This window comes from Emys orbicularis, chromosome 21, assembly GCF_028017835.1.
Source record: "Emys orbicularis isolate rEmyOrb1 chromosome 21, rEmyOrb1.hap1, whole genome shotgun sequence".
NCBI lineage: Eukaryota > Metazoa > Chordata > Testudines > Emydidae > Emys > Emys orbicularis.
The window spans coordinates 4,411,377-4,553,599 of NC_088703.1; the positions used below are offsets into that span (position 1 = coordinate 4,411,377).

The following is a 142,223-nucleotide window of genomic DNA, read 5'->3' on the forward strand; positions in this document are numbered from 1 at the left end:
ACTAGATTGGGATGTATCTGTATTTGCTGCCATATATTTATGTAAATATCCAGAGCCTAGTGCACTAGCAACAACTTTGCCAAGTTCATGTACTGGACAGAGAACTTGTAAGCATCTGTTGTATTGGCCTGACTGGTTCATAGCCTCTGGTTCAGGCCTTAAATCTTACACCAGGCCCAATACTACACCTAGTAGGACATGGTGACTACATCTCAGGGAAGTCCGGTCAATTCATCATTTAACCAGCTGCGTCCTTAGCAACTACAGCTTAGCAACAACGCTCAATCTGAAAACACTAGCTAGAGCTAATGGCCGTGCAGCACAGGCAGGCAACAGCACCACCTGCTATCCCACAAGAAAACAACATGCAACAGCCAAATTGCATCTAAGGGTTGCTGCTGAGGAAATTTTCCAAGGCAGAGATGGGCGCTAATCTCCCCCTAAAACTTCAATAGGAAAATGGAGCCTTCAGGATGCCTGGTGTTCTGCAATAGGTGCTTCCATGAATGTGTTATTTTCTCATTAGGTCTCGTTCCACTATTTGCATAAAGCCCTTTGGAGTTAGGTTGTCTTTCTTCCCAACATAGCAGGGTGCAAGTTTATTAATAAAATAATGACTTAAACAACACTTCGTTGCTTCTGTTGGCCACACTAGGGTCTCTTTGCATATCCCTCCATTTCCCCTCTGAGTGCCATCCTCCCATCCCCCACTATTTCAGGACTTCCTGAAACTCCCCCATCAATCCCCCAATGCCAAGGGCTCTGTGTTTCCCATGCCCCCCTGCTCTATACCATTGTCCCTCATATCCCCCACACACCAGGGGTTTCATAGATTCCCAGGCCAGAAGGGACCATTGTGATCATCTAGTCCAGTGGTCCCCAACATGGCGCCCGCCGGGGCATTTATGTGCGCCTGCCGGACAAGTAGCCGCCGAAATGCCGCCGAGAAGCGTCAACGCCAAGAAGCGTCAGCCGCCGAAATGCCGCCGAGAAGCGGCATCATCGAGAAGCGTTGCTGCCGAAATGCCGCTGAGAAGCAGTGGCATTTCGGCAGCAACGCTTCTTGATGACGCTGCTTCTCTGCGGCATTTTGGCGGCCACGCTTCTCGATGACGCCGCTTCTCGGCGGTATTTCGGTGGCTGGTCGTCCGGCGCCCGCCACACTGAAAGGTTGGGGACCACTGATCTAGTCTGACCTCCTGCATAGCACAGGCTGGAGAACTGCCCCAACACAATTCCCAGAGCAGATCTTTTAGACAAACATCCAGTCTTGATTTAAAAATTGTCCGTGGATTGAGAATCCACCATCAACCTTGGTCAATTGTTCCAGTGGCTAATTGCTCTCCCTGTTAAAAATGTACTCCTTATTTCTGGGGTTCTGTGTGGTTTCCCCCACTGCAGCTACATTAGTATGAGAGGCAGGAGGGCTAGCTGCCCTGAGAACATATCTAGGAGGATTTCAGATGGGATCCTACCTGTGGCAGCTAGACACTGCTATTTTTAGCATGCTGGCTTGCTCAGAGCTAGTGTGAATATGTCTACCAGAGTTGGAGATCCCACCTCCAGCTCCAGCATAGACATACCCTAAGTGGCTTTCTTGATGGGAATCTGAGTGCAGAGGCCAGGAACACGATGGGTCTCGGACCTTTGCCAAGTATTAAAAGCTCACAAGGAAAAGAACGGGAGTAATCGAGCATCCACCACTGATGCTCTCGGTGAAGCTGATCTTCGTGTTTTCCCTTGTCCCTGTTGCAGAGTTCCAGACCAAAGAGGATGTCTACTGCTTCGCCTTAGCAAAGGCCCTGTACAGTGTGCCCACGCCAGTGACTGTCGGGTTTTATGCACCATGGGGACACTGCAAAAACCTGCTCTTACAGACAATCCAGCGTGAGTACTGCCCTGTCCAAATTTAATGGTGCCCTAGGCAGCTGCGTGCGGCATACGCGGCAGCACCAGCCCCAGTGACCAGCCCTATCTCTTGGCCGGCCCCCCTGGCAAGGGGCAGGGCCATCCCTAGGGGGGTGTGGGGCCCCGGACAACTCCCTCCGCCCTGCCTCTTACCCTCCCCCCCCCTCTCCCCCCCCGGCTCGCCCCCATTCCACCTCTTCCCCCAGCGACCCCGCTCTCACCGGCAGCGGCAGGAAGCAGAGCAACCTGGCCCCAGTCCGCTCTACTCCGCCAGCTCCCAGCCGCGGCGCTCCGCTTCCTGCCACCGGTGAGTGTGGGGAAAGGATCGCCCCCCGCACTCACCGGCGGCAGGAAGCGGAGCGCTGCGGCTGGGAACTGGAGGAGTAGAGCGGGCTGGGACCGGGCTGCTTCGCTTCCCACCGCTGCTGGTGAGTGGCGGGGGGATCCCTTCTCCCAAGCCCCCTCCCCCAAGAGACACAGCTGGGGCCGGGGCGAGGGAAGTGGAGCGGGCTGCTCCCAGCCCCCCGCTAATCCCCCGGGCCACTCTGGGCCTGTGGGGCTCCCAAAAGTGGCCCCCCACAGCTCCTGCCTCCCAGACCCTGGGGAGGGGGATGCCTGGGGCCCCCCACAGCCCCCCCCCCACAGGGGAGCTGCATAGGGCACCCAAATGGCTAGGGACGGCCCTGCCTGGGGAACATAAGGAGGGGAAGGGATGGGAGAGGATGGGGATTACAACCTTCTCCCATTCTTGAATGCTCCCCAGGGGGGCTGAATTGTCAATCTGGAAGATCTTTGAGGAGGAAAGATTTAAGGTACTGCCAGGTGTCTAACATACGCCTTCCTCTCTTATGGCAGAGAACATGGTTAGCGAATCAACAAAGAAAGACCAGCAGGAACTTCAGCGGACGGGGAAAAAGCAACGTGGGAGCTCTGGCCGGGATCTGCTCAAGCTCCTGTTTCTCATGATCTTCTATCAGCCGGTCCTGACGGAGCAGCAGAAGCAGAGAAAGAACGTCCAGCATGTCTTCATCCATTTCAGTGCCTGGGAGTATGCGGGCAGCGACCAGCTATGGGCAGGCCTCATCACCACGCTGTGTGATGGCATCGAAAGACACTTTGGTCTCCTACCCGTGAGCATTTACAGGTCCATAGGCAGGAAATGTGGCATCATCGAGAGACCAGGGGATCAGGAATGGGTTAGCAAGAAGTACCTCTGCCTCCCCCTGTGGGCTGCTGTGATCCTTGTGACCGTGGTAGCTATTGGGGTGGGCGTTCTCCTCCTAGTGGTTGGGATCCCCGTTGGGGATGCCTCGGGAGACGCAATAGCTGTCGTGGAGGGCATCGGGGCGACAGCCGTTGGCGTCTCTGCGGCCGCTGCCATTCGGATTGCCATCATGGTGGTACGAAACGTCATCATTACCCAGAAGACCCAGCTGGAGAGACAGATGAATCGGACAGATCTCAGCGCTCAGCTGGGCTTCATGAGCAGCGTTAAAAGCGAAGTGAGGACAGTCAGCAGGTTCCTTCAGTTCATGGAAATCTTCCAGCGGCGGAAGCTGCAGGTGGTGCTAGAGATCACCCACTTGGACAGGTGCAGCCCCGACAAGGTGGTCGGCGTCCTGGACGCCATGAACATCCTCCTCTCGGACTATGATGCCCCTTTTATCTCCATCCTGGCTGTCGACCCGAGTATCATCGTCGACTGCGTGGAAAGCTCCATGTACATGAAGGGCATGGCCAACAACGGCTACGAGTTCTTAAACCGCATCGTCACCCTGCCCTTCTCTGTCCCTCGGATGGACTGTGACACCAAGCTGAGACTGATCAGGGACATCACCGAGCGCCGGAAGTGGCAAGAGAAAGACCTAGAGGAGGAGGTAGGCTTCCAGCAGGATCCCAAGATGGAAGCTAACTCCAACTTTCTCTCAGTCCCTTGCTACAATTCTGCCAACCACAATGCAGAGAATCCAGGTGCAGATGATAGCCAGATACCTCTCATTGTCAGAGACCTCAGAACCCAGGAACCAGGACCCGGTGGCTATGGGAAGGGCATCAGAGCCAAAGACCTCATTCAAGAAGCTTTTGACTACCTTCTGGATGACTCTTTGAAGGAATACATGACAGACAACGTGGTGCAGATGCGGCGGATCGTGAACTCCATCACCATCACCATCAGGCTCCTGGCGAGTAACGTCCCCAAGGACGAGGTGTGTCCAAAGAAGGTGGTGGACTGGGTGCTCCTTGCCAACCAGTGGCCATGCCGTCTGAGCTGGGTCTTGCAGTGCATCGAGGATGAGGAGCAGAGGAGCAGCCTGGGCTGCTGCCAAGGAAGCCCACTCCCCCCGGACATGTTCCTGTGGGAGGTCTATGAGAAGTACGTGGAAGAGCTGGACATGCTTAAAGGCCAGATGGAAAAGCTTCTGGAACTGGACCGGGATCCCGAGCTCTTCCACAACTTCCTGTGTGGCAGGTTTCGGGTGAAGGAGGCCATCTTCTACTTGCCCTACACGGTCAACTTAGACCTGTCCTTGAAAAGGCAGATGGAGCTGCAACGCGGCAGTCACAGCCTGAAACGGACAAAGAAGTTCAACAGGCTCACCGCGTGCACCCTGCTGGGTATGACGGTGGATGATGTCTGCAGAGAGGTAGGTGACTGTCCTGCTTCCTGCCACCCCGCAGAGTCAGCGGTAGGTAGACTGTCCCTTGCTACTTAATAGCAAGCCACGTGACAGCTGCTCCTCACGCTGAGAGGGAGATGAGGGCTATGGGCACTGGAGCTGGGAGAAAACTATCCCATCTGACCGGTGCATTTGCAAAAGCAAACCATGAGTGTGCTGCAGAGCTGGACTCAGGTTTTAGGATTGACTGTTACCCTCTGAGTAGCGTTAGGAACATAGCAGTTGCTGTCCTGGATACCCTCAACACTTCAGGGGATTTTTTAAATTCATAATGACTATGCTTAACCCATGGCAGAAGCGCTGCAACAGGGGGGGCCAAGAGGCCAGAGCTCCATCACTTTTAAAAGTGGAAGAGCTGTGCACTTTTCCCCTGTCGTAAGGGGTGAGCAGCAGGAGGAGGGGGCGGGGAGGAGCGAGTGGAGGACAGGGTATGGAGGGGAAGAGGTGGCGTGGGATTGGGGCCTCAGGAGAATGGGCGGGGCGAGGGCGAAGGGAGAAGGGGAGGCACAGAGGCAGGGCCTCAGGGCAAGGAGTGGTGTGGGGGGACCCCCCTACTTTTAGGGATCTCTAGCCGCTCCTGACCCTTGGTACATGCTTGAAATGACCCAGGAAATTTATTCTTGGAACAACAACTCTGATCCTTGGAGCTCTGTCCTCTGACCCTAAAGTCCTTGGCCAGATCTCCAAGGGGCATAGGCGGCGAGTTATATGGGCCTGGGGTGCCCGTGCTCCACCAATATTTAGGAATGTGGGCCTGGCACCAACATTATTTGGGCTTACCCCACCCCGCCCCCATTCCACCCCTTCCCCCAAGCCCGGGCCCCACCTCCTTCTGGCTTCCACCCCCACCCCTGAGTGATGCTGGGAGTCGGCGGGGCAGGGCAGACTGGAACTGGGTTGCTCGCTGCTGCCGGTGCCAGGCCCCCCCACTACCCCCACAGGCTGCCCTGGACCCTGTGTGCCCCTGAAGCACAAGGCCCCCCCAAAGCACAGGGCCCAGGGTGATTGCCCCAGGCTGTCCTATGGACGAGACGGCTCTGCATGGACCCATTATGGGCACCACCAAAAATTATACAAACCTGGTGCCCATGCCAAGGGGATCCTCCTTTACTCTCTGAAATGACTTCTGTCTGTCTTACGACTACGGAGGATTCTTAGGTATGTGTTATGTTCACAGCATGCACACAGAGAAGTGAGATAAAAACATAAATACTCTTGCTGGAAGGTTGTAACGTAACACCACTTTATTTCTTAGAATCCAGAATAATACATGAGAACCAATAAACAGAGGAGACAAAGCAGGCTGCTCCCTAAGGTAGCGAGGCCCAACTCATCCCACTGCAGGCTGACTCTGACTGCGCACTTCCCTAAAGAGCCCTTTCGCCTGCAAGCAGGACCTAGGAAACCCCCTCACTCTTAAAGTGATAGCTTGCAATTCCAACACACTCCTCAGTACACCACACTATCCCTTTCCCCTTAGTTGCCTGATCTTCTGTACTTATCATACCGACTTGATCAGTGGTACCTCCAGTAGTATTCCAACATACACCAGAGGGATTTTCCAGATACTGTTGATAGTCCTGCAGCCTGCTGGCACGTCTTGTTTGCTAGAATCTGAATGAGCTGACACAGGTTCCTCTCTGGAGCCATCACGGAATCTTCCTAAGAATGTGTTGTGAAACATTTCAAATATATGTGCGGCGCTAATGGAAGCTTCCTCTTCTCTTCCAGATGGACACAGTTGGATTTAAGGAAGAAAACGTCCAGGAGTATAAACAGAGGCTGAGGGACCATAATCTAAATGGACGTGCCCTGGTTTACAGTGACAACAATGAAATCAAAGAAGCCCTCAGCATGAGCCTTGGCGAATGGACCCTCTTTAGCATATATTTCCTTGGAGTTCTTCCCCAGCCGAGTTTATCCCCTTCTGTTGCATCCTCAGTCCCGTTATATGTCAGGCAGGAGGCTCAGAAGAACATGTTTGGCTTAAGAGAGAACGTGGTTAGAGGGAGCAGGCTGTCTTTGAACATCTCCAGGGAAGATCTTCAGGAGAAGAGATAAATCTGAGTCCTGTAGAAAACTGGAAGCAAGATCTGGACTTTCCCCATCATTGTACCTCTCTGCACCATCAATGACATGTCACGGACAAAGCAATAAAGTGGCTACGGAACAGTTAGTGATGTGAATGGGGCACTATAGTATATCTGAGGGATTTGGGGCACATTCATGTCAACATAGTGGATCTTTAGACACTGGATGTCACAGTAGTTTTGTCTGGTTAGTACAGCAGGAGACTGGGAATCAGAACTTCTGGGATCTATTCCTAGTGCTGCCCCTGGCTTCTTGTGGTTTTGAGCAAGTTGCTCCTTCTTTCTGGGTCTCCATTGCCTCATCTGCAAAATGGGTTTAGTGCATATTTTAGTGCATGTGTTAGGAAAGTAACAGTGCATGTGTTATACGCACTAACTGTACCGGCGCATTAAGGACAAAACTTGCCCCTTCCGCTGTGTCCCCAGGCACAGTGGAACCGGGGTGATCGCCCCGTGGAGGTGGCACAGTCCAGGGAGCTCTCTCATGCCATCGGTGCTATCTCTCGCAGCAGGGGAGCGAGGCAAGGGCAGAGGCCTGTGGATTCATATTTCCACTGATCTATTGGGCTGGATTCCAATCTCACACTATTGTAAGTCAGAAGTGATGGACACCTGTGACACTCCACACACACACCCCCCCCCGCCCCACACTCACAAACATGATGATGGGAGGTAATAGGTTCCACAGTGGGCCTGGCTGTCTACACAGGAAGGTAACCAGTGAATATTTTTGAATTTAATAAAATTATGTTAACAAATGGTCCTTTCCTGATCTCTTTCCTGTAGAGGCTTTAGGAATTTAGGACACCCACCCCAAAAACATCTGAGCACCAGGCTTGGCTTAAATCAGGTTTTTTTTGTTTTATAATTTTGATGGATAATATTGTCACAGAGTCACAGGCCATGTGCTCTGGAATTGCTCTGTATGAAGCCAGACAGGACTCTAGTGTAGTGTGCCATGAAGTCTTTTCAGCTAAGGCCTTCCTGGGTCTGGCCTCGGAGCATTTAGCACCCCCATGCACTTCCTGCAGCGGGGTCCACCTGGCTGGGACCCTGGGAGAAGCCAGAGGGACCCTGCACCCCAACTCCGCAGTCAGCCATGACTCTCAGCCAGCATATAAAACAGAAGGTTTATTAGTCAACAGTAACAAAGAGTAGAACAGAGCTTGTTAACACAGAAAGCAGGACCATTCAGTAAAGTCCATCTTGGGGGGAGGGAACGCCAAAGCCTTGAGGTCCTGACCCTCCCCCTTGAGCCCCAAAACAGAAGACTGCTCTGCTTCCAACAGCCACACCTGTTGCCCCATCTCAGTTCTCTGTCTTACTTCCTGGACAAAGTGTCACCTGGTTGCATCTCCCTCCTGGTTCTCCGGTTACAAAGGGGATTGGCCACTGCCTACGTACAGGCAGCTGGAGGAGCCTCACCTATCCTTGAGGATCTCAATTCTTATTCTTATCCCCACCGCCTAGGCATTGGTGTAATATACAGGGAAACTGAGGCACACACAGTATTCATGCACAACATTAAGGTTCATGTATAACATAACAAAGGGAAAGAAGCCGCTTCCTCACAAATATCCATGTTTATTTTTAAGCATATCTTTATTTTTACAGATTGAAATTTTCAGTTGCAGGAAAATTATGGGGTGGGGGCGTCAATCAATACTTATGTAATGACAATAGATGATGAGATTTAAGAGCGTTGTACCTATTAAGCCACAAACTGTCAACATCACATGTCAAACTCGGCAAAGTAAACATCCTTAAATCAAACTCGAGTAAGTTCTCAAGCAGCATTGTCTTACGTTGCCCAGCTGTAAATTCCGGTCATTATCCATGGAGATATTTTTTCATGAGTTTGTGTGTGGACAGTGAAACTGACATTGACCGACATCTACCGATTAAAAAAATGGAATCCTTCCATGCCTACTCTAACATGTTGGCCTGCCTTTTTAATTGCAGTGCAGACATACCCATAAGGGCTTGAAGCCTGGGACTGGCCAGCCCTACTTACTAAGTAGGCACACATGTGCAGCCAGCAGGTGATTCCCCTATAAGAGCAGCAGGAAGCTGTGGGGAAGCTCAGGAAGGCTGGAGACAGACTCCTACAGGGAAGACTCTGAGGAGCTGGCCATACTAGGAAGGGCTGGGAGTAGCCTACCAAAACAGGAAAGTCTTAGGCCCCGCTTAAGGCTGGAGGGAAGATTTTTGTGTTTAATTCTGAATTTTAAGTTACTCAACCAGACCCTAAGGCATGCTGTTATTGGATTTGCAAAGTCCTTTTTGAGTTTATTGCGGAACTAGGAGGGGAAACTGCGGCGAGGGACCACTTGCAGTGGCCACAAGGGGGCACCTGGGAGGAGGCCACTCATTGGCACCTAGACACAGTCATTAAGGTTCCCAAAGAGAACTTTGGTTTTAGGCTTTGCTTGTGTAAAGTTGACAGATGCCGGTTGTCATCAGCTGGGATCAAACCTGGGGTCTCTGGAGCTTAATGCATGAACTGCTACTGCATGAGCTAGAAGACATCTCTTTCTGGTCTACACTAGGAGTTTATGTCGAATTTAGCGCCGTTACATCGAATTAACCCTGCACCCGTCCACACCACGAACCTATTTAGTTCGACATAAAGCTCTCGTAAATTCGACTTCTGTACTCCTCGAAAACGAGAGGAGTAGCGCTAAATTCGAAATGGCAATATCGAATTAGGCTAGGTGTGGATGGAAATCAACGGTAATAGCTCCGGGAGCTATCCCACAGTGCACCACTCTGTTGACGCTCTGGACAGCACTTCGAGCTCGGATGCTCTGACCAGCCACACAGGAAAAGCCCCGGGAAAATTTGAATTCCTTTTCCTGTCTGGGCAGTTTGAATCTCATTTTCTGTTTGGACAGCGTGGAGAGCTCAGCAGCACTGGCAACGATGCAGAGCTCTCCAGCAGAGATGGCCGTGCAATCTAATAGAAAGAGGGCCCCAGCATGGACTGATCGGGAAGTCTTGGATCTCATCGCTGTGTGGGGCGATGAGTCCGTGCTTTCAGAGCTGCGCTCCAAAAGAAGGAATGCAAAGATCTACGAGAAGATCTCTAAAGCCATGGCAGAGAGAGGATACAGCCGGGATGCAACGCAGTGCCGCGTGAAAATCAAGGAGCTGAGACAAGGCTACCAAAAAACCAAAGAGGCAAACCGACGCTCCGGATCCCAGCCCCACACATCCCGTTTCTACGAGGCACTGCATTCCATCCTAGGTGCGGCCGCCACCACTACCCCACCACTGACCGTGGACTCTGAGGATGGGATATTGTCCACGGCTGGTTCCTCGTCGGAAATGTTAGCGGACGGGGAAGATGAGGAAGGAGATGAGGAGGACGAGGCAGTCGACAGCGCTTGCACCGCTGATTTCCCCAACAGCCAGGAGCTCTTCATCACCCTTACCGAGATCCCCTACCAACCGTCCACAGCCGTTACCCCGGACACCGAATCAGGGGAAGGATCAAGCAGTGAGTGCTTTAAACATCTAAACATTTAATTTTAACATAACTGGAATATTTATATTGTTAAGAATGGGCTTTTCATTCACTCATTTAAACATAGAAACTTTTATTTATAACAAAACAGGAATATAAACTATATCAGCAATTTGGTGTTCATGATTTCTTTGGCTTAGTCAACTATTTAGTCCCAACTATGTACAAAAAATCAAATAATGTCCGGATATTCATGATTAGGCCACCACAGGACGCTCCACTCTGTAGTCCCTTCTACTGCAGTTAAACGAAAAGACGGTCAATGTGCCCGGGAATTGACAGAGAGTCCTCCTGGGATAGCTCAGCATAGCTCTCCTGGAGGTACCGCTCAAGCATGCGCATCAGGTTCCGTGGCAGGGCGATCTTGTTCGGTCCACCGTGGTAACACACGTTCCCACGCCATGAGTCTAGTAAGTAGTCCGGGATCATGGCATGGCACAGCATGGCGGCATACGGCCCTGGCCTCTGCATGCTCTCCCGAAGCATCCGTCCCCTCTCGCTCTCCGAGATCCTCATCAGAGTTATATCGCACATGACGCCCTGCTTTAAATTAGGGAGGGGAATGTTAGTATTGGGACTGCTTTACAGCCACGCGGTGGAGGCGGCAGAGGGGCAGCATACAGGGATCTTTCCCGGGGACAGCCGCGAGGTGGTGGGACAGGGGCAGAGCTCATGCTTCCCTGATTGCTGCCAGCAGAGAGTGGCCTTGCTTTCAGTGCGAAAGGAGACCAGTGCTACTATTACATTTTTAAGCTGCCACAAGTCTACGGCTTACCATGTTTTCCTGCAACAAAAGTAGAGGTGTCCTGCAACGCTTCTCTGATCGCAACTGCAAGACCCCAGGCACTGAAGGCGAGGGCCGAGAATTCGACCTTGTCCTGAGTGCGCATGTGAAAGGTGCAGTGCATGGTGTTGTTCACAGAGAAAGACTATGTTCTTTGTTAGCAACTTCATTTATCTGTCTCAGGAATTCACTCCCTTTTTCCCATTCCTACAGACACATCTGCGACTGTCTCCCAACCCAGCCTGGCATCACACTCCCAGAGGCTAGAGCAGATTAGGAGAAGGAAGAAGAAGACGCGTGAGGACATGTTTTATGAACTTATGGACTGCTCACGAGAGCAGGCAGCCCAGACGACACAGTGGAGGGAGAACTTGTCACAAATGCACAGAGCAGTCATGGAACGGGAGGAGAGGTGGCGCCAGGAGGACCAGCAGGCTACTCAAACCCTGCTTGGACTAATGAGGGAGCAAACGGAGACGCTCCAGCGCCTAGTGGATGTTCTGCAAGACCGGAGGCAGGAGGACAGAGCCCTGCTGCTGTCTATCTCTAACCGCCCTCCCCCGCCACCAAGTCCCACACCCCCCTCACCAAAAGTCCAAAGAAGGAGGGGCGGCAAGGGCCGTTAAAACTTTCAGTCAGCCCCTGCACACTGCTGCAGCAATGTAAGGCTCTCGTTCCACAAAGTTTGAAAAGTCCGTTCCTACCCATCTCACACAAGCCCACGTCCAAGTTTCCTCCCCCCCCTTTTCATGTGCGGTTCATAATAAAACATCTGTTTCTGTTAAGTACTGTTTCCGAGAGTGTCTTTTAGAGGGGATTCTGTCTGAAGGGGGGGAAGGGGTTTGTTACTTGGACAGGACAGTCACCTTTAGCCGGCTACAGAGGCGGGGGCAGGTCCAGCATCAGGACACATACACAGTGCAGTCACCAGTTACCCTGGTCAGTCTGGGAGGCGGTTTTCATGTTCTGGGGTGCGAGGGGGTTGCTCTGTGACTTTGTGGCGGGGGAGGGCAGTTAGAGATCTTATGCCGCGGTCCTTATCCTGGATCACAGAGCCACGCAGCAGGGGGTCTGTTACCCTCCGCCCCCTGCCAGAAAGTCACTTGGCCGACACATACACGCAGTCCCGCCCAGGACTGCTGGCAGGCTGCGTTGAAACAACCAATCCAGCACTGCGGAGCCTGTCATTCCCGGAGTTTAGAAGCATCATTTGCATCAGAACACTAAACCCGCCCCCCGCCACAGTCTGCGTCCCCGGTTTAAAACATTCCCGCGAAAACAGTAAGGAAGAGAACCTTGTTCATTAACAAAACGGAACAGATTTTATTTGTTGGGAAGGTGGTGAAGGGGGTATGTAACTTGGAAGGACAGTGAACAGTAACTGGGTAAAGAAACGGGGGCAGGTTCAGCATCTGTGTCCACAAAGTAAACAGTCACTGGAGACCCTGCTCAGTCAGGAACCTGGCTTTCAAAGCCTCCCTGATGCACAGCGCGTCCCGCTGGGATCTTCTAATCGCCCGGCTGTCTGGCTGGGCGTAATCAGAAGCCAGGCTATTTGCCTCAACCTCCCACCCCGCCATAAAGGTCTCCCCCTTGCTCTCACACAGATTGTGGAGCACACAGCAAGCAGCTATCACAATGGGGATATTGGTCTCGCTGAGATCACAGCGAGTGAGTAAGCTTCTCCATCTCCCCTTGAGACGGCCAAAAGCACACTCCACCACCATTCTGCACTTGCTGAGCCGGTAGTTGAAGAGTTCTTTCCCTGAGTCCAATGCGCCAGTGTAGGGCTTCATGAGCCAGGGCATTAGCGGGTATGCAGGGTCCCCGAGGATGACTGTAGGCATCTCCACATCCCCAACAGTTACTTTGTGGTCCGGGAAGTAAAGACCTTCCTGCAGCTGTCTAAACAGACCAGAGTTCCTGAAAACCCGAGCGTCATGAACCTTGCCAGGCCATCCAACGTTGATATTAGTAAAACGTCCCCGATGGTCCACCAGTGCTTGCAGCACCATGGAAAAGTATCCCTTTCTGTTTATGTACTGGCTGGCCTGGTGGTCCGGTCCCAGGATAGGGATGTGAGTCCCATCTATAGCCCCACCGCAGTTTGGGAATCCCATCTCGGCAAAGCCATCTATGATGAGCTCCACGTTTCCCAGGGTCACTACCTTTGATAGCAGTAGCTTGACGATTGCCTTGGCTACTTGCATGACAGCAACCCCCACGGTAGACTTGCCCACACCAAAGTGGTTAGCGACTGACCGGTAGCTGTCTGGCGTTGCGAGCTTCCAGAGGGCTATGGCCACTCGCTTCTGGACAGTCAGGGCTGCTCGCATCCGGGTGTCCTTTCGCTTCAGGGCAGGGGACAGCAACTCACACAGTTCGAGGAAAGTCCCCTTCCGCATGCGAAAGTTGCGCAGCCACTGGGATTCATCCCAGACCTGCAGCACTATGCGGTCCCACCAGTCCGTGCTTGTTTCCAGGGCCCAGAATCGCCGTTCAACAGTATCCACAAGACCCAGTGACACCGAGATGTCCTGGGCGCTGGGTCTCATGTTTTCTGAGAGGTCGGAGCTAGTGTCCGACTTCATGCCGTCACGGTGGTGCCGTCGCCTCCTCTCCTGATTTATCTGCAGCTGCCTCTGGTAAAGGTGGATGAGAAGCTGCGAGGCGTTGAGAACTGCCACAACTGCAGCGATGGTCGCAGCGGGATCCATGCTCGCACTGCTGTGGCGTCCGCGCTGTCAGTAATCAGAAAAGTGCGCGAACTGATTTCCCGCCGGCGCTTTCAGGGAGGGAGGGAGGGCGGGAGTGACGGACGGATGACGACAGGCACCCAAAAGCACCCTCGACACATTTTTTTACCCAGAAGGCATTTGGGGCTCGACCCAGAATTCCAATGGGCAGCGGGGACTGCGGGAACTGTGGGATAGCTGCCCACAGTGCACCGCTTCCAATGTCGACGCTTGCCCCGTTAGTGTGGACTCACAAAGTCTCACAAAGTCGAATTACTGTCCTTAGTGTGGACACACACGCTCGACTTTGTAATATCGATTCCACATAGTCGAATTAACTAAAATCGAAGTACTCTCGTAGTGTAGACATACCCCAAGTCACTGCTGTAGCTTTCATCAATCTCTAGTGCTAGTCTAGGTGCCACTAGAGGGGGACAGAGTGCCACACCAAGCAGGCATGGGTTACATTTGCCCTGGGGATCTGCCTTAAATTCAACCTTCAGCAGCCCGAGTGCTCACGCCTGCTGGAGGTAAATAGCTACAAGCTGCATTTTGAATGAGGGACTCTTCTCCCTGTTTCAAGCAGCGGTAAGCCCCATCAGTGTGTGTGGCAGCCTTTCTGCTCTGCCCTAGGAGATCGCACTGGCAAAGTGACACTGATAGCTGGCCCTGGATTGGATCCGGAGTAGCATTTAGGGTACGTCTACACAGCCTCCGGGAAGTGTACGTCTCAGCTTGTCCTTGCGCTCGCTCTGATCAAATTAGGCCACTGAAAATCGCAGCATGGCCGCAGTGGCACAAGCCGTGGGAGGGGCTAGCTGCCTGAGAACATACCTCGGGCAACACTGGATTCAGGGGGCTAGCCCGAGTGTGCTAGGGCATGGATGTCTACCGCAGTGTAGACATACCCTTACTGAGTGAATCTAATCGAAATCGGCCTGTCTATCCAACCCAAAGGGCACGATATGTCTGCGGTATCTGGCGGGCTGCTGCCCAAGTCTCTTCAAAAAAAGACTTCCCAAGGAACACAAAACAAGCTACTTTCCTGGCTAACCCAGGCTATGGGGGCCCTGAGTCCTTTCATTCTGCACCCATCTCTTTGGTCCAGCGCTAGTCCCAGGACCACATCCTTCCTTCTGCAGCTCTCCTAACTGTGCTGCTGGCTGGCTTTTATAATCACATGGTCCCTTCCCATCAGGGTCTGATAATCAACCTGGGCTGGCTGGGTCAGGGACGCTGGCCTGTTGCAGTATTCATCCATGTAGCGTCGGCCTTACGTAAGAAGTCCTGAAGCTGAGTTCTCCTCCTCCCCCCTTGGTAATGTAGTGCTGGAGTGAGTTTGGTAGTGATGTATCTCCTGGGCAGGGATGCTGAGCCATTCTTTAGGTCTGTTTCATGGAAAGCCTTTTGCAAATTGCACTTTGCTCAGAAGGTGGTCATCCTCATGCTATGCTGTGAAATGGCATTCCAGAGGTCAAGGAGAAAGTTTGGCTTCCTAAAGGCTTCACCAAGAGCCAGTGGCACTGGAACAATTTTTACAGTGGGGGTGCTGAAAGCCAGTGGTCCCCCCCCAAACTTTTAACCTCACCCCCCCTTAGTCCTGTCTGTGCCCCCCCCCTTCAGCTGGGGCCAGGAACGGGATCATGGCTTTGGTGGTGGGGGGACACAGATGGGTAAGGGGGCCAAGGCTGGGACCCTGCATGCGGGGCCAGGACCCTGTGTGCAGAGCCCCGGGCATGGGGCCATCGGCAGCTACTATGCACACACCCTCTGGAGTGCAAGCCCAAAATTATATAGTCTTGTACAGTATAGAGAGAGCTGTACCATGCAAGTTCCCTTCCTCAATGTGGAGGGAGACACGCAGATTCCCCCCCCCCCCATATGAATGACATAAACTGGGTTTTGAAATAAACAAGAATTAAGTTTATTAAGTACAAAAGGTAAATTTTAAGTGATGATCAGGGATAGCAAACAGAACAAAGCAGATTACCTTAGTAAATAAACAAAAAACGCAAACTGATCATAACACACTAGAGAGGTAGGGTAGAAATGAGCAAATTCTCACCCTGAGTGATAAAGTCTGGCAGATTCTTTTCCCGCATAAAAAACATTTTGCCTCAGAAGTGCTGGAGTTCTGCCTTTTGCCCAGCAGAGGCCGCTGTGTGGCCAGAACCGCCAGCTGCATTCATGCTGGCTGTTCTAGTGCCACAGCGGCCACTGGTGGGCAAAAGGCGTAACTGCAGCACTACTGAGGCAAAACTTATTTTATGCAGGAAAATACAAAATTCTATGTCCAGTGCTGCTGCAGAATTCCCTAGAGTCCATCACAGCCAGGGGTGAAAATAACTTACCGGACTCACCAGTACGCAGGGTGGCTGGGGTGCTGGGCGGGGCTGGCCTTACCATGAGGCGAATTGAGGCGGCCGCCTCAGGTGCCAGACTGTGGGGGGGCGCCACAAGGACCCAGAGTGTCGAAAATTGTGTCTGCCGCTGGTGCATATGTATTCTCTCTGCTCTAGATGCACGGAGATGGTGGAGTGCTGTGCTGGAGGAAGGAGGGCACAAGAGACATAACAGGCAGGCAGGAGAAAAGGTGAGAGGGAATAACGGAAAGCAGCAGGCGCTGTAGGGAGAGAGAGGAGGAGGAGCCTCTTATGTACCTCTCTAGCACCCCCAGGAGCCTGGACTAATTAACACCAGCTTCTCAGGGAGCTTCCTGGTTCCTGCTGCTTCCCTGAACCCAGGCAGTCAACTGAAGTAGTAGGAGCCAGTTAGGCCCTTAAGACGCTGATATCTTCCCTCAGTCAGGCCCTGCTACCAGCCTGCTTATTTGTCCCCTTCAACTGAGTGTTGAGAGCCACTATAGCTGGCACAGAACAGCAGTCATGAGTGAAAGAAGAAAACGTCCCTCTGGGGCAGCATTCAGAAAAAGAAAGCAAGCAAAGGAAGCTTTTCTATCTAAGCAGGAAGGAGCTCTCCTGAGATACATAGACACAAATGTTCACGGTGAGCCTTCCAGCCCCAGTGAGGATGTGAGTGGTGAGGAGATGCCTGATCTTCCAGTTAGCCCTGGTCTACACTACGAGTTTAGGCCGAATTTAGCCGCGTTAGATCGATTTAACCCTGCACCCGTCCACATGACAAAGCCATTTTTGTCGACTTAAAGGGCTCTTAAAATCGATTTCTGTACTCCTCCCCGACAAGGGGATTAGTGCTGAAATTGACATCGCCGGGTCGAATTTGGGGTAGTGTGGACGAAATTCGATGGTATTGGCCGCCGGAAGCTATCCCAGAGTGCTCCATTGTGACCACTCTGGACAGCACTCTCAACTCAGATGCACTAGCCAGGTAGACAGGAAAAGCCCTGGGAACTTTTGAATTTCATTTCCTGTTTGGCCAGTGTGGCAAGCTCATCAGCACAGGTGACCATGCAGAGCTCATCAGCACAGGTGACCATGGAGTCCCAGAATTGCAAAAGAGCTCCAGCATGGACCTAACGGGAGGTACTGGATCTGATCACTGTATGGGGAGACGAATCCATGCTATCAGAACTCCGTTCCAAAAGACGAAATGCCCAAATATTTGAAAAAATCTCCAAGGGCATGAAGGACAGAGGCTATAATAGGGACCTGCAGCAGTGCCGCGTGAAACTTAAGGAGCTCAGGCAAGCCTACCAAAGAACCAGAGAGGCAAACGGCCGCTACGGGTCAGAGCCCCAGACATGCTGCTTCTAGGATGAGCTGCATGCCATTCTAGGGGGTGCCCCTACAACTACCCCTACCCCTGTGCGTGGACTCCGTCAATGGATTCTCATGCAACAGGGATGCGGATTTTGGGGACGAGGAAGATGAGGAGGAGGAGGTTGAAGATAGCGCACAGCAAGCAAGCGGAGAAACCCGTTTTCCCCGACAGCCAGGAACTGTTTATCACCCTGGAGCCAGTACCCTCCCAACCCACCCAAGGCGGGCTCCCGGACCTTGAAGGCGGAGAAGGGACCTCTGGTGAGTGTACCTTTGTAAATATAATCCATGGTTTAGTGGGGACACACACACAATCGACTGTATAAAATCGCTTCCTAAAAAAACCGACTTCTATAAATTCAACCTAATTTAGTAGTATAGAGTGCAGGTGACCTGGCAGCTACTGCAGCATCCATATCTCAGGTACTGTTAAACCCCAGGTTCCCCTATAGTCTTGAGCTCAACCTCCCCAGTCCCCCTTTTTTGTGCTGCAGTGAAGACATGGCCACTGAGATAAATAGGCCATGTCAAACCACTGCTATCCTCCTGTTGAAGAGTCATGCAAACCCCCTTCCTTTTACACTGCCCCCTCTGTGGAATAGGGAAGCTGGGGCTCCCCTCCATCTTGCTGCCTTCAACTTTAGATGTTCTGTTTAGTTACCATCTTCCTTCAGACCCATGGGCCCAGAATAACACCCCATGCGGACAAGCACTAGGGGTGGTACTTCAGAATTTTCTGTTTTAGACAGCAGGGAATGGATTTGGTAGTGAAATTGCAAGTCTAGAAACCTTTTTCTAGTATTTCCTCCATATTGATTTCAACACTGAGACATTCGTAGTCCTTGGTGCCTGTTGCTTTGGTCATTCTTTTGGCGTTAAAGGGCTGAAGTTCACCCACAATTTCACTGTTAGAGAAACAAACAAAACTATGAGGCATTACAGAAAGAGAAGATTAAATTAATGCTCTGCAGAATGCTCCTCGACTGCCCTTAAGGATTTGGATCGCCATGCTATTTCTGCACTGGAAAAGAAGATTAATCTTCTAGATCCCTGGCTCAAATTCAGCCCGGTTTGATAGTAATTGATTTTACCATCCGATGTGAAATGAGCGTATGTGGTCATAGTGGGGTCTCAGTTCAGTTTCCAGGGAGCTGGTGTTCACAGCACAAAACCCCCACAAACGGTTGGCACTAATTGATCCCCTTGTTGGTTGACAGGCAGGGCCGCCGATAAATCATGTTAAAACTATAATTGCCATGTTGACACTAGAATTTTAACTTGATTTAGTTAACTTGAATCAAGAACACAGCTATTTTGGGGTTGGTTTTTTTTTTTTTTTTTTTACAGCGAAGACAAGTCCAAACACTAGTTCTGAGGTGTGAACACCCCAGTCATAGAATCGTAGGACTTGAAAAGTCTTATACATGGGCGGTGGGTGAATCCCCGCTTTGGCGAGGCTGGCCCACTGGCCCTGCCCCTTCCACCGAGGTCCTGCCCCCACCCTGAATGCCCCCCCGACCCACGGCCGGAGGGACCCCAGACCACCCCTGCCCCAGCCACGCTGGGCCGGCCTCCCATCCTCCCCCACCCCTGGCCCGAGCTGCCGGTCTCCTTCCCCCGAGCTGTTGGCCCCCCACCCACAGGCCCGAGGTGCCAGCCTCCGCCCTGGGCATGTGCCTGTTAGAATAATTTTTAAATGACTATTAAATAGTCAGCTTATCAAAACCACTGCACTACAATCATGTTGTACTCCCTCTATTACTGAAACCAAGGGGGAATTACGAGGCTAGATCATAAGTGCTAGATTCACAAAGCACGATGTGGCCGATCGCCACCTAAATCTGATTTAAGCACCATTGTTATTCACAAAAAAATGCCGGAACGCATGCTGCCCCCCCCCGGTGCAAAATTCCTGCTCATCTGTCACCAAATCCTGTAGGTGCTTAAGTTCCTGCAGTAAAAGCTCCCTAGGGGCCTTTGTTTCTGCCTCTGGACATGCACACTGCTGTCTCAGTCTAGATGTCTGGATGCCTAGCCCCTAGTGTGATTCATGGAGCACCTAACTAATCTGCAGGGCCGCATCCAGTAGGTGTGCTCCGAGCAAGCCAACCTCCTCATAAAATGGGGGGGTGGAGGCGGTGAGGACAATCAGGCTTGTATGCTAAGGGGAATGCTGCATGGTAGGGATCCATGGAGCCATTGAAGGACTTCTCTTCTCCATCAGGCATCTTCAGTAATCCTTCTCACGCTGGCTCTCTCTCTCTCTCTCTCTGGCCCAATGACTTTAACTGCAATGCTTAAGTCCCTTTGTGAATGCAACCTTAAACATCTGGATAACAATGGTTCCATTTTGCCTGGCCCTGCATGAGGATTACTGAGCTTCTAGCAAACCCATGTAGGGCCAGACAACATTTGGCCAATCCATCATAGTTTAGAAATTAACCCAGAGTTCTCAGGACAATTATTTTTGTCCCGATGGTTCTCATTTGAATAAAATTTGTTTGTCAGTCTCTCTTCTCAGTCATACTCTTTCACTTCCAGCTTCCTCCTTCAACCCAGTCATGAGCAGGGCCGGCTCCAGGCACCAACACAGCAAGCAGGTGCTTGGGGCGGCCCCTGGAAGGGGGCGGCACGTTTGGCTCTTCGGCGGCAATTCGGCGGCGGGTCCCTCAGTCCTGTTGGAGGGAAGGACCTACTGCCAAATTGCCGCCGAAGAATGAAGCGGCGGCGTTAGAGTTCCCGATCGCGACTTTTTTTTTTTTTGCTTGGGGCGACAAAAACTATGGAGCCAGCTCTGGTCATGAGCACAGACAAGTTCTATTGTCCAAACACCTCTGAATTAAACTTTGTCTTTTACTGTATAAAAGATATTTTCCTATAGTCTGACTTTGCTTTTTCTTTCCTCTTAGCAACAAATGAGGCAAAAATGACAAATGAAGAGATTTGCTGTAAAGCGTTAGCTACAGCTCTGTGTCGCATTACCCCTCCGGTGGCAATTGGGTTGTTTGCCCCCTGGGGATATCGCAAAAAAGTGCTCTTGGACAGAATCCAAGGTAAGTATCAGAGGGGTAGCTGTGTTAGTCTGAATCTGTAAAAAGCAACAGAGGGTCCTGTGGCACCTTTAAGACTAACAGAAGTATTGGGAGCATAAGCTTTCGTGGGTAAGAACCTCACTTCTTCAGATGCAAGTCTTACCCGCGAGGTTCTTACCCACGAAAGCTTATGCTCCCAATACTTCTGTTAGTCTTAAAGGTGCCACAGGACCCTCTGTTGCTTGTTTCTGTTTAAGCATTTCTTGTGCTGCTTCTAGAACTACTGGGGGAATAACAAAAAACACAGAAGCTTTTTTCCATCGTGTCATTAAAACAGATTAATAGAAATACACATGATTCTAAACCAACATCATCTTTTTTCATCTAAAAAGACCAATGTGTCTCAAATCTCCCTCCTGTCTCCTCTCAAAACACTCAGATTCCCCCAGTCCGTTCATTATCCCTCCCCCTCCCCCAATCATAGTGTTCTTTAAAAGTAGGCTGGGAATGGACTCATTGAGCGCAAAGCAATACTGTAGTATGCCATGATGTCCCATTTAGAGACGCACTTTTCTCTCCCGCAGGTAAATTAAATGGAAAACTCCATACATTTATGCAATAATCAAACTGGGAATTTAAATGCACAATCAGGACATTGTTTATTTGGCCACAATGCATATGTTGCATTTATGGGCCAAATCCTGACCCCTGTAACACAAGAATATGGGATGTGCAAACCCTTTGCATCTGTGCCTAGTAGAACCATGCTGGACTGATTGATTTTGGACAATCAGGCTTGTATGCTAAGGGGAATGCTGCATGGTATGGATCCATGGAGCCATTGAAGGACTGCTCTTCTCCATCAGGCATATTCTGTAATCCTTCTGTCTCCTCTGCACAGGTACCATGGAGGCTATCTACTGCAGAATCCAAAAAGCTCAGGGAGGGCATGGCTCTGTCAGAGCTTCCTCAAAATTGGCACTGATGGTTAGTGAATAGTTGCAGGAGACTGTACTACCTCCCCACAGTTACCTTGGAAGGAAGGGGTCATTCACCACATGTGGCTGTTAGACCGCTCTGGTGTCTGTAAGGCTCCGTTCTGCCCCCTCCCTCTCTCCCCAAATGCCATTCATCTGGAGAGATGACCTTCACAGGGAATTAATGCATATGACAGACGTTTAGATCCTTGTGACTTGATCCCCAATATACTCTAAGCCAGTGGCTCTCAACATTTCCAGACTACTGTACCCCTTTCAGGAGTCTGATTTGTCTTGCGTACCCCAAGTTTTACCTCACTTAAAAACTTCTTGCTTACAAAATCAGACATAAAAAGTCTAAAGTGGCACAGCCACACTGTTACTGAAAAATTGCTGACTTTCTCATTTTTATCATATAATTATAAAATAAATCAATTGAATAAATAAATACATTTCAGTGTATAGTATATAGAGAAGTATAAACAAGAAGTCATCTGTATAAAATTAGAGTTTGTACTGATTTTGCTAGTGCTTTTTACGTAGCCTGTTGTAAAACTAGGCAAATATCTAGATGAGATGATGTACCCCCTGGAAGACCTCTGTGTACACCAAGCGGTATGCATACTCCTGGCTGAGAACCACTGCTCTGAACAACATAAATCCTTACTATGAAATGGGACATATGTGATGTCCAAAGCATAAATGTACCTCTTCACATTGGAGTTTTGTTACAGCATAAACTTAGCTCGGTTTGTGCCTCAGTCATACAAATATATGCAAATATGGGAGTGGTGATGCCAGTTGATGATGGCAGGTATGATTTAAATAACTTTCTACTTTTACTTGTAGATTGAAACCACTGTTTCATTATAAAAGCAAAGAATGTCCCAGAAGTTACCTATTCCTTTCCCTTTTCTTTCATTGCAGAATATATGACACGTAAAAGAGAGGAGAAAATGAAAAAACAGAAATTGCCTGGCTGTTTCCTCCTTGCTACTGATAGGTTAGGCAGGTTAATTCGTCTATTTTGTATCATCATCCGCATGGTTTTCTTTATACCAGTTCGAAAAAAGCCGCAGGCCGACGATACTTCCTACATCTTTATAAACTTCAGTGCCTGGGAGTATGTTGGTAGTGACCATACTTGGGCAGGACTGGTCACCACACTGTGTGATGTAATTGAAAAGAGAGATAGGATACTCATGAGTGTGTTTAGGGTGTTTGGGAGTGAAGTCAAAGTTGAGATCAAAGAATCATGTAACAAAAAAGAAAGTGAAAATAAATGGGTTGTGAAAACATATATGACATGCCTGTTATGCACATTTCTCCTGATAGTTTTTCTCCTTCTATTATGTCTTATATTCTTCAGCAGGGATACAGTAGTTAATATCTTAATACCTACTGGGACTGCAATTAGTACCATATATGTCACAGGATTTGCCTTCCCTGTTGTGAAAAATTTAATCTTCACACTAAAAGGCAAGCTGGAGAAAGAAATGAACAGGAAAGATTTCAGTTCTCAGCTGGGCTTCATGCACAATGTTAAAACAGAGGTTGAGGTCATTACCAATTTCCTTCAGTTTATGGCCTTCTATAAGCAAAAAGAGATCTGTGTGGTGCTAAAGGTCACTAACTTGGACATATGCACCCCAGACAAAGTGGTTGGTGTTCTGGATGCAATGAACATCCTCCTCTCAGACAAGGATGCCCCATTCATCTCCATCTTGGCCGTTGATCCAAGCATCATGACAGAATGTATAGAAAAGTCACACAACATGATCAGCAATGGCTATGAATATCTAAATCGAATCATAACTCTGCCCTTCTCGCTGCCTCAAATGAACAAAGAGACCAAGTTACATTTACTCCAAAAAATTACAAGGAGCAATGGGGGATCAGAGAGACCGCATAATAACAATGTGAATCACCAGGAAAATAACTCAGCAGAAGACTCTGAAAGATCTCATACTTACAATGAACAAAAAATCCCCATAGAAGCTTTTCAGTATCTGAAGAAAATAGGCAATGAATACATGCCAGGAAATAATATCCAGATGAAAAGGATAGTCAATACACTGATAAACATTAGGCTAATGATCAGCACGGGATTCCAGACTGAGGTGGAGACAGAAAAGAATTTCGAGGTGTTGGTAAATTGGGTCATTCTTGCTAACAACTGGCCTTGCCGTTTGAGTTGGATTTTGCAATGTGTGGAAGATGATTGGCAAAGGAATCAGCTTAGTGAAACCAATGTTGGAAGCCAAGAAGATGCTAATCTCTTATTGGACATTTATAATAACAACTCTTCCGAGCTGGATAAGATTAAAACAAAGATTGAAAAGCTTCTAGAACTTGATGGTGATCCTGACCTTTTCAGAAATTTCCTGAAGACAAAAAAATTCACTGTTAAACATGTTAAACAATTTTCCAATCTCACTATCAACTTGGATAGTTCCCTGAAAAGGCGTCTGGAACTAATACGGAGCATGAATGGCATAACATCAGAAACTCAACCAAACAATTCCCCATGAACTCTGTGATGAATGTCAGTGAAAAAGGTGTGTGCAAAGGTAGGCAATATTTATAAATATCCTCTTTTCTTCTTTTTGCCCATATAATAAATATAAAATGGTCCATGGTTGCTATCAAGTTATGTGAAAAATGCATAAAAAAACTGGAGATCAGCGTATAGGCGCTACAACTGTAGAGTCGTGGGTTGAGCTCTTCTGTTCAGCACACAGATCTGATCCTGTGTGAGGAAAGGGACTTTTCACCATGAAATAATTCAAATAATATTGGAAAGAAGGCCTAGAAAATTATTTAATGCATTTATAATACCACAATTATTTGAACCACGATTAGTAAAAATCAATTTCCGCATCTAAAATTTGTATAGATTTGATTATGAGCTGAAATTTAATTATCCAAAATTCCAGTTATATCCAAAGGTTTTGGATGCCTCTCCAGCACCTGGATAATTTAAAAACATTTTATAACTTAAAATTTAGTTAAATTTGAATTAATCTTTTTTTTTAAATAGTAATTTAAAAATGGGAAGTCATAAGCTTCTAATACTTCATCTGAATTGATGCTTATAATGTGAAAATGTATACAGTACACATTTGCAATTTACTGTTTGTTAGAGGATCTTGGCAGATAAGTATAGTCCACGTAATTCAAGGTACAACAAAGCTTTACAGGCCTAATGCCTGGGCAAAACTTCTCCTTTACATTTATATACTGTATGCCCAGTATGTGTAAACAGTAATAGTTACCATGTCATGGAGGAGAGAAGGGCAATAAATAAGAAACTAAGTCAAACAAAGTACAAGGAAATCATTAGATTTTTCTGTTATAATATAATTTCTTAATCCTAACAAGTGCTTAATGGTTAATCTTAACTTTTGGTTAATTGTTGGTGGGCACGATTCTGAAGAAATGAGTTGTTCTGTTTTCACTGTGTAAAGCAATGTGTTTTTTTTCTTTTTACAGATAGAGAAGGTGCTTAAAGGAGATGGTAGTACTGGAAATATTGAAATATATAAAGAGAACATAGAGAAGTACAACCTGAATGGAAAAGCTCTAATATTCAGCAAAAAGGAAGAACTCTTAAAAATCACAGGCATGACTCTGGCACACTGGGCCAACTTCAACTGTCATTCCTCTGAGTTCTCCTGGAAACTGGTTTTTCCCATTCATCTGTGCCCAGAGCCGCTCTCTCAGAGATCCTAATCTCATAGACATTAATTCTTCCCTCAGTTAAATGGACACAATTCCCATTAAAGCTAAAGGGTACCAAAACACAGAACTGAAACCAAAGCTTAGCTATAAAATGGGTTTTAAAACTCCCCCTCAAAACATGCTGGCATAGTGGGTGAAGAGCTACAGCATAGATTGGACCTCAGTGCATCCCTGAGTGAGATCACTCCATCTGTCTGGATCTGCTCAAATGGCAGATGTTTGAAACTAAGCCTACAGCAAAATGAACATGTGCTAAAAAGACCTTGTTTTCCAAACTTGTGTGGAAAAAATAAGCTCTTCAAAAGTATCTTTAAAAGTTCGAGGAGTGAGAGAACTGCCACTTTTGAATTAAAAGAACCGCAAGAACACATTGAGCTCAATCATCTGGTTGCTTGAGCATATTTAACCTCCACCGATGTAAATGGCCAGTTATATGTGTGCAGTTGAGGGGATAACCCGTGATTCCATGGTAAAGGCTGACTAAGGTGCCACAGTGAAAGAGCTTGGGCTGCCTCATGCTGGCTTAACAGGGAATCAAGATGTTCTTCCAGCTCTATAATCCTGAAGTGGCTATTCTGCCAGACCTTGGGACTCATAGACAACCAACCGGTGTTACAATTCAAAGACAAAAAATGTGCTCTATGAGGTATGTTCACACAAGGACCTCTGCAGCTGCATTCTCCTCCAATACAAACAGACACATTAACCCGTGGTCCACAAACTTTTTCATTCACATCCTCCCTTAACTGATCTGCACCCCCCACCCTCCGAACTGTGGTTGGGAGCAGTCAGGAACTGGGGTTGTGGGTGCCACAGCTGGAAGTGGAACTGCAGCCAACCAGGAGTCGGAGCCAGGGCCAGTGCTGTGCTCCGGGCCGTGGAGCGAGGCCGGGGTCAGGCCCAAAGCTACAGCTGGAACTACAGCCTGGAGTGGGGCTGCAGTCGCAGTCGGGGCCAGGAGCGGAGTTGGGGGCAGAGCATAGCTGGGTGGCGCGCCCTCCCCACCCTGTGGGGGCTGGCCTGGGTCTTCCTGCACCCCACTAGGGGGGCTCACCCCACAGTTTGGGGACCACTGCATTAAATGCTGTGCTATTCTCTCACTAAACTCAACATTTCCAGAAAAGTGTAATTTGATGCGAGTTTCGTGGCCAAATACTGCTGCCTTGATTATAGTTCTGAGAAAACATTTTTGTTTAAAAGTGAAAACAGATGAATAGGTTTCCCAGACCCTCACTATCTCCCCAAATCATGTGCACCACTGGGATACTAAGCAGCCTGAATTTATGCAGGTAACTAGTCAAATTACTTCCCTTTTAAGTGCCATACACTAGCTCCTCATCCAATTCTGTATTAATTTTGAAATTGTATTACTTAATTTTAAGGCCCTTATTTACTTCATGATGGGATGTGAGGCTTAAGTAAATAAGGGAGAGAGGGATAACTCGGTGGTTTGAGCATTGGCCTGCTAAACCCAGGGTTATGAGTTTAATCCTTGAGGGGGCCACTTAGGGATCAGGAGCAAAATCAGTACTTGGTCCTGCTAATGAAGGCAGGGGGCTGGACTTGATGACCTTTCAGGGTCCCTTCCAGTTCTATGAGATAGGTATATCTCCATATATTATTAATGTTTGCAAAGGGCCTTGAGCATCTCTGATGAAAGGCACTAGAGAAGGGCAAAATAAAACGTATTTATATTGGACTGAATTTTTAACACCCTAATATCCTTGAAGTCCAAAACGGTAGGACTTTGTCCATGTTACATCTTGAGATGTAATTTAGAACTTACTGCCCATCTGTTCATATACCCCCCCCCGGGTTGCAGGGTGTAATATAAACTAAACAAACACCGGCTGCTGTTGCTTTTAAAATGCTGTGAAGTGTCCTGTGCTGGATGCTGTAGAAAGAAATTGTATTGCTGCTGTTGAATATTTGTGCTTGATTGGTCCTTTTAGTCTTCTCTCTTTTTTTTTTTTTTTGCTTTGTTTAGTAAACATACACCAGTTATATTACAGCCTCAATCCAGAGATTCTGTGCTTGGTGAAGGATATTGGAAATGGGGCCTTTCGTGTGAATTAAGGCAATGTTGTGTCTTGCGGCCTGGTCGGTTAGATAATATTCAGGACTTTGCAGGGTTGTTTCCATTAGGATGAGAAACCAATTATACGTATGTTCTCGGTGTAATTTTGTTTATTTGTGTAAAGTATACAGTGAGATGGTTGAATTGATCTTTTGTCCCTTGACATGTTTTCATAGTGGGATTCATGCGTTTTCATACTGGGAATCACTTCTTAAGACCGAGATCCTCTTGGAAACACCTCCCCTCCCAATTCAGCGCTATCCCCCTGGTTCCCTCCAACTGCCACGGAACATTCAGGGCCCAACATTCCACCCCAGCTCCCTCCCACCCTCAGTGCCAGCGTTCCTTCCAACTGCCACGGAACCTTCGGGGCCCGAGATTCCACCCCAGCTCCCTCCCACCCCCAGTGCCAGCGTTCCTTCCAACTGCCACGGAACCTTCGGGGCCCGAGATTCCACCCCAGTTCCCTCCCATCCCCAGTGCCAGCGTTCCTTCCAACTGCCACGGAACCTTCGGGGCCCAACATTCCACCCCAGTTCCCTCCCATCCCCAGTGCCAGCGTTCCTTCCAACTGCCACGGAACCTTCGGGGCCCGAGATTCCACCCCAGCTCCCTCCCACCCCCAGTGCCAGCGTTCCTTCCAACTGCCACGGAACCTTCGGGGCCCAACATTCCACCCCAGCTCCCTCCCACCCCCAGTGCCAGCGTTCCTTCCAACTGCCACGGAACCTTCCTTTGGGGGTCCTATGTTCCCCGGCCACAGCTGCCAAGCAGCATTCAGGGCCCAAATGTTCCACTTGACAGCCCCCCTCCCACCCCACCTGTCAGCCTCCGCCAGCCAGCATTCCCGGCATGCAATGCCCCACCCGCGGCGCTGCCAGGTGGGGAGACTACACGTCCCAGCATGCAATTCTCCCCCACGAGCGCCGCAGGTGCCGATTCCTCCCTCGTGAGGGTGGGGCTGCGATTCCCAGGACGGACGGGCTGGGCAACCTATCCCTATTGGGGGCTCCCGCCGGAAGGGGGCGTGGTTATTACGAGTGGCAGGCTCGCTGACCTATCCTCCTGGGCTCCCGCCCCTTTAAGGGTGGTGCTTCTGTGAGTGACAGCCCGGACAGCCTATCCCCGCTGGGACTCCCTTCCCGGGCGGTTTCGGCGGCCTTGGCAGGGCTGCGGGTACCGGGTAGAGGCCGCCATGGGCTGGTGGGTGCGGGCTGTGGGGCGCTTCCTGCGGGGGGCGGCCGGGCGCAGGCCCCCCCGAGGGCCCCGGTGCAGCTCGAGCCGGGCCTCTTCCTCCCCGCCGCCGCCGCCCCCGGTCTCGGAGCTGGACAAGGCGGACGCCTGGCTGCTCCGGAAGGCGCATGAGACGGGTCAGCGCGGGGGGGCCCGACCGGGAGCGGCTGAGGGGCCTGTGGGGAGGGGGCCCAGAGTGGGGGAAGGGGGGCTGTGGGGCGGGGGATGGGACCCATGGTGGGGGGTAAGTGGAGGAAGGGGGGCTATGGGGAGGGGGGAGGGGTCCATGGAGGGGCTGTGTGGAAGGGGCCCATGGTGGGGGGTGGCGGGGGCTGTGTGGAAGGGGCCCATGTGGGGAGTAAGGGGGGCTATGGGGAGGGGGAAGGGGCCCATTGTGGGGGGTGGCGGGGGCTGTGTGGAAGGGGCCCATGTGGGGAGTAAGGGGGGCTATGGGGAGGGGGAAGGGGCCCATGGTGGGGGGTGGCGGGGGCTGTGTGGAAGGGGCCCATGTGGGGAGTAAGGGGGGCTATGGGGAGGGGGAAGGGGCCCATTGTGGGGGGTGGCGGGGGCTGTGTGGAAGGGGCCCATGTGGGGAGTAAGGGGGGCTATGGGGAGGGGGAAGGGGCCCATGGTGGGGGGTGGCGGGGGCTGTGTGGAAGGGGCCCATGTGGGGAGTAAGGGGGGCTATGGGGAGGGGGAAGGGGCCCATTGTGGGGGGTGGCGGGGGCTGTGTGGAAGGGGCCCATGTGGGGAGTAAGGGGGGCTATGGGGAGGGGGAAGGGGCCCATGGTGGGGGGTGGCGGGGGCTGTGTGGAAGGGGCCCATGTGGGGAGTAAGGGGGGCTATGGGGAGGGGGAAGGGGCCCATTGTGGGGGGTGGCGGGGGCTGTGTGGAAGGGGCCCATGTGGGGAGTAAGGGGGGCTATGGGGAGGGGGAAGGGGCCCATTGTGGGGGGTGGCGGGGGCTGTGTGGAAGGGGCCCATGTGGGGAGTAAGGGGGGCTATGGGGAGGGGGAAGGGGCCCATGGTGGGGGGTGGCGGGGGCTGTGTGGAAGGGGCCCATGTGGGGAGTAAGGGGGGCTATGGGGAGGGGGAAGGGGCCCATTGTGGGGGGTGGCGGGGGCTGTGTGGAAGGGGCCCATGTGGGGAGTAAGGGGGGCTATGGGGAGGGGGAAGGGGCCCATGGTGGGGGGGCTGTGAGGAGGGGCGCTGGAGGGGAGGAGTGGTGGCCCGTGGTGGGGGTGCTGTAGGGGAGGTGTGCTCTGGTTGAAGGAGGAGGCCTGTGGTGGAGGGGGTGTTGGGTTGGAAGGGGGAGGGAGGCTTTAGGGAGGTTGTGGGGGGCTGTATGGAGTGGGGCCAGGATGGGAGACAATGTGGATATTGGGGACTGGGCATGTGAGGATGGGGGCACAGGAGGGTCAGTGTACTGTGAGGGCAGGACGGTGGAGGGGATCTCATGGGGTGGTAGCTGGTCCATTTTCGGGTATGATGTGGCCTGAGGCATTGTGGGGGCTGGGCTGCTGCCACTTGAGACATGAAGTGGGGTGTGTGGACAGGGTGGGTGATGCAGGAACAGTGTGGATTAAGGACTTGGTATGGTGTATCAAGGCTCATTTGGGGATGGTGAAGGGAACAGTACAACATGTGGGTGAGGTTGGGGACAGCACAGAGTTGCAGGTAGTCTGATATCGGGGGTAGCCGTGTTAGTCTGTATCTACAAAAACAACAAGGAGTCTGGTGGCACCTTAAAGACTAACAGATTTATTTGGGCATAAGCTTTCGTGGGTAAAAACCTCACTTCTTCAGATGTATAGGTAGTCTGATGACAGGAATGGGGTAGGGAACTCTTGGGAATAGCATGGTGGGAAGATGGTGTAGGGGACAGTGCAGTGATGGGTTTGTCATAAGGGCTGGAAGGGCATAATGTGATATTCTGACAAAGCATGTGGGTCAAGATGGTGCAGCTGTATCTAGATGTGGACGTGCGCCTAGGGTTGGTACAGTGTGATGGCATCTTGACACGGTGTCTTGTTTTGGTTAAAGAGAGAGAGTGTCACTGACCAGGGTGGATAAAAATCATTGATTTTTAAAAAAATTAAAAACATTGGATTTTTTTTATTTAAATCAGATTTTTTTGATAGGTTTTTTCCCCAAAAAGCATTTTATCTAAAGATAGCTTTAATCAAGATACATTATAGCTCAAAGATATCTCCTCATGGAATAGGGATTATAAATTCTAATTCTATAGTATGAGAAAATATATTCATGTAATGTTTAAGAAAAATTTTGTAAATGAGTTCCAATAGTTCATGGATTAGGGACCCAATCTTATGGGGTTCCAGGGGCTTCTGTATAGATTATTTACATTAATCTTTCTATCTACCCAATGGGACTCAGTGCTCAGTCTAGAAGATACCATCAGAGATGCTTAGTTTTGCAGTTCTCAAACTGTGGATTTGTGTCTCCAGAGATAACATGATTGTTAACAGCAAAAAATGTTTTTAAATAAATAAATAACTACCGTATATACTCGTTCATTAGCCTGTTCATTTATAAGCCGACCCCCCAAAATGGATAGCAAAAACTGTATGACCCTTTCATAAGCTGACCCTATATTTCAGGGGTTGGAAAACTTTGGCTCCCGGCCTGTCAGGATAAGCCGCTGGCGGGTTGGGATGTTTTGTTTACCTGGAGCGTTTACAGGCACGGAGCCCCTCAGCTCCCAGTGGCCGTGGTTTGCCATTCCCAGCCAATGGGAGCTGCGGGAAGTGGCGTCACTTCCCGCAGCTCCCATTGGCTGGGAACGGCAAACCGCGGCCACAGGTTGCTGAGGGGCTCCATGCCTGCAGACACTTCAGGTAAACAAAACGACAATGTATTAGATATTCAATTCAATGATTCCATAGAGTTTAAAATCATCAAATTTTGGGGTAGACCCGTTTATAAGCCGACCCCTGCTCTTTGATGCGTCATTTTTTTTACCAAATATATTCGGCTTATGAACGAGTATATACAGTAATATATAGAGGTGAGAAATAACAGACCTCAACCCTATTGTCCCTCTGCAAATTTACGTACACAGTCAATCCCTTATCTCTCTCTAAAAGTGCAAAGTTTCAAAAAGTTCAATGAATAGAAGATTGTTGGGGGCGGAATAGATCTGGACCAGGAGAAGAAGTCTGGAGATAAATGTGAGACGGGAGGGACAGGCAGTAGAAACAAAAGTGAAACTGTTTGAGCAGCATATTCCAGATGTACCATACCATTCTCTCACTAGAAGGGAAAACCTATAATGGCAGCAAGCAATAAAAGAGACCCAGTTTGGGAATAAAAACCATTCAAGAAATATGTTTGATGATGCTGATTTAAAGAAAGTCACACCAGTGAACTGGTGGAAGTCACTTAAGCACTTGGATTCAGAGACTGTTGAAGTGATGATAATCTCACTTTTAACAGCAGTAGCTTCTTCTGCCGGTGTAGAAAGAATATTTTCTTCTTTTGGACTAATTCATTCCAAATTGAGAAATCGTTTGGGACCTGAAAAAGCAGGGAAGCTTGTTTTCCGTTTCCAGATTATGAACAAATGGGAAAATGAATGTGAAGACGACTGAGTCAGAAGCCAATATTTTAAGTTTCTCATGTTGACCTGGCTGACATAGTCGATTTAATTTTTTTTTTAATATTTCATTTAACTATTTTAGTTCGAAACAATTTTAACAAAACAAACCTGATTTAAAAAAAACTTGAATGTTTAACTAAATTCAAAAATTCATATGCTTGTTTTGTTTGCTGTTGAAGAAAAAAAATCCAGAATACATAACATTGTTGTTTTAGTTAAATAAAACAATGTAAATGTCTGTCTGGTGATGGTCTCCTAATACAGCATGGCAAGAAAATCCTCCAAATATTATTAACCTGTTGAATTGGAGACAGTTCATCTCCCAATGACTTCATAAATATCTGCTTCAATTACCTTTGGTAAATGAAATAACCAAACAATCATTCATTTTCTGATATAGCTGTAAAACTAATCTGAATAGTTTTCAAAATAAATCACTTGAAAAATGTATAGTGATGGGGGAGGGATAGCTCAGTGGTTTGAACGTTGGCCTGCTAAACCCAGGGATGTGAGTTCAGTCCTTGAGGGGGCCACTTAGGGATCTGGGGCAAAATCAGTACTTGGTCCTGCTAGTGAAGGCAGGGGGCTGGACTCGATGACCTTTCGGGGTCCCTTCCAGTTCTATGAGATAGGTATATCTCCATATATTAGTGTGTGCCTTCTAAAAATGAAACCTACATCTATCTATGAGTTGTGAAAAATATGTATTAAGGTTATAAGAACCAACAAGAATGCATTTTTATGTAGAAATCCATGATTAAATCAAGTCTTCCTGACTAGTGATTTAAAACTTGCTTTAAATCAATTTGATTTAAATCACATCCACCCTGTCACTGACTAACACTAAATACCTTAACGGCAATAGCTTTTACTGCTTTAATGCCTGTTTTCATCCCAAAGAACAGTGCAGTCATCTACGTACGGTGTCACTTCACCTTCCCACTATAAAACACAACTTGGGACAGGAAGTGAGAGAGAATCCCTTAGCCAGGATGCTGGTTCTATGTTTTATCTAAAAAATAGCACGGCCCCTCTCACTATGTTGAGCCATCTAAGTCAGTAATGAGACAAAGAGGAGGGCACTCGTCTTTCCATCACCATTATTCTACTGTACGGTTTCCCCTTACACCAGGGGTCGGCAACCTTTCAGAAGTGGTGAGCTGAGTCTTCATTTATTCACTCTGATTTAAGGTTTCGTGTGCCAGTAATACTTGTTAATGTTTTTAGAAGGTCTCTTTCTATAAGTCTATAATATATAACTAAACTATTGTTGTATGTAAAGTAAATAAGGTTTTTAAAATGTTTAAGAAGCTTAATTTAAAATTAAATTAAAATGCAGAGCCCCCCACACCGGTGGCCAGGACCCGGGCAGTGTGAGTGCCACTGAAAATCAGCTCGCGTGCCGCCTTTGGCACGCGAGCCATAGGTTGCCTACCCCTGCCTTACACCATGCTGTGGCATTTTGATCAATACTGATTTGAAAGGAAGAGCTACCCCCTCACTGAATCATTGGTGCGTCCTGCAGCACGTGGGCTTGGAAACGTCACACCTGAGTGCTGTCCATACTAAGCCGTACTTAAACATCACAACCCAAGATGATGCAGCTGCCCGTTAACTTGATAGGGTGATAGACTGAAAAGGGAAAGTGGGTTTTAATGGCATGAAGCCAGAACTAGAGACCAAAGGAGATTTTAACCTGTGTTAAAGATGAGCAATAATCACAGTTGCCCTTCTCACCTAGGTCTGGTAGATTGTCTTTCAAAGACATTTCTCTGGAGTTTCCTACGGGTGTGACAGAGGTTTGAGACACTACAGGACCATGTGGAGGTTTGATGCTATGGAGTCCTGCAGTTGCTTGTGTTCCCATGCTATAAATATGAAAGGGATGAACATGCTATAGACAAAAACCCAAGGCTGTGACCGTTAATCTTTTAAAGAATTTGCTTCCCAGACATAATGGTTCCTCGTATCCTCTCTACCACAACAGGTAGCAGTATAAACGAAATAACAAATGGCTGAAGAAGAGGAAACTCTAGCTTTCTCCTGTTCTCTACTCAGGTTTCCTGTCCTGGTTTCGCAATGGCTTGCTGGCAACCGGCGTCGGAGTAATTTCTTATGTTCAGAGCGACATGGGACGAGAGGCAGCTTATGGTAAGTAACGCACGCTATAGATGAGCAAGGGGGAGATTTGAACTGGACGCTGCACCAATGAAAAGTATTATTGTCACCAGGTTAGTTAACCCACCACTGAAGTGTTGATTTTTGTAACTAAGGTCAGTTCACTTATGCCCTGTCAAACAATTGCTAAGCCCAGAGGTGGCCGCTTGTCAATTATGGGTGAAGCAATCCAGTCCAGTGTGTACAGAATTAGTAGATTTCATAAAACACTATGAACCGCATGGCTATAGCAGCTGCTTTCTATACCTGTAAGATCAGGGAAGGTTTATAACCACCTGCATAGCACAGGTCAGACTAGATAGATGACCAGTGGTCCCTTCTGGCCTTAGAATCTATTAATCATTTTTTATAAAGCTCCTACAAATGTATTGTCTGGATAGATCTTTAGCCTATAGACTATAATGGCTTATGTGATTATAATAGTCTATATGAAGAAGTTAATAGGCATCTTGAAATTGCCTTAGGGTCTAACACGTAAATATGCACTGACGGCTCCAGTGCTGTAGCAATGAAATGGTCTGTAAAAGGCCTTTGAATAGTGATTATAGATCACATACAGATCTGAGAGTCATGCATGGATCCAATGTCCAGCTTAGCCCATGAATCCCCGGGTAATAACCTTGAACCACTCACTTAACCCCAATATCACTTAATTTCTCAGTCTGTAAAATGGTGATAATACCCCATTGTAATACACTTTGAGAGAGCCATTGAAAAGATGTGGTAGGTATGGATCATACAGACAGGCTGCAGCAGTTGGGAGTTACTGAGTTTGAACTCTTGGGTTATGCAATTTCTGCGTGTGTTTACTCTGTGCTCCACGAAAGCTGTTATAAAATGAGGAAGCCACTAGCAGATATGCTAAAAATGGCAGCAAACTGACCTTTATGTCCTGGAAAGATATGAATTGTAAGGTGTATAAATGTGCTGGACCCTAGACCTTAGAAAAGGAGATGTAGCTGCCCTCAGATGAGATTTAGAGGGTGATGTAAAATGGGGGGGGGAGGGAGGGGGGAGATGAATGTGTAATACAGATGTCTGTAATAGGGTGACTGTGTGAAAGTAACTTTTTTGTTCCCGTTGGGCTAGAATCTTGAAGTCTGGTGCACGCATTGGAGGAAAAAATACCAGAATTGATCTTTATATCAGAGGTCATCCATCTACCCATTTACAGAAATGGTGTTTCTCTTGTGAGGCAGGAAAGGCCTCCCATTTGGGGAAATTAAAGTCGTCTCATTTCACCAGTTTTATGGGACTTGTGCCAAAGATTTGTCAGAGGCATGTGACTGCATGACAAGATGCAGCGTTGATAGCCATGTGTGCTGGAAGGGTGGGGCTGCTGTCAGTGTGTAAAACATACACACTAGGATCACAACAAAAACTAGTGATGACCTTTTGACTCAAAGCCCTTTGTCAATGACACGGTGACCTTACCTAGCCCTGTGATTTGAGGATCCCAAAGCATGGTACAAGCTCAGAACTGCCTACTCTGTAAGGCAGGTGTTATCTCTGCCAGGCCTCTTTTTTGAAATCTGTTCTTGGTTCTGCTGTAGACTTGCTGAATGAGCTCTTGGGTAGGTCACTTCCCTTCTCTTTGCCTGCTTGCCCATCTTTAAAATGGGGATAATATAGTCTCCTCCCCTGAGGATGTGTGTTTTCATAGAGCACTTGAGATCCTTTGAAAGGTGCAATACAACTGCAAAGGATTTGTGCCGATCCTCTAATCTCGTCTTGCTTCATTTGTTCACTGATGCCACATGCTAGTATTTAGCCTCCTAATTCCCTACGAATAAAGTAATGTGATGACATAAATAGCTTACTGGGACATAGATGAATCAGCTAGGAGGAGGACTCTTGCTGCTTTCTTCTGCACACAGACTACAGGGGAGGGAGAGGAAATGCAAGAGAAATCCGTGACTGTCGCAAGGAATTTTGGTTGAGTATGGTTATTTTAAAGCTCACCACAGTGTGGTGCAGTGGTTCTTCAAAACTGAAGAGAGAAGAATTATATTTGTAAGTTGCCTCACATTTTATGAAGAGTTGTGCGTTTATGGTTGCGCTGTATCCAGTTGAAGAGTTCTTGACTTTTAAGACAGGAAGTTCAGGCCAACTTTTCTCTCTTGTTCTGTTTTTAAAAATTGTCCTGGTCTGTTTGGTTACAATGAAAGCCATTTGGGATTCTGATTTCTTGCAGTGTTTGCAACTCAACCATTGCAGCTTGGGGCTAACACAGAGGAACTCTGTGGCAGAGTTGGGAAGAAAACCCATGGATCCTGGGGCCCGGTCATGTGCTTTAACCATCCTTCCTACCTACCAGGAAACAACTCTTCAGAACAACGTGCACAAGGCTGTTTTCCTTAAATCCTAACTCAAAGTGGAGAAATCATAGGGAAGACTTTCTGGCATCACCTGCACTGGCAGAATTGTGCTTAATACAGTTGTTGCCTGCAGTGTTCTAGCACATTTTGCTTGACTTGTGTGAATGGGGATTTATTAAGACAACCTCCTAGGGAGTCTGGAACAATTTTATAAGACAGTCAATCCATGTCTACGCTAGCCAGGGAAACCCTGCCAGCAATGGTCACACACAGTGCCTGTCGTAACTAGCATGGCCCTGAGTCCATTATAAAGAGACAGAATGGCCTAGAAGTTAGGACACTAGGCTAGGACTTGGGAGACCCGAGATCAATTCCCTGTTCTGCCACAGACTTCCTGTATGACCTTGGCCAAGTCACTTATTCTCTCTGTGCTCCTTACCCTATCGTGCAGATGGGGATCTTAGCACTTCCCTACTTCACAGGGGTGTTAGGAGAATAAATACATTAAAGACTGAGCCGCTCAGATATTTCCCATAGATGGATGGCTTACCAAGCTCTGCTCCAGATGCATGGATGGATTTCATTCTCTGTTTCTACTCTAGGTTTCTTCATTCTCGGCGGGATTTGCGTCTCTTACGGCAGCGCCTCCTACCTTGTCAGCCTCTTCCTCCTCCGCCGCACCATGATGCTTGCTTTCTCCACGGCCCTGCTGAACGGCACGGTGGTCACAACGGTGGCGCTGTTCTGGCTGTGTGCCGTCTCCCTCTACATCGGTCGCCTTGAGGTTGAGATCATACAGGAGGACAGTAGTGATGAATGCCAGGACTCAAAAAAGGATGATGGGAAGTCGGACGAGTAAAGACCAAGGTCCTGGGGAATTTTGCTGCTTTCATGATGGTCATTTAGAATGTTCTCCAGCACGCTCAGTGGACTGAGTTTTAATGCACTAGATACAGCGCCCACGGGCTGTCCTGCCCACAGTGTCCAAGGGCACAAAGAAAGGGCAGCTTTATTGTAAATAAGACACTGTTGGCTGCTTTATATTTATTTAACATTTTCCAGATTGGCAGTGGGAATTAGCATTCGAAAAATTGGATCATCGAACAGAAATATGGCTGCAGGAGACCCTGCTGTGGTAGCAAATGGATTGGTGGGACGGCTTCCCAGCTGGGAGCTTGCGTTGCTGTCAAAATGGATCTCTGATGCTTTTAAAGAACTGGCTGTCCATTGAGATCCTGTGCTCCCGTCTCCCACATACATCCCATGCCTGTTCTGCCACGTATGCAGAAGCTGGAAATTTTAAGCCAAATTCAGCTGATGCTCCCTAGAAATGTTGAATCGCAACGGGTATCCCATGGAGCCCGATCCTGCTGCCCCGGCGTACGTTGTAAAGTTAGCACATCCCATTGAGATTACTCACAATGCCTCTTGAGTCCATTTTACATCCAGATCAGTTAATGTTTGTATTAAAAACATCGAAACAAAACTGCTCTCTTCCTGTGTCTGAATGAAATGTACACTCTGGGATTACTCTCTTTCTCACCCTCCCCATTTCCACTTGCAGAAAGGGCCTGTTTACGTTGTTATGCAGGTTAAACCTTCCCTTGATTTCCATGAGTTTTGTTTCTATAAGGGTTACAGGATCAGGCCCTCATGTGTGCTGCCCTTTCTCTGCAATTGCCTCGAGAGATTAATAGTTGTAGCTTTTTTTAAAATTGCTGTTGAACTCCACAAGCACCTATCCCGGGAAGCATAAGACTGGGAGTTAGAGTACGGTTCCAGTCCTACCCTTGCTGCTGCTTTGCTCAGGTCACTTATTGCTCTTTGCCTCAGTTTAGTTATCTCTAAAATGGAATATAATTGCCTACCTCTTGGGTATAAGGTTTGTGGAGCATATTTGAGATCCTCCAGTGGGAGGAGTTAAGGATAGGCAAAGTATTTATTTTTGATCTATAAAAACTGTTTACTTAGGGTATGTCTACACTACCCGCCGAATCGGCGGGCAGCGATTGATCCAACGGGGGTCGATTTATCACGTCTAGTCTAGACACGATAAATCGACCCCGGAGCACTCTCCCGTCAACTCCTGTACTCCGCTGCCGCGAGAGGCGCAGGCAGAGTCGACGGGGGGAGCGGCAGCAGTCGACTCACCACGGTGAGTAGGTCTAAGTACGTCTCTCTCCTTCCCCCCCCCCCCCCCCCCCCCCCCCGTGTAGACCAGGCCAGTACAGTTCAGATGCTGTCCTTTTGGCTCCTGGCAAGTTGTTATTGTGACTCATGGTGTTGCAGCCCTCCACACAACGATGGGTACATGTGGGTGGAAATGACCCTGTGAATAGCTAGAAATAAGGCCACCTATCAGTGCAAATAAAGGGAGGGAAATGTGATGCAACCAATTAAAAACCTCACCTGGTTGTGACTGCATCTATTCCCTTCCCCCAAACATTGTTACTTTCATTTCTTCCAATGGTTTGTTTTCACTGGTCTGAACAATCATTTGCCATGTTGTTCATTTGAAACTTCACGATGTTGTGACCTGGAGGCGTGATCCATCCTGCAAGGCCGGAAACAAAATCAAGGGTCTGGATCCTTGACTCTGGAGAACACACTTTATACTTCCTTGCCCCATGGGCTGCCTGTGTGCCAGATGTAACTTATATTGGCATTCTGAGTTACGCTGGCTGTCTGCAGCTCCAAAGTGCTGATGTGCAGCAAAACATCAGATAGAGAAATCCTGGCCATGCCTTCTACGCCAATGGGGTGTGGTGTGGTGTGTAGGAACCTTTGTACCAGTTCTGCCCTATTGGAGGCATCTATGCTGGGAGGATCTCCCAGGGGGCTGGTTATGTTGGCTTTAGGGTCAGAATCTCCAGGCGCTGCAATGCAAGTATTTCCCCAGCACAACGCTAGGGATAAAGCACTTCGTAAAAGCTGCGAAAACCCCAGCCGAAAGATGCAAAGGATGTGCAAATAATTAGGTGTGAGGCTTTTTATAGTCTCCTGACATCCCTCCACCAAAATCCTCTTACTTTGTAGGAATAATGGAGGACAATATTAGTCTCTCTCTGAATTAGAAAGTCTTGCAGTTGGTATCCTAGCACCTCATGTATGCGGAGTAAATACTAAGAGGACCTTATGGAATTATTCCAGCTTTACACTAATTTGATAGAGCAGAATTTGGCCCCGTCTCTCAGCCTCCAGGAAAGGCGGCTTGTGAAACCCAGGTGATAAAGACACATTGGCTATTTTTCAAACCAGAGGTGGCAACCCATTGATTTAAAGCCTCTCTGGGCAACGCATAGTTCGCAAAGGCAATGTCCCCAAGGGTTGTGCACTGGAAATGACTCCGCTCCATGCATTAGCAATTGATGTAAATGACCTTGAGAGCATTTGGCATTACTGGCTTCCGGAAGGTGAGGAGTTGAGCAGATGGAATGCATTAATCGCAGTTTTCGTAACTAATGCAAAACATACCTGGACCATTTTCCCCTGCTGCAGCCTCTGCGGTGTACTTAATCTGCTTTGCACTGCTGTAGCATCTCTCCTGAGGGTTTCACTGTCTTGCTGATCTCTCCATCTGACCTGCTGCTTTTGCCTGGCCTTTCTAATGACGATTAGCGCTTTTCCCTTTCTGAGGCATCTGCCTTTTTTCCTTATTAGTTGTCCAACTGTTTAAATTATACTGTAAAGTTTTAGAGGCAGGGACTTGTCTGTTAAAGCACCATGCAGGCATGTTGTGTGTTTTTGTGAATAAATCATATAGGACTGTCAGTCTGGCACATTTCACTAATAGCTGTTGTGAAAACTTTTTTCTCCAGTTGATAAACTCTGTCCTATTTCCCTATGGTAGCTGCTGCTCAGCGCATTTGGCTAGCACCTTTTGAAATACCCAAGAGGAACAATGCCCAAGAGATTAGATGAGCCCTATAACTACCCTGGGATTTGCAAATGCTGCCAGTCCTCATTATTTTCTACATGAATCTTTCACAACCAGCCTACCCTCTGATAACTGCTTTCCATGACGGATGCAGCAGCTGGCTCAATAAAGTTTGTAGAAGTTTACACTAACTTATCATGTAAAATCTCTTCTTCTCCCATTGAGTTTGTGTGAAACTCTTGCCTACACTGATGTACTTGAGCAAGATGAAGCAATGTTGGATGGGGGTTATTCATGAAGCATGGTCTAGTGATTAGAGCAAGGGATTAAGTCAAGAATCCTTGGTTATGTTTTTCAGCTCTGGGAAGGAGTGTCGCCTAGTGCTAAGTGTAAGGGATGGGCTTGTTTTGGTATTCCTGGGTTTTATCCCCTGCTCTGACACTGTCTGGGTCTGTGGCCAAGTCAGTTTCCTCATCTGAAAGGGAGAATACTTACCCAGATCTACAGAAGAAAACTGCCGTCGAATATGAAAGCTTCTAAGCAGATGATTGAATGTGAAACATAACTGACTAATAATTATTTTATTTCTTTAAATGCCATGTATGCATGAAATCTAATGACAAAGGAGAGTGTAAGCAGTAAGAGATGGAGCAAGAACGGAACAGAAAATGCAAAGAGCAGTGGAAGGTTCTGCTGCTCTCTTCCACGGACCCAAAAATAAAAGCCCCCCTCACATAACTTACCTCAGAAGAGCTGTTGAGTGCAGGGCTATGGCTCTGAATGTCTTGTTTTTATGCACTGTCCAGTTGCATTTCCTGTGAGAGGGGATTAAAGTAGGGACCATCAATCTGCCCTATTCCTGTCCGTCTGAAACCTTTTCAGGTATTCTGAAGCACAGCTTTGGAAAGTCTGACACAGTGAGTTTTGCTCTCGGGAAAATCACTTCCGTTCTCCTTTAAATCTGCTAGCAAATACCCATCCGATCCAGTCATCATTGAAAATACAGTGGGTGCTTCTTCACAGATAGTGGGTTGTTGACTGACCGCTTCTGGGCCTCTGCTATAGAGGCAGGGGTGGACATGTGTCTGAATTCCCTGATACCAAACCGAAACCCACTCCCCAATTTAAGGCATGTTTACAAGCAAATGGCCTGATTTTCCAAGGTGGCATGCACCCACAACTCCCATTGGAACTGGCAACAGTTGTGGGAGCCAGCACCTTCGATAATCAAATCCTTGGTTGTTCACAATGGGTTTCCATCCCCCCTAAGCCCTGTGTCTTGCTGGGTGCTGTTTATGCTGCTCACGTGACACGTTCTGCTGCTGTTCGTGGCCTTTCATTCGTTTCATGGTTTCTTCTCATTAAACCAAAAGGGGAGAAACAAGTTGATTCCTTATTTATTTTTTTATTTTTTTAATTTTATTTTCATTGAAATCTTGGACTGCAGAAAGCAGCCGCAATGACAACACCCAGTCAACGATGGAAGCTACCTTCATCGGACGAATGGGAATGGAAAAATTAAAAAAACACACAGAGATCCTTCAGCAAAAGTTACAGAAAAAGAACATGGCATACAAGCGTTACTGTTTGGGGGTGGGGTTGGGTTTTGTTTAACAGAATTATACAAATCTTTTTTTTTTTTTTAAATAAGTGCTAAAAGTCATGACATCAGTTTACCTTTTTAAGTGCAGCCAATGGAGTTGTCTCTTTGCATCCTTTTGTTCTCCTAGCTTGCGGGAAGGAAGGGGTTCAGAGGTGGCTCTGGCACCACCCTGAGGGCTTATTTTTGTTGGATCGTTCAGTTGAAGTGCTGTGTTTGCAAGGGGAGGGGGTGGATTGCTTGGAAGAAGCTCTGTAGCACAATGCCAGCCTGTCAAACTAGTCACTGGTTCAAATCCAGCCCAGCGTGACCATGAACAATGCTCACTGGTGGGCGGTGATCTGGGAAATTAGTTGATCTTCATTTAGTTCCTAGTTGGCCCCACTGCAATTCCCCCTCTTGGCATTCTCAGTGCAAAAGCCATGGATTGAACAGACCACAGAAATGGAACTTGTCCTCATCCCTAGTGGGTGGGCTTACCAGGGCAGGGGTTGAGGCACCGTGGCAGGGGACAATGTGAGAAATAGGGACCCGACGCGGCCTCTGCTCATGATTAGACTTCAGTTGGCAGGGCTGTCACTCCCACAGCTCTAAATACACTTAAAGGAATAAGGGACTACAGTAAATCAGCGTAGCCTCCAATGACTTTGCTGAACTACAGCCCAGATCTACAAAGGCATTTAGGCATCTAAATCTCTGATTCGGGCATCATCCCAATCCACAACCCCCCCCTGCTTGGCATAACTCTGTAGTTGCCTAAACTCGGTGCCTAAATGTTCCCTGGGTACCCACGTTTCTGCCTCTGGGCATATGCACAATGCCTCATTCAAGGCATCTGGATGTCTATCTCATGCCCAGGCCCCAGCATGATCTACGCACCTGAGGAAGATAGGCGTTTGCTTGCGAGTCCTGAGCCGCTGGGCATGCTCCGAGCACACCTACCTGCTTGGGTCCTATTCAAATGTGGCCAGAGAAGAAGGTGATACTGCCCACTTTATAGCTTTTAACTTAGTGGTCAGAGCACTCACCGGGGGTGTGGGAGACCAGATGGTGAGAGAGGATTTGAACAGGGGTCTCCCACCTTTCAGGTGTGCCCTAACCAATGAGATATTCTGATGTCGGGCTCTCAGATTCTCCTCTTGAAGTTGTTCCCCTTTGGATAAATAAATAGAGGAATCGGGGGACTGGACTGTGGGTGGAAGCCCTAACCACAGATCACCGTCGTTCTTACACACTCTGGTCAAATGACCATTTAAGCGCTTATTGAGTATCTTAAGCAACACTTGAGAGACAGGTGAGTGCAAATGCTCTTGCTCTAGCTTAAAAGCAAATGCAATTGGCGGCTGTGCGGGCTGGATTTCAGCTGAGCACAGCTAGTGTTTGATTCAGGACCAAGTGCCGAAGCTACTGGAAGCTGGGGAGGGGGCTCACCCCCGCTTAGGAAAAAGGCCCTGCAGTGAAGATGATGGTAATGAGAAAAACAGGAACTCTCCAGCCAAGCCGTCAGAGCAACCTGGAAACCCTTTTCTTTGTATCCAGCTTCCATTCATCCTTCCTTGAATAGGAGAAAAACACCCAGTGGAGTTGGGGGAGAAGCCTCTTTTTTTTTTACCAATCCCCCCTCCTCCTAGGGAGGAATAAAAGGAAGTTTGCTGCTGGCACAGAGCAGGGTAGCAGAAGGCCTGGCCAAAGAACATAAGAACGGCCGTACTGGGTCAGACCAAAGGTCCATCTAGCCCAGTATCCTGTCTTCTGACAGCAGCCAATGCCAGGTGCCCCCGAGGGAATGAACAGAAGAGGCAGTCACCAAGTGATCCATCCCCTGTCGCCCACTCCCAAAGAGCAAAGCACTCTCTTTATTTTGTTAATAATCTGCAGGGAAAAGCACTTAAGCATAGTTAGCCCTTACAGAGCGCTGGGCCAGACTGCTCGGTGGTCAGAAAACAGGCATAAGTGGCCAATTAGTCTGACCCACAGCTATGTGCGTTTGGGACACGACTGAAACTTACAAGCTGAAGAGGCCAACAGGGTTGGGAGGCGTAAGAGAAGCAGCCACCTGGAGGTGGTAAGATAAAGAGGAGGTGATGAGGGAGGGGCACATTGTCTTACACATTAAAGCAGCTATGGAGAGGGTGTAAGTCACCTCATTTTGCCTTCCCCGCCGATCAGAATAAGCAACTCACTTTGCTACTCACGCTCTCCCCGCCGCATTTACCCCACAGATTTCCAAGGAAGCTGCATCCGTTTGCTCCAATTTACGTTGCTCTCTCAGGGTCCTGGCTTCCCCAAACCCTGTTCTGCTCTTGGTCACCATGGAATCACTCCAGATTTTACCCCCGTGTAACAGAAGAGGAACAGAATCTGGCCCCCAGCTTCAACAATCGGGACGATGTTCAGCTCCATAATAAGTGGCAGTAAGGATTGATTAACGTTTATACAGCATTTTGAAGCTGGAAAAGTACTAGTGGCCAGATCCTCTACTGCTGTAAATCAGCCGACGGAAATCGGGCCACGTCATGAGTGCAAAGCGTCCTTTCTTCCCATGCACCATTATGCATTAATGGGAGAAAAGGCAAAGAAGGGAAGGAAGCTCCTCCTGCTTTTAAAGATATAAATCAGGAAGGTGGGGGTGAGCTGATGCTTGCTGTGATTCTGGCTTTTCCACAAAGGGTAGCTGATTTTTAAAAAGTGCCGATTCTGTTCTCTGGTGTAAATCTGGAGTAACTCATGGACCCGTTTTGGATTTACACCAGCGTAACAGGAGCATCTGGCCCAGAAGGGTAAAGCTATGAAGCAGGGAGCAGAATACTGATTTGTGCTGTGATTTAGTCGTGGGGGAGGGGAATGAGACACGAGGATTGATTCCAGAATAAAGATTTTTTTCCCCCTGCTGAAACATCCAGCAGCTCATGCGGTCGTGAGCCCCCGAGATGAGTTTCAAAGGAGCACGGACTTCAGCGCAGAGCTCAGTGCAGAGTCAGTTCAGGGTGGCATGTCTAACGAGACGCCTTCAGGGCTTAGTCCTCTTTGCGCTCTGCGGCTGACAGGCTGTGGATGCCGCCGCTGGCCACGGAGAAGGGCAGCGTAGAGAACAAGGATTCGGCGGCCGTGAAAACGCCCCCCGCAGCGCCCGAAATCTGCGCCAAACCGGTGGCGCTTGCTGAGTTCCCAAACGGCGCCACCATGTTGAGCCGCTGGATGTGGTGGTACATGAGTTCCATGGAGGTCTTGGACTCCGTGCTGCCGATGTCCATGAGGTTGATTGCGTGGGAGGCAGGCAGCACACTGCCTGGCACAGCCAGGGTCACGTCGGCCGGGGCGTATCGGATAGTGCTGGTGGTGTAGAGGCTCTGGGAGCCTGTGGTGCTGGCGATGCCGTGGTGCCCGCCGAGCTGGTGCACCAGCGGGAGGACCATGTTCCCTGCGTGGAACCGCTGGAGTGCCTCCATCTCGCCAGGATAGACCAGGGGGGCGAAGGGCGTCGACGTGGCCCTTTCCTCGCACGGTGAGCCCGAGAGCGGGGGGGAGAGCGTTTCAGCTGAGGGGGCTGGTAGCATAGCCCGGGGAGAGGTGCTGAAGGGGGCCTTAGCCAGGCCCCCGCTGCTGTCCATCTCGGGAGGGGTGAGGACAGAGTCCGGGATGGAGACGTACAAGTGGGAAGTGGCTTGCCTCAGAATGGGCTTCTCCAGGCTAAGTGCTTTGCTCACAGTGTAGGGGGGTCCCTCGTGGAGGGCATCCCGGGCAGAGGGGTAGGTCCACAGGGCGGCCTTGTCGTACTTGGGAGCCTGGCTCTGCTCCGTCTTAATGCTAAGCGCCGCGCTGGCTTTCGGTGGGTAGCTCCTCTGGGTCTGGATGACAGAGGCGAACTCTGATGTGCAGGGCCGGCTCGGACCCGCGTTTCGCCCTGCCGCCATATTGTACCCGTTCACCCTCCTCTCCAGCGCCACCGGCTGGGGCGGGAGATCAGGCTCCTCCTCGCTGCCGCTGTCCGACTCCTCGGAGCTGACGAGCGAGGCCTCCCGGGGGGGGCTCTCCGGCTGGAACTCCAGCTTGATCCGTTTGCTCCGGGGCCCCCTGCGCCTGCTCTCGGCGTCGCTTGCCCCAGCTCCTTCCGACACCTCCTCATCCTTGTAGCTCGTTTCCGGGCTGCTGGCATCGTTCTCCGCCATGGAGCAACGGGCCCCGTCATCCGGGCTGCTCCGGGAGTAACCTTTGGCCAAGGCCCCAGCCGCTTTGGGCAGAAACTGGTTCCCCTGCTTGTGTTCCGGCCCATGGTCGCTCTCTGGAAGGGAAGAAAAGAAAGTGATTCAGGAGCAGCCTACTCAGCAAGGGATCTGGACGGAGGTTGTTAAACTCCACCTAGCTGCTTTCTGCCAGCAGGCAATGGGTTTATTTTATCTAACAAAATATTTTTCCAGAGCGACACCTAATGGGAGTTATAGCCCACTTTATAGCTGCTTCCTACCAGCAGGGCAGCTAATGATCACAACCTCAGGGCAAACCGGCAATGCAAAGTCAACGCGGCGTGATTCCTCTTAGACTGTGTCCCTCCTGCCAGGATGGATCTGATTCCCAGCCTCATGGCCAAAGAAGAGAGGAAAAGATTAGCTCCCTTAATAAGATTGTACTTTTCTTCCATCCGAGTATTACAACGCCGGTTCCTAGCATCACAGTGCTCACCACCTCTGCTAGACGGAAAAACCAAGATGCTGAGCAGGGGCCGAGGTCACGCTGTATCAGAACCAGGAATAGAACTCAGGCAACCCAATGCACAGGGCTGTGCGCTAATCTGCTAACCCTGTCTCCAGGGTTGTCTGTAGCTTCAGTGCAATAGGATTCCTTCATGCTCTGGGCTGGTTAAGGGCCCAAACTTGGATCCTATCTCTAGGGCAATGCATTGGAGATGGGGAAATGCTGTTCGGGTCCCATCTACTCCATTCCTCACCACGGGCCAGTACTGGTTTCTTCCCTACACGTAGAGCTGGTCAGAAAATGGGTATTTTCCATGGATTTTTTTAAGATTAAAAACAACTAGATTTGGAAGGATTCGTTTTTTGTAGGTAAATGCTGATTTCACCATTTTCACACGCAAACCGATGAAATAATATTTCCATCAATGTTAATAGAAATGTACAGATAGGCAAAGTAAGAAAAATGCTGCCAGAGAATTTATTACAGTTTGATTTAAGGCTACTTAGCATATTTTGACAATGGGTTTTGACAGACATAACGCTTGAACATTTTGAATTTCAATGTCTACTGTCAATAAATAGTTGTCTCACACCCCGAAGTTTCTTGCAAATTTGAAAATTTAAATTGATAATATTTATTTTAAGTATTTTTAAAATTTAATAGGTGTTGAAATTATAAAACTTGAATTCTGCCAAGCCTAAAAACAACACAGTAAATTATTTTGTCTAAGTTTTCTACAGCGCATTTAATTTTTTTCCCATCAGATTTGAATACCAAAAAATTTCATCTGGAAAAAAAAAATCTATTTAGAAATATGGCCACAGTGCCTCATGGGAGTTGTACTTTGAGTGCCTCCTGCTTCTAGTCTCTATTGGCCAGGCTCGCTGTTGGATAGGGTTACCATACGTCCGGTTTTTCCCTGACAGGTCCGGCTTTTCGGCAATCAAACCCCCGTCCGGGGGGAATTGCCAAAAAGCCGAACATGTCCGGGAAAAATACCGGCCGGGCACTTCCTCTCCCGCGGCTGCTCTGCTCCTCCCCGGACTCAGACTTCAGCTCTGTTTAAGAGCCAAGCTGCCCGAGCCAGCGCTACCGGCTTCGGGCAGCCCCCTTGCCTCCGGACCCCAGCCGCCGGAGCAGAGCAGCTGGACCCGGGGAGGAGAAGTGCCCGGCCGGCGGCTGGGGGCCGGAGGCAAGGGGGCTGCCCGAAGCCGGTAGCGCTGGCTCAGGCAGCTTGGCTCTTAAACAGAGCCGAAGTCTGAGTCCGGGGAGGAGCAGAGCAGCTGGAGCCGGGGAGGAGAAGTGCCCGGCCGGGGGCGCAGGGTCCAGAGGCATAGGGGCTGCCCGAAGCCCGAGCGCTACCGGCTTCATGGTTTGCCGGGCAGCCTCCAGACCCTGCGCCCCTGGCTGGGCGCTTCCCCTCCCGGGCTCCAGCTGCGCTGGGGAAGCGCCGGCCGGGGGCGCAGGGTCTGGAGGCTGCCCGGCAAACCGTAAAGCCGGTAGCGCTCGGGCAGCCCTTTTCGCGTGGCTGGGAGGGAGGAGGGGGAGTTAGGGCGGGGACTTTGGGGAAGGGGCGGGGAAAGGGCGGAGTTGGGGCAGGGCCGGGGGTGGGAAGGGGGCGGGGGTGGGAAAGGGGCGGGGCCAGGGCCCGTGGAGTGTCCTCTTTTTTTATTTTTTAAATATGGTAACCCTACTGTTGGATGACATCTCCCACGATGCATCAGGGTTTGCCTCTTGCAGAAGGGAGGTCATGCACCATGGGAGTCCTTAGCTGTGGTGTATCATGGGAGATGTGGTCTGGCCAGGGATCCCAGCCCATACAGGAGAATGGGGACATGAGACAACCAAACTACAACTCCCATGAGGCTCTGTGGTAGCATAACCAAATCAAAATACTTCTGATTTTGGATGAACTAGTTTGTTTTTTTTGATGCAAAATTTAAGTTTTCCACAGGTCGCAGACCCTCAGTGTGATAAATTTTGTTTCCGCAAAAGCCTAATTTTTCACCTGAAAACTGTTTTGACAGGAAACTTTCGACCAATTTAATACTGTATTCTGGCACAGTCACACCCTGCCCCTAGGCTGTGGGCCTACCCTCCACTCAGTCAGGGTAGCTCTGCCTGCTCTGGATTTCGCATACGCCCCAGGCCTTGCAGGTCACTGGCTGAAGTAAGAGGCACAGGGTTCCGTACTCGCGTAACTACAGTAACACATGGGGAGGGAGAGAGGCTGGGCGGGAGTGGAGAGCTGTTTAGGTTGGGGGGTGACTATTGTCAGCTTTTAAGGAAGCAACTAACACGGTCTCAACTGGTTCCCTTTGCTCCCCTATTCATCTGTCCCCATCTGGTGTCTCCTGTCTTATAGTGGGACCATCCGCTCTTTGGGGCTGTGTTTGGACAGCACCTACCACAGTGGGGCCCTGGCATGTGACTGGGGCTACCATAATACACCTAATAGCAATCAACTAGCACAATGGGGTTCTCGTCTCTCACTGGGGCTCCTAGGCGCTACCGTAATACACCTAAGAATAATAGTGGAGGATTTTAGCAACTGGTGAGAGTGAAAGGCAAGGGTTGAGTATCTTTCAAGTAGGCCAGCCGGAGGGGGTCCTCGGTGTTCGCTGGGAGAGTGGTGATGACCGAGTAGGACCCTGGCAGACCGTACATTGGCACATGCATAGGGTCTGATACACTGATCTGGCTTCCAGTACAGCATGGGAATTGGTCCTGCTTTGAGCAGGGGGTTGGACTAGATGACCTCCTGAGGTCATCTTCCAACCCTGATATTCTATGAATCTATGAGGAGGAGGGTGCATGGAATTCATTATGACTAGGGCAAACCTGATGTTTCCCCCAGTTTTAGCCCTGTGAGCCTGGGGGCTCCAGCGAGCCCTACCAAGGCTCTGTCAGATTTTAAAGCTAGAAGTGAGGGCTGAGAGGTGGTGGTTAGAATGGGAAAGTGGGAGCCAGGACTCCTGGGTTCTGCTCTCTCCTGTGGGGACAATAGTTCCTTATTAATTAATGCCTGTAAAGTGCTTTGAGATCCTCAAATGCGAAGCAGTTGAGAGAGGTGAAGATTGCTCCTGCGTTGTGCGTGCTGCTACCTGGGAGGTTGTCAAAGGGAGCCCGGCAAGAGAAGAACGCTAGCACTGAGTGTTTGTGAGTGGCAGGAATTTATCTGCAGATCCAAAGTTTCTACCGTCCCTGGAAATCCACCTCCTCCGACACACACACGATCTGACCCTCTAACAAAGGCTCTGCTCTTGGGGATGCCACAATATGCTCTCTCAGAGCATGATCCTATGATATAATTTATCATATGCTAAGAGAGGTTAATTAAGATGAGGCTGTGTCCGGAGTGAAATTAACGATGCTTTGCCCTGCTGTGGCATCCTTCCCCTGAGGATCTTAAAGCACCTTACAAGCATTCAGTCAGAAAGCCCCATGATCCTTGCCCCTGCAATGGGTAGGAGAGATGACGTATTTCACCCCTCCCTGGGGTTGGATGCAGCAGCCTGTTAAAAGCCATAGAACAGGCAAGGAAGGGAACATGAACCCCGCGTGTATTTGAAATTGCAGAAGGATTAGGGGAAGCTAACAGTTCTTGCCCAAACTGGAATTTGGCCAGGACACAGGGGGTTAATGTGTGTGAATCACTGGAGCTCTGCGGCAGTCCGAGCTTGGCTGATTTACGCCAGCTGAGGAAATGCCCTCAGGTTGCTGATGAAAATGCTCCTTAATGATCATGAAGTCAGGGCTTCATTTTTACCTCTTATCTGCAAGCCCAAATCTCCCATAACACAGCACCCCCCGAACCATAACGGGATGCCCTCTGGCGTCATGACATAGAAGGGAGAGAACTCCTTTCTGAATAGCCCCCCACCCCCTGCATCACTGAACCTCCCAGAGCCGCAACGGGGCTAGGAATGGCTTAGAAGAAAGAGCCCCCCCTGCTCACCGACAGAGATGGGGCTGGGACTCCCAGTCTGGGGCATTCATAGATTGTAAGGCCTGAAGGGACCACTGTGATCATCTAGTCTGACCTCGCTGTGTGACGCAGGCCAGAGAACTCCCCTGAGTTAATTCCTTCATAGTGGGTATATTGGCAAAGCCAAAGCTAAAATACCCATCGCAGTGCAGCAGTGAGTTGGAGGCCTGCAGCCACCGATCAGGGCATTGGTAACCTATGGTCCCCAGAATGAGGCAGGTGCTACCAGAACATCCTGTCTCTGGCTCGGTAGCAATCTGGCCAGGGCTTTTACCTTTGAAGTCAGGTTCCAAGTCGGACACGTCGGAGGCATCGGTCTGTCGGGCTGGAATCCCAGGCAGCTGGAAGATGTCCAGAGCCGTGTTCTTATACTCGGGTTTGCTAAAAGGGTTTGGCAAAAGTAAATCAGAGAAACAACAGATCAGGTTGTTCCCTCCACTGATGGGATTTCTGTAGCACAAGCTTAGGTCCCGTGGGAGGCAGTATGGGCTAGTGATTAGAGCAGGGAACTACGAGCCAAGACTCCTGGGTTTGAATTCAGGGTCTGGAATGCGAGTGGTTAGAGCACGGTGGGATGACTGGGACTCAGGACACCTGGATTCTATCCCCAGCTCTGGGAGGGGAGTGGGGTCTAGTGGTTAGAGCAGGGGGGGCTGGGAGTCAGGACTCCTGGGTTCTATTTCACTTTGGAAGTGAATTCAGCTAAGTCGAATTAAGTCAATTTTAATTCTGGATAAGAGCATCCACAGAGGGGTTTAGTGCCGTTAAACTAATCCATTTTAAAAGTGAATTCAGACTAAACTTTCCTGAAACTATGTCTACACTTAGAAACTGCACAGCGGTACACCTGTAGTAAATCCACCTTGCCAATCTAGCGCTGTCTGCACTGGAGTTTATGTTGACTTAACTATGTCTCTTAGGGGTGTGAATTTTTCACATCCCTGAGCGATGTAGCTGAGTCGATCTAATCGTCTCGTTTAGACCATCCCTGAGTGTCTCTGTACAGACAAGCCCGTAGGCACCTAGGAGATTTAGGTGCCCATGGGTTTAGGCGCCACCTTTGAAAAGGTGAGCGCCATGTAAAGGGTGGACTTAGGGTCTAAGTAACTTGCCCAAAGTCACAGGCAGTTTGTGATGGAGCTGAGAATTTAAACCAGATCTCTTGTGGCCCAGTGTAGTACTCCTATCCCTCAAGCCACCCTAGAAAGGGCCTCCCAAAGGAGACAGAGCAGTGTGTGCTGATCCTTGGTAGACTGCTAAGCCTGCCGGGAGGCCATGAAATTAAACCAACTGAGCCCCCAACAAAAGAACCGAAGAAGGAAAACTTGATTTCAAGCTGACACAGCCAGCCACCTGCAGGCTGGTCTCTGCAAAACAACTCCACTAGGGCTAGCGCCTTATTGTCCAAGAACAAACAAGGACAGATTGGAAATCGCAAGCTCTCTCTTTTAGAAAACAGCCAGCTTTGGGGTTTCATTGTTTATGGACGGGCAGAGTTGGATCCGATTCAAATGAGCCGTCCCCTGCAAACGGCTCTGCCAGAGCTCGGAGCGGGGAGGAAGGGGAAAAGCACAGGGCCAAGTTCTCCCCTGGTGTAACACCCCTAGTGTCACTGCTGCACAGGACGGGTTCTGGCCGGTATAACTCCCTTGAGGTAAATTGTGCTACACCAGGAGTGAAATTGGCCCACCCTCCTCCACGTCTCTATCAGCTTGAATCCAAGGATCCCAAAGCACTTTATTAACAGTAATTAAGCCAGCAGCCCTACAAGGTAGCCATGATGACCCCCCATCATCTTGCAGAATGTGAAACAGGACACCTGCTATTCTAAGCATTAGGCTTCCCCTCGCTCTCAGCTGAGAGGAGAACCCAGGCGTCCTGGTCCCCTTCTCAAGCCACTAGCCACTTCCTGCTATATATAGGAAGAGAACTAATCACTGGGTTGCACTGTCCTCCCAGGGCTAGCCAAAGAACCCAGGAGTCCTGAGTCCCCCAAACCCGCTCTGTAAATCACAGGCCCATCCCATATACCACTAGCTGGTCTCCCCCACTCTTCCAATCTAGCCCAGCCAGGGCGCATGACTGGGGAGGCTGGGAGAGGCTAGCTACAGGAGTGCACCCCTGAGAACGACCTGCTGACAGTGGGCTCAGTCCAGGGTGGGACGGGGAGGGTCCCCCTTGCCTCGCCTCATCATTCATCATGTGCTGCTTCCCAGCGAAAAGAAAGTAAATAAGTTTCCATTCCAGGAAGGCTGAGAGAAAGTTAATTAGTCTCTGTAATTACAGCACTAATTAACTAAAATACTAATCACCCTGACAAATCATACACTGGTATCTGTAATTACTTACAGGATTAGCATAATAATAGCTCCTTTTGCTTTAGCGGGGGAAAAAACCCAGCCATTAATAACCATCTGTTGTAGTCATTCATATATTAATTTATTTTAGATATAAAAAAAACCCCTCTCCTCGCCAGAGAAAGTGTATAATTCTGGAGTCGCTTTAATGGTGCAGGTGGGGGAGACACTCCAGACAAGTGGTGATTTTTTGCAGTGCCACACCCACCCTGCGATGTTTGCTCAGGGCTGTTCTCTGAAGCTACGGAGGCCAGTGACCAAAATTCATAGACTCCAAAGCCAGAAGGGACCATTGTGATCATCTAGTCCAGGGGTTCTCAAACAGGGGGTCGAGGTTATTACATGGGGGATTGCGAGCTGTCAGCCTCCACCCCAAACCCCGCTTTGCCTCCAGTGTTTATAATGGTGTTAATTTCACCGTTAAAAACATACACCTTCATTTTTGCCTGAATTTGTCTAGCTTCAACCAGGTCCAGCTTTTTTGTCGCCCCAAGCGGCGAAGCGGGGGGAAAAAAAAGATAAAGCCATGATCGGCGGCACTTCGGCGGCAGCTCTGCCGCGCCGCTTCATTCTTCGGCGGCAATTCAGTGGCGGGTCCTTCGCTCCGAGAGGGACTGAGGCAACCGCCATCGAATTGCCGCCGAAGACCCAGACGTGCCGCCCCTTTCCATTGGCCTCCCCAAGCACCTGCTTCCTTTGCTGGTGCCTGGAGCCGGCCTTGGCTTCAACATCAGGTGACACGTCCAGGTGCCTCTTGGAGCTGAAGGGAGAGCCTCCTCGTGCAACTGATGCGAAACGGCACACCAAGCTCACCTGAGGGACGGCCGCCGATGAAGGGATATTTATGGCCAGATCCATTGCTCAGGCCTGGTGAAAAGCCCCAGGTGGCACAGCAGCCAGGGCACTAGACCATGGGTGTAGCCACACTCTCGCTGGGAGTGCTGACCAAGGTAGAATATAGCTAAAGAGAGCAGCGTGGTTGCAGCAGTTTGGGCTAGCAGTCGAGCAGGCTTGTACGTGGGTGCCTGGCCCACGCCACTGCCCGAGCTGCTCTGGCTCTACCGCTGTTCGTTCTGTGCTAGCTCGTGTCTGCCCACCCGTGCGGGGAATCATAGAATCACAGAATATCCGGGTTGGAAGGGACCTCAGGACGTCATCTAGTCCAACCCCCTGCTCAAAGCAGGACCAATTCCCAACTAAATCATCCCAGCCAGGGCTTTGTCAAGCCGGGCCTTAAAAACCTCCAAGGAAGGAGACTCCACCACCTCCCTAGGGAACCCATTCCAGTGCTTCACCACCCTCCTAGTGAAATAGTGTTTCCTAATATCCAACCTAGACCTCCCCCACTGCAACTTGAGACCATTACTCCTTGTTCTGTCATCTGCCACCACTGAGAACAGTCTAGATCCATCCTCTTTGGAACCCCCCTTCAGGTAGTTGAAAGCAGCTATCAAATCCCCCCTCACTCTTCTCTTCTGCAGACTAAACAATCCCAGTTCCCTCAGCCTCTCCTCATAAGTCATGTGCTCCAGCCCCCTCATCATTTTTGTTGCCCTCCGCTGGACTCTCTCCAATTTTTCCACATCCTCCTTGTAGTGGGGGGCCCAAAACTGGACACAGTACTCCAGATGAGGCCTCACCAGTGCCAAATAGAGGGGAATGATCACATCCCTCGATCTTCTGGCAATGCCCCTACTTATACAACCCAAAATGCCATTAGCCTTCTTCCAGGTGCTCTGTAGACGTACTGTGTCAGGAGACCTAGGTTCTAGGCCTAGTGCTGCGGGGTGAGCCTGGACAAGTCACTTGGTATCCTGGATCCTCTCACAGAAATCAGTGGAAGTTAAGCCCCCTAAATGCCTTTGAGGATCTGGGGCTTGCCTCTGTTTTCCCCCCTCCCACTATCTTTTACTGTGGGTTTGTGAAGCTCTCAGCACAGGTTAGGGGCTCTGAGTGGGGTCTGGGGTCTAGTGTCTAGAGCAGAGGGGGCTGGGAGCCAGGACTCCTGGGTTCTAGTGCCAACGCAGGGAGGGGAGTGGTATCTAGTGGTTAGAGCAGGGAGGCTGGATGCCAGGACTCCTGGGTTCTGTTCCCAACTCAGGGAGGGGAGGCTGGGCGCCAGGACCCCTGGATTCTAGTGCCAACGCAGGGAGGGGAGTGGTATCTAGTGGTTAGAGCAGGGAGGCTGGGCGCCAGGACTCCTGGGTTCTGTTCCCAACTCAAGGAGGGGAGTGGTATCTAGTGGTTAGAGCAGGGAGGCTGGGCGCCAGGACTCCTGGGTTCTGTTCCCAACTCAGGGAGGGGAGTGGTATCTAGTGGTTAGAGCAGGGAGGCTGGGCGCCAGGACTCCTGGGTTCTGTTCCCAACTCAGGGAGAGGAGTGGGGTCTAGTGGTTAAGCTGGGAGTCAGGACTCCAGGGTTCTATGCCCCTCTGTGTTGTGGCACTGCGCATGTCATTTCCTCTCCCTGTGCCTCCATTTCCACATGTGACCTCAACCGGGGATTCTAAGTGTTACTGTAGACAACTGTATTTAGGCACCCGACTCCTTTGATTTCAATGTGAGTTAGGCCCCGAAACACCTTTGAGGGCCTCTGTTCCTATACCTGGGCAAACAGGTGCCTGGACTACATGAGAGTGGGGCCCAGCAGAGATGCACAGCTCTGCGTGTGTCTATCAGGGCAGGACTGTGGGCGATGCAGATTTCCCCCTGCAGCCCCAGCAGGGAGGTGCTGGTCTCAGATCACATTTCCCAGGGTGTCTTCCACACTCTGCAGCTGTAGAGAAATATTTCTCAACAAATTACAGCCCTGCTGGAATGGGATGGGAGCAAAGGAGGTTTTCAATCAGGTTTGCTGCTTCTCTCAGCATTTAATAGCCTATGCCGCTAAAACAGCTTTGTCTACCAGGAACTGCTGCGATGAAGAGTATTAATCACTAAAACACTCACAAAACGATCAGCCAGCCTGGCTGGATCTGATGGGCAACGCACTAGACTAGGAGACAGGACTCCTGGGTTCCGTTCCCAGCTTCAGGTGGGCGCATAGTCTAGAGATTAGAGCAAGGGTGAGGGGAGTGTGGTTAGAGCAAGGGGGGGGCTGTGGGGCAGAACTCCTGGGTTCTATTCCCAACTCGGCCACAGTCTGACCGTGGGCAAGTCACCACACGACTACATGCCTCAGTTTACAATGAAGCTAGTAAATACTGCCCCCACTTTCCATGGGGATTGGGAGGCTAGGTCATTTACTGCCTATAGGGACCATCTCCTCCTACATGTTTACCCAGCAATGTTCCCTCTAATTTTTTCCATCCATGTGCGGAATAAATTTTATGTGCACTGAGGTATGTGTGGATGTGCACCACCAGTAGAAACAAAAAAACCTAGACATAATATATAGTTTTTAAAAGTTAAATAGGGATAATTACTCCAGCCAGGACAGGTTAGGCATTTTAGAACTCACTACTCAAAGAATTCAATGTAAGTGTAAGAGAAATAAAAATTATGAAATGCACAGACCAGTCAACACACTAAAATAACACTCTTTGAAAGAATAAAATTACAGAGAATATACGTGCATTGCAGGAGGTACCAAGAAGTAACAACAATAATACAGGTATGTGGTGGGAGGTGAGTGTGACACAGAGACAGTGTGTGTGTGTGTGACACAGACAGTGTTTGTGTGTGCATGACTGTGTTTGTGTGTGACAGAGATAGTGTGTGTGCATGACACAAAGACAGTGTGTGTGACAGAGCATGTGCAACAGAGACGTGTGTGTGTGTGTGTGAGAGAGACAGTGTGACACAGTGTGATACAGACTCTGTGTGTGTGTGTCACAGAGACTCTGTGTGTGAGAGAGAGAGAGAGAGAGACAGCGTGTATGCTGGTTGCTGGAAAAGTTTCTGAGGTGCCCTGCTCTGTCTCTTTAAGACACTCACTGAAAGCTCTCCTGCTCTGTCCTGAGCCCTGTTGTCTCCTCTCCTCTGCTATGCAAGATGGGGTACATGGGCAGGGGGAGAGAGAGTGTGTGTGTGTGTAACAGACAGACAGACCCTGTGTGAGCTGGCTGTTGGGGAAATCTCAGAAACAGTGCACTGTCTCTTTAAGAATGGCACTCAGCCACTCACCCTTCCCCGCAGCAGCTCTGAGTCCTGAGTCCAGCTGTGTCCCCTCTGCCCTGCTCTGCAGAGATGGGGTACAGGGGCTGGGGGAGAGGGGGACACCCTGACATAAGCACCCTTCCCCCTCCCCGCACAGCCAGCAGGATGGTCCTGGGAGCAGCTGCAGGAGGAAGCAGCAGGTGGAGAGAGGGGCACCCGAACACATGCTGCCGGCTGGGCGGCACTTAAATCTCTCCTGCCCTGCGCAGCTTCCAGGGAACACAGCCCAGCACTGGTCCTGATTGGCTGCTACCGCAATCCAAACATTAGTTCATCATACAGTGCTTTGGGATCCTCAGACAGCCTGCGCACACAGCATTGCCCTCTCCTGGATGAACTCAGAACAGCTCACCTGTGTGTCCTAGACCCTACAAAGCCAGCAGTTAATGGGGATTGCCCCAGAGCTCAGTGGGTGGCAGCTGCCTGAGCTTTTGGAGCAGGAGGGTCTGCGCATCTATCCCTATTGCCGCAGCGTGTGGAACAGCGACGCCCCTCTTCGGAAGCTTGCTGATTTGTTCCAACACAGCCATGTGATCTCACCTGAGGATGTAATTGACCCAGACCATATTCTTCTCGCTGGGGTTCTTGATATTGACTGAGATGGTGGCACAGGACTGAATCCACACAAAGCCCCCGTTCTTCTGCAGCCAGCGGTAATATCGGGTCACGACCTGGCCTTTTTTCAACACTAATTGAAAAAGAAGTTTGTTAGCTGAAGGCTGCCAGGCCCCACCCCTTCCCCTCTATCATGATCACAGAGAGCCAAGAAAGGGGCTTTTACCCCCTCCCCGCTCAAGATCCCAGGAAAGGTACAGTCCCACTTATCACAGCCACGGCTCCTTAATGGTTTATCCAGCTTGTCATCATCTCGGATGTCTCTGTGGCCCCTTTCATCTCTCTCCAGTGCTGATGTCCCCAATTCAAGCTGGATGTCGATCAACTGAAGAGGGGGCCAGAGAAAAGTCACGAGAATGATACAAAGGATTGGAAAACCTGCCTTACAGTGAGATTCTCCAGGAGCTCAATCTGTTTAGCTTAACAAAGAGAAGGTTAAAGGGCGACTTGATCCCAGCCTATCAGTAACCATACAGGGAACAAATATTTGATCATGGGCTCTGCAGTCTAGCGGAGGAATGACTAACACAATCCAATGGCTGGACGTGGAAGCTGGACAAATTCAGAATGGAATAAGGTGTCAGTTTTTAACAATGAGATTGACCAAGGGCAGTGGTGGATTCCCCATCACTGGCAAGTGTTCAGTGAAGACTGGATGTTTTTTTATAAGAGATCTGCGCTAGTTCAAACCGGAATTAATTCAGGGCATTCCTATGGCCCGTGTTAGACAGGAGGTCAGAGTAGACGACCAAATATGTTAAGGGCTTTATAAAGAGGATGACGATCATGTGCTCTCCGTGTCCATTGGAGGTAGGACAAGAAGTAATGGGCTTAATCTGCAGCAAGGGAGATTGAGGTGAGATACTAGGACAAACTTTCTAACTCGGGGGAGTTAAGCTCCGGAACAGGCGTCCAAGGGAGGTTGTGGACTCCCCTTCGTTGGAGATTTTTAAGAACAGACTGTCAGGACTGGTCTAAGTTTACTTGGTCCTGCCTCAGTGCAGGGGGCTGGACATGATGACGTCTCAAGGTCCCTTCCAGCCCGACATTGCTATGATCTCAGTGGTCCCTTCTGGCTTTTGAAGCTGTCTGATTCCATAGCACACGCCAGGGCCCAGCCCAAAGGTTTGATAGGTTAAGGGCTAGTTATTATTAATAACGGATTGCACCTTTCATCCAAAGCAGCTTTTATGCTGCATATAAAGACCCTAGTCCAGCTGCTCCCTCTCTAGGGTGGGATGCAGCAGTTGTTTGAACATCTGCCTTGCAGTTTAGGCCAGGAAGTGTAGAAAGAATCCTGCGTCCAGTTGAAACTGGAGGGGAGTGGTTTAATCGCCAGGGTTGGGATCTCGCCTGGACAAGCAGGGGTTAAATGCTCGGATTCTGACAGGGATGTTCAGCGGATCTTTAATGATCACAAAGGGTCAGGATCTGATTTGAAAGATAGCAAGGCCAGCCCTGACTGCAAAGGGAGAGCGCCCCCTGCTGAGCACCGGCTCCCCATGTTCGGGTCAGCACTGACTCAGAGGAGAGAGCGCCCCCTGCTGTGTCACTCATGGCAGCGCCTGCAGCACAGCGCCCCCTAGCACCACACTGAGGCACTGAGGTCAGCATCAGCTGGGAGCAGCGTGCTCCCTAACTCGCCATGAGCACTATTCCCTGTAGCATCCTGAGTGATCCCGGGAGGGCACCCATCCAAGAACTGAGCAAACCCAACACTCCTTAGCTTGGTAGGGTTACTATCAGCCTGCCTGCCCAGGGGCATAACCATTGCCTTCTAGTGCATCGATACACACAACACAGACCAGATCCATCCCTGGAGACAAGGGCGTTGCGATATTCCCCTAGGTGTCTTGCACCCCCTTGCTGATCCACAGCCCATTCTGGGCACCTGCTTGGACTTCTCCAAAGCCAGATCAGCATTGGGTAAGGAACTATCAACCCCAGTTTAACATACTGGATTAAAAACTGGCTAACTGATAGATCTCAAAATGTAATTGTAAACAGGAAACCCTCATCCAACAGGTGTCTTTCCAGTGAGGTCCCACAGGGATCAGTTCTTGGCCCTACACTATTTCACATTGTTATCAGTGACCTGGAAGAAAACATAAAAATCACCACTGAAATGACACAAAAATTGGGGGAGTGGTAAATAATAAAGAGGACAAGTCGCTGATACAGAACGATCTGGATCGCTTGGTAAACGGGGCACAAGCAAACACTATGCGTTTTAACATGGCTAAATGTCAATGGATACATCTGGGAACAAAGACCGTTGGCCGTACTACAGGATGGGGGACTCTAGCCTTTGGAAGGAGGGGCTCTGAGAAACATTTGGATAATCAGCTGAACATGAGCTCACAGTGCGACCCTGGGGCCAAAAGATCTCATGCGAACCTGGGATGTATAAAAAGGGGAATCTCAGATAGTAGCAGAGAGGTTATTTTATGTCTGTGTTTGGCACTGGTGCAGCCGCTGCTGGAATCCTGTGTCTGGTTCTGGTGCCCACAATTCAAGGAGGAGGCTGATAAATTGGAGAGGGGTCAGAGAAGAGCTGCAAGAATGATTAAAAGATTCGAAAACCTGCCTTATAGTGATAAGACTCAAGGAGCTCAAGCTATTTAACTTAACAAAGAGAAGGTTAAGGGGTGACTTGATTCCAGTCTATCAGTATCTACCTGCAAAAAGAACAGGAGTACTTGTGGCACCTTAGAGACTAACAAATTTATTAGAGCATAAGCTTTCGTGGGCTACAGCCCACTTCTTCGGATGCATATAGAATGGAACATATATTGAGGCGATATATATACACACAATATCTCCTCAATATATGTTCCATTCTATATGCATCCGAAGAAGTGGGCTGTAGCCCACGAAAGCTTATAAGGTGCCACAAGTACTCCTGTTCTTTTTGCGGATACAGACTAACACGGCTGGTACTCTGAAAAGTATCTATCTATCTGGGGAACAAATATTTACAAATGGGCTCTGCAGTCTAGCAGAGGAAGGTCGAACATGATCCAATGGCTGGAAGTGGAAGCCAGACACATTCAGACTGGAAATAAGGTGTCAAGTTTTAAATGAGTCATTAGCCATTGGGACAATTTGCAGTTTACGAAGAACCTTGGGGCTCAGCAAGACGTGCCTGGGATTCAGCACATGAGGTCTGCTGGGGAAAGGACAGGTCTGATGGCAGCTCTTGCTGGACAGACAGTGCCACACGCCCGCATGGAGGAAATCCAGCTATGGACAGAGCGCATGCCGCACGGCCAGCCGCTTTGCCAAGGAGAGCACCCAACCCAGGCAGGAATAGAACCCCTCTCAAGGCAAACCTGACTCAGCCGGAGTTCAAAAAGAGGCAACTTGGTCTTTGGAGCTGCTCCTGACACTGGAGAGAAGCCGCTTAGACCCAGATCGGCGCCGGCAGCTTTACCCAAGCGGAACAAAAAGACGCACATGACAAAGAGCTAGAGGGCGGGGGCATCTCCTGCAGAGGAGGTGAGGGGGAAGGAGAATCCATTGGCAGAGACAGTTCAGCAAGTATCCCAGGAGAGGATGGGGACACAACTTTCCTTTGCACTAGGAACCCGGAGCCATCCAGCACGCAGGCACAACTTGCTGTGTGTCACGGTAGCACCTTGTTGTGCCAGGGGCTGGACCCACACCCCCAGGGAGAGACAGTCCCCACCCCGAAAAGCTGACAGTCGAAACAGACCAAGGAAGGATGATTAACCTCATTGTACAGATGGGGGAAACTGAGGCACGGATTTTTTTTTAAAGTGACGCATGCTAGGGGATCTGTGGCACATGTGGGACTCAAAGGCTGGTCTCCTGGGTGCCTAGTGCCTCACTCCCACAGCACTTCCTGCGTCTGGCTGATGAAATTTACAAGCTAGGAAATCCAGCAGAGAGCCCTGCCTGCTGGGTTCTGAAACGTCCCTTTATACTCCTGTCCCCACCAACGTGACATGGACCCTTCACCCCGGAGGGAGGAAGAGCTGGAGCAAACCAGAGCAGGGGACCGTAACTAGGATGCTTACAGTCCAGGTGGCTCTGCCGGATTCCTTCCACGTCCTCGCCATGGATAAACTGGTAGCAGCTTTTCCCTACCAGCTCCGAGGGGCATAGGTCCATATAATCGCTGATCCTGTGGGCGGAAGAGAGGCAGGGGGAGTTATAAAGGCAGGGAGAAGCAGAGAGGGATGGGAAAGGGTGGACCAGCTGCACGCCACTGTCCCCCGTCCCGGCATAGAGTCTGGCTAGGAAGGGGTGCCGACCTGCCACGCACCAAGATGCTATTGGATGGTAGGGGCCAGATCCTGAACATGGGTGTATTGACGCAGCTGGGGGTCTGGCCCTATTGACTCTAATGGAGCGACAGCCAATTCACACCAGCTGGGGATCTAGCCCCATCAACGCCAATGGGGCGACGGTGGCTTCACACCAGTTGGGGCCCTGGCTCCCAGAAACGGAACAGATCCCTTGTAGCAGGGTGAGAGAGAATCCCAGAATACAAGGCTGTATCAGGTATTAACCTGAGGCCAAAATAAAAGGCACAGGCCAATTTTATCTCTGACATCACTGCAATGACTCCAGATTTACTCCCAGATGACTGTGCACAGAATCTGGCCCTAACACCACTGACACCAACCGAGTCACTCCGGACCCAGCCGTCTGCCCCTGGACCCACCTGCTCTCGCAGTACACGATCTGCAGATCCATGTTGACCCGGAACACAAACATGTGGCACTCGATGCGCACCTCGCTGAGCGTGGAAGGCGGCAGCGTGTGGGCCAGGGCCACCAGCCCCAGGACTCGGCTGAGGACCGAATGGGCGTGGGAGAAGGACGGCAGGCGGGGGCGGAGACGGCCAGTAACGTGAATCACCTGTGTGTGGCGGGGGTGGGGGAGTCGGAGAGAAAGAGAGAGGGGTGTATATGGGCAGGGAACATTTATTCACTGTGCCGTACCACTGACCGAGAGTCTGGGCCCCTAACGCCAGGGCCATGCCAGGAATGAGTCAAAGGGAGCTGAGGGGTCAGAGAGTGGGATATGGGCAGTCATGCCTAGTGGTTAGAGCAGGAGTCAGCCAATCAGGCAACCTACTCCAGCCCAGTTGCCCTCGAGACTGGCTCTGTTGTAGGCCCTAATTCCTGACACACGGTGCCTCCTGCTGGCGCCGATCCAGCTGCCACGGGCTCCTGGATCCCTTTGAACTCGCGCACTGTTGCAAAGCTGCCGGCCACGGGGAGGGAAGGGGAGAGCAGGAAAGGCTGGCACTAACCATTCACACCTTGGACAGTGGGCAGCAGAGCACAGCCTTAGCTGGGAGGAAGCATCAGGGGCAGGGCCTGCGGGGAGGTCTGAACAGGAGAAAATGACCCAGGCTCAGTAGAGATGATCAGCTAGCGGGGAAGGAGGGAGGCTTTTGGTATTTGCATTGAAATTGATCAATCAGGCCTTTGGGAGTAAGGGGTGGGGGCGTGAAAGAGTCACAGATCTGATCACCCCCACACTATCAGCCTCAGTGGGCAGACACTGGGAAGGAGGTATATCCCCACTTGGGATTTAAGGCCACTGCACATGGCAGACCACACCCTTAAGCCCTTTTACCTTGTAGCCAGAAGTCTTCACATGCAGCCCTCTCTTGGTCAGGGTGGATTTCATACGGACAAAGAAGGATCGTTCCAGGGCGTCGTGCTTGGGGGGGGCGTGGGAGCCGGCGGGATCTGAGACAGACACGGCGCGATCAGCGTCATTGCTCAGGCACCCGGCACGCCACACAGTGTGAGGGGGGCGTGGTCATCTACCCGGGGCTCTGGCTAATCACCATGAGGGGCGTGGCCTTTGTCAGAGCGAGGCTGGCCCTCAAATAACTGAGGTGCGACCACTTCCTGTAGGCGTGAGGCGGGCCGCCTCTGATTCAAAAAGCAGGTGGCCTCCTGCAGGGATGGGGGAGGAGTCTGTTTTCCTGCTGGAGCAGGGGCAAGGGGCTGTGTCATCTTGCACGGCCTCTCAGGCGTCACTCCTGCAACTCGCTCATCCCAAGCTCCCTTGTGCCCCACCTCGGTGTGGCACTTGCCCCTGGCCCCCAGCAATCCCGATGACTGTCATCCACCCCACAAGGGGAGAGCCCCCAGCATACACCACTCAGCTGCTACATCTCTCTCCCAGACCCCAGCCTTGGTCACCTCCTGGCTCTTATGCTTGGGACTCTTTGGTTTAACTGGCCCCATCGGGTCATCTCCCCGATCTCGAAATAATGCACCAAGCCCCCAAGCCCTCTGGGAACAGATCCCTTTGAAACCCAATTCCACGACCCCCGTATGCAAACACCTGCCCATCTATTGTAATTTGGGAGCAGCCGTTTTGCTAAGACTCTGTGCCCCTCATCTCTCTGGCTTGCAACACCCCCCCCCTTAAGAATGGCACCCATCCCCAGTGGAACCCCCTCCCTCCAGGAGCACACGTCTCCCCCCCTACACCTGCGCCGATCTGCACTCCCCAGCAATGCAGAGGACAGGCCGCTGTCTGCTTTCCGTCTGGGGAGGCAGAGCGTGCTCCGGGCTGAGCTTTATATCTCATTCTCTTTTACGCTCCTGCTTCGTATAAATCTTTTAAAGGTTCCCCAGATAAAAGCCAAGCAGACGGATATCAAATGAGATGGAAGGCGACTGAAGATTCCCTTTCATTTCTCGCCACCCACCAGGCTCCTGGATGCCGGCTCCTCCACACGGCCCTGGTGTGGTTGTGGGGGGGGCGGGGCGGGGAGGGGGGGACGGACACCCACAACCCCTGGGTAAAGGCGGCTGGCGGGGGCCAGGTGAGACTGAGTGAATAACCAGCCAGCACAGAGTTTGGGCTCCTACCCTCCCCGGGGAAGGAGCTCACACATGAAGGTGACAAACGGCTGGGAATTCCAAGGCTCGGGGAGCGGGGCGGGGGACAAAAGGGGGGGGGGAAGGAGTTGGGAACCGAGAGAGAAGAGGAAAAGAAAGGAGGACGGGAGAAGAAAGGGGAGAGAGAGACTGGGGAAGGGAGAAAGGAAGAGGGGGGAGATGAAGGGAGAGAGGGTGGGGAGTCCAGTGGTTAGAGCAGAGAGGGCAGGGTCTCAGGACTTCTGGGTTCCACCCCCAGCTCTGGGACAGGAGCGGGGTCTAGTGATTACAGCAGGGGGGGACTGAGAATCAGGACTCCTGGGTTCTATACCTGGCGGGATGGGAGCGGGGGTCTAGTGGTTAGAGCAGGGGGGACTGGGCACTTGGGACTGCCGGGTTCTTGTCGCAGCCCTGGGGCAGAGGCAGAGGGTTGGGGGTAGGGGGCTGGGTCCACAGGCTGTTTCTGGCCAAGCAAGAGAAGCGGCTTTACCGGGCTCAGAGGCCTCGTTCAGGGAGGAGGACGAGCTGGCCCCGGTGAGGCCTGGGGGTTTCTGGCTCCCCGCCGGGGAGCCAACAGCATCAAAAGGCGGCTTGAGCCCCAGTTGCTCGGCGACCTCAGGGTGATCTCCGGGATGGATGTAGTCAAAGACGCTGCTGCCTGTCATCTCCACCTAGAAGACAACAGAGATGGGTGGGGGGAGTCAGAGCTGGGCTCCCCTATTTGCGGGGAGAGAGAAGCTAGCTGGGGCCGTTCCCCTCCGGGATCCCAGCACCTGGGACCACCCCCCGCGGGACTCACGCCCGATGCATCTAACACCAAGCCGGCTGACAGACCCAACCAGCCCTTGGCCGAGTCACCTGGCTTCTCCCCTCCCCACCTTTCTAAGCCAGGCCCTGGTGCTGCCCTTCCAGACAGCCATCAGAGAGGAGAGAGATCAGGAGATTGTCTCTGTTCTGTGTCTGTACAGCCCCTGGCACCATGGGCTACTAGGCGCTACTACCATCTGAATAACCAATAATGGGATCCAGCCACAGGGGCGACGGAGGAGGGTGAACCCCAGCAAGGTCCCCTCGATCAGAACATGCTGTTGTCTCACTGGCTGGCTTCTCCTCCCCTGGGCTGTGCGCTGGAAGGCTTCCCAGGGATGTGATTAAAAGCCCCAGCGATCTGACTCAGAGACAGCCTCACCCCACCCAGAGGGGGCAAATAACCTAACTAGTTAGCACAGTTGCCACCTTTCACGTGGTAAATAAGCACCCACCCGACTTTCACACAGCCAAAAATCAAGACAATCCCATTTCAAAACAAGCCAATCCCTAAGACCCCCAACACTCTGTGACTAGATCCCCCGGCGTGCGGTCAGGGCCTGTGGTGGGCCCGCTGTGAACCCCTGACTCTCTCCCGCCCCCCCCCCCCGCCCTTGCCCCTGCTTGCCGAGAGCCGATCAAAAAACAAGAAGCAACAAGCTACAAGCCGAACAAGTAACAAGCTACAAGCCAAAAATTAGCCAACAAGCAACTCACAAGCCAATTAAGCCAAAAACAAGCCCAATGTCTGCGTTTTTTCCCATGGGTTTGGCAGGTCTGCTGGTTAGCTGATGGAGCGTGATACATGTCTGACTGGGCTGATCTGATGGGATGGCAGGGACTGGCCCCGATGCTCCAGGAGGCCCCTTCCAGGCCCGTGTTGCCTTGGCGTGGATTGCTCAACAGCCACCGGGGTGCCCCCTTGGCGAGGGCACAAACCCAGCAGGGTTGTGAGGTGAGACTGCCAAGCAGCAATCCCTCAGTGGTCCCCGAGAGACACAGCTGCCTGCCCTCTCTCCTGTCAACCCGGCCTGGATCTCACTGATCACACCCTCGGCTAATGCAATAAACCTCGGGGTGGAGTGCCTGTTCTAAAGGTCCCCCCTTCCCGCCCCCCCCCGACACACGCACCCGGCACCAGCCAGAGCGAGGTCAGCCGGAGTGACCTCCGCGCCGCCTGCAAAGGAAGGGGCAGTGCCCTCATCACCGTGCCAGCCTGCCCGGGAGCAGCGGCGTCCCGTTGGAATACTGAAGGTCAGCGCTTCGGGTTAACGTTTCCCACCACATAATGAAGAGGGAGGATCAATAAATAATCATGCCAAGCTCTTTTCTTCGCCTCCAGGGTTCGGGGGCTTTCCGGAGGGCTGAGCCTCATTAAAAGTGGAAAGGAGCAAGCGCCAGGCTGCCAAGGCGGCTGCTGGAGACGGGCTAAGGACCAATGCTGTGTAGCAGACTGACGCCGCCCTCGGGAACGGTGTGCTACATGTGTGGGGGGGGGGGGGGGGGGCGCAGCCGAGCCCACAGGCAGCATGGCCTAGTCGGATAGAACGGGGCGGGGGGGGGGGGAGAGACTGGGAAACAGGATTTATGGGCTGGGGTAGGGGCTGCCTTTGTGTTCTGTGTTCGTACTGCACCTAGCGCAATGGGGGTCTTAGCCCGTGACTGGGGCTCCCAAGTGCTACCGCAATACACCTAATAGCACTAAAATGTACAGCGCCTAGCACAATGGGGGTCTTAGTCTATGACTGGGGCTTTTGGGCACTACCATAATACACCTAATAGCAATAAAATGTACTGCACCTAGCACAAGGGGGGGGGGGGTCTTAGTCCACAATCATGGCTTCTAGGCGCTACCATGTTCTAAAAAATCATAATATTCTCCACGCTGGGAGGAGAGTGGGTCTAGTGGTTACAGCAGGGATGCCAGACACCTGGGTTCTAGCCCCAGCTCCAGGAGGGGAGTGGGTCTAGTGGTTACAGCAGGGATGCCAGACACCTGGGTTCTAGCCCCAGCTCCAGGAGGAGAGTGGGTCTAGTGGTTACAGCAGGGATGCCAGACACCTGGGTTCTAGCCCCAGCTCCAGGAGGAGAGTGGGTCTAGTGGTTACAGCAGGGATGCCAGACACCTGGGTTCTAGCCCCAGCTCCAGGAGGAGAGTGGGTCTAGTGGTTACAGCAGGGATGCCAGACACCTGGGTTCTAGCCCCAGCTCCAGGAGGGGAGTGGGTCTAGTGGTTACAGCAGGGATGCCAGACACCTGGGTTCTAGCCCCAGCTCCAGGAGGAGAGTGGGTCTAGTGGTTACAGCAGGGATGCCAGACACCTGGGTTCTAGCCCCAGCTCCAGGAGGGGAGTGGGTCTAGTGGTTACAGCAGGTCACTGTGAGCTGGGATTCCTGGCTTCTGCCACTGATTTGGAGAAGGGAAGCTGGTGCACACCACATCATCACTGCATGCCTCAGTTTACCCCACGATAGGGAAGGATAATACCTTGCCCTGGGGGGGGTCACAAGGATTAATTAACGTCTATGAAGGGCAAAGGCTGGGTACCCTGAGCCAGTGGCAATGGCTGCAGCTGGCCCCTTTGCCATTTTGCCCCCAAGACCTCAAAGCGCTTGAGGAATTCAGTCTCACGCCGCCTTCGTGCCCGCAGGGAAGGGCAGGAGAGAGATCGCCGTGGTCACAGTTACTCATCGGAGGTGCCCGGACGCCACCGGGATGGGAGCCATGGAACAGCCTAGAGAGCGGCGCGCCTAGAGGCAGCATCCTGCTCCCGTTTTCACGCTCAGGGGAAGTGAGGCGCAGGGACTCGGCCAAGGGCTCCCAGGCCTGTGTGTTAGCCACTAGCCCAGCTGGCAGCATGGTCTCAGCACGGCTGCTGCTAAAGGGGTTTGGGCACTGGGCAGGGCAGAAAGGGAGGGGTTTATCTATCCAGCTGGGGACGGGGGGTGCATGTGTGAGAAAGGAGCATGGCGTGGAGGGGAAAGAAAGAAAGAAAGAAAGAAAGAAAGAAAGAAAGAAAGAAAGAAAGAAAGAAAGAAAGAAAGAAAGAAAGAAAGAAAGGGCTGAAGACAAAGAGATCTTTCCAGGGGGGAGATGGGAGGGAAGGAAGGGGAGCTGGACAGTGTGTGTGTTGGGGAGAGGGAAGGGAGATGCCCCTCCATGAATGAGGCTGGATAATACAGCGCTGGAATGAGGTCGGGGGAGTGGCTGAAATTCTCCCCAGATGGGGGAGGGAGGGGGGGGGGTGCCCAGCAGCCCTGATCCAATTCCTTGCCTCAGAACCATGAGGCACCCCCCCCCCGGTCCCCCAAAGCCTGCGGCAAGGTCCTCTCCATCAGCACTGACTGCGGTATCAAAGGCTGCCTTCTCCTTGCCTGGGGTTGGCTCTGGGTCTGCCATGCTCGCTGGGGATGCATTAAAAGCGCCTGCGATCTGACTCAGACACGGAGGCCCTGGGGAGCTCTCAGCGAAACCCTGACGTGCAGCTTAAACTATGCCCCAGCCAGGTTCCTTGGTGCCCTCCATGCATGGGCCAGAGGCTCTCAAAGCACTTAACCCTCTTTCACTTATAGGGAAACTGAGGCACAGAGTGAGGAAGGCACCTAAGTTTACACATGCATGGTGTCAAGTATCAGGGGGTAGCCGTGTTAGTCTGTATCTACAAAAACAACAAGGAGTCTAGTGACACCTTAAAGACTAACAGATTTATTTGGGCATAAGCTTTCGTGGGTAAAAACCTCACTTCTTCGGATGCATCCGAAGTCCTGACTTCCTGCCCCCTACATTAACCACCAGACCCCCACTCTCTTCCCAGAGCCAGGGGCAGAATGCAGGAGTCCTGTTGTGTGACCTGGGGCAAGTCCCTTCCCTGCTCTGTGCCTCAGTTTCCCCTTCTACCCTTTGGACTGTGAGCTCTTCAGGGCAGGGACTGTCTCGCACTGTGTCTATGCAGCACAAGGGGGCGCTGATCTCAGCTGGGGTCTGTGCAGCACCATCACAACGGAGCCCTGAGCTCAGTCGGGGGCCTCTAGGCACTATCTTAATACAACTAATTATGTGTCCTCACTGCCAGACCCCTAAACAAGCCTTTGCACCACACTCCTTCTTAGAGACAGGAGAGCCCAGGAGTCCTGCTGCCCTAACCAGTGGGCAACACTCCCCTTCTTGCAATGGGCACAGAACCCAGGAGTCCTGACTCCCAGTCTCCCTCATGCCTGCTCTAACCATTAGGCCAGGTACATACGCCAGAGCATCATGCATAATTCCCTTGTCATCTCTTCTATTTCTAAAGCATACTGTATTCCAAGATCCCAAAACATCTGACAGACTGGCATTGGAATCAAATCACCCACCTCTGGGGTGGGGCGTGGCAGCTGTTTATACAGGCATCGCTCACCCAGCACTGAAATGCAGCCACCTCTGGGGTGGGGTGTGGCAGCTGTTTATACAGGCATCGCTCACCCAGCACTGAAATGCAGCCACCTCTGGGGTGGGGTTGGGCAGCTGTTTATACAGGTATCGCTCACCCAGCACTGAAATGCAGCCACCTCTGGGGTGGGGGGTGGCAGCTGTTTATACAGGCATCGCTCACCCAGCACTGAAATGTAGCCACATGGCAACTGCAACAGCAATAACTGCGTGACAGCCAGGCCAAGAAGAGACGAAGAGCCCAGTGTCCAGGTGATGGTTGCTTTCCAAGGCAGAATCCCACCACAGGGGCTTTCCCCGCACACAGGCGCCCTGCTGCGCTAAACTCACCTCCAGCGGGAGCTGCCAGGGAACATGGCTGGAGCTGTTCACCCGGGAGAGGAGGCCCTATCCCTGCACAGGGCACTGCTGCAAGATGCTGTCTCCCTTACCCCGGCCAGGAGCTACAAAGGCTAGGTGGATCTCCCCAACCCAGGTGCCCCCTGTTTCCCCCACCCCCCTGGAGAAGGAGCACCCCAGGGGAGACCGGGAGGAGGCCCCATTATCATGGACAGGGCAAAGCTCCTGGATCATCGGTGGCTGAGTAGTGGCCCAGGTGTGGGAGAGGGAGCAGAGGGGGAATATACTTGGGGATCTGTGGGGTTCGTTTAGTCTCCCACGCCCCATGCACTGGACCCCAGCACTGATGGGAACAGCCCCCGGTCCCCTTGCGCATGGCCCCTCCCATGGCAAGGCGATCCTGGGAGAGCAGCGAATGCAATTTAGCAGCTGGTAACGAGGCAGCGCTGGCACCAGGTAACCGGTCAGCTCGCCACGGCCCCCACCGTCCTCTTCCTGCCCTGAGCCATCAGCATAACCCCGTGATGGGTTCTCTTGCCAGCTCCGGGATGGAAGTGAAATCTAGTGGTTAGAGCGGGGTGGTGGTGGTGGTGGTGGCTGAGAGTCAGGACCATGCGGGTTCTGTGCCCAACTCTGGGGCAGGAGTGGGGTCTAGTGGTTAGAGCAGAGGGCGGGGCGATCGGGGTTCTGTGCCCAACTCCGGGGGTTGGGGGAGTGCCTAGTGGTGAGAGCAGAGGGGGCTGGGAGTCAGGCTTCCTGGGTTTTATTTCCAAGTCACGGTGGGGACTGTTGTGTAGTAGGCAGAGCAGGAGGGCCTGGCAGCCAGGACTCACAGCACCTGTAATGGTGAGAGACGAGGGAGAACTAACAGGCAAGGCGCCTGGGTTCTATCTCCATCTCTTGTTCGCTGGACGACCTTGGGTGATCGCCCCACCCCGTGCCTCAGTTTCCCCATCAGGGGCTGTTTCCCCAGCTGCAATCCCTTCCTCCCCCGGACACTGAACCAAGTTATGTTTGCTGCATCCCGGCTGGGGACTGAGCGCTCCCCCCATACTAAGGCCGGAGCCCAGCAGAATGCAATAAGTCGGGCTGGACACTGGTCTGACTGGCTCTGTCTGACAGGATCTATTGTTCCAAAGCAGAAGAAAGGAGCCGAAGAACATCTTTGAAGTTTCTCTGTTCTTCATCTTGACAACAAGAGAACAATGGGAAAGGCACAGAGCTGGGGGGAGGTGCCAGGGGGCAGCGGTGGGAGCCTGCAGCCGGCCCGATCGATGGATTGATCCTTTCCTTTGCTCAGCGCAGGGCTCTGAGCCCGGGCTCTGCCTTTCAACTCCACGTTTCCCCTACAGCGATTAGAACTGAAAGGGAAAGAAAAATGGGGGCTACAGAACTCCATGCTGCATTATTGAAGGGAGTGTGAGACAGCGTGAGGTGTTTGGGCTGTGCATGGGTTGGGGGACCGGGTGGGGGGGTCGGCTTTCCAGATACTTGGCTCCAGTTGGGGTTAATGGTCAGACGTCACCGTTAAGATCTCAAAGCGCATCACGGGTATTTAATCACACAGTCAACCCGCCCAGTTATCCCATTTTACAGGAGAGGAAACTGAGGCATGCAGCAGGGGTGTCTGTGGGGTCAGAATAGGGGATAGAATCCAGGAGTTTTGACTCTCAGCTCCCCCCCGTTCCCCCAGTCAAACCATTAAATCCACTTCCGCTCCTAGAGCTGGGATGAGAACCCAGGAGTCCTGGCTTGTTTGCTGGGCTGCCCTGATGGCTCAGGGTAGACAGAGAATAGTCACAACACAGTCCACCCCAGTCATGCTCCTGATCCACCCCCCATGGGCCACGAGGGGCAGAAAATAGTTCAGTGCGCTCCGGCCTTGCCCCCGATCCACACCCTACACCAGGAGGCTGGGCGCTGGGCCCTTCCCGGTGCGGCCCCCCTGCACCACGTGGAATTCCACCACATTAAGGCCCCTTGACGCTGACGGAGCAGCCTGAGTTCACGCAGCATCTCTGGGGCGACGCGGGGAACTGAACCCAGATCTGAGCCCCTGCCCCTTACCCTGCAGGGCAGCCTGGAACCGACAGATCTGAAGCATCTTCGATGTGTGTGTGTGTGTGTGTGTGTGTGTGTGTGTCTGCTGCCCCCTACTGGAGGGGGTGGGCCCTGCTCTGTCTGTGTGGGGCCCTGCTGCCCTTTGCTGGAAGGGCTGAGCCCTGCTCTGTGTGTGTGTGTGTGTGTGTGTGTGTGTGTGTGTGTGTGTGTGTGTGTGTGCGCGCGCGCTGCCCCCTGCTGGAGGGGCTGAGTCCTTCTGTGTCTGTCTGTCACCCCCTGCTGGAAGGGGGGTGTGTGTTCCTGCTGCCCTCTGCTGGAAGGGATGAGCCCTGCTGTGTGAGAGTGTGTGTGTGTGTGCGCATGTTGTGGGTACTTGAAGTCCATCACTGAGAATTCACCAGGGCATTTATACAAAGGTGGCTCAGTTCAGTGCCCCTTTGTCCGGGTGCTCCACTCCCCCCCCCCCCCCCCACACAAGCCGTCGTCACTCCAGCCTTTAACACAATCATCAGTCATACGGCAACACAACACGTGTAAGAGAGCCCTCATTTGTTGCCGAGATAATTGCTGCTATTAATTATTCATGCTGCGAGGGCCAAGAGACAGACAAGGAGAAGGGGAGGTGGCCCCAAGGTTTTCTAGTAGTGCAGGTGAAACTCAGCTAAGACAAAGCCCCGGAGTTTGCTAAGGATCCGCGGCAAGGCTGTTCCCATGTGTGTCCTGGCTCCGCTGGAGACATGGTGGGGGAAACTCCTGCCTCTTTTGTGCAGAGACTTGGTGCTAAAATGGCATCTGCATGGCGGAGGGCCCGGGCAGGTCGGGGGGAGTCCTGGATGAGCCCTAAGCCCCCCAAGAGCTGATTTGCATGGTGTGGTCTGTCTCCATTGGGTTCGTAGAGGGGACAGATCAAGGTGCAGGGCGGGGTGAGTATTATCAGGTTTGGCCAGGGATGGAAGGGGGTTCTGCTTCTCGCTGCTAGGCCAGGGTCAGAGCTTGGGGAAGATCCTTACCCCTGAACGCAGAGATGGGGCTGAACCAAACCCATGGATCTGGGGACGTCTGGACCTGAACCTGGGCCGGGTCTAAAGAGTGTAGGTTGTACCTATCCCTGCCCAAAAGGCTTTGGGCCTGATGCTGAGTTATTCCATTTCTGCACTTGGGGACAAGGATAGGGGGAGGTGGCTTTAAGCCCCCTTTGTGCTCCCCATATTCTGTGCCTGGCCCCCAGTGTCTCCTAGAGCAGCCTCAGGGCTGCTCTAACTCATGTTCTGCTCCCCATTGAGCCTGGGGGGCAGAGAATAGCCAAAGCGCAGTGCACTCCAGCCACACCCCCGATCCACCCCCTCTGGGACCTGGGGGAAGGGGGGGGAGGCAGAGAAGAGCCACAGTGCAATGCACTCCAGCCATGCCCCCAATCTGCCCCATGGGGGGGCTGTTTCAACAAAACGGAAATATTTTTCAAAATCATATAAAAAAACGCCCATGAAAAGTTTTGATTTTTCCTATAGAAACTGACTTGTCATTTCAAAATTTGCTGTCTTTTATATATATATGTAAAATCAAAATGAAATGCTTTGATTGGCCCAACATGAAAGTTGGGGGGGAAAGGAACTTCATTTCACGAAAAAGTTCTAAATTTTGGCTTTTCCTCCCGATGTGGGATGGGAAAAAAATAAACAGAAACCTCAACCTTCTCCCAGGGCAGAAAATGATTTTCTGACCCGCTGTAGTTCCCATCAGACACCCAGACTGGTTACATGCCCCAAGGATCCCTCTGCAGGGTGGGGGAACCGGAGACATCTGATCACCCTGGAGCAAACCCCTCTACATCTAGGCCTCCCCTGGCTTTGACCAGCGGGAGCCCATTAGCACATCCAGCCCCCAATACAAGACAATTCAGACCTTAAGCTAATCTGACTACTCAGCACTTTCCAGCTGCAGACCTCAAAGCATGTTTCAAAGGAGGTCGGTATCATTATCCCCATTTCACAGATGGGGAAACTGAGGCATAGAGCAGCCCACAGTCACGGATAAAGTCAGCGGAAGAGTTCTGCCTCCACAACCACCTGCCCCACCACTAGACTCCACTCCCTTCTCAGAGCTAGGAACAGAACTCAGTAGTCCTGGCTACCAACCCCAGGAATAAGAATCCAGGAGTCCTGGCCACTAATCCTGTGCTCTAACCCCAACCCCAGGAGTCCTGACTCCCAGCCCTGTGCTCTACCCATTAGACTACCTCGATCCTGTCTGTTTCCATTAGACAGTCACAGCCTGGATCTTGCTCTCACTGAACTTATCGAGAGATTTGCCACTGGCCTCAATGGGAGCCGGATTGCTGGGCGTAACACCGATGCTCAGCGGTGAAATGGGAGGCACCTTTCCAGCCTCTGATGAACCGGACCTGGTAGAGCGTCGCCTTGTGATTCTCACTGCAGCCCACCAGGTCACGTTGCTCATGCATTTTAAGCTGCCGCATGGTCTGGCCACCTGATTGGAATTTATTTCCAGCGCATATCCATTATTCATGTTAGCACACAGCTCGCATCGCTCCTACCTGCGAGAGCCCGAGGTAAATAGACACCGTCTCGGAGATGTAAAGAAACTTCCCCTCTTGGTTTAGTGCAAACACAAACCCGTCCAGAGACTGAGAAGAGAAGAGAGAGACAGAGAGAGAACAAATTTACTATGCAGCTCACTTGGGCCGGGCACCGGCGGCGCCAATGCTTTCGGTGCTGATGGGATTAGCTCGCCATCGCAAAGGCTTTCTTGTACACACTCCGCGCCCCAGCGAAATGACTCCATTTCCAGAGCTGGCCACCGCCTGCCTGGGTTTGCAAAGATGATAACTCAGTTCCGGGGGAGGGGGACGAGGGGACAGCTGCGTGCTTGAAATAACCCAGTGGATGGGAAAACCAAGCTGGGACCAAAGCCCCCACGAAAAGCCGCAGCTTGGGAAATTGCTACCTCCTGCCTGTCTGTGTCCACCTGGTGTCGCCTGTCTTATACTCAGGATCATCTTTTTGCTCCGTATTTGTACAGCGCCTGGCACATTGGGGTCCTGGCCCATAATTGGGGCTCCTAGGTGCTACCGTAATACACCTAATAGCAATAAAAATGTACAGCACTTGGCACAATGGGGTCCTGGTCTCTGACTGGGGTGCCTAGGTGCTACCGTAATACACCTAATAGCAATACAAATGTACACCGCTTGGCACAATGGGGTCCTGGTCTCTGACTGGGGTGCCTAGGTGCTACCGTAATACACCTAATCGCAATACAAATGTACAGTGCTTGGCACAATGGGATCCTGGCCCACCACTGGGGTGCCTAAATGCTCCCATAATATACCTAATAGGAAGAAAAATGTGCAATGTCTAGCACCATGTGGGGGCTGGTCTGTGACTGGAGCACCTACGTGCTACCGTAATACACCTAATCAATAATAATCACAATGGTTTGATCCTTTCGCCATGCTATGGGAGGCCCCAGGTGCCTTGTCCCATCTCCAAGCGCTCACCGTGGCCCGGGCCCAAAAGGAGATCTCAGCCTACGTTCCACAGACCATCATCAGAGCATCGTGCAGGGCCGACGGAATGTCCTGCACTGCCAGCCCCGGAGGCTGACAGCAGCTGGGCACCCACAGGGCTGCCGCAGGGCAGGATCCACAGACACCCTGCTTGCTCCATATGCCTCACTCTGATCCGAGCTCTGGCCTCCCTTCTGACGTGGCCGGCTGTTGCTCATTTCACACCATCTATTAGGTGGCCACAGCTTTGGGGTTCCATTGCCTTGGGTTAGTTCTAACCACCGAGTCCAAGGCTGCGCTTCCCTTTATCCAGCCCCCTGAGCCACCAAAAGCAGCTGTTTAAATAAGGCCACATCTGGCCAGATGTGTGGGTGGGGAGGGGGTCCAGGAGATGAACCTCCCCCAGCAGCTGCCTGCCACCATCGCAGGTACTGAGCCCACTGTCTGGTTTCAGGAGTGAGGGTGAATGGGGCACCCATGGAGCTGTGTGGGCAGGTCCCAGGGCTCAACACACAACAGCCTCAGCCCCTGACGGTGTTTAAAATGCCGAGCCGTGACCTGGTGGCATGGCCCTCCCCCCTTCCACCCCAGCTGCTCAGGGGAAAGAGGAATAATGGGTTGGCTTTCAGATGAGATGCAAATTGATATCCCACTGCAATTTATGCAAGAGACAGGAAGGTTAACGCTGGTGTCCTGGCCAAATTCCAGCCTGGTTGATTGTATCTCACCTCTTTAAATTCCCCTGTCAGTGGGTGCAGGATTGCTCTTCATGGCCTGCCCTAGACTGGCCTGCGGCCTCGTCGTCACACAGCCCCTGCACCCCTCCCCACAAGCGGCTGCCTCTGGGCAAGGGATTCCTGTGTAAACAGCTGCTGCACCCAACCCCAGAGGTGGCTGCATCTCGACAGCGTGTGAGCGATCCCTGTATAAACGTCTGCCATGCTGCACCCCAGAGGTGGTTGCAGCTCAGCACTGGATGAGACATCTTTGTACCAATAGCCCCCACTGCCCCACCCAAGAGGCAGCCCTAGCTCAATACCAGGTGAGGGAGTCCTGCATAAACATCTGCCACATCCTACCCCAGAGGCAGCTAAGTTAAGGTGCACTGCAGGGAGTCACATTCAGGAAAGAAAATCCTGGCATTTCAGCACCAGATGATAGTGCCCTTTATAAACAGCTGCCGTACCCCACCCCAGAGGCAGCTGCATTTCAGTGTAGGGTGAGGTTATCACAGTCTGTTAAGGCACTTTGGGGTCCTTAAACCACCTGGGTTGATTAGACTGACTACCGGGCCCATTTGTGATGGCCCAAGCCAGGATTTACCCCACTGAACAGGACACCCTGCAGTGCTCCTGAACTGCGTCTGCAAAAGGAGTCAAGCTGCCTCTAAGGGCCAAACTCCACCCTGGTGTAACTCAGTGTCATTACGCCTGTTTATGCCATGGCTGGATTGCACGGTGGAGCACTGCCCCCATTCAGCTGAATGGCGTGTTAACCCTGCTGCCCAATGACACCCCCCCCGCCCAACATTGTTAACCCTTTCAGTGCTGGCCGCCTGAGGAGGAACACCCACCATCACACTGAGGACTTTTCTCCCCCCACCCAGGGGGGGAGGGGTGGGCACCCCATAGATTAAGAAGACCCACGGAGCTACTAGAGTGCACAATACTCTGATGAGCACAGTGTGAGCACATGATTCCCAGCCTGGCCACCAGGGGGCACTGGACAGCCCAGACAGGCTTGCCTGGCTCTACTTCATGTAGTTGTACAGTTGGCTTCAAACTTGGGTGATTTTAGGTGGCAGATTTCTTTACCCCACCCCCCATCCCCAATCCCAAACTGTGGCTGGCCTTGATTTCCTGGTCTAGTGAACTGAGCACAGGATTGGGAGCCAGGACGCCTGGGTTCTCTTGCCAGCCCTGGGAAGGGAATTGGGGGCAGGGGGGGGGTTAGAGCAGGGCGGGATAGGAGTTAGGACTCCTGGGTTTTATTCCCAGCTGTTGGGAGGGGAGTGGGGTCTAATGGCTGAGAGGGGCGGGTGGGCTGGGTGTCAGGACTCCTGGGTTCTATTCGCAGCTCTGGGAGCGAATGGAATGTGCTTAGAGTTGGCAGGGAGGGGGCTGGGAGGCAGGACTCCTGGGTTCTATTTCTGGCTCAGGGAGTGGAATGGGGTCTTGTGATTAGAGCGGGGTGGGCTGGGAGGCAGGAGTCCTGGGTTCTAGCCCCAGCTGTGGAGAAGGATGTGGTAGCTAGCATTTAGAGCAGGAGAGGCTGGGAGCCAGGACGCCTGGGGTCAATTCCAAACCCTGCCACTACCCTTGCATAGGACCTTGAGGTGAGTCCCTCCACCACCTCGCAAGCAGGGATAAGGACACTGGGCCTGCTTCTTGGCAAAGCTCTTCCAGAGCCGGAGCGGCAAAGCCCTAGGAGGAGCCGGACTCAGCACAGACCGACCCGAGGGGGCAGGGACGCCAGGCGAGCTCCGGTCTCTGATACAGGCAGTGCGTGCGTGCGGATCCAAGGAACAGGCACAACTGTTCTGAATGCCGCCTGAATACATTTGTGCCAGCACAATCCCCCCCACCTACCCTGTTATGGAGAGACATGATAATAATGGGAGATGAATGCCACTGACAGTCACGTTAATGTTCAGCCGCGTTAATTACCGCTGCCAGACAAAATTGCTTTTTTATCAAGTGGTTGCGATGAGCCACTCACAGGTCAACAGTAATTAAACACTTGACACCCTTTTTGGGGGAGTGGGGTGGCTTTCATGTGATGGGGAATTGATGTGTGTGGGGGGGGGGAGGGGGGAACTACGCACACACCCCCAACAGATTCCTATGTCAAGTTTATTACAGGTGTGGGAGGGGAAGGAGTTAAACATGAAAACTACCAGCCCCTCCCGACACCGACAAGGTTTTAAACATGATGGACTAGAATCCAGTCTGTTCTGGGATGGCCCAGAGCGGGTTCTGTGCCTGGCTCTGGGGGGGGAATGGGTTAGCGCAGGGGGGCTGGAAATCAGTCTCCTATTATAAGGTGGGTGCACAACTGGTTGGAAAACTGAGAGTAATTATCAATGGTTCACAATCAAGCTGGAAGGGCACATCGAGTGGGGTCCCGCAAGGATCTGTCCTGGGTCCGGTTCTAGTTAATATCTTCACCAATGATTTGGATAACGGCATAGAAAGTACACTTAAGAACATAAGAACGGCCAGACTGGGTCAGACCAAAGGTCCATCTAGCCCAGTGTCCTGTCTTCCGATAGTGGCCAATGCCAGGTGCCCCAGAGGGAATGAACAGAACAGGTGATCATCAAGCGATCCATCCCCTGTCGCCCATTCTCAGCTTCTGGCAAACAGGGGCTAGGGACACTTATAAAGTTTTGCCAACGATACCAAGCTGGGTGGGGTTGCGAGCGCTTTGGAGGGCTGGATTAGAATTCAAAATGATCAACTAGAGAAATGGTCTGAAATAAAGAGGCTGAAATTCAGTAAGGACAAATGCAAAGTACGCCACGTAGGAGGGATCTGGGAGTTAGACTGGATCACAAACGAAATATGAGTCAACAGTGTAACGCTGTTGCATAAAAAAGTGAAGCTCATTCTGGGCTGTATTCGTAGGCGTGCTGTAAGCAAGACACGAGAAGTCATTCTTCCGCTCTACTCCGCGCTGATAAGGCCTCCACTGGTGTATTGTGTCCCGTTGTGGGCACTACACTTCGGGAAAGATGTGGACCAATTGGAGAAAGTCCAGCGAGAGCAACAAAAATGACTAAAGGTCTAGAAAAGAGGACCTATGAGGGAAGATTGAAAAAATGGGGTTTGTTTAGTCTGGAGAAGAGAAGACTGAGAGAGGACCTGATAACAGTTTTCAAGTACATAAAAGGTTGTTACAAGGAGGAGGGAGAAAAATTGTTCTTCTTAACGTCCGAGGACAGGACAAGAAGCAATGGGCTTAAACTGCAGCCAGGGAGATTTAGGTTGGGCATTAGGAAAAACTTCCTAACTGTCAAGCTAGTTAAGCTCAGGAACAAATCACCCAACGATATTGTGGAATCTCCATCATTGGAGGTTTTTAAGAACAGGTGAGACAAACCCCTGTCAGGGATGGTCTAGATAATACTTAGTCCTGCCTCAGTGCAGGGGACTGGACTAGATGACCTATTGAGGTCCCTTCCAGTCCTACATTTCTAATGATTTCTGTGACTTCTGGGGTCTATTGCCAGCTCTGGGAGGGGAGTGAGGTCTAGTGATTTGAGCAGGGGAGGAGGTGGGGCTGGGAGTCAGGACTCCTGGGTTCTGTTCTTGGCCTAGGGAGAGGAGGGCAGTAGTGATCAGTAGGCACGGCCGTATATGTCGGATGTTCTGGGTGTCAATCTGAGCAGACAGTGCATCTGGGATTCTCTGCTGGCCCTGGGGAGAGAGAGCCGTGCCTGCCGAGGTTGGAGCCCAGTCTCGTGGGTGGGTGGGTGGGTGGGTGCACGGAATGCTGTGGGCTGGGCTGTTCCTTACTTTGCTAGCTTCTGAGCGTGGCTTCCCCGTGGGCAGCCCTCAGGTAGAGCAGCAGGGGGAGGAAGGTTGGAAGAGGGGAAATGGGCAGGTAGGGAAGGAGTATGGAAGGGAAAGGAGGAGAACCTACCCATTGCCCCCTATCCCAGTCCAGCAGAGCCTGTCTCCCTCGAGCCAGCTCTGGGATGGAGACCCTGCGTTGCAGAGAGAGAGATGGGTCTGAGCTGGAGCGGATATGGGACACCTCATGCTTTGTCTGGCGGGGGGGGGGGGGGGCGGGAATTCTTAGTCTGCCTCCAGCTCCAGATTTTCTAGAACTTTGCCAACTGGAGGTTGCACTTGGCCCCAGCTACACATGATCTCTGAGCCACAACAGGGTTCTCAGTTTGGTTGGTTGGTCTAATTGGGCCACCTCACAGAGGTGGGGCTGTTTTGGGGGGGCTGTGGAATCTCAGCTTCCATTTAAAAGTCTCGTTATGTCTCTAGGTCTTATGCAGAGAAAACCTTGAGCATCATGAACCGAATGCACCACGTCTGCGGCCAACAGCTCTGAGAGAAAGGCAAACTGACCTCCTGTAGCTCCATGGCATGTTAACTCTGAAACCTAGCAATGGCACACCACATCTCAATGTTAACTCTTTAATTGCTGCTCAAAGCCTGATGCGCTATTCCAGAGCTGGGAAGGGAACCCAGGAGTCCTGAGTGCCCGTGTCACCGTTCTAACCTAGGCCCCTCCCAGAGCTGGGCACAGAACCCTCTCTGGGCCACCCCAGAACAGATTGTGGATTCTATTCCATTGTGTTTAAAACCTTTTCAGTGTTGGAGGGGATAGTAACTTTCACATTTAACTCCTTCTCCTCTCTCACCGGGACAATCTACTGTAAATGGCACCTCAATTTGTCGTCTTGAGTGGGCGGGGCTTGCGTTGTGGGTGTGGCTTGTGAGAATGACTCACTCCCCTCCCGGTGTGACCCCCGCATTGCTCATCTGGGCAGGGATCTCTTTATTCCTCACAGTGGCATGCTCCCCCAGTTACAAATACCATGGGAGCGCTATGGGCTGTTGGCTACAGCACTGGGCTAAGATGGGGGGGGGGGCTGGGTACTAGTCTTGGTGCTGCCACTGGCCCGGTGGGAGGGCTTGTCTTTTCCCAGCTCCGTGCCTCAGTTTCCCCAACTGTAAATGGGGCTACTGCCCTGCTTTGTAAAGCTTTGAGATCCACCAATTAAAAAACACTATATAAAAGCTATACATTATATTCCCGCCCAGCTCTGGGGATAGAACCCAGGAGTCCTGACTCCCAGCCCCTCCTGCTCTACCCACTAGACCCCACTCCCCTCCCCGAGCTGGGATCTATTTCATGGAGGAAGTATAGCTCCTATATAACTACTCTATATGGCATTATAATGAACTATTACTGAATGCCCTTTGAAAGATAATGGCTTAAATCAGAGACTCCCCACCTGGGGTCGTGTGCCCCATGGTGGGGAGAGGGGGGTCACAAGCAGGTTTCCAGGGGTCACACCCATCCCTTCCCTTTCTGAATGGGGAGACGCAAGGGGCTCCTGAATGTCCTGGTGGGGGGATCCCGGTGAGATTTGCCCGTTGTAACACTCGAGGGGGCAACTCTTAGGAGCAGATTGGAAACCACAGGGTTAAATTAAAGGGGGTGGGGGTGGGGGTGGAACTATTACAACCTATGAACCAGGCAGCACCAGGCTATTCCACTGCAGGTCACCCTGAGATCTGGGGTCCCCCCCCCCAGCAGCCCTCCTCCCCCTCAGCCTCACACAAGTCCACCTGACTCCCTGCAAAGCAGCTGTCAAGCTGACCCACCCCTGTCCCCACAGCTCCCCACCCCCTACCCCCAGCCCATAATGCAATTACTTGGAATGAAGCTGCATTAGTCCCGGGGCGAGCGCTGGGTACCAGGAAAGCAGCAGGTGCCTGGGACGCGGCGGGGGCTGCTGGGGAGGAAATGCAGTTTGCAAGGCCCTGGCCGAGCAGCGCAATCACATTATGTCCCTGCCCCTCGGCGCAGCGCCGGCTCACAAGCCGGTAACTCAATAACGCGGCTGCTCACCTCGGCGCTGGGTGCACAACACCTGTCCCGAGCGCCTGGCGGACCTCCCTGCTTCGGGGGGGACGCGGGCACCAGGGGCTGAGCTGTGCAACAGAAGCAGCTTTTGCTCTGTCTGCTCCCCGTGGCTATTGGGGGGAGGCTCAGGACTCCTGGGTTCTATTCCCAGCTCCGGGAGGGGACTGGGGACTCCTGGGTTCTGTTCTTGGTTTTGCCACTGAGGTGCTGTGAAAAATCACTTCCTACCTTCGCCCCGGTGAGGGATTGCGCGAGTTAATAAGACAGCTTCCCCAGTGCTGGGTTTGGGGGAAAGTCGGGACTGGGGTGTGTGCTGGGGTCACCAAGGCTGGGGGAGCTCAGGGTGTGGCTGGGGGGTGACAAGCAGGCTGCTGGAGTCAGAGCGGCTGAATCAGGGCTGCTCAACACGTAGTCGGGCTGGGAGCTAGTGCAGCTAAACATTTTAAGGCACTCAAGGTTACCGGACCAGCAGTGACACCACTTCTCACTGGTCTGGGTTGCCCCCCCAAAATGTGACAGGCTGAGACTCAGGTGATCTCGGATCTATTCCCGGCTCAGCCGCTAGCCTGCTGGCAAGTCACTTCGTCTCTCTCTGCCTCAGTTTCCCCATCATAAAATGGAGATCAGAATACTGATGACCTTTTTCAAAGTGCTCTGAGATCCACGCGTGATAACTGCTAGGGCTGTCTTATTATTAATCTCCTTTCCCAACATTTCCGTTAGCACGAATACGTCTAACTCTTGTGACAACAGGGTCAGGTCTGCCCTTGTGACGCCCCTGACTTGATGGATCTTACACCAGGAATGGAGTTTTCTTGCTGCTTTTTATCCCTTGCTTTCTGCTGCCTGGGGCCCTAATTGGAAGCCTGAGTCTGAATTAACATGACAGGTGCAGGGGGTGGGGGTGGTCTTCATTTTGCTCTTGAACTCTCAGTCCAAATGGGCTTTGAGTGTCCATTGGTCTGAGCTGGAATGTGAGCAAACTGCAGGCCTGGAACCCAGGGCAGAGCATTCCCAGGCAGGAAAGGTCCCCATCCCCCACCCCATCCAATTGCTCCAGAGCTCAGGGGGGAAGTTCTCCGTCGTTCTCAAGGGGGGCTGCTGGGTGGGCTTTTGAAAGATGCAGACCCACGGAGTATTGACTCTCCTCGGCGGTTCGTGTTCTCTTTAGCTCGCTCGGCGGGTCCGAGTGGGGCAGCGACACCCCGGCAAGCGAACCAGGGACGCCCCCATTCCCTGAACTATAGCAGAAGTTGCTACAACGTGAGCTCCAGCCAGGAACACCTCACTGGGGCCTGCAACAGTCTCAGCTCCTCTGCAGTTGGCAGCGGGATATTGACTAGGGATGGAGGAGAGATGGAATTGGAGCCGGTGGGTTAGATGAGCACAGATGTGGCCGGAGGGTTGTGCACGGGCCGAGCCTTTAGGCTTCGTCTTGGCTAGGAAACCTGGCTGCATTTAGATCAGGCCACAGAAGCCCAATCTAAACTTAGCTGCTTTTCCTAGGCAAGACAAAGCCATCCATGCACTGATGCATGATCAGTGGAGGCCTGATTCCCCACTGAGCTATGCCTTGCACCCGGGCTAAATGTTACCCGCTCAGAATGGGGGTGAGGCTCACCAGGGCTGCGCAATGCACAGGGCGAGGGAGGATCTGCCCTTCCGTGCAAACACGCTCGTGTTACGTGGCTCAGTCCCCAGGCGCTGGCTTTAAGTGGGAAGGAAGCAGGACTGGGGGGGATAAATCGCAGCTGGAGTGCTGCTGGGTTTCCTTCAGAGATCGGATGAGCGCGCTCGTTTCTTCCTGGGAAATCTGCATGCTAAGAACCTGCAAGGGGCTGTCCAAATCAATAAGGCGCCCGCAGAGCAGAGATGGCAGCCTCCTTCTCAGAGTCAGCCCCAGGGTCAGCGGCTGTCGAGTCGCGACCGCTCTCCTCGTGACAGCTGGAGATCAAATCCAGAGGCTCGATGGCATCGCCTGGGTGACGAGCAGTAATTGCTGGAGGGGAGCGGCCCGGGTAGCAAAGACTAGGAGCTTCTGCAGGCTGCAGATAAATGCCTGTGGTGCCTTTCATTTCGCCGGCATCAGACTGGCAGCTAACAGGGTCAGTTGCTAGGGTTGGATCAGGCCAGCACTGCAATGCAGCTACCTCTAGGGTGAGGCACAGCTGCAGTGTAGAAAGGGATCGATCACGCAGTGCTGAAATGCAGCCACCTCTGGGGTGGAACCTAGCCGCTGTTTCATTGCTGCACAGGAATGTGACACAGTAGGATACTGACTAGGGAAGGGAGTGATCCATGTGGATGAAGGATTTCCTCTTTCACCGGGAAGATGGGATCTGGAGCCGGCAGATCAAACCTGTGGCCAGGAAGGGACGCCCTCCCCAATTTCAAAGTTGGCCGCCAAATTTCATTGCTGCCTTTTGCACCGTTTTCAGGATCAGCCCCATTTTAGTGCCACCTCCCTGCCAATCCTGTGACCTCCCAAAGCGCCCCCCGCCTCCGTGAAATGCCCCACAATGGCCTTTGGATGCGCGGGATCAGATTCCTTAAAGGCCCCCACCCACTCAGGGTTGCCATACCAGCCCTATGGCCCCTGTCCTAGAGCTAGGGAAAGAATGGATTTTTCGGTTCACGGGCAAGTCTGAAAAATGGGGTGGGGAGGGAGGGTATCATTCCGGGTGGGACTTCACTGAAAACAAAATTTTCAAAAACTTTTGGCAACTTGAAAAGTCGGGGACGGGGGGGGGGGGGGGGGGGGGGAGAAGGGAGGAGGAGGAACAGTTTCAGGCCAAACAAAACTTTTCAATAAAAGTAACTGGTTGTAAAACTTTCCTGCCCCCGTTTGTGGAGACGAACCAGCTGCTTTAGAAAGCAGGTAGGAAAGGAGCTCAAGGCATCTCCAGTTTCAGCTTTACAGTCCTTTGCCGGAGACAACAATACCCAGGGCAGACTGCACATAGCTAGGGCCAGGAAGGGACACCCTGCCTGATCTGAAGTTCGGCCCGGATTGCCATGCTGCCTGGCGTGGTGTTTTCAGGATCAGCTCCATTTTAATTCCCTCCCACCCTGGCCTGGGACCTTGAAATGCCAGGTCTCTGTTTTCTTTTCCTTCCCTCTCTACAGGACCGGCTCCAGGGTTTTTGCTGCCCCAAGCGGCGGGGGGAAAAAAAAAAAGCCGCGATCGCAATTGCAATCGGCAGCACTCCGGCGGCAGCTCCACCGAACAGCCCGACGTGCCGCCCCTTCCCCTGGGCCGCCCCAAGCACCTGCTTGCTGGGCTGGTGCCTGGAGCCGGCCCTGCCTCTCTAGCTATCGTATCTATCGACTTTGACCACTCTTAAACTGGCGGCTTTAACCACTTCAGGCGGCTTTAAAGGCAATGTTGAATAAAAAGTCATTTCAAAGTGAAAAATCGAAACTTTTGTTTAAGATGTCGAAATGAAGCATTTTCATTTTTTCTCATTTCTTTTTACTTTTTTTTTTCTCCAAATTTTTGCAGCAAAACCAATTTGCTGAAACAACCCAAATGTGCAAAATTTTGGTTCTGGGGTCTAGAGAGATGGATTTATTGGTTCTGGGGTCTAGAGAGACGGATCTAGGGTCTAGAGAGATGGATTTATTGGTTCTGGGGTCTAGAGAGACGGATCTAGGGTCTAGAGAGATGGATTTATTGGTTCTGGGGTCTAGAGAGACGGATCTAGGGTCTAGAGAGATGGATTTATTTATTTTTAATTAAATGGAAGCTTAGATTCCAGCAGACAAATCTGCAGCCACAAATTGCAAATGAGCCTGCCTATAAGATCAGCATCTAAGGCACCCCCCAGCATCCCAGGGCCCCAGTCTCTTATATGTCGGGCCCTATCAAATTCACGGTCCATTTTGGTCAATTTCATGGTCATAGGATTTTAAAAATTGGAAATGTCATGATTTCAGCTATTTAAATCTGAAATTTCATGGTGGGGTAATTGTAGGGGTCCTAACCCAAAAAGGAGTTGTGGGGGGATCACAAAGGTTATTGTAGGGGACGTGGGGTTTGCGGTATTTCTACCCTTACTTCTGTGCTGCTGCTGACGGCGGCGCTGCCTGCAGAACTGGGCTCCCAGCCAGCAGCCACCGCTCTCCAGTTGCCCAGCTCTGAAGGCAGCACAGAAGTAAGGGTGGCAATACCGTGACCCCCCTAAAATAACCTTGTGACCCCCCCTGCAACTCCCTTTTGGGTCAGGACCCCCAATTTGAGAAACGCTGGTCTCCCCCGTGAAATCTGTATAGTATAGGGTAAAAGCACACAAAAGATCAGATTTCACAGGAGGAGACCAAATTTCACAGTCCGTGACGCGTTTCTCATGGCCAAGAACTTGGTAGGGCCTTACTTATATGCATAGCTGCTTCCTTCTCCGTAACAGGCAATACTTAGTTGCGGCTCTTCAGAAATTTGAAAAACAGCATCAGCCCCATAACTAGGCTTGGCAGAATTGGAGTTTTATTTTTCTATCATTTTGATGGGTTGTATCGATGTTTATTTTTAAGCATTTTTTGCGGATATTTATCGATTTAAAGTTTCACGGTTGTGCAAAATTATGGGTTTGAAGCCTCTCTTTAAACTTTTTTATCCATTGAAACTTTCACAGTCACAGGAAATTGTGAGGGGGCGACAGACAACGGGGAGGAGGGTCAGACAATAATTATTTAATGACAGTAGAGGCTGAGATGTAAAAGTTAAAGCTTTAGAACTGTTAAAACACAAATCGTCAATGTCACATGTCAAAATAGACAAAGTTAATATCCTTAACTCCAACTCTAATGAGTTCTCTAGCAGCATTTTTCTTACGCTGCTTATCTGTGCATTTCAATTGTTATCGATGGAAAGAATGTTTCTTCGCTTTGGTTTGTGTGCCCACACCCATGTGCGCAGTGAAATGAACGTTTCCTGACATTTACTGATGAAAGTCAAATCCTTCCAAGCTTAACCATAATTAAGCAGGTTTTTTCCTTCAAATCATAAGCATCAGGGCAAGGCCTGCGAGGAGACGTAGTGCTGGATGGGGGATTGTGCTTTGAGGGGTGAGCGATCAGGGTGTTTGGATATTTCAGGGATGGCAGACCTTGACAGTAAGGTTCTCAGAAGATCTTGTGCTTAAGAGATTAGGACTCAAGAGACATTGGGTTTCTACCCTGGCTCTGGCTGTCACTGGGTACATCACTTAATCACTCTGTGCCTCAGTTTCCCTCTCAGTAAACTGGAGGTAATGATCCTCTCTTTGTTTATTTAGACGGTGAACTCATCGATTCCAAGGCAAGTCGGGATCATCTAGACAGGCCGCTTGTATAGCACAGGCCAGAGAACTGCCCCGAAATAATTCCAGAGCCGCTCTGTTAGAAAAACATCCCATCTTGATTTATGGATCGTCAGCGATGGAGAACCCACCACGACCCTGGGTAAGTTGTTCCAGTGGTTAATGACTCTCACCGTCAAAAAAATTACACCTTATTTCCAGTCTGAATTTGTCTAGCTTCAGCGTCCAGCCATTGGATCGTGTTAGACCTGCCTCTGCTAGGCTGAAGAGCCCATTATTCAATATTTGTTCCCCACATAGATATTGATAGACTGCGATCAAGTCACCCCTTCACCTTCTCTTTGTTAAGCGAAATAGATCGAGCTCCTTGAGTCTATCACTATAAGGCAGGTTTTCTAGTCCTTTAATCATTCTCATGGCTCTTCTCTGACCCCCTCCAATTCATCAACATCCTCCTTGAATTGTGGGCCCCAGAACCGGACACAGGATCCCAGCAGCGGTCGCACCAGGGCCAAATACAGAGGGAAAATAACCAACCCTTTTTCAGAGTCACTGCCTCGCAGGATAGAGCCCCCCATCCTGCAAGCTCCTTGGAGCGGGGACAGTGTCTGTGCAGCACCTGGCACAATAGGGCTCCTCCCAGGTGCTACCGTAATGGCAGGTAGGTGGAAAAAGCTGGGGGGAGGACTCAGCTGGACTCAGCGTTCAGCATCATTCTGGGGTCTGGAGGCGGGTTTGCTGCGTGACGCCTCCTGCCTGCACCCAGTGAAAGTTTGATGGTGGCTGCCTCAGAAATTCTATTTCCCCATTCCTGCCTTTTCCGTCTTTGGGGGCTTGGGAATTCTTTGCCCCAGCAGGACAGCTCCCCTGCGTCGCCAGGCCTCTCCAGGGACTCATTGGTGTCACCGCAACCAAAATTGGGGGCAGGGGTGGCAGAAATGTGCTGGGGGCTGCACAGACACATGAGATCTTGCCGTAGGCACAGGGATAGGAAAGGGCATGGCCACGGTCACATGGACCAGGATCAGCACACAGGTCTGCGGGCTCACAATCTGGTGCCCTGTTCTCCAGACTAAGTAGCACATGTATGTATTAGTGGGGACCTCCCGGCTCCTTCGGACATTCAGAGCAATCTGCTGACTGATGCAACCACTCAAGAAGCTCACCTTCGCCCCAGGGGCGATATAATTCCTGCTGGCCCGGGCAGGGGGGGAATCTCCAGTGCCCAAAGGTGGCAGCAAAATGCACTAACTGCCAGACTCATGGGATGGCAGCGAGGGCATCTCTCACATTTGTATCTGCCTGTGAACTCCCCCAAACTCCTTGGCTCTGGTGGTTTGTGCTGGCCCATTGAGGGTGGTTTGCAGATCCCCCCCGGTTTGGTTCGGGCACAGCTCTCATTTTAACACATAAAATCAAATTAAACCTGCCCCCGCTCTCTGGCCCCCGCGGCCATGTCATGCAATAGACACTCAGAATGGGATCGTGCTGACGGGACAACAGGTGCAAACAGCCAGGGATTGCTCATCCAGTGCTGAAATGCAGCCACCTCTGGCGTAGGGCACAGCAGCTGTTTATACAGCGATTGCTCACCCAGCGCTGAGATGCAGCCACCTCTATGGTGGGGCACCACAACAGTGATTGCTCACCCAGTGCCAAAATGCAGCTGCCTCTGGGATGGGATTCAGGGGCTATTTATACATGTATCGCTCGTGCAGCACTGAAATGCAGCCACCTCTGGCATAGGGCACGGTGGCTTTTTATACAGGGATTGCTCAGCCAGTGCTGAAATGCAGCCACCTCTGGGGTGGGGCTCAGGGGCTCGTTATACAGGGATTGCTCACCCAGCACTGAAAGGCAGCCGCTTCTGGGGTGGAACATAGCTGTTGTCTGACAGCTGCACAACAAAATGGTGCAGCAGTTTTAGGGGAGAAAGTATCCTGCTTCTGTTTGAAATTGTGGGGGTATTTAAGGAGGAAAAGTGCAATTACCCAGGATGGAATCAATATCCCTAATCCCATGGAAAGTGCCACGGGGATCTGACAACACTACAAGCAGCCGGGCCTTCCGTTTTGCACCTCAAGGACATCTTCAGCAGCACAGCGCCCCCTAGCCCCACATGGAGTCAGCACTAACTCAGAGGGGAAGAGCGCCACCTACCCCACTCCCTGCAGCACAGCACCCCCTAGTGGGTCAGTACAGTACTAACTCAGAATGGGAGAGCGACTCCTACAGAGCCACCCATCCCACTCCCTGCAGCACAGCGCCCCCTATGGCCCCATTAGTGTCAGCCCTGCCTCTGATGGAATAGCACCATCTCCCCGTTCGCAGTACCCCGGGGTTGTCTGACTGGTCTCCAACCCAAGTACTGGGCCAGCCTGATCCTGCACAACTTGGGAGCTCAAAGTGGACACCAGGCAAGGGGCGATGGGTGCTCACATGGAAAAAGCATGGGCCGTTCCCTTTGGATTGGGAGGGGGGCCACAGCGCAGGCTGGGCTAGATTCCACACGGGTGCAAGCCACACAGAACGGGGCCCCCAGAGGGCAAAGCAACGGAGAATCGGGACCCAAGGAAATTGCTTTGCCAGGGCGGGCTCCAGGCACCTCTGCACCGTGTCTGTCACTGGCCTGGGTGGGTGGCTCCGGGGAAGGGGAGGGGAGGGGAGGGGGCTGACCATTGCTGTTTAAAATATTACCATATGCCTCTTCTGACAATTAGGCAGCAGCTTGGGGAGACAGCTGTAATGAGAGCTCTCCGGCGATAATTAGCCTGATCCGTCTGGCTCAGCCACGCTTGCCCTGAAACGTCAGGGCTCCGAGCTGCAAGGCCGGGCGGCACCGGGAGCAGAGACCGTGAATCCGCCGCCTCCCCCGGGGTGACCTGTGGAGCCTACGGCCAAAACCTGCCACGCTTCCTTAGGCCTGGGGTGGGCAGGGGAGATAGAGAGGCCAGTCTGGCCCAATCCAGCACCCCCTGGAGTGAATGGAAAGTGTCCCATTGGCTTCAGTGGGCATCGGTTCAGGCCCATAGCCTGGGGGAATTGGGAGCAGCTGGTCCAGGTTCTGTTACATCCAGCGCCCATGGGGGGCGGATCGGGGGCGTGGGTGGAGCACGCTGAGCTATGGGTGTTCTCTGCCCCCCAGGGCCCATACGGGGACCGGATCTCTCACCAGCCAAGGAGGAGAGGGAACTGGGAGGGGAGTGGAGTGGGGGGGGGGGGGGGGAGGTGCACTCTGCTTTGAACTGAAGAGGGGCTCTGTTTTCCCCCCCGGTGCGTTCACCCCTTCTCGCTAGACAGGGAGAGTTTTCCCTGATGTTCAGCCTTTGCTGAGCTCCTAGGCCCTCCCCCCATGCACCGCCCCAACCCGCGCCATCTGGCCATGGGGTTTGCCCCCTTTCCAATAGACAAACACCATTGTCCCATCTCCTCCCCCCCCCCCACCCCGGCATTCCCCATTAGCCAGGCAATGCTCAATTCATCTCTCTCCCCAGGTTGGCCTCTGCAGCCCCTTTAACCCGTTAATTCCCGGGAAGCTGGGACTCACCTGCAAAATGTGTCCTCCCAGATGCTGTTCAAAGAGCTTCGTCAGCAGAGCTGCCATGTTCCTCCTGCCGGGACCTGCAGAGAGGAATGCAAGCGGTCAGAGCCGGCCCCCTGCTGCATGGCGCCCGCTCCCCCCAGCCCGTGGGTGCAGGCCGCAGGGGGATACTCTGGCGTTATGGGTGTGATCGTGAGGGACCGGGCCACACCGGTTCCAAGCCTGATGGAACCAGTAACCTCCAGTTCCCTCCTCTTGCCCGAGTCACTCTCCCCACCCCACCCCGTGCCTCAGTTTCCCAGTAAAATGGGGATGGTAGAGAATACGTCCCTAACTCCCCAGGAGCGCAGGGGGGTCATGAGTCAGTGGCAGAACTTTGCCTGTCTTTAGCAGCTGCAATCAGAGGAGCTCAAAGCATTTTGTAAACGTGACTGATTTAGGCCTCAGACACATGCATGCCGGGCGGGCAGGTAAACCCCCACGTGAAGGATGGAGGAAACCAAGGTACAGAAGTTGCTTAAGGCACCAAGTGAGTCAAGGGCAGAAGCAGGAACAGAACCCAGGAGCTCTGGCTCCCAAATCTCTGCTCCCCTCCCAGCGTTGGGAATAAACCCAAGGAGCTGACTTCCAGCACGCTCCCAACCATTAGGTCCTGCTCCCCTCCCAGAGGCAGGGATAGAACCCAGGAGTCCTGATTCCCAGCCCCCTCCAATGCTTTAACCACTAGCCACCACTCCCCTCCCAGAGCTAGGAATAGAACCCAGGAGTCCTGATTCCCAGCCCCACCCCCCTTGCTGTAACCGCTAGACCCCACCCGCCACCCAGTGGGAATTTTCCAAACCATCCTTGGCTTTGAGTGATACCCCAGTGGCTGACAGCTCACAATGCAGTCCTGTTTCACCAGACCTGATCTGCGATGGGGGCGGAGCGCAGGATAGGGTGGGGGGATGCAGACCGAGACCAGACCATGGGGGGTGGGGGCACAGCAGGAATCTGTGTTGTGGGGCTGAGGAAGGAGAGGAGCCGGGATGAGGACAGGGAGGAATAGACAGCAGTACAGCCCCTGAGCCAGCACCCTCCAGCCTGGCATCCCCGCTGCAGCTGGAGACAGGGGTAGGGTGACCAGACAGCAAGTGTGAAAAATCGGGACAGGGGGTGGGGATAATAGGAGCTCATATAAAAAAAAGCCCCAAATATCAGGACCGTCCCTATAAAATCGGGACATCTGGTCACCCTAGACAGGGGGGAGAATCAGGGTCTCTTGTGCCTCCCAGCATCTCAGCTGTTCTCACTTCGGGGCAAGGCAAGTTGCTGAAATGAACGCAGGGTCACGGCGAGCTACTTATGTTCCGCCTCCACCACCCACCTGGAGCCTGGAGGCCCCAAACACTTGGGAGCGTGGAAGCTGTAGCCCTTCCAGCAAGGCGAAATGAACGACCGGGGAGTTCTTCCCCAGCCGGGGTAACAAGCGGGGGGAGCGGCTCTGAGCACACGGGCTGAAATAAGCATTGTCCATGCCGTGAACGTCAATCGTATCCAGTCTCCCCCGGGCAGCGTTAACGCGAGTTATAACTCAAGTGCTGTCCACACACAAGACACCGGTCACTCAAGGGCAGTGCAGCTTTTAATGCAAGCTGACTGCCCCGCCGGGGGTCAGAAGTTACAACGCCAGTCAGCCCAGCACACTGGCTGCTAACACGACCCCTCTGGGCTGTGGTTTTTTGGCCAGGTAGCTGCTCTCACCTGAGCTAGGCTCAACTCTGTAGATAACTCGAGTTAACTCTCCAGCAAAGAAGCTGCCTAAGGACTCTCAGTGGTGTTACTGCATCAGCTCCAACGCGGTGACTCCTGACTTACACCTGGATCAGGGCGATGGGAATCAGCCCCCTTGACTCCAGTGGAGTTACTTCTGATTTACAAAGGGGTGGGCAAGAAGGGAAGGACTGTTTCTACCAGGGATCGGAGGACAAGTTTCCCTGCAGTCCAGTGAAATTTATAAGGCAGTGTCTGTTTCCTGGAGGTTTGTGTGTGTGTGTGGGGGGATCTTATAGAGCCAGGGTCTCATCCTGCATCTTAAACCACACACACACACACACACACACACACACACACACACACACACACACACACACACACAGAGCTTGGTGAAGGAGGATTTGCACATCACACAAGCCAGAGAGACCCACTGCACTGGGGAGAGGGAGAGAATTTGCCATTGTCCTTTGAACATTCCAGGCGGATGGCAGTGGAATATTTATCAGCTCTGCATTCACAGCTCCCCCAAAAGCCTGAAAGGTTCACAGGACCTGAGCTTAACCTTTCTTTCAGGCTTTTCTCATTGCTACACAGAGCCCTGGCTCACAGCAGCTGAAGGCAAAGATCCCTGGCTCCTGGGGTTGACGGAGGAGCTGGAAGGGAGGTGGGGGCAGGAACCAAACTGATCAAGGCAACACGGAGCGAGGTGGCTGGGGGTGCGGGGAGGTGGTCGTCTCCGGGATGAAGTCAGTGGTTCCCCATGGGTTTGCCCCTAGAGCTGGCCGAAAAAAATGTCACCAGAATCGTTTTCCATCAGAAAACGCAGTTTCGTTGAATCTGAAAGGTGTCGATTTCGATGACATTTTTGCTGGAAAAAGGTTAAAGCAAGAAAGTTGAACTGATTTATTTTGATTCATTTAGTTTCGACTTCTACGGCATGTGAAAATCTTCATTTTGTTATATTGATGATATTTAATATCATATTTTATATAGTTTATTCTGACATTTATAAAATAACGCTTTGAGGTTATGAAAAGGAAACGTTCACAGGCTTCCAGAATGAATTCTCTGGGAATTTTCAGTCCATGCGCCATTTTCAAAATTTCAATGCTTCGTTCCAATTCAGGACGAAAATGAGTTCCCCCGTGACAGATTTCCCCCCAGGAGGCAAATTCCATTTTCTGACCAGCTCCCTGCTTCGCCACCTTCCTCAGCTGTCTCCCCACATGGGACAAACTTGTCTCCCGACCCCTTTATGCCCCACTGATGGACTGAACATTTTCTCGAAAAAAATTTTTTTTTTCAATAACACTGGAACCAAAAAATTAAGAGTAAAATTGGTTGTGTGTTGACTTTCTCGTTTATATATTTTCTTTCTTTGCTTTTTTCCTTCCCTCCATCTCCCCTCACCCCTCCACTCTCTTTCTCTCTGGGGCACACACACTCTTGCTTTGCTTCTTTTTCCTTCGAAATTGGCTGAAATCAAACTCAGGAATAGCTGGGCAGGGTTATTCAGGAGTTCAGACTAGATAATGATCACAGCGGTCCTTTTCTGGTCTTAAAAATCTGTGAGTTTATGGGGGGGAAATCACTACATTTTTTAAAACTAATCAAAATTGGGTCTGTTCTGAACCCTGAGAAAAGAAAAGAGATTTGACATTTCAAGGGGAATTGGCTTTGTTTTTTCAACCTGCTCTGTTCCCTGCCCTCCCCCGCTTTGTCCCATAAGCCACCTGGTGTGGGTACAAGAACCTTCTCTGCTGCTCCAACTTTCATGTATCCTTCTGCCTCATTGTCTCCCCCATTTGCCCAAACCCTGGAAGCATCACCTCCAACCTCACCCCCAAACCCCTTTCCCATACACTTTCATTTCGCCACTATCCTCTGTTACCGTAAAACTCTCGCTAATACGAGGATCTTTCCTCTCCTCAAAGAGTTAAGCACAGAACGGCAGTGCTGCTTTATAAAACACAAGGGAACAGCTGTGAGACTCTGAAGCAAGTCACTCCCCCTGCCTTGTGCCTCAGTTTCCCCATCTGTAATAATAATTCCCCTCCTTCCTACAGGGATCAGGAAGGTAGTTCCGGTTTGTAAATTGCTTTGAGATCCTCCACAGGTGCCAGATAAGTGCAAAATGATCACTTAATAGTAACACTTTCCTCTCCTACGTGGATGCTTGGTCTCTAAGCACTTTACAAAGGTGGCCAATATCAGAGCTGGGTGAATAACAGATTTTTTGATTCACTGGCACTTGTGAAAAGTCTAAAAAAATTGTTTTGGGTTGGACTGAAAACAAAAGTTCTAGACATGTCTGGCGAATGGAAACGTTGAAAAAAAAGTAGTTTTGAGTCAAATCAAACATTTGGTTCTGACAAAATCAAAATGTCTTGTTTTGATTTTGACAATTTTTTAATTTAAACAAGATAAAATCAAAGGAAACTCTGAAATATGAAGTCGTTGCAAACTGGAAAAAAAATCACAGTGAAATGAAACAGTTTGAGGCTTTTGTAGTTTTTTGTTTTTCCTAAACTAACAATTTCCCGAAATCAGCACGAAGTCGCAAAACGTTTTGGTGTCGCTGAATCGGCATTTTTGGGCCATGAAGTTTTCACCTGAAAAATGTCACCCAGCTGTAGTCTGTATTGTTCTCCTCATTTTACAGCAGGGGAAACTGAGGCACACAGCGGGGAAATGACTCGCCCAAGGTCACCCAGCTGCCCCTGACAGAGCTGGGAATAGTACCTAACTCTCCCACATCTGCTCCTCCACACTGCCTCCCTATGCTATTGCAAAGCCAATTCTGCAGGGTACCCAGCAGTCTAGATTAAATAATGTTACGGTTTATTATATGTATTACGGTAGTGCCTAGGAGCCCGTCATGGGCCTGGACCTCATTGTGCCAGCTACTGTACATATTTTTTGCTATTAGGTGTATTATGGTAGCACCTAGGAGCCCCAGGACTCCATTATGCTGGCCCTCATGGACCAGGACCCTACATGCTTGGGGCTGTACATTTCTATTGTTATTAAGTGTGTTACGGTAGCACCTAGGAACCCCAGTCAATGACCAGGACCTTATTGTGCTAGTGGCTGTACATTTTTATGATATTAGGAGTATTACAGTGGTGCCTAGGAACTGGTTACCCACCAGTACCCCATTGCGCCAGGTGCTGTACATTTTTATTGCTATTAGATGTATTATGGTAGCATCCCCAGTTATGGAGCAGGACCCCATTGGGCCAGGCGTTGTGCATTTTTATTGCTATTAGGTGTATTACGGTAGCACCGAGGCGCCCCAGTCCTGGACCAGGCCGCTAGGCGCTGTACAGACACAGAACAAAAAGCCAGGCCCTGCCCCAAGCAGCTGGCAGTCAGATGCCTAATGTCTAGCTGCGGGAGTTTGCAACTGATACGTGTCTGGAGCTCAAGGCCCAAATGGACATGGCTGGAGGCAGGCTGTAATGCTCCTAACCCCGCTCCTGGTTAGCCCTCAAGGGGCGAGGCCTTTCGAGTGTTCCACAAAACTCCCAGTCCACTGAACTGGGATTCAGAAAACCTGGCTTCTGTTCATAGAGTCACAGAGTTCAAGGCCAGACGGGATCAAGAGCTCTCCTAGTGCGTGTGACCACCGGTACATCACAGGCCACCAGCCCCTCCCAGCAACCGCACACTAATCCCAACAACCGAAAATCCATCACAGCCCACAGGAGACGAGACTATTGCATGCCACAGGTGGAGAACAGGAGGGACCGAGGGCCCCCCGCCATGGTTAACTGAGATCTACCCAGGTAATCGGGCAAGAGACCTGCACCCCACACTGCCGAGGAAGGCACAAAACCCCTCAGGCTCCCTGCCAATGTGACCTGGGGGTGGATTCCTTCCTGACCCCACATGTGATGATCAGTTCAACCTGGAGCACATGAGCAAGAACCAGCCAGCCAAGCACTAGACAGAGAGAACGCTTGGTGCCACCACAGAGCCCTGACCCACCCCGTCCAATATCCCATCTCCAGCCATGGCCATCTCCAATGCTTCAGTGGAAGGCGATAAAAAGAAAGTCTCCCAGAATGCACTGCAGGGGAAAAACCCTTCCTGACCGCTGCAAGTGGCCAGCTGGAACCCTGAAGCATGCGCTTTAGGAACATAAGAGAGAAACCAGAAGTGAGCCGCAGGGCTCCTCAGCCCTGCCCCCCACAATCACAAGAGCCCCACCATACCGTCCCACTCAGAAATTTGTCCAGCTCTCTTAAAACTAATTAAGCTGCTTGCCCCAAAACTCCTATTGGGAGGCTATACCGGTGTAGCTATCCCAGTCAAAGGACTCTTAGTGTGAATGCAGTTTACACCAGCAACGCTGAACTTTTATTGGTAAAACTTATTCCATTGCCCTAGAGTGAGACAAGCTGTACTAGACCCCACTCCCCTCCCAGAGCCGTGACGAGAACCCAGGAGTTGTGACTTCCAGCCCCTCCCCCCGCTCTAACCACTAACACCACTCCCCTCCCAAAGCTGGGAATAGAACCCAGGAGTCCGGACTCCCAGCCCCCCTGCTCTATACCAGTAAAAGCCCTGCTTTGCCAGCATACTAGGGGCTTCTGCCAGCCCCGCGGTGATGCTCAGAAATCTCTTCTCATCAGACCCCCGGCCAACTCAGCTACACTGCAGTGTAGTGTAGATATGGCCTTTTCCTGCTCTAGCTATTCCCCGCCCATACAGAAATAGCCACATTGATACGGCCACCCCAAAGGGTTTAACTGTTAAAGCAGCACAACTTTCTCCTATCGAAACGCCCACCCTAGGACAGTGGCAGAAGTGGGGATGGAATCCAGGCACCCAGAGCTCTAACCACTAGCCCAGACCGTCCCAGGAAGCAGCCGATCTCCTTTATTAACTGTGTAGTCATTTACACGCATGCAAAATGCTCCCGTTTGGAAGCAGACACGGAATGAACCTCTAGGACCAGCGCTTAACAGATGCCCTGCAGGGCTGGGGGAGAGAAGGAGGTGGGGGCAGAGAGGGTAAGTCTTTTCTTCCCAGGGCCCTACTTTGGAGGAGAAATATTATTTTACAAAGAATTAAACAAAAAAAATATATAATAATAGAATAGCTGCGGCACCATGCAGCAGCCGAGATGGCATTTATAATCGCTCCCTCTGTTATCTGTATGAATTTACTTGTAACTAACAAACACAGAGCTCCCTTGACAGACACGCCGAACAATGCAAACTCCGCTAATTGCCGCAATTTTCTCTGTCATTTTCTTTAATTCCTTCATTTCGCCTCTCTTGAAATAACCCCGCAGGTCAGACCGAATGCTCCTATAATTAAAAGCATTTAATGTAGGAATTAGAAAGCTGCTAGGCTGGGAGGGAGGGAAGAAGGGGGGGACATATATATATATGAAAAATACCTTCTTCTTTTTTTTAATACTTTGAAAGTTGCCAACTCTTAAAGTAACAAAGCACCAAATAACAACCCCTGCTGTTCGTCTCAGATTCGACGTCTCCTTGGTCTGTTAGGACAGGTTCAGAGGGAAAGGGGAGCCGAAGGCTTATACTACATCCATTTCCGTTCAGCACAAACTTTAAGTTACAGAGGAGAGTGCTGGGTAGTGGTTAGAACAGGGTCTCTGTGTCGCTGATCTCAGGGTATCAGGACTCCTGGGTTCTATGCTGTGGCTCTGGGAGCATGTGGGGGTGTCTAGTGGTTACAGCAAGGAGACTGGGAGTCAGGACTCCTGGGTTCTATTCCTGGGGCTAGGATGGAGCTGGGAATTAATGCTGGGTTTTGTCCTATGGTTCTGGGAGGGAAGTGGGGTCTAGAGGTTAGAGCCAAGGGGTGCAGTCAGAACTCCTTAGGACTATTCTATGGTTCTGGGAGCATAGGGGGTCTGGGAGTCAGGATTCCTGAGTTCTTTGTGCAGCTCTGTCCTGACTTGCTCTGTGACCTTCACCAAGTCATGGCTTCATGCCTCAGTTTCCCTGGGGCAACAGGGGCTGCGAGACTGAGAGAATGTTTGCAACGCATCTTTAAAGGCGGCCTCATAATAACAAGCCCTTCCGTGGCAGCCTCCTGCCAGGAGAGAGCTCCCTGCTTTCCCAGGTCAGACAGATGACCACAGTGGTCCCTTTGGCCTTGGAGATTCTGACAGCATTAAGGAGCTAAGCGTCTCCTGAATGGAGAAATAACCTGCCCTAGCCCTAGCCCTGGGAGATGCTGCAAGACATCAGCCTGCCGGGAACGCCTCCATGCAATCACATCAGCCTGCAGGTCCTCCCTTATTATGTGTATTACGGTAGCACCTAGAGGCCCAAATTTCATAGTCTCTGCCCCAAAGAGTGTACTTTATAGTCCAAAAGGCACAAAAGACAAAGGGGCAGACAACTGAGGCACAAAAAGGGGAAGTGACTTGCCCAGTTGGCACAGCGGGAACAGAACCCAGGTCTGGTGGCTTTTAGGCCTGGCCCTTCACCACTAGCCCACACTGCCTCTCACTTGGCAGGGGAGCCCCTCTTTCTCTATCCAGGTGCCTTTATATGCTCCCTGCCCCTCTAATATCTGGACGCTGCCCAGTCATTAATGAGCCCTTCATCACAGCCCCCTGGAAGCAACAGCAGGGGCATAAGCCCCATCGTACTGAGGGGGAAACTGAGGCAGAGCGCGCTCATGGGAAGAATATTTGGAAGCACCCGGCATGCTGGGTGCAGAGCCTTGTTGATAGTCTGGCCCCAGTGGTAGGCACTGGGCACCTGAGAAAATCTTGCCCCACGTGACGGGCCCAAGGTCACAGAGGGAGGCTGTAGCAGAGACAAGAACTGAACCCCAGTGCCGGCCCAGGGCCTTAAATACTAGCCCATCCTTCCCACCCAAACCCCCACTGCCTCATTCTCTTCACCCACATCCTTTCCTTTCCCTTCCCAGCCCACACTGCTCTCACCACTCAGCCATACTCCCCTCCGAGAGCTGGGCGGAGAACCCAGGAGTTCTGATTCCCAGACCTCTAATCACCAACCAACACTCCCCTCTAACCTGCCCCTGGCGATTTTCCCACAGCTGCGTCATTGCCAGTTCTAACGTCTGCCCAGCCCTGCGCGCTGAGCGAGACGGCAGGCGAGCGAGAGGCCGGTTCCTGCCCTGACACGGCCCGTGGGTTGCCCCAAACAGCCCGGTGCCTGCCAGGACCGGGGGGGCTTGTCTGTCACAGGACCAGATGGCAGGAGGGGAGCAGGGGCATGGATCTGGGAGGGGAGTGGTGTCTAGTGTTTGGGTGCGGGGCTGGACTCCTGGGTTCTCTAACCAGCTCTGGGAGGGGAGGGGTGGTTAGAGCAGGGGATTTGTGAGCTGTGACTCCTGGGTTCTATTCCTGGCTCTGAAAGGGAATCTGAAGGAGTAATTAGAGTTTGGGGGACCCAGGAGTCAGGATTGCTGGGTTGATGCCTAGCTTAAGGGTGACCTGTGGATGAGTGAGAGCTGGGAGGGATGGGGAGTCAGGACTCCTGGGTTCTATTCCTGGTTCTAAGAAGGGAGTGGTGTCTAGTGGTTAGAGATGGGGGGCTCAGAGTCAGGGCTCCGGGATCTTGGAAGGGAGTGATGTCTAATAATATAAGCAGCGCGGACTGGGGTCAGGACTCCTGGGTTCTATCCAGGCTCTGGGAGAGGAGCGGTGTCTAGTGGTTAGAGCAGGGGTGGCTGGGGCTCAGGACATCATGGGTTCTATCCCCAGCTCTTCTGCTAACTTAGTGTGACCTTGGACAAAACAACAGTGAAATCACAGCACCACTGCTCTGTGCCTCAGTTTCCCCCTCTAAATGCTACTGCAGTGAGGAGGGGAAGCAGAGATCACAGCCACAGGCAAGAAAGACTGGGCTGTAAAACCAATCGGTGGAGCAACTCAACCAAGGGAAGGCAAAGAGCTATGTTTCGGTCACCACCAAAATGACACTAAACTTACTCTGTCCACATAAACAGGGGCAGGGAGCAGTGCCTTCTGGGTACGACTATAACACAAATCACAAGGGTTTAGTGGGAGGTCGCTCCGAGGAGATGTTCCCCTCGCCAGAAGGGATGCGTAGAAGAAGACCCCAGGCCAGTCACCCAGCTGGACAGCACTGGGCTCATAGTGAACTTTTCGGTTCCTTGGCCATTCCAAAAAATTAAAAAAAAAAATATCATTTCTGACTGAAAGAAACATTTTGTTCAACCCGGTTAAAAAAAAAAATTGGAAGGAAATTTCCAAACAAAAAGTCATTTTGAACGTTTGCCCTTTTTTGGAATACATTTCAACGCGGTGCATTCTGCGAAACCAACAGGCATTCACAAAATGTTTCCGTGCCCCAAATCTGGGGTTTTCACTAAAAGAATTCAACCAGCTCTTAGGGCTTGTCTACACGAAGAGTTAGCACACGTCAAACTTGGATGTGACTCCAGTACACGCCAAAAGTTTTCTAGTGTGCTTTGATCTATTCTGTTTTGACACAGGAGTACGGCGTTGCGCACTACAGAAATTTTAGTGTGCCGCAGCAGGGTCCACCCAGACATAGTGTGCAGCAGGCTAGTACACTGTAGAGTCACATCCCAGCTTGCTGGAAGCGGCACAGGCCGAGGGACGTACTGGCCGCTGCTTCCAGCAGCTCCCATTGGCCTGGAGTAGCAAACCGCGGCCACTGGGAGCAGCGATCGGCCGAACCTGCGGACGCGGCAGGTAAACAAACCGGCCCGGCCCGCCAGGGGCTTTCCCTGCACAAGCGGCGGAACAAGTTTGGGAACCACTGATCTAGACAAACCCAAAGTCTGACCTACATAACCCATGCCAGAGAGCCCCCATCCCCCACAGGTGTTCCTGCCTCCAGCCCATATCTGGTGGTTGAGCTAGAAGAGCATAGCTTTTGAAAATAAAAAGATACCAAGACTGAGGGAGATTTTCCCTAAGGGGAGGCTCTCAGCTTCCCTTTTTGAGCTTGTCCTCCCCTGACATAGAACTTGGGGTTTGGGCTTTAAAGTTTGTTTGCTTTGTTGGTTTCACCCCAGTCCCCATCTCTAGGAAACCAGAAAAGCCCACGCACATGTACATGCCCAACACGCTCTCTCCTGAGCCGAGATTTCTCTTTAAAAGGCACCTCACTTCCTTCCTCCCCCCTCCGCCTTCGCAAGAAGACTCCTTCCTTTTCAAGCCAGCACTGCTGAATAATTGAGCAGGATATTCTACTCGGCATGAAAGAGGCAGGGCTCAGTTCACGCCGCTCGTGTTCCAACAAGCTCTCTGGGCCCCTCCGGGGGCACCGAGCCACCGACACACCTCCCCCCCTCTCCCTTGACCCCACTTTGAAGTGGGACATGGAAATTTCTGAATCTTGGGCACGGGACTCCAGTCCTGGTTACTCAGAGCCTGCAGCTTTACCGTCACACCGTGAGATTCTGAGGGTCTCTGAACGGGCCAGTGAAACAGACGGACGGACCGAGCCTCGTACATAGAAAATTAATCATACACCAGGACAGGTCATCGACTCCTCAACTCGCCTGATTTTTTGTTTTTCAGCCCCCAGCTGCAGGAGCTGGCAACTCCCTAAGAATCACAGCTTCTGCTTCAAGAGCCTCAGGGCGGCTTGGGGCAAGGCTTTTTGTTACATTCTATGTCTGTCCAGTGCCCAGCACAGGGGTGGGTCCTGCTCCATGATGCAGCACATAGGTGCTACCGTAATACACCTAATAGAAATAAAATGTACAGCACCTAGCACAATTGGGGTCCCAGGCCATGATGACTGCAGCACCTAGGTGCTACCGTAATACAGCTAATAGCAATAAAATATAAAGTGCCTTCTAGCAGAATGGGGTCCTGGGCCATGACTGGGTAGTCCTAGGTGGGACTCTATAGTAACCTAATAGCAATAAAAATGTACGGCACCTGACACAGTGGGGCTCCTAAATGCTACCATAATACAAATACATAATAATAATAATGCCATTTCTACCTTCAAATTAACCAAGGGATCGCTGGGGAGGTGTGCGTACATGTTTTACGAAGAAATGGCCAAATGCACACCTTGATCACTTTCCTTGTACACTGAATCCCATTCCCTACCCCTGCTCCTCTCGGTCTGTTTCTATTGAAAGCCCTTCTATGCAGGCTCTGTCCTACGGATCAATACAGTACCTGAGCCCCCTTCTAAATACCGAGGCCCCTAAACACATAGGATAACCCGAGCTCTTATAATGCATTTTTCACCAGCAGATCTCAAAGCACTTTACAAAGGAGGCCAGCAGCATTATCCCCATTTTATAGACAGGGAAACTGAGGCATGGGGCAGTGAAGTGACTTGCCCAAGGTCAGCAGCTCAGCGGCAGAGCCGGAAGTAAACCCCAGGTCTCACAAGCCTGAACTCCACAGCTGGGGTATCACAGATTGGACCCTGTCTTGGGCTGCTGATAAAGCAGGTCGCTTCTCCTTCAAAGCAGAGTTCAGTGCTTGTAAAAACCAGCCAGATCTGCCAGCGCTGGCTCCTGGGCGTCCTCCAGGTAAGGTGCTACTTCTAGGAACAAAGGCTGTCCCTGGAGAACGGGCCCTGGAAAGCAGAGACTCTGAAAAGGATAAGCAACAATCACGAGGTCCCAGTGTGATGCTGTGGCAAAAAAGGGCTAAGGCGAAGCTTGGAAGTCTGAACAAATAGGGGAGAAGTCGGTAGGAGCAAGGAGGTCTTTTCCCTCTGTCTATGGCATGGGTAAGACCGATGTTGGAATCCAGTTCTGGCGTCCACGTTTTTAAAAGGCTGTGGAAAAATGCCAGGGAGTGACAGAGCTCAAATCAACAAGGGGATCCAAAGGCAACTTGATTACGGTGTCTCAGTAGCTTCACGGGGAACAGATCCCAGGTACTCATGGGATCTGTAATCTAGCAGAGAAAGAACCAATGGCTGGAAGCTAAAGCCGGGCAAATTCAAACTAGTAAAAAAGACCCTTGCATGGTGTCAAGTATCAGAGGGGTAGCCGTGTTAGTCTGAATCTGTAAAAAGCATCTGAAGAAGTGAGGTTCTTACCCACAAAAGCTTATGCTCCCAATACTTCTGTTAGTCTTAAAGGTGCCACAGGACCCTCTGTTGCTTAAAAAAGACCCCTAATTTTAACAGTGAGGACGGTTATCCATAGGAACAAACACCCAAGGGAAGTGTGTGGGGGGTTTCTCCGTCTTTTGATGGCTCCATATCCAGACCGGCTGCCTTTCTGGAATATGCTTTAGTCCGACCCAAGCTACTGGGCTCACTGCAAAGGTCACAGGGTGAAACTCTGTGGCTTGTGTTATGCGGGAGGTCAGATGAGAAGATCTAACGATCCCTTCGATAGCCTTAAAACTGACGTATCCACAGAGCGGATCCAGCATATGGGCGGCAGCATTACAGCGTCTTTTGATTTCCTTGGGATTTGGAAGCAGCACGCTGGGCCGCAGGGGCGAAAATGCATGCCCGGCTCGGTGACTCTTTTAATACCGGGTTAAGGACCCGCAGCTGGCCTGCTTACCGGCTCGCTTAACGAGGCACCACTGGGCCCATTTCAGCCACCTGGCTGGCCCAGCTGCCCGGCTGGCTGAGGGGCCTAGCAAACCCGCTCTTGGAATCAGCAGCACCAGCAGGCTACTCAAAGCATTCGCCTACGCCAACTTGTTCCCAGCCCTGCTCCTGCCTGGGATTCAGCCTTGCCCGTCATGGCTCACTCCAGGTAACCCGGTTCTGACCCCTGACTTTGGCTCTGACCCAGGCCTCTGACCCCTGGTCTCCCACTCCTGGTTCCTGACTCCAGCTGCAACCCTGGCTCTGACACCTGGCTACTGACTCCAGCTCCAACCACTAGGCACGACTGCCCACGCCCCGGTCCTTAATGGTTTCACTGCTGAAGCTACCGGACAAGGGGGCCAGCTATTAATGCCAACCGCAGTGGCAGATTTTACTGTCCTGCTGAGAACCCCCCTCAAATTCACTTCACTCAGGCCACCAAAACAGCCACAGCTCTCAGCAACACACCGACCCTGTTGCAAACTAGCTGGGCCCCTCTCCATGTCGCCACCGATCTCCTGAGCCAGCCAGCCCCCTATTCAGGGTGCAGCTGTTGGCTGAGGAAGAGCTAGCTGGTGTCTGCTGAACAATACGAGATATTTTTATCCATTGAATGCTTCGATCCACTCAGCCAGCCGTGCATTCAGAGCACGAGGATCACGCCTCCTGGCTCCGTAGGCAAGAGGACCAGAAAATCTGCCTCACGCAAACTCGGCCTGGTTAGTTTAGCCAAGAGAAGGCAACTTGATCGTGGGCCACAAGCACCTACGCCTGGAGATTTCTGACAACGGAGGGCTCTTAACTGTGCGGACAAAGGCAGAAGGAGAGCTGATGACTGGGGGTTGAAGCTGGCCAAATGCAGACTGGAAACAGGGGTGCACATTTTAACGGGGCGGGGGAGTAATCATTGGAACAAACGCCCCACGGTCAAGGTGGCTGCTCCATCACTCGGCATCTCCAGCGACAGCAGAGGTCTCTTTCTAAAGAGATCCACGCTAGCTCGACCACAAGATCTGGGCTGGATGCAGGGATCACTGGGTTACGCAGGTCAGACTATGTCAGGGGTTCTCAAACTGGGGGTCGGGACCCCTCAGGGGGTTATGAGGCTTTACATGGGGGGGGGGGGTCACGAGCTGTCAGCCTCCACCCCAAACCCCGCTTTGCCGCCAGTATTTATAATGGTGTTAAATATATAAACAAGTGTTTTTAATTGATAAGGGGGGGTCGCACTCAGAGGCTTGCTATGTGAAAGGGGTCACCAGTACCATAGTTTGAGAACCACTGGCCTACATGATCAGAATGGTCCCATCTACACTGTGGGGTGAGTGTCATTTATGGTTGCTTTAAAGTCCCAATAACATGGCCAGAGTGCTGAAAGGGGCCTTTGAATTAGGCTCTGGAGAGATGAATTGTACCATCATGCCTTAGCATCCTCTCTTGCTTTACCAAGGCATCGTCCAACTGTCTTCACGCTCCCTTCCCTTCCTCGAGGACTGACCCACCCAAATGAAACTCTTGGGGGCAAGTATATATTGCTGTCCGGGCTCACCAGCTGTGATGCTTCTCTGCTCAAAGCTCTGTGTGTGTGTGTGGGGGGGTGTGTGTCTGGCTGAACCCCCAGGATTCACGGCAAGCCAAACTCAGGGATTTTGATTCCAAACTCTCTTCCCTCGTTATTTTCCCAGCTCTGCTCAAAGCGTCGAGGTCACTGAATGCACAGCCCCTTCCATTCACCAAGCCCGTGAGCCCTTTGTAGGTCTCCTGCACGCAAGCCCCCTTCCCAGGGTTGAAGATCCAGTTATCACCCCCGCCCCCCGCCACAGGGCACGGATCGACTTTCCGTATCGTGACACCAGCTCCCGTGAGCTGCTGTAACCAACTCACCCCAGTGCCTGCCCTCCGCCAACCATCTTATCTCACTCACACCCGTTGGCAAGTTCTTAGAGGGGAGACATCCAAGTTAAAACCCATGATTCTGCAGGGAGCCGTGCAAGTGATCCAATAGAAGCCACTTTCTTTTCCAAGCCAGTGCTGACCCCAAAACCCCAGTATGGTGCTAGGGGCACTTTGTGCTACCAGGAGAGGGGTGAGGGCTCAGCAGGGGGTGCTCCCCCATCGCAGTCGGAGCTGACCCCAATTCCCCAGTGCAGCCCTAGGGTTCAGTAGTGGGCGCTCTCCCTTGGCAACCAGCACTGATCCCAATGCCACAGCATGGGTCTAGGTATAAAACCAAGGCCCACAGTCCATTTGAAAGAGCCCCAGGGTCATGTCCAAAGTGCAGTTCGCCTCCCTGTTTCTCTCTCAGGCAGTCCTCGCTGTCCTAAATTGCCACATGCCCAGCTGTTAAAAACAGCTCCTTGCTTTCCACACTCCACCCCAGAGGCAAATGCCTTCCAGCAGGGAGCAGCGAGATCTCCATCTAGAAGAAGGGCTGCTTTGGGAGAATCCCAACCTGAAAGCCAACCCAGCTGCTCCCCACCCACCAGGGGAAGCACTGGTGAATCCACACCTGGTTCTGTGCTCCTTGGCGGAACAGGAATCTCCCGTTGCAAATCCTGCCTGGCCAAAGGGCCGGTAGATCCCATCCCTGCCATTCAGCTCTGGCTAATTATCCCGTCGCTCTGATTGTAAAGATGATTCACAGATGTGTAGCCCATAAGCCACTGCGCAGTCCGCCCCCCCAACCCCCACCCCGGCTTCCTTCTCGTGCACAACGACACCATTAAAGCGAAGAATTCGATGACTGTGGCCCCTACTTGCCAATTGCTCCTCAATAAATTTGGAATATGGAAAATTCCCAGTCCACTGCTCTAACCATTAGACTACACTCCCCTCCCAGAGCCAGGGACAGAACCATGCCACCCAACTTTAATCTCCCCCAGAGATTGCATAGGACTCAGGAGTCCTGACTCGCAGTGCCTGGTTGCTCTAGCTACTGTCATCCGTCCCAGAAATGGGGATAGGACCCAGGAGTTCTGCCCGCCGCAGCCCTCCAGCCCTCCCCTTTACAATAGCAAAGGGAGAGTCGGTCTAGAAAGCACTCGGGGACCCTTCCGGATGGGATGGATGGTAGAAACGCCGCTTGTCTTTCCGAAAGAAGGGAGCAGGTGTTCTGAGAACACTGACCTGAGAACACGGGATCAGGAACGATATTTACCATGCCATGGGTAAGGGACAAAACCTTAGCTGCCGCCATAACCCGGATCAGGCAGGTTCAGTGGGATGGAGCGGAGCTCAGAACTCAGGGGAGTTTCTATAGGGTGATCCCTTAGGGCGAGAACTACCCAGTGGAAACAGCAAGAGAAACTGAAGTCACCCTCCTTGGAAACCTAGCAGGGAACGCGGAAGGTTTCAACGTGCACCTGGGAAAGAGGAGGCCGGGAGGCTTGGAGAATGAAGAGCCGCTCACCTCTAGGGGACTAGCTCCACTCCACCTCTCACTGACAGCAACTCACGCCATGAGTCTGTAGCAGAGGTAGGAACAGAACCCAGGAGTCCCGACTCCCAGGCTGCTGCGCTAACCGCTAGATGACACTTCCCTCCACGAGCTGGGAACAGAACCCAGGAGTCCTGAATCCCCATCCTCCCTGCTCCAATTATTATACCCTCCCCCCTCCCAGAACTAGAACTAGAACCCAGGAGTCCTGAATCCCCATCCTCCCTGCTCCAATTATTATACCCTCCCCTCCCAGAACTAGAACCCAGGAGTCCTGAATCCCCATCCTCCCTGCTCCAATTATTATACCCTCCCCCCTCCCAGAACTAGAACTAGAACCCAGGAGTCCTGAATCCCCGTCCTCCCTGCTCCAACCCTTAGACCCCTCCCCTCCCAGAACTGCATGTTTCTACAGAGAGCAACAATATTTGGAGTGACAAAAATTCATGTTAACAACAGTCTTGGAAGGGCTATTAATTAAACATCCTGTATCAGGGCTTAAATCAATCTCTATTAGAGATTAGGGTGAGACCTAATGTAAATCATAAATTACACGGCCAGAAGGGACCACTGCGATCCTCTGGTCTGACCTCGTGTCTAATACAGGCCAGAGAAATGCCCTGAATTAACTCTTGTTTGAATGAAACACGTTCGTTTATAAACATGTCCCATCTTGATTTAAAAACCGCCAGGGACGGAGAATCCACCACGACCCTTGAGAAGGTGTAAATTTTTAACAGTGAGAGTAATTAATCGTTGGATCCTCCATCACTAGCAATTTTTAATTGAAAGTGGGATATGTTCCTAAAGGAACTGCTTTAGGAATGATTGTGGGGCAGTTCTCCGGCCTGGGTTATGCCGGGGGTCAGAGCAGATGATCACAACGGTCCCTTCCGGCCTTGGAATCTCTGCATCTAGAAACGTGGGGGCAGCTTTATCCAAAACCTGCAATTGTGGGGTTCGTACCCCTTCCTCTGAAGTATCTGGCACCAGGGCCGGCTCTAGGCACCAGCAAAACAAGCTGGTGCTTGGGGCGGCACATTTTTAGGGGCGGCATGGCCGGCGCCAGAATGCCGCCCCTAAAAATGTGCCCCGCCGCCCTAGCTCACCTCCGCTGCTGCCGCTCACGCGCCGCTGCTCCCCCTCCCTCCCAGGCTTGAGAGCCTGGGAGGGAGGGGGAGACTCCGAGTGGCCGCGGCGCGCGCCGCTTCTCCCCCTCCCTCCTAGGCTTGAGAGCTTGGGGGGGAGGAGGCAGGGCTGGGGATTTGGGGAAGGGGCGGAGCTGAGGCGGGGCCAGGGGTGGGGTAAGAAAAAAAGGGGGGGCGGCCAAAATTGTTTCTGCTTGGGGCGGCAAAAATCCTAGCGCCGGCACTGTCGGAGACAGGAAACCAGCTAGATGGGCCTCACTCTGATCCAGCCTGGTAGTTCGCATGTTCCTAACTCAGCACAAATAAAAAGCATTGCGGGGAGAAGATCAAATGGGTAAATAGCCTTAAAATCATGCTCCCAAATTCTTGGCAAAACAGCAGCAATGAGAGTGGGACGAGTGGTCAGCTGTCCTGGCCCCAGGAGACGCCCACAGCCAGTTTTCACTTGAACTCGCTCCCTGCGCCACGCCTCCAAATTGTATTGTGAGCCGAGCCCATCACAGGAGATCAGCAGAAGGATCGTGGCAACTGGACGTCCACTAACAGCCTCCTCCCTATCCAGCGCTTGTAATCAGAGCTGGGCCAATAACTGGGTTCTGGGTTCCAAAAAAACAAAAACAAAACAAAACAAAAAAACCTTTGGATCGAAAATGAAAAATTTCAACATTTTCAGCAAATTGAAAAGTAAAAAAAAAATTGTTTCAGGTGGAACGAAACATTTTGACTGTTTTTAGAAACATTTTTGATTTGCTAATAAAGTTAGAGGGAGGATTTTCTTTCAAGGGAAACAACTAGGCGAAACCGGCAAGAATTCACAAAATGTTCCGGTTTCACTGAACCTGCCTTTTTTTTTTTTTTTACTGAAAAAAGTTTGGTTGAAAATTTTCCCCGAGATCTACTTAGAATACTCCCAGGACAGCTGTTGTCTGTGGAGACAAGGTGCAGTGCAGGGGCAGGCATGTGTGTGTCCTCTGGTGCCCTGCATTCAGGGGGCCCCCCTCTGGAGTCTCCAGTGCTCCAACACCTTGCACCGTCCTTTGCACCACTGCAACGCACGACTAGATCAGAATGGCACCGATTTGCACTCCTGTTGCCCTGGTGCAGATGACGCAAGGTGAATCAGTCCCAGGGGCTTTGCATCTTGTGCTTCTAGAACAGGCTCTTCCCGCACCCCCCCGTTCCCACTTGGGCGATGCAGACTCTTGCTTTGGAGATGCTGGGGGTGGGGAGGGAGGCATATCTTGCATCAAGCGGCGGGGACAATCTGGGTCAATTAGATTGAGAGGCTGGTAATTGTGGCTGGATCTGGGCCAGGCCTCCACAATTCACCTTTACAAGGCAACCAGCAATGGGGTTGGGTTTTTTTTAAGCCTGGGAGGGAAAAGAAAACATGATTTCACCCTCCTACAAGCTCAGGGCAGAAGGCAGCTCTGGCCAGCCTCCCCTTCCCTGACAGATGAGCAGCCGTTAATCCTCACTGAGATGTCAGCACCCGCCGGGGCCATGGCTCTCCGGGACCCTGCCCTACCTAGGGGTGTAGCGTGGGTCAGCACATTGCTTTGGTTGAGCCATTTCTGAGCCTCTCCCCTGAGGCAACCCCCAAGGACTTTGGGGTGGTCTGTGCCAATTGGGGTGCAGGAAATACATGCTCCCCTGCAAGGCTCTGCATGTCTTTGCCCCCTCCCCAGTTATCTTTCCTGGACTCCTATCGTGTTCTTCCCTCCACTCCACCAGTGATGCGGCTTCAACACTCGGTCTATCAGCCTCCCCGGGGCTGCTCCCTACTCAAGGAACAATTTCCCCAAGCCAGGCTGGGCAGCCACTATTCTGCTTTCGGCCAGAGGCCTCCCATCCCCTCCAATGCCCACAAAATGCAGAAAGCCTGTGGCCACCAAGCCTGGCTATTAAGCAAAAGGGAGAGAGGTCGCTTGTTCCCTGGGGGGTGGTTGGGCTCTGCTGCTTGTGAGGCCTCTGCTCTCTCCCCTGCTCCAGCTCTGCCCCACTGCTGGCTGGGGATAAAGCTGGCTTCCTGCATAATAACCCAAGCTGAAGAATCCCGCCCAGCCGTTCCTGCATCCAGCCCCTATCTGGTGGGCGAGCCGGAGCATGGTTTGTAGAAAGAGACGTCCAATCTCGACTCCAAGCGATGGAGATTCCACCCCACCTCTGGGTCAGTTGGTTCCAATGGTTAATTTCCCCTCACAATTAAAAATGTGCATCTTATTTCCAGCCTGAATGTGTCTCATTTTAGCTTCTAATCACTGGATCTCAGTCAGCCTTTGTCTGCCGGACTAGAAGGAGAAATGAGTCAGAAGCATTTATCTATTCCCCCTAAACACACACCCTTCCCCGCCCCCCCAAGACAAGTACATTAAAGCTAGTCAGTTTCACTTTGTCTGTAGTCAGTTTCACTTTCTGGTTATCCCAGTTCAGTTTCCAACACAGCAGGGAACATAACAATTAGCCAGACTGAATCAGACCAATCTAGTCCCGTATCCCATCTCTGACAACGGCCACTATCAGTGGCTTTATAGCAAGCCGCAAAATCCGCTGTAGTGATGGGGTAACTTGCCTCCACGGACACTATCTTCCTGACCCTCAACACTTGGTAGGTGCCTCCCTGGAGCATGAGGATTTATAGCCCTTCCAATGCATTTGGGGCCCCAATTTGTCATTGCCTTGTGCTTTGGGTGGTCCTTAACAGCAGTGCAAAGCAGGAGCCTTTCACGCCCACTTTTGCACTTGTGGAAAGCACCATGCAAAGGGCAGAGCAACAGTGAATTGTGCCCTTGGGTTATTTTCCCCCCTTTGACCCTTGGCGTTTAACTCAGAATCTTCTGATTACCCCCTGGAAATCCTTTTCCAATTCCTGCTGAGCCACTATCTTCCCTTGTGGCCATGAGTTCCACAGATGCAAATGTGGGCTTGAAATTAGTGACTAGTAAATACTATCTAGCTCTTTTCATCTGTTGATCTCAAAGTGCTTTGCAAAGGAGGATGGTATTCTACCCATTTTACAGCTGGGGAAACTGAGGCACGGAGAGGGGAAGTGATTTGCTTTGGGATACCCAGCAGGCCAGTGGCAGAACTGGGAACAGAACCCAGTCCCCAGCCCCTCAGTAGGTCACACTTCTTCCCACCTTTAAGGCCCACAGCAAGACTGCATTAACAGAGGCCAAATGTCCTCAGTTAAGAGGAAGGATGGTCCAGAAAGAAAGCCTGTATACAGCACCTGGCATTCCCAGGTGGTCTCCCATCCAAGTACTAGCCAGGCCCAGGTCGGTTTAGTGTCCGAGATCAAGTATGGTCTGGCTAGGAAGGATTGCCCAGTCTTTAGGGTGCTACTCTAGGATTTGAGAGAGGTGAGTTCAATCCCCTGCTCCACCACAGATTGCCCGTGTGACCTTGGGTAAGTCACTATGCTGCTCTGTGCCTCAGTTTCCCCATCTGTACATTGAGATAACAGCTCTGCCCTGCCTCCCAGAGGCGCTGTGAGGTTAAAGAACGCAAGATGCTCAGATGCTGTGGTGAGGTGATGGGGGCTGTTTAAGGTAGTCAGACACAATCTCTGTCCTACTGTCTCCCCAGCCACTTTCAATAAATAAATTATTCAGACTAAATGGTACAACACAGACCTTTCCGCATCGCTGCATTTCAGCAGACCACTGGTGCTTTACAAGTACCTGCAAGTCACTGTGGTAAGTACAATGTGACCACTCAGAACATCAAGGCTGGACTAGCACTCAGATCTCACGGCTTCACAAGCCCAGACCCCGCCAGTTGAACTAAAGGAGAATCGCCACTAGCTGTTATCAGTATAGGGGTCTATGACACACAGGTGAGCCGTTCTGATCCCATCCAGCAGAGGGCACCGGCGCATGCACACACAAGAGCCAGTCATGCTTTACCCAGGGGCCAATGTTTTCCAAAGTGACTATTCATTTTGGCAAGTATCAGGGGGTAGCCGTGTTAGTCTGTATCCACAAAGACAACAAGGAGTCCGGTGGCACCTTAAAGACTAACAGATTTATTTGGGCATAAGCTTTCGTGGGTAAAAAAAACCTCACTTCTTGAACCTCACTTTTTATTCATTTTGGGGGCCTCGCTTTTAAGGGGTCTCAAGCTGCGTAACTGGAAGGGGCTGATTTTCAGAGGGCAAGTGATCAACATTTTCTGAAAATCAGCCGCCCCCCCCACACACACACACACTTTTAAGAGTAGCAGCCGTGTTAGTCTGTATCCGCAAAAATAACAGGAGTACTTGTGGCACCTTAGAGACTAACAAATTAGTCTCTAAGGTGCCACAAGTACTCCTGTTATTTTTACACACTTTTAAAAGCATCTCAAAATCTCTAGCCAGGTCTGAAAATCTTAGCCCGTGAAATCTGACTCCTCATCTAGTGGTTACAGCAAAGGACAACTCTCCACCCTCCCGCAGATCTGAGACCAGGGTGGTTAAACACTGGAATAAATTGCCTAGGGAGGTTGTGGAATCTCCATCTCTGGAGAGATTTAAGAGTAGGTTAGATAAATGTCTATCAGGGATGGTCTAGACAGTCTTTGGTCCTCCCATGAGGGCAGGGGACTGGACTCGATGACCTCTCGAGGTCCCTTCCAGTCCTAGAATCTATGAATCTATAACCCTGCAGTCCAGACACCCAGGCCCCGACTGTTGTAAACCCACTAGACCCCACTCCCCTCCCAGATGTCAGAACAGACCCCCAGAGCCCTGACTCCCAGCCCCCATCAAAACAACAGAAATCGGTCTTGGAGCCAGCGGGCCCCTTTTCAAACCTCAGAGATCCACCCCAAAAACTGGCAGCATCTTGCTGGCTTTTTCTTTAGAGAATTCAGCTCCACTTTGGGCGGCTCCATGACTCAGGGAAATCAGACTGCCTTTGCTGTCAAATTAGGAGCAATTTGAGCAATTGGGCTCTCTGCAGATGTTTAATAAACTGCTGATTATTAATCAATGTGACCTTAATATTTTCCCTGGTTAAGCCTGGAAGACTTTTGCTGTCAGCATAAATGCTGCTAATTTCACTAATGCAATTGATTAGGAAATTGGCCCCGGGTCAAAGATGCTAATCAGCACTAGAAATGGTGCAGGCCAACATCTTTATTTGAGAATGGGGAGGGGGTTACATTACTTTAGGACCAGAGCAATTGCCAAATCCAGGGTCCTGAGAGATGATCCAGTGCCTGTAGGAGGAAGGAAATTGAGCCCAGGAAAGAGGAGGGACGTGGAGTTATGTTATATCCCATGTGGATCTCCCACTCAAACATACAGACATCGCTACATCCAGTGGTGACAAGGACCCAGATCCTGCATAGTATTTACGTGCCTGACTCCCTTCGGTAGCTAAATGCTTTTGTGAGGAGGGATAGCTCAGTGGTTTGAGCATTGGACTGCTAAATCCAGGGTTGTGAGTTTAATCCTTGAGGGGTCCATTTGGGGATTGGTCCTGCTTTGAGCAGGGGGTTGGACTAGATGACCTCCTGAAGTCCCTTCCAACCCTGATATTCTATGACCCAGAACTATGATGTCTATCAGCCGTCTCCCCTAGTCCCACTAAGGGCAGCCGCGTTTCCCTCCTCATCTTTGGGCATAGAAGTGTCAAGAGCCCAGGTGATGCTGTCACAGCAACCCCCAAAGAGGTCAGCAATAACTCCCCTATCCCAGCTGATGGGGTGTAGGAAGCAGCAGGAACCCCCTGCCCTCTCTGTACAGGCTCAGAGATGGACTGAGAGCAGTAAAGGGACATTTTAAAGACAGTGTTGCCTAGTGGGTGGGTTACTGGCCTGAGACTCAGGATGGGGTCTATTCCCATCTCTGCCAGCGTAAAGTCTCTTCCAGAGCTGGGGGCGAGATATCAAAATGCTTTCCCATGGCAAATCGGGACGAAAAGTCAAAACCCTAAAAATTTTCACGAACCGAAAAATAAAATAAAAAAAATATTTCAGTTGGGGTCAATTGAAACGTTTCCTTTTGATTTCAGGCATTAAAAAAAAATATTCTGATTTGCTGAACTGTCTGAACAAAAAGTAGTTATGAACTAGAGAACCAGAAAAATCAGAAAATCATTCTGAAAATATGTCAAAACGAAACAATTGTGAAATTTTTTTTCCCTCCAAACATTTTTCAAGTAGAAAAGTCTGTCAAAAATTTCCCGCGGAAATGTTCCCTTTTGACCAACTGGTATTTTCCGACAAAAAAGCGTTTTAGTTGAAAGATTCCCAACTAGCTGTGGTCGTCTCCTGCCTGCATGCCTCAATTTCCCCAGACATGGGGAGAATGAGCTAGAAGACTTCCTTTGAAGAAGGCTTTGAAATCCACGGATGAAAAGTGCTGTATAAGTATTACAACTATACGAAGCCACATCAGTGTGCGAGTCCTAACAAAAGGAAGTTCGGGTACCAGAACGGCGTCTCGGCATGACTCGACCCCTAGGTCACCTGTATTCTAATGGAACAAGCGCTGCTCAGAGCCAGGACTCCTGGGTTCTAACCCCGACTCATTGTGTGACCCCGCGCCTCAGGTTTATCTATCAGGAATAATGACAACGCTCTGATCCGCTCCCCAGCTCACACAGTGTCAGGAAATCAGGATTATTTTGTGTGGTTTTTTTCAAAGCAATGTTCACCAGGATATTTGAATGTGCGAGGGTATTTCCTGCTGCAAAGGTGGAGGTCCAGTCATAACAGGCAGGGCACTTTTGATGCAAGAAAGGACGCAAAGGTAGGCCTACCCCCAAAATGATAGCCTGCAAGGAAAGCTTTGCGGGTGGAAGCAAAGAGGCAGGTTAGGATCCTCATTTTATAGCTAGCGTAACCTTGTCCAAGGTCACGCAGTGTCAGACCTGAGAATAGAACCCAGGAGTCCTGGTTCCCAGGCCCCCGCCCTTCTCTAAACCCTTCCTCATACCCCCTCTCCCAGCGATCCTGACTCATACTCCTCCCTACCCCCTGGCTCTAACCCCTAAACCGCATTCCTCTCCCAGAAACGGAAGCCAGGAATCCAGATCCCCCCTCACAACCCCTAGGCCCCACTCCCCATCACACCACCTCTTTCCCCCCCCAAGGCCCAGCTGCAACAATATCAAAAGCAGATCGAGTTCTCAGGCACCCGGCATCCTCTTGCCAAGCTCATCATTATCATAATTCCTCTCCCAACAGATCTTGGCTCCGCACGCCAAAGGAGAGGCAAATTAAGCGGGCTGTGTGTCGGAATCCGTCTGCGCGTGAATGTCCCGGGGGTGGGGGGGAGGAATGGACAGCATGGGGCTGGTCTCCCCAGCTCCCCTGTAACAATAGGCAGATGTTTATCCCTATTTCAGGGAACACATGTTATTTGCCTGATAACTACCCCGCGGGTAATGACAGTAATCAGAAATCGCTGGAAGCCTGTATTCTTCCGAGGCAGTTAATTTGCTTAATTACACACTTGGAAGCTGCATTATTTAAATGGTGATTTATTGCGTGGCTAATCAATGCTATTTTCTGTGCGCTCTGCGTGCGAGGGAGCGCGCACATGTGTCGGAATGGAGCAGCCAATGCCCCTTCGATAGGACAAGGGCAGGGAGAGCTGGGGGTGGGGGGGAGATGGAGGAGTCACAATGCCCTCACTGGGCACATATCAGGAACCCCCAGGAGCTGGCCGAATTTGCTGTGGCTGGACCACACAGAGGATAAGAGTCTACTGCTGCTAGCAGCTAATGAAGTGACTCTTCTAGGGTAATATTTCGGAGCCAGTGACTAGGGCACTGGACTGAGATCTGGATTCTGTTGCCGGCTCGACCGTGGACTTGCTGTCTGATCATGGGCAAACTTGGGGTTCTGTTTTCCCCTTCTGGCCTTTGCCCGCCTTGTCTGTTTAGCTTATAAACTCTCTGGGGTAGATGCGCGGGGGAGAACTTCTGCAGCACGGCCTGAGAATCAGCTTAATAAAAGTGTTAGCCCTGGCACTAGTAAGTGTCGCCGGTGCACGGGGGGGCAGGGTGGCGGGGGGGGGGGGGGGGGTTGAACAGAAGACAGACAAGAAACCCCCATTAGTATTTTAAAAGATAATATTAACAATCTCATGGGCTTGGGGCTGGCCAATCTCATGATGTTTCGGGGTCCGACCTGTGATTTTCACACCTTTAGGGTTGGTCACACTAGGTCAACAGCCCTGCCTTGCCCCACGGGGAGTTGAGTGTGGGTCAGATACCACGGTGATGGGGGTCAGTACAAATGGAGTATAATCCCTCTTTGCTTCATGATCCATTGTTTTTTTTTTTTCCAGCATTGATCACTAAGGGGGGGGGGTTCTTGCAGGTGGGCACAGTGGGGGGGAGCCCTAATCCTTCTGCTTCCCCGCAGCTTTCAGCTCTTACCTTTGCCGGCGGGGCCAGGCGGGGGGCTCCCTTCGGCCCGCAGCCCCCACGGGGGGTCGCCGTGGTTGGCGAAGTCGCGCATCTTGAGGTAACTGATGGTGAGGCGGACGATGGAGGCTTTGTCCAGCTGGCTGGTGATGGCGCCGGGCAGGGGCAGCATCTTGGCCAGCTCATAGAACTCGAAGTTCTCCTTGCCGCGCCGGGAGCGGGCGGCATTGCGGGACTTCTCCTTCCGCAGGGCCTGCAGACTGGGGGAAGGGGGAGCACACACAGACCGGGGTTAGAGAGCGCGAGGGTTGGGGGTCGGGGGGCTGCTCCCCACCCGCCATCTTCCCGACTCAACCAGGCAACACTGGTCCCCCTGCAGCCATCACAGAGGGCACTGCCACTGCCCTCGCCCCCCAACCCCCACCCAATGTGCAGCCACCCAGCCTGACCCCCCAATGCAACGCTGCTTTGGAACATTTTCCGTTGTGGGTAGAGCCACGATGAATTTTTTTCTCCTGATTTTTCGGAAGGGCCCAGACCTCTTGGTGCTCAGTAGCTAGAACGTGGCGGGCTGGGAAAGAGCATTTGCCTTCCAGGATGTGTGCAGAGGGATACTAAATTGGCAGGGCCTCTGGGGAGCGCAGAAGGGATAAATGAGGAATTTATTGGCCCGTGGGATGCTCAGAGGGTCTGACGCTGGAGGGGAGAACAGAGACCCAGCACCCCAAACGCTAGTCCCCTCATTCTCATTTGCTAGCACCCAGGCACCGGAGCGGAAGTCCACCCTGGTATCTGGCTCTGGACAAGACACCGTGGCAAGGGGGTCCGAGCGTGGGCTGGTCCTGCTGCTTCCCAGACTGTGTCTGCTCTATGAACTCCAGACCCCCGGCCCGACAACCCGGCCCCTCAAAACAAATTAAAAATAAAATCCCTCACTTTTTTTTCTTTAAATCACAATTTTGCATCTGGTACCCCCAGCACTGAATGCCTTCAGATTCATGGATTTCCCAACCTCCCTTTAAGGGTATCCTCCTTTTACAGATGGGGAAACTGAGGCCTGGGGCAGCCTAAGCAACCCGCTCAAGGGGCAGTGAATTGAACTTTGGTCTCCTGAAGCCCTACCCACTAAGCCCCCCTTCCATCCACAGCCAAAGAGGGAACATATTCTCTGAAGCACCAAGGGTGCCTCTATACTGCAAAAAACCAAGCCCCTGGCACTGAGCCTCCAAGCCCCCAACTGACTCAGGTTCACACTACGGGGCTTCAAACAGCAGTGGAGATGTTTCTGCATGAGCCAGAGCCTGGGCTCCGAAACCCAGAAAACAGGGTGGGTCTCAGCATCTGGACTCAGCCCGAGTGGGAATGTCTACACTGCAGTTTTAAGCCCCAAGCTGACAGTCACCACAGGGCGAGGGGTATCTCTGCCACCACCCAGCCCGCTGCAGAGCTGAGCAAATAATGGGTTTTGCAGATCAGGCACCAAATCGAAACATAAAATAAAATTTTAAAACATTTGGTTTGATTCCACCGAAACAAATGCGTGGTTTTTTCCCCCAAAATTTTTTTGCATTGAATTAAAAACTTGAAAGAAATTTCAAAACAATTAAAACTTTTTGGTCACTTTGAAAGGATTGTGTTTTGAGTCAGCTGTTTTCAGGTGTTTTTCACCTTTTTCTGTGATTTTTGTTGGTTTGTTTGAGGATTTTTTTTTTTAATTTGGGTGTTTTTCACTCTTGTTTGTGGGGATTTTCGTTTTTTGTTTTGATTTGGGTGTTTTCCACCCTCTTCGGTGGCTGCGCGTTTGTTTTTTTAAAGGCCGATCTGAATTTGAAACGGATTTTAAAACAAACGTTTTTTGCAATAAAACCACCTTTTCCCCTCCGCTGAAGCGATTTGCGCCCCGAATTCATGGATCGTTTCGGAGCACAGAGAGCTGCATTTCTCCATGAAAAGTCTGGCTGGGGGGATCCCTAAATGGAAGGGGCCTCCCGCTGTGGGGCTGGTGGCATCAGACCAGGGATCCCAGGAGCGGGTGGGACACTCGCTGGCACATTTCCAGTTAGTCCCATGAGGCGGAATATGCAATTCTGGCCATGAGTCGCCCCGGGAGCTGCCGGGACTTGTTTGTCTAGCGTCAAGTCTAGGCTCACGGAACGGCTAATAACCATGGAGCGTTCTGGGTCCTCTCCCCATGAGGACACAACCCTCAGCGACGGCTCCCCAAGGACACCGGGGAAAACTCTCTACGCTTGGCTGCTGGCCAGCTCAGCCTCCAGCTGGGAGCCCCGCTGGTGGCCGAATGGAGGGGGCTGCATTTGTGTGGGATGTTTCAGCCCCAGGGTTTCTCCCTTCAGAGATTTGGTGTGGGGTGTGGGTGGGGGAGACCCTTAAAAGCGTCAGAGCGACAGTTCAGTTCAGTGCCAGACGTTGGAGGCTGGTCCCTGCTACCCCAGGATGAGAGACTGTCAGCAAGCGGGCCTGGGAAAATCCTCACCGTGGGGAGGGGCTGGAAGAGCAAAGGGTGCAGCAGGAGGGGGTACAGCAGGGGGCTAGAAACCAGGACTCCTGGGTTCCATTGCCAATTTAGGGGGAAAGCATTTAGTGAGTTGAGCAAGGAGGATTTGAGGTCAGGACCTCTGGGGTCTATTCTCAGCTCTGGAAGGAGAGTGGGGTCTAGTGGTTAGAATAGGCGGGACTGGGGGCCAGGACTCCTGGGTTCTATTCCCAGTTCAGGGGCAGAGGGAAGTGGTGTCTAGTGGTTAAAGCAGGGACTCCTGGGTTCTATTTCCAGGCTGGGATGAGAATGAGGACTAGTGGTTAGAATAGGGGAATAGGAGCCAGGACTCCTGGGTTCTAGTCCAGATCTGGGAAGAGAGTTACTTGGGAGTTACTTCTCATTGGGCCTCAGTTTCCCTCAAGGACACCACCATCTCCGGGGGGTTGTCTGGCTTTATTAACCCACACCTGTACAGTGTTTTCAGACACGCAGGTGGAAGGGGCTATATATGTGCAAAGAATCCATCCTCTTCAGCATCTTACCAGGGCACCGGCTGATTCTTAACCAACAGTCCTTGCAACAGGTCCCACTCTACGCTAACGCACTTCACCTCATTGCCGAACGGGGCTGCCATCTTTACTGGGGGCGCTGTGCTCCAGATCAGCTGACTTCAGGCAGTCTCTGAGCGGCTGCCTCTGGAGAAGGGCCAGGCGTCCTACAAGAACAAGAGGCGAGAGAGGGTCAGTTTTCTTCCCCCCACCAGGGAGCCGACGCACAGACAGAGGAAGTGCCTGTTGCCGAAGCCCTAGCTGCTGTTGCTAAGGGCTAGGAGATGATGAAGAAGAGGAGAGACTAGGGTGACCCCTGTGGGAGGCAGTATGGCCTAGTGGATAGAGTACAGGCCTGGGATATGGGAGACCAGGGTTCTAGTCCCAGCTCTGCAGAGTGACCCTGGGGGAGTCCCTTTCTGTGCCTCAGTTTCCCATGACTCTATGGGGAAAATAAGCCCCTCCTTAGATTGTGAGGTCTGTAGGGCAGGGACTGTCTCTCATTCGGTGCTACCATAACTCACGCCAGCTATAGCTACACTAGCACTGCAGAGTGCTCCTAGTTTGCCAGGATAGCTGCATCTACGCTAGGGGCATTTGCCAGCACTACTGTCAGTCACAGATCCCAGCTCTTCATGCCCTCTGCTATGCAGACCTGGTCCCTGCTCAGGCAGGAGGCTTGGTCCCCAGAACAGGAGCTGCACACAGGCACATGGCCTAGATAACGGTGGATCACCTGCTCATAGAATATCAGGGTTGGAAGGGACCTCAGGAGGTATCTAGTCCAACCCCCTGCTCAAAGCAGGACCAACCCCAACTAAATCATCCCAGCCAGGGCTTTGTCAAGCTGGGCCTTAAAAACCTCTAAGGAAGGAGATTTCACCACCTCCCTAGGGAACCCATTCCAGTCCTTCACCACCCCCCTAGTGAAATAGTGTTTCCTAATATCCAACCTAGACCTCCCCCACTGCAACTTGAGACCATTACTCCTTGTTCTGCTGGGATCACGTAGGGCATAAGCTAAGATTGCAGGGGTATCCTTCAAGGATAAGCGATGGAGACAGGCACAATCTCTCCTTAGGATAAATGGGGGAGACCACCAGGCTCGCTGGACCTCTCACCTCTACGTGAGATCAGAGCAACGCCCCCCTCTTTGACTCTGGGGTCCCCTCTGAAGCGGGTACAGACCAGCACATTCACTTATTGGTCTGCATCGTGCAGGGAACAGCTGCCAGAGAGGTTAATAATCTTAGACTACTATTATTACAGTAACACCTGAAATCAGGGCCCCGTCGCGCCGGGCGCTGCCCAGACACACAGTGACCGAGATCAGGGCCCCGTCGTGCTGGGCGCTGCCCAGACACAGACCCTGCCCCGAAGTGCTCACAGTCTAAATACACAAAGGGCCCTGAGAAGATCAGTGGCTGAGCTGGGATGAGAACCGAGGTGTCCAAATTCCCACTCCAGTGTGCTATCCACTAGACCATCACTCAGCTCTTCCCTAGTTCTTCCTCTATTGCAGTGTGTGGGGGGGGGGGGGGGAAGCAGGGGAGCAGTATGTGTGTGTGCGCAGGGGGTTGTGTTCTCCAGTTCTTTGCCCCCATGGGAGTGCCCGACAGCATGCCCTCTGCTGGTGGTGTTGCCCCATGCATGCCGCCCAGTCGGCTTTTTTAATTGCGCTCAACGGGATAGAATCACAGGGTGAGAAGGGACCACAAGGGTCATCTAGTCTAACCCCCTCACAAGGTGCAGATTTGTTGGGTCTAAACCACCCAAGACAGATGGCTCCAGCCTCCTTTTGAAACCTCCAGTGAAAACGATCCCCCCCCCTCGCCTCCCAAAGGCGTCTGTTCCGTTGTCCTACTGTTCTTACAGCGAGGGGAGATTTAATCTAGATCGCCTGGGCTGTAGTTTGAACCCACTGCCCCTTGTCCTGTCCTCTGTGGCAGGAGAGAACAACTTTTCTCCACCTTTCTGATGGCAGCTTTCCAAGTATTTGAAGACCGCTATCGTGTCCCCCTTTCATCTCCTCTTTTCCAAACTAACCACACTCAGCTCCGTCAGCCTTTGCTCATACGGCTTGTGTTCCACCCTTTGATCATCTTTGTCGCTCGCCTCTGGATCCTTTCCAGCTTCTCTACATCCTTTCTATACATTGATGACCAAAATTGGACACTGTTCTCCAGCAGAGCGGTACTGTCACCTCCCAGGACTTGCAGGCTATACCTCGGTTAATGCAACCTAAAACCGCACTTGCTTTTTTTTTGCAACAGCATCGCGTTGCTGACTCATGTTGAGGTTGGGATCCATCCACCACAACTCCCAGCTCCTTCTCAGCAGTGCTGCTGTCAAGCCAGTTACCCCCAATTCTGTATTTGGTTTTTCTTCCCTAACGGAAGCACCTTCCATTTGTCTGTGTTGAATTTCTTTGTGTTGTCTATAGCCCAGTTCTCCAATTTATCAAGATCCCTCTGAATCTTAGCTCTACCCTCCAAAGTGTTGGCAACACCCCCCCGCCCCCCGCTTTGTGTCACCTGCAAATGTGGTCAGTCTGCTCTCTCTATACCTACATCCAGGGCATTAATAAAGATGTTAAACAACACCAAACCCAGAACAGATCCCTGGGGAACCCCCCTCGAGACCTCCCTCCAACCCGACATCGTTCCATGAGCAGGCGGGCCCGGACAACAGCAGCCATGAGCCAAGCAGCGGGGGACACAATGCAGATGATTGCATGTGGCAGCTGTGGTATGTACATGGTCCTAGCGGGGGTGCCTGAACAGAGGTATGTCTGCATGAAATGCCGCCTAATAGAGCTGCTGGAAGAAAAGATCCGAGGTTTGGAGATGCAGGTAGATACCCTGGTAGAGTTTAGAAGGGGGTTCGAGCAGCTAATGGAGCAAAGGCAAGGAGTGGCTGAAGGGGAATGCTCGGGGGTACAGGTGGAAGCAGGGGCTAAGGTCTGTGAGGGGGGAATGTCAGGGGGAGAACAAGGACAGTGGAAGCATGTGACTGTGAGAAGCAAGCTAAGGAAAAGGAGGGCCAGTGAAGGAGAAATAGAGCTCAGGAACAGGTTTGGGTGTTTGGATAATGAGGAAGGGATGCAGCAGGTGGTAACTGAAGGGGGAAGGGTGAGGAAAAAGAGAAGAGCAGCTAGTCCCATAGAAAGAGGGGAGGAGTTGATGGAGACAGCACCAAATCTGGGCCCCGGGAGGATACAGGATGGCATAAGGGGGATTATAAGGGAAAATAGGAACAGACAGGGGTTGCAACTAGAGGGAACAGGGGATAGATTAGTAGATCGCACTGTCACCAGGCAAAGGCAGGTTTATGTGATTGGGGACTCATTACTGAGGAGGTTAGACAGGCCTGTGACCAGGGCGGACCCAGAGAACAGAAGGGTGTGCTGTCTACCGGGCGCTAAGATACGGGATGTGGACCTGCAATTGAAAAGGATCCTAAAAGGAGCACGTAAGAACCTCTTGATCATCCTTCACGTAGGAACGAATGACACTGCTAGGTTCTCGCTAGAGAGAATCAAGGGAGATTATGCCAGGCTGGGGAAGACGCTTAAGGAAATCGAGGCTCAGATCATCTTCAGTGGGATTCTGCCTGTTCCTAGAGAAGGGCAGCAAAGGGCTGACAGGATTGTGATGATAAATAGTTGGCTAAGGGAGTGGTGCTATAAGGAGGGCTTTGGGATGTATGGCCACTGGGAGGCTTTCGGGGACAGACAACTGTTCTCACGGGATGGACTTCACCTAAGTAGGGAAGGAAATAGACTTCTGGGAGGGAGGCTGGCTCATCTCATCAAAAGAGCTTTAAACTAGGAATTCAGGGGAGATGGTTGGGAGATGTCCAGTTAATCTCCACGCCAGATTACAACATTGAGAAAGAGGGTGACGAGACAAGAACTGATATAGCCAAGGGGAAGAGATTGGACATAAGGAAGACGGGGGGGATGGATACTAGACTAATAGGTCATACTGGCGGTATGGTGTCCGTACCAAATTGGATAACTAATGTGAGAGAGGCTAAACGGCATAAATTAAGATGTTTATACACCAATGCGAGAAGCCTAGGTAACAAAATGGAGGAATTGGAGCTCCTGGTCCGAGAAATGAGACCGGATATCGTAGGAATAACCGAAACGTGGTGGAATGGTAGTCATGACTGGAGTACAGGTATGGAAGGGTATGTGCTGTTTAGGAACGACCGGAACAAAGGTAAAGGTGGGGGAGTAGCATTGTATGTCAATAATGAGGTAAACTGTAAAGAAATAATAAGTGATGGAATGGATAAGACGGAGTCTCTCTGGGCAATACTCACATTGGGTAAAAAAACTACTAGAGCCTCCCCTGGGATAGTGCTTGGGGTGTGCTATAGACCGCCGGGATCTACCCTGGATATGGACAGAGAACTCTTTAATGTTTTTAGGGAAGTAAATACTAATAGGAACTGTGTAAGCATGGGAGACTTTAACTTCCCGGACATAGATTGGGGAACAAATGCTAGTAACAATAATAGGGCTCAGATTTTCCTAGACGTGCTAGCTGATGAATTCCTTCATCAAGTAGTTGCTGAACCGACGAGGGGGGATGCCATTTTAGATTTGGTTTTGGTGAGTAGTGAGGACCTCGTTGAGGAAATGGTTGTAGGGGACAACCTAGGCTCGAGTGATCATGAGCTAATTCGGTTTAAACTAAATGGAAGGATTAACAGAATTAAATCGGAGACTAGGGTTTACGATTTCAAAAGGGCTAACTTTAATAAATTAAGGCGACTAATTAGGGAAGTGGATTGGACTAACATATTTATGGATCTAAAGGCGGAAGGCGCCTGGGATTATTTCAAGTTGAAGTTGCAGGAACTGTCGGAGGCCTGTATCCCGAGAAAGGGAAAACGGTTCGTAGGCAGGAGATTTAGACCGAGATGGATGAACGAGCGTCTCAGAGGGGTGATTAAGAAAAAACAGAAAGCGTACAAAGAGTGGAAGAGGGGAGGGATCAGCAAAGAAACCTACCTTATAGAGATGGAGTGAGAAAGGCCAAAAGCCGTGTAGAGTTGGACCTTGCGAGGGGAATTAAAACCAATAGTAAGAAGTTTTATAGCCTTATAAATAGGAAGAAAACAAAGAAAGAGGAAGTGGGACCGCTGAAGACTGTAGATGGAGTGGAGATTAAGGATAATCTAGGCATGGCACAATATCTAAACGAATATTTTGCATCGGTCTTTAATGAGGCTAATGAAGGGCTTATGAATACAGGCAGCGTGACAGAGGGGAATAAAGGAGGGGGGGTTGACATTACCGTATCCGAGGTAGAAGCCAAACTCGAACAGCTTAACGGGACTAAATCGGGCGGACCGGATGATCTTCATCCGAGAATACTAAAGGAACTGGCGCGAGAAATTGCAAGCCCGTTAGCGATAATTTTTAATGAATCTGTAAACTCGGGGGTGGTACTGTTGGACTGGAGAATAGCTAATGTGGTTCCTATTTTCAAGAAGGGGAAAAAAAGTGACCCGGGTAACTACAGGCCTGTTAGTTTAACATCTGTAATATGCAAGGTCTTGGAAAAATTTTTGAAGGAGAAAGTAGTTAAGGACCTTGAGGTCAATGGCAATTGGGACAAATTACAACATGGTTTTACAAAAGGCAGATCGTGCCAAACCAACCTGATCTCCTTCTTTGAGAAAGTAACAGATTTTTTAGATAAAGGAAATGCGATGGATCTAATATACCTCGATTTCAGTAAAGCGTTTGATACGGTACCGCATGAGGAATTATTGGTTAAATTGGAAAAGATGGGGATCGATATGAAAATCCAGAGGTGGATAAAGAACTGGTTAAAGGGGAGACTGCAGTGGGTCGTACTGAAAGGTGAACTGTCAGGTTGGAGGGAGGTTACCAGTGGAGTTCCTCAAGGTTCGGTTTTGGGTCCGATTTTGTTTAATCTATTTATTACTGACCTCGGAACCGAATGTAGAAGTGGGCTGATAAAGTTTGCGGATGACACAAAGTTGGGAGGTATTGCCAATTCGGAGAAGGATCGGGATATCCTGCAGGGAGACTTGGATGACCTTGTAAACTGGAGTAATAGTAATAGGATGAAATTTAATAGTGAGAAGTGTAAGGTGATGCATTTAGGGATGACTAACAAGAATTTTAGTTATAAGCTGGGGACGCATCGGTTGGAAGTAACGGAGGAGGAGAAGGACCTCGGAGTCCTGGTTGATCGCAGGATGACTATGAGTCGGCAATGTGACGTGGCCGTGAAAAAAGCTAATGCGGTCTTGGGATGCATTAGGCGAGGTATTTCTAGTAGGGATAAGGAGGTGCTGCTTCCGTTATACAAGGCACTGGTGAGACCTCATTTGGAGTACTGTGTGCAGTTCTGGTCTCCCATGTTTAAAAAGGATGAACTCAAACTGGAACGGGTACAGAGAAGGGCCACTAGGATGATCCGAGGAATGGAAAACCTGTCGTATGAAAGCAGACTCGAGGAGCTCAGTTTGTTTACCCTAACCAAAAGGGGCTGAGGGGGGATATGATTGCTCTCTTTAAATATATCAGAGGGATAAATACCAGGGAGGGAGAGGAATTATTTCAGCTCAGTACTAATGTGGACACGAGAACAAATGGATATAAACTGGCCGTCGGGAAGTTTAGGCTTGAAATTAGACGACGGTTTCTAACCGTCAGAGGGGTGAAGTTCTGGAACAGCCTTCCGAGGGAAACGGTGGGGGCGAAAGACCTCTCTGGCTTTAGATTAAGCTTGATAAGTTTATGGAGGGGATGGTTTGATGGGATAACGTGATTTTAGTCAATAGGTCAATAACGTGCCATCGCTGGTAATTAGTATCAATGGTCAATGTGGGTCTGGCTGGAGAATCTTGCCCGCATGCTCGGGGTTCTGCTGATCGCCATATTTGGGGTCGGGAAGGAATTTTCCTCCAGGGTAGATTGGCAGAGGCCCTGGAGGTTTTTCACCTTCCTCCGCAGCATGGGGCAGGGGTCGCTTGCTGGAGGATTCTCTGCGACTTGAAGTCTTTAAATCATGATTTGGGGACTTCAACAGCTGAGTCAAGGGAGAGAATTATTCCAGGAGTGGGTGGGTCAGCTTTTGTGGCCTGCATCATGCGGGAGGTCAGACTAGATGATCATAATGGTCCCTTCTGACCTTAAAGTCTATGAGTCTATGAGTCATTCATCGTTAGTCTTTGTTTGCAGCTGTTTAACCAGTTATGTATCCACTCAATGGTAGTTCCGCCGAGCCCACATTTCTCCAGCGTAGTTATCAGAATGTCACGGGGGACTGTGTCAAAAGCCTTGCTGAAGTCCAGGTATATGACATCCACCACATTCCCCCATCCACCAAACCAGTTACCCCGTCAAAGAAGGGAATCCAGCTGGTTTGGCAGGACTTGTTCTTGGTAAATCCACGCTGGCTGCTAGCGATCACCCTTCAGCCTGCTGGCGATCACCCCTTCAGCCTGCTGGCATTCACCAATAGAATGTTTGCTACATGGCTGGTATCGAAGTCAGGCTGACTGGTCTATAGCTCCCCGGCTCCCCCTTTTTAAAGATGGGCTCTGCGTTGGCCCTTCTCCAGCCTTCCGGGACCTCTCCTGTCATCCATGTGTTTGTATCATCGCCAGCGGCGCCAAGATTTCTTCAGCTAATTCCTGCAGTGCCCTGGGTGAACAGCGTCCGGCCCTGCTGATTTGACTTCATTCAAATTGGTCAGAAGATCTGTGACGTGTTCTTTACTTTATCCCGATCTGCCTCCCTTCCCCTTTATTGTCTGTGGTCGTCCGGTCACATGTGATAGACTGAGGCCAGGTGGGCATTGAGCCGCTCTGCCTTCCTATCATCTCCCGTTCCCAGCTCACCTTCACCACCGAGCAGCGGCCCCACGCTGCCCGTGATCTTTCTTTTTCGCCTGACGTATTTGAAGAACCCCGTCTCGTTGTCTCTAACCTTCCTTGCCAGCTGTAGCTCATTCCTCGCCTGGGCTTTCCTGATCTTGCCCCTACACGCTCGCGCTATTCCCACGTATACGTCCTCGGTGCCATAACCCTCCTCCCATTCCCTGCGTGTATCCCTTTGGGTTTTTAGATCGCTAAAAAGCTCCTTGTGCAGCCACATTGGCCTCCTGTGGCTTTTTAAATCTTTCCTCTGCATCAGAATAGCTTGATGATGAGCACCTAGCATTACCCCTTTTAGGAACTGCCAGCCCCCCTTCGACTCCTTTTCTTCCTAATTGGTCTGTCCATGGGCCCTTGCCTGCTATTTCTTTGAGTCGGTTGCAATCCGCCCTTCTGAAGTCCAGTGTCCTTGTTTTGCTGTTCTCGTGCCCTCCTTCCCGTAGGATATTGAATTCTATCAGATCCTGATCACTTCCTCCCAAGTTCCCGACCACCTTCGCCTTCCCAACGAATTCATCCCTGTTGGTCAAGACCAGATCCAAAATGGACGACCCCCGAGTTGTTTTCTCGACCTTCTGAATCAGTCCCCTCCAGGCACTAAGAATTTGCAGGATGGATTATGTTTGGCTGTGATAGTCTTCCAACAGACACCAGGGACCCCTCAGCCTGGGGCCGCGGACGGGAACTCCCAACACCACTACCCTCCTCCTCAGGCCCCCACCCAGGAGTAACCTGGGGGGAGGGGGCCGTTCCAGGGTGATGTTGCCGTGGCAGCCGCAGGAAAGGTCAGGGGTGTGGGTAGCAACAGCCACCTACCGCTCTCTCTGTATGGGATCAGAAAGGGGGGCCCAGCGAAAAGGGGCAATTTAATACATAGGGGAGAGGCAACATGGCCCAGTGGGCAGAGCACGACGCTGGGACTCCAGAGACCTGGCTTCTAGTCCTATGTGGCGTTCAGTATCACAGCCCTGCTCCCTGCCTCAGTTTCCCCTCCCACCCTTTGCCAATGTATACAGTGAACCCTTCGGGGCAGGGGCAGGGGCTGTCTCTCACTCTGCGCCTGGGCAGCATCCGGCCTGAGGGGCTCCCAGTTTTCGCTGGGGCCTCCACCATAACAACAATAAGCGACACAGAGAGGTTAAGGCCAGACACCCCTGGAAGTAACCTGGGCATGGGGGAAGTTACAGGCCTTGCTCCTGGCGAGCTGACAAGCCGCCTCAGCATACGGACAGAAGAGGAAGGGTACCAGGGACAGAAAAATCTGACAGAATCTGACTAATTAAGGGTGTCATTAAGGGTTAATTAAAAAAAAACCCCGATCAGCTGCCACTTACTTGGTATAACTGAGACACGGATCCTGTATAGACACACACACACCCTGCAATAAGAGCACCAGGGAGTCATACCAGTATAGCTACAGTGTCTGGGAAATTACCCATCTATCCTAGGAACTTATATGGTGCCCATCACTAGAGTATCTGAGCACCTCATAATCTTTAATGGATTTATCCTCATAACGGCTGTTATCCCCATTTTAAAGATGGGGAAACTGAGGCTCGGAAAGCCTAAATGACTTGCTCAAGGTCAAGCAGGAAGTCAGTGGCAGAGCAGGGCATGGACCATGGGTCTCCCAATGCCTAGACTAGAGTCCTAACCACTGGGCCACCCTGCCTCTTGTAGCCAAGCCTTTCGACAATCATGGGGCTGACTTTCCCCCTCCCCCAAGGGAACGTGGGCTGGTGGTTAAAGCCCAGAGCTGCACCTCAGGGCTCCTGGTTTCTAACCCACAACCCTGGACAGGACCCATGGCCTCTCTGTGCCTCAGTTTCTCCCCCATGAGAAAAACGCTCACCTCCTCCCGGGGTGGGTAGGAGCATAATTAATGGCCATAAACTGCACTTCAGGAGCTGGGGCATAGACCCCCACCACCCCCCCGAAGAGAACCATTGACATCAGTTTGCACAAGGGGTCCAGCCCCGATTCTGTGTCTGCAAAGGGCTTTGGGAGTCACTGGCCAGCAGGGACTAAGAGGGAGGGTAAAAGGTTAAAAAGGCACCATGATGCCCAAGCAGACACAGGCTCAACCCAAGGGCTGCCAGTGGCGAGACCAAGGGGAGCGTCCAGCAAGGGAATAAGCCCTGAGTTTAGGAATCAGATTAGGGCAGGGACCGTCTTTCTGTTCTGTACAGCCCCTCGCACAGTGGGACCGCCTAGGCGCTACCCTAATACATCTAATAGCAATAAAAAGATACAGCCCCTAGCACAATGGAAGCGGCTAGGCGCTACCGTAATACACCTAATAGCAATACAAATGTGCAGCAGCTGGCAAAATGGGGGCCTAGTCCGTGACTGGGGCTCCTCAGTGCTACCGTAATACACCAAATGCACAGTGACTAACATGGACACCAGCAAACACCACAGCTCCTGCTGGGGAGATGCACGTGAGCCAGGTTGCCGGGGGGGGGGAGGAACTGCGGGAGGGCCTGAACAGCCCCCCTCCCCCGTGCACACAATCCACAGAGTCAGAACAAGGCTGCGCGGCCACAAGCACTATCCACTGCTCCCGGGTTTGAGGTCGAATGGTGAGTCAGTGGCAGAATACAGCAGTCCTGGCTCCCAGACCCCTGCTCTAACCACTAGCCCCCACTCCCCTCCCAGAGCTGGGATAGAACCCAGGAGTCCTGGCTCCCAAGCCCCTGCTCTAACCACTAGCCCCCACTCCCCTCCCAGAGCTGGGATAGAACCCAGGAGTCCTGGCTCCCAAGCCCCTGCTCTAACCACTAGCCCCCACTCCCCTCCCAGAGCTGGGATAGAACCCAGGAGTCCTGGCTCCCAGACCCCTGCTCTAACCACTAGCCCCCACTCCCCTCCCAGAGCTGGGATAGAACCCAGGAGTCCTGGCTCCCAGACCCCTGCTCTAACCACTAGCCCCCACTCCCCTCCCAGAGCTGGGATAGAACCCAGGAGTCCTGGCTCCCAAGCCCCTGCTCTAACCACTAGCCCCCACTCCCCTCCCAGAGCTGGGATAGAACCCAGGAGTCCTGGCTCCCAAGCCCCTGCTCTAACCACTAGCCCCCACTCCCCTCCCAGAGCTGGGGATAGAACCCAGGAGTCCTGGCTCCCAGCCCCCCTGCTCTAACCACTAGACCCCACTCTCCTCACAGAGCTAGGAAGGGGGTACTCAGGATATAGAGGGTGGAGCGAGCTGCCTCCCCTCTTTTTCTGCCCCTCCCTCACTTCCCCCCCAGCCACATTTGCCGAGGTGCGAACTCCCCGTTGGCACCTCACAATTTTCTACATCCCACCCGCTGCGTGACCCAGTGAGCCCACGGCCCTGGACCGGGGGACAGGGCCGTTCAACGCAGAGCCAGCGGAGTATAACTCCGGGCCAGCCCCAACATCCTCACACGGATGCAAATGCTGCGGCTGCAGCTCCCCTCACTCCTCCCAGCCACCCCCTCTAGGGCAGCAGCAGAGAGGAAGCTGCCCCACCCCCGCAGCGCTGGCAGAAGGGGGCAAGGACTCCCATAAGTAGCTCAGGGCCTTTTCTTTGCCTCTTCCCCTTAAGCCAGATGCCTCCGCTGGAACCGCCCCCGCCCCCAGGGCACATCCCAGCTTGGCCAGGGGCTCCCATGGAGGGACATTCACCCCACCCCCCATGCTTCTCAGCTCCCCCTGCTCTTGGCTTCAGGCCACCCTCCCAGCGGCTGACGCTCACCAGGAATCCAGGTTGCAACCGACCCCGCCGTGAGCAGCGCTTCCTGCCAGGCTGCTGGTCCTGGTGGCTTGTCTGCCACATGCACCCGTAAGTGTCCAAATGTTTCGGGTTTATCCTGGGATCTCAAAGCACTTCACAAAAATGGGTCCAGGATCACTGCGCCTGTTTTACAGATGGGGAAACTGAGGCACGGTGGGACGTGAATCGCCCTCTTGATAGTGAATCAGGGCAGTGCTCAAAACAGAACCCAGCAGCAGTTCTCCTGACTTGCAAGACCATTGATTTACTCTACTAGACCCCACCCCCCTCTCAGAATCAGGGACAGAACCCAGGAGTCCTGGCTCCCAGCCCTTCACTCCTCCCTCCCCACCCCTCAGCGCAGGTGCACACACCACAGAGTCTATCTCTCCCTAACCCTGAGCTCATGTTCCTTCTTTAGATAACCTGAGGCAAGTGGGGGGGTGCATGAAATTAACTTGGTATGTTAATTTCACATTTTACACTCTAGGCACACACACGGCCCATCTGGATTTTGATCATTTATGAGAAATTACAAAATTACACTTTAAAAAAGGAACATTTCAGAGCCCGAGTGGGTCTGAGCTGGTTTCCTTCCCCCACGAGCGGGAACTCCCGATCAGAACACCCCCAAACTGGCAGGAACATTAGGTCAGGATCCAGACGCTGTCACTGGCCCTTTGCCTCCCAGGCTGACCCAGACCACGGGCTCCACGCACTCTGGCATAGTATGAGCCCAGTTCTCCATCCACCTGCACCTTGTGCCACCACGGGCACCAGTGCAAACTGGGGAGGTGGTGCTCTCCCACCCACTTTGCACTGGTGTATCGTACATGTAAGATCCTCGTCATCACAAATTGCTCGTTCCTCTCCATAGTATGGCTCCTAATGACCTCCCCCCCAATCTTTGCTGTGATACCCGAGTGCCTCGCCATCTTTCACGTAGGTACCCTCTGTGAGATAGGGAAGTGCAGATGGGGAAGCGAGCAGTATGTCTAGGCTGGTGCCAGCAGTGTAATTCCCAGCTCAAGCAGACATACCCGCGCCAGCTCTGATCAATCGAGTGTGCTAAAAATAGCGTGGTCGCTGCAGCGGCATGGCTGGCAGGGGAGGCTAGCTGCTCTGAGCATCTACGCTGGGTTTCAGAAAGGATCGTACTTGGGGCTCACATCACCACGGGTCCACGGCTATATTTAGTGTGCTAACTCGACCAGAGCTAGCCCGGGTACGTTTACTCCTCCAGCTCCCGCGTAGACATATCCAGAGAGACTAAGGGATTGTCTACACAGGCAAACTGAACAGAACAGCGCCCTTCCAAAATGGAGTAATTATTATTTTATTGCTACTAGGTGTATTACGGCTGCACCTAGGAGCCCCAGTTATGGACCAAGAGCCCATTGTGCCAGGCACTGTACAAACACTGAACAAAGAAGATGGTAGGTTTTGTTTTGATAATTCCCTGCAAAATTGTTTACAACAATCGACACATTCTGGCAAAAGGTTCCGGTCGAATCAGCACTTCCCAGCAGCAGAATGCCGTACAACCAACTCCAGTCCACACCGACCCCCCTGAGAAGGCAATATCTCTAGCAGTGAGGCAGATCCTTTCAGCAAAGGTCAAGGTGCAGCTGGAACCCCAACCCCAGATTCAGCTTTCGGGGTCCCAGCCAGCCACGCCAACACGTCCAAGCTGACAGCAGGAAACACACAGAGCTGGGATAAGCTTCAGCGCCCTTGGGGGAAGTTGGAGCGACTGTCACAGCAAGAGGGGACTGAGAGTTAGGACTAGAGAAACAGAGCGAGATTTCTGACCATCTCAGTGCACTCAGGTTCCAGGCAGGACTCAGGGCGATAAAGTTGGTCCCAGTTTATACCCAGAGCAGCCCTATTATTATTATTAGTTATTTGCATAACCACAGCATCTAGAAGCCTTAATCAGAGATCAGGACCCCATTGTGCCATGAGCTATACATACTAATTGCTATTAGGTGTATTACGGTAGCACCTTGACACCCCCAGTCATGGAGCAGGACCCCATTGTGCCATGAGCTATACATACTAATTGCTATGAAGTGTATTACGGTAGCCCCTTGGCACCCCCAGTCATGGAACAGGAGCCCATTGTGCCGTGCGCTATGCATACTAATTGCTATTAGGTGTATTATGGTAACACCTGAGAGCCCCTGCCTTGGAGCAGGACCCCACTGTGTACATTTTAACACTGTTAGGTGTATTACGGTAGCACCTAGGCACCCGAGTGATGGACCAAGCCCTCGTGCCAGGGGCTGTACAAACACAGAACACAAAGACAGTCCCTGCCCAAAAGACCTTCCTTCCAGTCAGACTTTGTCCATACAAAAAAGTGGTCCCACCTTAACCGCCCCAGTCTGGACAATAAGAGCACCAGAAGAATACCACCATGCTAACCAGCCAAGTAATGGAGGCTGTTAGAGGCAAAGGCATCCTTTAAAATCTGGAATTCAAATCCTACCAAAGATAATAGGAAGGAACACGAACTCCAGCAGGGTAAATGTAAAAGGATAATGAAGCAGGTCAAGAAAGAATTTGAGAAGCAACTTGCTAAAGACGCAAAAACTAACTGTCAGAATTTTTTTTCTAAGTACATCAGAAGCAGGAAGCCTGCCCAACAATCAAGAGGGGCCATCGGATGATGGAGGTGCTAAAGGAGCACGCAGAAAAGACAAGGCCATTGCAGAGAAGTTAAATGAATTCTTTGCATCGATCTTCACTGCAGAGCATGTGGGGGAGAGCCCCACATCAGAGCTATTCTTTTGGGATGACAGATAAGAACATGAGAATGGCCATACTGGGTCAGACCAACAGTCCAGTATCCTGTCTTCCAACAGTGGCCAGTGACAGATGCTTCAGAGGGAATGAACAGAACAGGGGAATTATCGAGTGATCCATCCAGTCCCGACTTCTGGCAGTCAGAGGTCTAGGGACCGTATGGGGTACCATCGCACACTGATGCGTCAATAGAAGTGGTTTTACAACAAATTCAGAAATTAAACAATAAAAAGTCACCAGGACCAGATGGGATTCACCCAAGAGTTCTGAAAAAACTCAACTATGAATCTGCAGAACTACTCTCTGTAGTACGTAACCTATCACTGAAATCAGCCTCTGTACTGGTGGATAGCTAATGTCATGCTGATTTTTTTTAAAAAGGATCCTGGCAATTACAGGCCGGTGAGCCTAACTTCAATACTGAGCAAACTGGTAGAAGCTATACTACAGAACAGAATTCTCAGACACATAGATAAACATGATTTGTTGGGGAAGAATCAACATGGTTTTTGTAAAAGGAAATCGTGTCTCACCAATCTATTAGAATTCTTTGAGGGGGTCAACAAACATGTGGACAAGGGGGATCCAGTCGACATAATGTACTTGTACTTTCAGAAAGCCTTTGACAAGGCCCCTCACCAAATGCTTTTAAGCAAAGTAAGCAGTCATGGGATAAGAGGGGAAGGTCCTCTCATGAATCAGTAACTGGTTAAAAGATACAAAACAAAGGGTAGGAATAAATGGTCAGTTTTCACAATAGAGAGTTAAACAGTGGGGTCCCCCCAAAATCTGTTCTGGGACCTGTACTGTTAACATATTCATTAATGATCTGGAAAAGGGGGTGAACAGTGAGGTGGCAAAGTTTGCAGATGACACAAAATTATTCAAGATAGTTAAATCCAAAGCCGACTGCAAGGAGTTAAAAATGGATCTCACATAACTGGGTGATGGGGTAACAAAATGGCAGATGAAATTCAACATTGATAAGTGCAAAGTAATGCACTTTGGAAAAAAAATAATCCTAACTATACATATATAATGATGGGCTCTAAATCAGCTGTTACCACTCAAGAAAGATCTTGGCGTCATCGCGGATAGTTCTCTGAAAACATCTGTTCAATGCGCAAAAGAGACAACTAAGGAGGGATATGATAGGGGTCTATAAAATCATAAATGGTGTGGAAAAAGTGACTATAGAAGTGTTATTTACCCTTTCCTGCAATACAAAAACCAGGAGTCATCCAAGGAAATTAATAGGCAGCAGGTTTCATACAAATAAGAGGACGTATTTTTTCACACAATGCACAATTAACCTGTGGAACTCATTGCCATGGGATGTTATGATGGCCAAAAGTATAAAAAACTTTCTGCTTTACATTGAAGCAATTTGGTTCCAAAGCGATTTGATGTGATGGCTACTATGCTCACTCCTACTCGAATTTCCATTATTACACAGTTCAGCGGTAGCACAAGCAGAAGTTGCAGACTGGTTGGAGATTGTGACTCAGGACTCTGCTTTCTTAAGCGTTTATCTCATGCATACACACCCCAGCTCACCCTTTCATTAGCAGCTGATGATGTTGGAATTTTGATGAACCCTTTTTTCCCTGAAAAATGTAGATTTATCAAACCGAAAACGCTCTCGGGAAAGGGTCGGTTTTGATTAATTTCCCAACTTAAAAAAAAGTTGGAAAAAGTTCCAAAATTGTCAAAACACACCATTTTGACATTTTCTGAACAAAAAGTTTCAGGTTTTCATTTTGAAACGTAACTTAATTGACACTGTTCCAGAAGATTCAAGAAGGATGGCTGTGATGGTTTGGATACGTGTCAGGGATGGACGCAGATAGGATACCACACATGGTGATACTGATCAGAGTGCAAGGAACTAGAAATAGAGGAAGACCAAGGATGCGCTGGATAGAGATGGTGAAGAATGACACAGAACAAAGGGGTTTAAAGATAAACAAAGCCATAAAGCTGGTACTATGAGGAGAGATTAATAAGACTGGTGACTTTTCAGCTTGGAAAAGAGACGACTAAGGGGGGATATGATAGAGGTCTATAAAATCATGACTGATGTGGAGAAAGTAAATAAGGAAGTGTTATTTACTCCTTCTCCTAACACAAGAACTTGGGGTCACCAAATGAAATTAATAGGCAGCAGGTTTAAAACAAACAAAAGGAAGTATTTCTTCACACAACGCATAGTCAACCCATGGAACTCCTTGCCAGAGGATGTTGTGAAGGCCAAGACTATAACAGGGTTCAAAAAAGAACTAGATAAGTTCATGGAGGATAAGTCCATCAATGGCTATTAGCCAGGATGGGCAGGAATGTGTCCCTAGCCTCTGTTTGCCCGAAGCTGGGAATGGGCCGACGTGGGATGGATCACTTCTGGTCATTCCCTCTGAAGCACCTGGCATTGGCCACTGTCACAGACAGGTTACTGGGCTAGATGGACCTTTGGTCTGACCCAGCATGGCCGTTCTTATGTACAAGACAGAAAGTGATTGAAAGACTTCCTTCGGCCCCATTGTTGCTGTTAAACTGATGGATGGGAATCAAAGACAAAGAAGAGAGAGACACACAAAAAAGGCAAAAAGTGGAACAAAATATTTCAGTGACCCAAACAGAATTCTTTTGTTTGTTTGTTTGTTTGTTTTGCATTGTGGAAATTTTTGAGATTTTGACTTTTTGTCCCAACTGAGAATGATTTTTTTTTTTTTTTTAAATCTAGGAAATTCTCAGGAGACGGGAAAACCGTTTCCCACCCAGCCCCAATTAGCAGTGTTGTCAAACCCAAACTGTCAAAGGGCATGAGCCTGCCCAGATAAAATGCTAAGACCAGCTTAAAAAATCCTGAGATTTAAAATAAATAAAGAAATAAGAACATAAGAACGGCCATACTGGGTCAGACCACAGGTCCATCTAGCCCAGTATCCCGTCTTCCGACAGTGGCCAATGCCAGGTGCTTCAGAGGGAATGACCAGAACAAGTGATCAATCCCACGTCGGCCCATTCCCAGCTTCTGGCAAACAGAGCCTAGGGACACGATCCCTGCCCAACCTGGCTAATAGCCATTGATGGACCTATCCTCCATGAACTTATCTAGTTCTTTTTTGAATAAATCCAGGGTTCTTTTTATTTGCCTTCTGGGTTTTGCGCCTTTAGGAATGACGTTTTCAACATTTTCTCTGACACCCTAAGGGCTAGAAACTTGCTTCTTTTTCTAAATGAAAGTTGAGATTCTCACATAATGGTGTAATTTCAGGAGCTGGGATTTTAAGAGGGAGGGAGCAGTGGCAAAATATCAGATTCATCACCAAGAAAGGTCCCATTGTCATACAAATTTCCTTGGCAGCATAACTGACAAGGTGGTGGGGCTGCGCCTTTAAGAACTGAGAACCCAGTTCTGCCAGGGACCAAGCACTTTCAACACCTGTTCTGGAAAGGACTGAGAGGTCAGAGTGGGGACACAACTCAACAAGACCTCCCAGTGTGATGCCGGGGTGAAAAGGGCCAATGTGATCCTTGGATGTTTAAACAGGGAAATAGTAAGTAGAAGAGGGGATGTGATTTCCCCTCTGCGTACAGGCTGGGTGAGACAGATACTGGATACTGCAGTCAGCTCCGGTGACCAATCCGAGGGCTGGAGAAAAGGTCTGATAGCAAGAGTCTGACAGAGCCTGATCTCTTTAGTTTATCAAAGGGAAGATTGAGAGGATGCTTGATTATAGCGTTTCAGCACCTTCATGGGGAGACAATCCCGGGTACTACAGGGCTCTACAATCTAGTGGAGGAAGGCAGAACAAGAACTAGTGCCTGGAAGCTGAAGCCAGACAAATTCAGGTTAGAAATAAGGCTCATGCATTTAACAAGGAGGACAGGTGGAATCAACTCCCAAGAGAAGCGGTGGATTTTCCATCTCTCGCTGGCTTCAGATCAAGACAGGGTGTGTTTCTGGAAGAGAAACATTAGTCCGACACAAGTGACTGGGCTCAAAACAGGGGTAACTGGACAGGGGGCAAAGAACCTAATTAGTTTGAAGACAGGGCTTGATAAATTCATGAACAGGATTATACAATGGGGTTGCCCGTGACTGTACTCGATGACCCAGGAGGTCTCTTCCAGTCCTATGTATCTATGACTTCTCTCGCCTGGGCTATTTAGAAGGTCAGAGTAGATGGTCTTCTGGCCTTAAACTCTATGAATCTACAGTAGGCATCCTGCACCTGGGCAGAACTGGGACCTATAGGTGAGCTGCCAATCACAAGAGTTTCACTTCCTGTTACCTGGAAAGCACTGCCAATGATCTCCACCGTAAGGACCCTGCTGCAAGCTGCAATCCATGGCGCTGGTGCCACTAACACTCTAACGAGCTGTGCGAACTCTCGGCCACTTTTTGCTACAGACCCCCAGAGTTACCACGAAACGGGACTGCTCAGAAACAGGATATTTGGCTAAGAGTTTTGCGGCCGGTGGATCCTGAAAGCCGAGGGCCAGAAGTCACTCTGAAAGGTGCTGCCCTCTGTGAAAAGCCCACGTCTTATAAGCCACCAACTCCTCGTCATCACCTTTACAGGCAGGCTCAGCAGAGAGGCCAAAGAGGAGACGGAGCTCCCTTTATGGGGCAGGGTGAAGGGAAAAGGGGTATGTGAGGTTTGCCCAGCCTGTACCCGCTCTGAGAATCAAGAGAGAGAATCTATACTTCGAGTCCACAATGCAGCACCTTTCCCCACGTGGTTTTTTTTTTAATTATTAATTATTATTATTATTACTTTGCCTTGCTTCAGGGGGCTCCGATTCTCCCATCAGCCTACGCCCTTGTGCATTTACACCAGTGCAAAGCAGGGGCATTTTGCACTAGCATAAGCACGGGGCAGAGCGATGGACAGACAGGGACTGTACAAACCGTCAGATGCCCTAGGAGACAGAGCGAAGCGTGAACAGCATCCGGCAGAGTTTATTCTCTATCACCACAGTGTGGGCGTGAGGCACTTTCAGTAAAAACCACACCTCAGGTGCATGAATGAAACAGCCCGTTATCTTCACACACAAACCTTTCCCATCCAACGCGTTTCCCACCAGCCCCAAGTTTGTTGCAAGGAGAAAATTAAAAAAAAAAAAAAAAAAAGACTCTGGTAACAACAAGGCAAGAAGCTAGAAGCATTGGAGAGAGATCTTTCTAAAAGCCCCTAATTGCAAAAATATTAGCATAAACTATGACATGAATTTAGCTCAATTACTGCAGGCTCCCGCACGGGAGTTATAATTAAAATCCACAGCATTCGGTACAAACCTGCAGAGGTTAAGAAGAGTTCTTTTTCAAGTCAGGGGAACTCAAAATCTCTGTTTTCCCATCAGAAATACCACAGGACATGTTTCCATTCAGTGAAGCGATAGATCTTTTGCACAGATTATTTTCAGGAGGACTTTCCCCAAACAGCAGGGAAGAGAGAGAATATTTTTCCTTTTTTTTTTAAATCATCATCTGCTAGGAACTTAAACCAAAGCTAGTTCTGGGTTACCAAGACTCTCTTCAATCTGTTTGTAACAATGCCTAGGAACCACACATCTGATTAATTAATATTAGGATGGCATCTATAGATCCCAATCATAATAAGTGGAAGCTTAGGTCAGGAAGGACTTTTAAAAACATGCTGAAGTGTTGGGATTAAAAAGGGGGTGAACTAGAAAATTTTAATGGCTTTGAGATTGTTCCTCGTTTAAATTAAAAACAGGTTTGTTCATTTGGTTTTTTTAAAATAAACCAAGGCTGGCTTGCAGGTAACACAAACACAACAAACAGCTGCTGGGCATCTGAGCAGGGGTTGCAGAATGGGAAACTGACCGATCTGCTTTCACTGCCACAAACTCATGTAAAGATAAAATGTCCAAACTGCACCTTGGAGAAATCTGGCCTCACGTGTCCACAGCAGATTCATTCCCAGACAGCATCTGCTGCTGCCAATCGTGCCTGCCAGGCCTGCATGCGCCCCTCGGCCACCCTGGTGTGAGCCAGACCCAGCCGCCACATCTGCCTCTGCGTTTGGGGCTCGTCTCCCGGTGCCCTTGCCACCAGCCTGCGGATCTCTCTCCAGCACGAAGCACGCCTCCCTCCAGGCCCGGGTGCTTGGATGCAGAAGACAGCGAGGTTTGGGAGAGGTGTTTTGCTTTCCCCCAGCATAACACCAGCCTCCACCCACCCGCAGCCACAGACCTGCTCTGGCCCACGTCCTCGCCACACGCACACATGCATACCGATCCAAACGCACGCCCCACCGCACTCGCACCCTCTCGCACATACCAATCCAAGCCCACACCTCTCACGCATATCAAATTGAGCTCATCAATAGGAAGGCTGCTTTGTGCATACCAATGCCAGCCTGCCACTAGCAACACAGGCCACAGGCGGACGCTGGAGAAGGGCTTGGGGCGATCAGTTCCATCTTTTAAACTCCCCGACTCGGGTTGGGGATGGGGGGGTTGATATTTGTCCATCAGCTTGTTGTTTGGTGGCTGGAGGGTTTGCAGAAGGCGCAAGGCTATGGAGGAGCATTAGGAAAAACTAGGTGCAAAATCTGAGATCATGGAGCCGTCCCCATGAGCCATGCGCCGCGTTCCACCCTGGGAGTTCGCAGCCCCATAGACTAGACCTCAAGGGAGGTCTTGGGAGGGGGAGGGAGTAAGGGAGGGTGGCAGAGGCCCATGTGCGTGATCAAAAAATGTCCTCCCTCGACTCAAACTGGGCAGCAGAGAAGGGCCCCCTTTGATGCAATAAGGCTCCAAGTATTAAAGCAAAACTCAAAGGTCTTTAATAAAGATTCCCCAGGATAGTCAGGAGGGGATGGGGACAGGCTACGGTGTCCCCTTGGGGATCTACACCAGACCACTCCAATCTGGTACACCGGCTTGGCTGGATTTGCCTTTCACAGACAGCAGGGCTCCTGGGTCCCATTACAATCCTTCCTCCCTGGCCCGGGGGATTTTTGTAGCAGCCAGCAGCAAAACTACGCACCCCCGCCCCATCCTCCATTTCCAGCCCCATTC

General features: G+C 51.2%; 3 protein-coding genes across 3 annotated transcripts; 2 read left to right on the forward strand and 1 right to left on the reverse strand.

The window, feature by feature from the left end:
* Positions 1 to 1,706: 1,706 nt before the first annotated feature.
* Positions 1,707 to 6,647, forward strand: LOC135893295 (NTPase KAP family P-loop domain-containing protein 1-like). Its single transcript, XM_065421094.1, has 3 exons — positions 1,707 to 1,887; positions 2,764 to 4,553; positions 6,318 to 6,647. The coding sequence occupies exons 1-3, from the start codon at positions 1,707 to 1,709 to the stop codon at positions 6,645 to 6,647; spliced, it is 2,301 nt and encodes a 766-aa protein (XP_065277166.1).
* A 21,836-nt stretch (positions 6,648 to 28,483) lies between these two features.
* On the forward strand, positions 28,484 to 38,111 carry TMEM160 (transmembrane protein 160). The gene is made up of 3 exons (XM_065420997.1): positions 28,484 to 28,658; positions 34,198 to 34,290; positions 37,238 to 38,111. The coding sequence occupies exons 1-3, from the start codon at positions 28,484 to 28,486 to the stop codon at positions 37,492 to 37,494; spliced, it is 525 nt and encodes a 174-aa protein (XP_065277069.1). The 3' UTR covers positions 37,495 to 38,111.
* Positions 38,112 to 45,129: 7,018 nt separating this feature from the next.
* On the reverse strand, positions 45,130 to 120,783 carry NPAS1 (neuronal PAS domain protein 1). Its single transcript, XM_065420935.1, has 11 exons — positions 120,692 to 120,783; positions 117,665 to 117,912; positions 91,417 to 91,490; positions 74,989 to 75,078; positions 65,290 to 65,470; positions 63,535 to 63,650; positions 62,612 to 62,808; positions 61,962 to 62,068; positions 57,847 to 57,994; positions 51,067 to 51,173; positions 45,130 to 46,394 (listed from the first exon to the last, which is right to left on the reverse strand). The coding sequence occupies exons 1-11, from the start codon at positions 120,781 to 120,783 to the stop codon at positions 45,130 to 45,132; spliced, it is 2,625 nt and encodes an 874-aa protein (XP_065277007.1).
* Between the last annotated feature and the right edge of the window lie 21,440 nt (positions 120,784 to 142,223).

What these genes read in the sequence shown, in the direction of transcription:
- LOC135893295 (XM_065421094.1), top strand. Translation starts at nt 1,707, where the DNA reads ATGCTCTCGGTGAAGCTGATCTTCGTGTTTTCCCTTGTCCCTGTTGCA. An exon ending in GCTCTTACAGACAATCCAGC is followed by an intron (nt 1,888 to 2,763) that starts GTGAGTACTGCC and finishes CTCTTATGGCAG; the next exon opens with AGAACATGGTTAGCGAATCA. An exon ending in TGGATGATGTCTGCAGAGAG is followed by an intron (nt 4,554 to 6,317) that starts GTAGGTGACTGT and finishes CTTCTCTTCCAG; the next exon opens with ATGGACACAGTTGGATTTAA.
- TMEM160 (XM_065420997.1), top strand. Translation starts at nt 28,484, where the DNA reads ATGGGCTGGTGGGTGCGGGCTGTGGGGCGCTTCCTGCGGGGGGCGGCC. An exon ending in CCGGAAGGCGCATGAGACGG is followed by an intron (nt 28,659 to 34,197) that starts GTCAGCGCGGGG and finishes TTCTCTACTCAG; the next exon opens with GTTTCCTGTCCTGGTTTCGC. An exon ending in GGGACGAGAGGCAGCTTATG is followed by an intron (nt 34,291 to 37,237) that starts GTAAGTAACGCA and finishes TTTCTACTCTAG; the next exon opens with GTTTCTTCATTCTCGGCGGG.
- NPAS1 (XM_065420935.1), bottom strand. Translation starts at nt 120,783, where the DNA reads ATGGCAGCCCCGTTCGGCAATGAGGTGAAGTGCGTTAGCGTAGAGTGG. An exon ending in TTTACCTCGGGCTCTCGCAG is followed by an intron (nt 65,471 to 74,988) that starts GTAGGAGCGATG and finishes GTTGTCTTCTAG; the next exon opens with GTGGAGATGACAGGCAGCAG. An exon ending in GAACGAGGCCTCTGAGCCCG is followed by an intron (nt 63,651 to 65,289) that starts GTAAAGCCGCTT and finishes TGTCTGTCTCAG; the next exon opens with ATCCCGCCGGCTCCCACGCC.